Source organism: Limanda limanda, chromosome 1 (genome assembly GCF_963576545.1).
Source record: "Limanda limanda chromosome 1, fLimLim1.1, whole genome shotgun sequence".
Lineage (NCBI taxonomy): Eukaryota > Metazoa > Chordata > Actinopteri > Pleuronectiformes > Pleuronectidae > Limanda > Limanda limanda.
Window position 1 is genome coordinate 19,359,106 of NC_083636.1, and position 144,179 is coordinate 19,503,284.

The 144,179-nt window shown below is 44.1% G+C and overlaps 3 protein-coding genes across 11 annotated transcripts; all 3 read left to right on the forward strand.

Annotated features, from left to right (window-relative positions):
* The first annotated feature begins 347 nt into the window (after nt 1-347).
* Nucleotides 348-41,990, forward strand: ppp1r12a (protein phosphatase 1, regulatory subunit 12A). 4 transcript variants are annotated; one of them, XM_061068709.1, is made up of 26 exons: nt 348-647; nt 17,638-17,768; nt 20,017-20,135; nt 23,315-23,474; nt 24,424-24,568; nt 24,660-24,734; nt 24,906-24,997; nt 25,189-25,346; nt 25,542-25,663; nt 27,988-28,257; nt 28,546-28,637; nt 28,907-29,020; nt 29,861-30,013; nt 30,600-30,764; nt 30,891-31,043; nt 31,976-32,066; nt 32,429-32,608; nt 32,698-32,866; nt 34,179-34,300; nt 34,483-34,548; nt 35,806-35,822; nt 35,918-36,035; nt 36,132-36,236; nt 36,586-36,633; nt 37,691-37,741; nt 40,122-41,990. In XM_061068709.1, exons 1-26 carry the CDS (start codon nt 411-413, stop codon nt 40,206-40,208), a joined length of 3,240 nt encoding a protein of 1,079 aa, XP_060924692.1. In that variant the 5' UTR covers nt 348-410; the 3' UTR covers nt 40,209-41,990. The 4 variants fall into 4 exon arrangements, with proteins under 4 accessions (XP_060924692.1, XP_060924716.1, XP_060924700.1 ...); XM_061068733.1 differs by lacking the exon at nt 40,122-41,990 and adding an exon at nt 38,802-40,109; XM_061068725.1 differs by lacking the exon at nt 348-647 and adding an exon at nt 10,169-10,296.
* A 5,173-nt stretch (nt 41,991-47,163) lies between these two features.
* Nucleotides 47,164-89,607, forward strand: pawr (PRKC, apoptosis, WT1, regulator). 6 transcript variants are annotated; one of them, XM_061068118.1, is made up of 8 exons: nt 47,164-47,233; nt 47,464-48,140; nt 76,766-76,891; nt 81,130-81,164; nt 84,117-84,243; nt 85,622-85,726; nt 87,910-87,992; nt 88,099-89,607. In XM_061068118.1, exons 2-8 carry the CDS (start codon nt 47,568-47,570, stop codon nt 88,118-88,120), a joined length of 1,071 nt encoding a protein of 356 aa, XP_060924101.1. In that variant the 5' UTR covers nt 47,164-47,233; nt 47,464-47,567; the 3' UTR covers nt 88,121-89,607. The 6 variants fall into 6 exon arrangements, with proteins under 6 accessions (XP_060924101.1, XP_060924093.1, XP_060924086.1 ...); XM_061068110.1 differs by having other exon boundaries at nt 47,166-47,233; nt 47,461-48,140; XM_061068103.1 differs by lacking the exon at nt 47,164-47,233 and adding an exon at nt 47,240-47,356 and having other exon boundaries at nt 47,461-48,140.
* Nucleotides 89,608-126,024: 36,417 nt separating this feature from the next.
* LOC132997944 (tripartite motif-containing protein 16-like) lies at nt 126,025-134,090 on the forward strand. The gene is made up of 2 exons (XM_061067512.1): nt 126,025-126,124; nt 133,102-134,090. The coding sequence occupies exons 1-2, from the start codon at nt 126,025-126,027 to the stop codon at nt 134,088-134,090; spliced, it is 1,089 nt and encodes a 362-aa protein (XP_060923495.1).
* Nucleotides 134,091-144,179: the final 10,089 nt, after the last annotated feature.

The window sequence follows — 144,179 nt, forward strand, 5'->3', positions numbered from 1 at the left end:
AGAGGACACATATATAATCCCACTTTAATCGTCACAAGGAACAGAGTGAGGATGAGTGTTTACCACAGTGTACTCTTGCAGTACTGCGTGTACTCTTGTAGTATTGTGTGTACTCCGGGATTATTACCCTGCTCACTCTCATAATCTGATGATGATGATGATGACGTTATACTGCAGCTCCTGGGCTCCACTTCTCGCGAGACTACGGACAGGACCAGACGTCCTCTCTCTCTCTCTCTCTCCCTCCCTGTGTCTCTCTCCCTTCTCTCTCTCTCCCTCCCTGTGTCTCTCTCTCTCGCTCTCTCTCCCTCCAGCCCTCCCTTCCCACGCCCCAGTGCGCTGTGGGACAGTTGCTGCTATAAAGTATATCCTCTCCCGGAGACAGATAAGAAGCCCGAGACAGGAGGGGGATGAAGATGGCGGACGCCAAGCAGAAGAGGAACGAGCAGCTGAAGCGGTGGCTGGGCTCGGAAACGGACCTGGAGCCCCCGGAGCTGAAGAAGAAGAAGACGAAGGTGAAGTTCGACGATGGCGCCGTGTTCCTGGCCGCCTGCTCCAGCGGCGACACGGAGGAGGTTCTGCGAATGCTCGACCGGGGAGCCGACATCAACTACGCCAACGTAGACGGACTCACCGCCCTCCACCAGGTTCGTGTCCCCCGGCAGATCGTGAGGTGTTCACCGGGGCCGAGGTGCTAGCTCGCCCCGGGAACACCTGTCAAATGGAAGCCATTCTCATCCCCGTTGTTTACCTTCCCGAGCTCCGCCGTCCCCCCCAGGCTCGAGGAGCCGGGAGGAGGTCACCAGCTCCCGGGAAACTGGGTCTAAAGTGTGCATGGAGGTGTCAGGGTGATGTCCCAAAAGTTAAAGCTACTTTCCAAAACCCCCACCAGCAACTGTATGTCCCCGGGTGCAGTCTAATTGCTGCACTTTCCAGCTCGTAGCGTTGCCATCGTAAATAACAACCGGAGCTGAACGGTCCTGTGTGTTTATTATGGTTCCGAGGGGTTGTGGGTTCAAAGTCATTTAGCGTGCTGTGATCGAGTCCCTTCCTGGAGCTTGACGTGCATGTTGTCATTGGTTTGAAACACCTCCCTGTCCAGGCTACATGAGCCCCCCACAACAATGGCTAATACCTGGCCAGCAGTTTTGTTGATAAACCGATTCACCGCGACCGTGGCTACTCTCTGGGGAGGAAGCGGAGGCTAGCTAGCTTCAGCTCGGCTCCGGGCCTTAACCGTACACATAGCTGTTTACTTAGCCTTCCCCGGGTTGACACCGGTGTCTGGTGAAGTGGTTAAGGTGGAGTAAAGTGGCGATCGGGCATAAATCACACGGGTTTGATGCTACACGAGCAAAAAACCACTCAAACGCTACGTTAGCATGCTAAGCTAATGTGTGGCTAGCTGCCTTAGCTGGAGTTGATTCATTCGTTAGCTCGCAGGGAAAGGGACGACGTCACCTGACAACTTGTGGGACTCGTTGTTTTACGCGTTGTGTTGTTTTTTTGTTGGTGGTCGGACTGAACTTGAATTGTGTACGAGGGTTAAAAAGGCGTTGCTAGTTTTGAACCCCCGGTGTGTTAGCGACGCTGAGCTAGCTTGTTTGCCCGCTAACCACGGCTAGCTTACGTCTACTAGCCTGGGTGCTGCCAAAGCCAAATAGTGAAAATGGCAGCCAGTGTTGACTGTGGTTAGACAGCAAGTTCAGAAACTGGTGTAATGTGTGAGGCTGGTTTATTATATGGAGGAAAGATGGTGGAGCTACAGAGAGGAGAGAGAGAGAGATATGGATCCAGGGATGTTTACTGTACCTACTGTACTAACATACCTGTCATTGTAACCTGTGAAACGTGTCAACTGTAGTTTATTGATTCATGAATAACCTGACTCATCCAGTGGTGTGATCCAGACGTGACCTCACCTCTGTCGATCACTGTGAAAGATTAGATCATTGATCATCAGGATTCATTTTCACATTCAATTCCTTCACTGTATGGCATCTGGTGACATTTGTTATACACAGAACAACATCATATTGTGTGTATTACTTGTTGTGCATCAATGAGAGTGTTCTTCATTAATGCCGTTTTAGTGTTTGTATTTGTTCGGTATTGACACTAAACATTTAAAAGTGACCTCTTCATCTGGCTAGATTTGTACCCAGGACATTTTTTGGTTTTGTGTTTGAACTTTAGTCTCCTAGGATTTAATACTAACGAATAAGTTTGAGTTATTACTTGTTGTAATGCATATTTTCACAGTTTTATTTATCGTTCGTTTGTATAGTGTTTCAATGCTTTAAGGATGAACTGGTTTCTCAAATTAAATGTTTAGTGCTCCATAGATCTCCAGTGATGTCACCTCATTACTCATGCCCTCATGTCTAGTCCCAGTAAGCCCAGCAGTTTACACCACCTTGCTCCGAGGTATGTTTGTTGTCCAGGACCCAGCCGCGCTCCAGTAAAAGTTTTAAAAGCAAGTTTTCGAGGAGAGGTAATACCCCCTTAATCTTTAGGTGATGAATTCATTTGGATTTGTCCCTGGGTTTATTAGTTGTGTTGTTAAATCAACCGTTCTGTTTTCTCAGAGTTGCCTATCATTAAATCGGGAATTAGCATGCCCCCCCCTCCCTACCTCACCCCCACCACCGTGAAAGCTCATTGGGTGGAAACGTTGCCTTTTTTTGGGCTGATGTACAGGGACGAGCTAGAGTGAGGAAAGAATTTGCAGTGCTGCTCCCCAGACCTGACCATCTCTGGACGAGAGGCGGCTTCGAGTGTGTGTGTAGACGAGCAGGTGATCCCCTGGTTATGGGGTCTTTATAGAAAAAGTTGAGGGATGCCATCTAGATTTGTGTTTTAAAGTGCTAATCCAACATCAAGCTATTATTGTCATTTGTTTCTTTATAGCATGATCAATGAGTCTAACCACAGGTAAATTTGACTGTTGTATTTTGTGTGCACATAATACTGCGAGCGACTGACCTCTGGCTTTGTTGTGACTTGTGTTGTCACATGGGGGCTCACTGGTCACTGGGTGCAGCGAGATCACTCCCCATCGCTGGTGACCAGTGCAGGGTTATAAATATCTCCCGCACAAGTTCTCCTAACTGGGTTTCAGGAGATGATACTAAGTTTGGATGTGAGTCAGAGTCTGTGGCCCTGCTTTGTAGTGCTCTCCTGGCACTCGCACATTCAGGCAAGAGGTTGTGTGTCTCTACGTGAGTCACAGACCCTCTGTCACTTTAAAGAATGACATGTTACTGAAGGACTCGTAAACATGATCCCTGTTGTTGTCTCCGTCATGACAAAGACCACAGACTCCCTTGTGTATATGAGCGTTGTTAGGCCTGAGGTTTGGAGAATTAACCAGTCGTGCTATGTGACGTCTCTGGGTTTTTGTTACACGCGAGAAACAGTAAGACTTTGTGCATCTTTCGTAGTTTAAAAACCACATTTAAACTCTGTGCCGTAATGGACCAGGACAGACGGGTTCACCCAAACACAGTCTGCACAAGCTCAGTTGCATGGTAGCGAGGATGCACAAGTGCACAAAGGGTCCAGTCGAGTAGACAAGTGGAGATTCCAGATCCCGTCGGCTAAACTCGTCTCAGAGGGTAGCATTCCAAGTCCTGTCGTCCTAGCCCGCGCATTCTTCAGATGACAGTCGCTGGAAACCATGGCAAAGCGAGAGGAGAGCTGACATTCCTCAGCTGTCACCTAAACCCCTCCCCTCGAGTCGTTCTCCCTCTGGCTTGCCTCTCCCCGCACGGTGCCAAAGCAAGGCCCAGCTGACTGTTGCCCACTGAGCTCCATCAAGGCAATTAGTCTGGAGGTAACCCGGGCTTGTCGCTTCACACAAGAAAATCTCCACACTGACCCACACCTGAACTTTTTCCTTTTAGTGTTCGAGACCTTCGCTGATCCCGAGGACCAAGGTGACAGGGCTCAGCTTAGCATGTCAAGAGTTGGGTCTTACAATGCCTCTGCTCTGTTGACATTACACACCCTCATTATGGCCCTGAAGTCCATGAACATTATCTTGCACTGTCTCCATGACAACGACTCAGGGAAGGTTGCTAGTCTCTTGTGTTGGTGGATTTGCATGCACCGAGTGGGAGTTGCATAACACACTGAGCAGAGAGAGGGAGCGAGCGAGTGAGTCTTTGGCAGCACTTGGCAGTTTGAAACTAGAATCAACTTCATGAGCCTTGTAACGGAAAACAATTGCTGAGCATGTGGTGGAAGATGGTGAGGTGGCTGTGTTTCTCTTCATCCAGACCAGCATCAGTCATATTAACACATTACATAATTGCTGTGGATCTGGCTTCAGCCCGGACCATGAGATTCTCAGCTGTGCTCAGGGTAGGCCTGTGAAAGGTGGAAAAAAAGAAACATCCCCATCTTCCTGACAGAGGCATCCTCATACAGACCCTAAGCTCTCTCTCTCTCTCTGCCTGAGGGAGAAAGTCCCGACATCTCATGTGGAGACGCCCCTTGGCTGAGACAGGCGAAGCATGTGTGCATCACATTGCATTTCACAGCCTCACTGTATGTAACACTCACCTGTTCTGCTACACTTCACAATAGAGACATAGGCACAGACTGAGTAAGCTATGAATAAGAGTATTGTGACGATTCTTGGGATTTAGTTATAAAAACCCTTCACATAAACCAAACACTTTATTATAAATAACACAAACAAAACCCTATAGATAAAACTGGAATCAAACATGCATTCATACATAAACGCTGATAGCGATATATCTGTGAACAGCTCATAAGCAGCTGATTTCTGTCAGCAGAGAACATTTGCACCATTGTTGTATCCTTAACAATAGAATAAAAAAGTATTTGTGTACTCTGAATGGCCTGTTCTTTAGACGTGGCTATATTGGCTGCAGGAGCTGATATGTGTGACTGTTGTGGCACAGTTCACGGTGCAAGTGTAGTTTGGTGTACAGCCAGTATGTCCATTTGTTTTGTGGAATTGATGCTCTTAACTGCTGCTTCTATTATGTAACCAGCTGAAGAGTTGTAGGTGGGGATGTGGGTTGATAGGATTCAGAGTGGACATGGTGATAGCTACCTGCTTTTAAAAACAAACTAAAATATTTTAAACTCCAGTATTAAGTCTGTAGCAGGATCTTGGTGCCCATACTGTCTTTTAAGCGTTTCAATATCTGTGGGTTTCATAAGCAGTCGGCTTTCACATCACTTTTCCACATACCTTCCTGGTCCCTTTGTTATGGTTTAAGGTTGTCTTACTGTAGCTGCTAGTCATTCATGCATTTCTAACATGTTGCAGAATATATTAAGATGCAATTTAATAATTCATAGACTGGAATCTAGACTGTCTAGATTTTATTGTTCTTTGTCTGGCTTGACTAGAGCCAGGTCTCCTTGAATGTGATTAAGTTATTGTGTTTTTGTATTTTGTATTGTTGCCAGTGACACGTCTTTGTTAGATATTTAAAAACCAGACCTCACATTGAGATTAACCACAGCTTAATTTGCTTGTATTCCTATTTATCCTTTGTTGCCATGACTCGCCACCAATTTTTATTAATAATCAGCAGTCCTGATGGTGCAGTAGTGGAAATATTACTGCGTCATGATAGTATTAACCATATGACACAGAACAGGCCCTACTGAAGGAAACTGTAACCCATCATCACAAACAGTTTCATCTGTTTGAGTTCAAGCGGATGATCAGAGCAACATTATGGAGGCAGGAATATAAGCATGTCTGGATCAGCATGGATTAAAGTCAGCCTAACCTTCACACTACCGCAGAAATGAGTAACAGCTCTTTTCCATTTATAAAAATCAATCAGCTGATTTGTGTGGGGTGGCTCACCAGTACTGAAGCTGTTAATGTGTGTTAAACTTACACATACACACATACACCCTCAATTTAGTCTCATGTGCAGACGTATATATCATCACATGCATTGCTGAATTCTTGTCTGCAGTGAATCACCGTAACACCTTTGTAACCTTGGCTTGCCTAAGTGTTAATTTTAGAATCTGAGCCCTAGAACATGTGTATTTCACCTGCGTATAATTGGCATGTCTCTCCTCGTCAAGCGGGCCCCGCTCGCTGCTTCATTCAGCCTCCCTACCAACCCCATAATCAACAGCAGGAAGTCCTTGTGGTGTTTGCGCGCCAATGCTATGCAACATGCCAGGTCATCTGCTGATTGTGACACGTCGGTGTTGTTTCCCCAACGCTGTGTTTTAAAGAAACAACGAAAATAGAGAGAAGTGAGCTAAAGAAAGAGAGTATTTTTATTTTTATTTTTTTTAAATAAAAGTTGTTTCTTGTTGAAATCATATTCTCAGTGTAGGAACCATAACCTAAACAAAGAGTATGAAACATTCCCTGCAGCTGAATACATCATGTCAGGGCTCATACATACTTATAACTTAAATTTGTCCTCAGGGGAAGATGGTGTATGTTCTTATCTCGGCGTTCCTTGGGAATTCACACAGTAAATATTATCCTGTAAAGAAAATATTTCCGTACAGGTTCCCTCCGATTTCAGGCTGCATGGATTCTTTGAACCACACCTCTGTTCATGACATTGCTGTGATAACGCATAGATGAAATGCCACAGGCGTCCCCCACCGGAGGACCTGGAACAGCGAGGAGGGCTCACTGAAGTATTTCAGACGAGCGTCGCTGCAGGTTGGAACTGGTTCACGTGGGGTCGTAAGGAGAATTCCTCAGTAGAGTAAACCTGCTGCCACGTACATGAGTGAGCTGACTGAATGGCTGAGCTACAAACGTGGACTTGAACTTGCTCGAAAAGCCCATTTCACCTGACGAACAAACCCTTCATGACTTTTGAATATTTCCCTTTTTGAATTAGTAAAATGAGACGTTGGTTTTAAACCAGAGGCCTCCGTGTGTCATCACCGCCTTTCTTATGTGTGTTTTAATGATGTCATCGTGTGCTCCCTTGCATCAGGTTCTAGCTGTGTCACTGCTTCAGAAGCTGATTGAGAATATATAACTTTAGATCAATTGGTGAATCGTCCTTTCGTGTGTCGTAACAGAATAATGATAATCACTTGCTTTTTGTCCTCTGCCTTCACTCGTCCGTGCTGTGCATAGTGTTGAGCTGCTGTGAAATGTTTGTGGGATGACTTCAGCTTGTTTTGTTTTCTCTTCCTCTTCCACCCTGTATCACGTCGTGTCTGTCTCTTACTGGAACCAGGTCTTCTTGAAGCCGTCCCACTGCTGTTTGCTCGGCGGCAGTCACATGCTTCACCCTGGGTGTTTTTTATGAGCTGTTTTTGAACTGAAAACACCTGGACGCGCAGAGACTCTGGATTCCGCATTGTCTTACAGAGACAGCGAGGACAATTAGGGCTGAGGGCATTCCATTTCCATCTTTCCATTTACCCTCAGAATGGCTAAATCTTCAGCTGATCAAATCAAACTTTAGCCCATATTTACAAATTACAATTGGTCTCAAATGGATTAACAAGGTGCTAAACCCTAAACAATGAGGGATAGAGGTGAGGTGACTAACGATTGGCTCATTACACACAATCTGGACTTTGTGTTATTCTTATGTTAAGAGATGTAGAGTATGATATCCTTACATTTAAACCTGGGGAGTGTTGTTGCATCCACCTGTCTTTCTCAAGGAACAACTGGCCCACAACTAAAAGCTGTAAATCTGTTTTTACACCTTTTTTGTTTTTCAAATATAAGTATTGGTAATGTAGTGTGGTAAATATGAAATATTCTGTTATTCTGTTGCTAATTTTGCAATAAGCGACATACTTCTAGGAAAAAACTGTTCTAAAATATGTAAAATTCTGCAAATATCACAGGTAAAAACACGCACTGATACAATATTACCTATAAAAGCTAATAACAGCCGGTCTGATAATAAACTAATACATCTTAGCATCTCCAAATGTATTGTTCTTCCTTTACAATGGATTAGCATTGATTCTTCTTTGGCTCAGATCCATGAGACTAAATGAGCCTGTTTTGCTGTGGTGCTATCCCATTAGTGTTCTTGTGAGTAAGTGGCTGCAAATAATACTCCACCTGCAGATAAATAGCGGTGTCAGTACAAGGGCCTGGACTATGACAGTGAGAACATTTGCTCGCTGTTAAAATGGACCTGCACAAGAAAGTATGTTGTGTGTCTTAGCCAGGAGCTGTTTTTCCATGTTTTAAATAAACCAATTAAATATTGTCGCTCGCCTAATATCCCGCATCGGACTGTAAAAAGGATCCAGCTGATGATCCAGTGAAGCAGGATAATGAGGCCTGCAGTGACGTCAGTGTTTCCATATTCTCCTCAAATGGTTAATTTAAGCATCAACTAAGAGCCTTAACTAAGAGATGGTGCTACAAGAAAATACTGTTATTTATGATAAAGGGGTGAATGAGATCACACAATTATAGCAATAAGACTAATTACAAAATAGGACACAACGTCACTAAGTCATCCCAGTGTCACCAGAGACAATATTCCATGTTTTATAGAGCATAAAAGTCAGGTCACTGAGTCCAATCAAGCTGATATGTTGTGAGACTGTTGAATGAATAATTAATGAACCAAAACAACTGCTGCACAGACAAGATAATGTCCTCAAGATATACAGTAGGCACAGATTGTTTTGTTGTTATTTGACATGCATACATACATGCACATTTATGCTTTTATTTCTGTGTCACGTGAATACGTTGGCCCATATTTCCAGGGGTTTTAAGACACCTATAATCTACACGACACCATTGTTTTATTCAGGTTGTTTGACGGACAGTATAAAAAGGATACCCCCTGAACTTCAGGCCAAGTGTTGATATTGTTGCTCGTCTTTCCTTTACCGAGGTGGATCTGGTAGGAGGGATCAGGGTGTTGGAGATTTCAGGCCAAAGAGGAACAGGAAGTGGCTGTTTATTTTTCTCATTTCCTCTTTGAGGCTCCACTAGTGAGCCTGCTTCTTCCCCTCCCTCTGCTTTAATCACTAACGCAGGCCTGACATCGACACATGTACACACGTAAATATGCACAGTTATCTGCACTGGCTCATCAAGCAAAACGCATGCATTCTTGTTTTTTTTACACAAGGCCCGTTGAACTATAATCGTGTGTTATTCCATCACTATATCCCTGTTTATCTATTTCTGGATTAAACTTTACTCCTATTTGAAAGTCTTGATGTAGACTAAATATTTGAGTTTGAATATTTTGCAGAATAGAAGGAAACTACTTTTTTCCAAACCTAATGTTCACGTACAGGTTTATTTAGCCTTTTCTAATTGTATAATACTCTATACACATGTTATTTAGCTCCACTCAGAGCTGTGGAGTCGGTCTTGGTGTTTGCGTGACAGTGTGATGTTGTTTTACTCCGGTAACGATCCATATTTGTGCTTGTAATGGCTGTAAATTAGTGGAATGGCCGCAGGGGCAGAGCCTGGCATCCACACTATCCATTTAACCTCGTGGGTTCGGAGCCTGTTGCCATGAACGGTGACATAATGCCAGTTCACTGGAAAGAGGGGGGGGGGGGGGGGGGGGGGGGGCGTAGTGTGCACCGTGCTCAATGCCTCTGTAGTTGACTGTCAGTGACGGCTGCTGACTGAGCTATCTTCTGTCCTCTGTATAGTAGCCCTTCACATAAGGCTTCTATTATATGGAAATATCAACAGAGATTGTATTCTGCCATCTCTCCATGGCTATCTGACCTCTCTTGCCCCCACCCCCCCCACCCCCCAGTTGGTGCCTCCCTCTCGCCCTTGGACCCCTCGCATGGAAACAAACTTGGCTCTCAAGTGGGGCTATTGTTTTGCCTGCCCAGCGAAAAGCCCAAGTGAAACATACAGTTACAATCTCGCCGGCATTTTCCCCCCCTCTTCCTCAATCCTGGTCTTCTTTTTCCATGGGAATCCCAAGGCCTTATATGGTCGTCCTCGGTAGCAGCAGCTACAGTACTGAAGGCAAAGAGTGTGAGTGTGTGAGTGTGTGAGTGTGTGAGTGTGTGTGTGTGTGTGTGTGTGTGTGTGTGTGTGTGTGTGTGTGTGTGTGTGTGTGTGTGTGTGTGTGTGTGTGTGTGTGTGTGTGTGTGTGTGTGTGTGTGTGTGTGTGTGTGTGTGTGTGTGTGTGTGTGTGTGTGTGTGTGTGTGTGTGTGTGTGTGTTCTGGTTACAGCTCCCAACAGGGCTCATCTAGTGGAGGGACCCAGCTGGTCGCCCTGCAGCGTTCTAACCCTCCCCCTCGTACCCTCTGGCCTCCTGAACCCTGCCAATAGCACAGAAGCGGTGAGCTCTTTGTCTCAGGCGTAAACACACACACAAATGTACAACACCTTACAGAATGAACGCTCCCACACACAGTCCTCCTTTCAAATACAGTGTCACGAATACTTGTGTAATTCCTCCATTTTCTAGTTTATTGTGTTTCTGGTTTTATTTTCACTCTTTCACCTCATCTGTCTGGGCTAATCTGTCTAACAACCACCCCCCCCCCAAACACACATGCAAACACAGATACATAACGCACTCATACTTACATGCAGGCGGTAAGAAGGAATTCCTTTTGTGGAAGTTGCTGCGCGCCTCTGAGCCGGTGACGTAGCCCGGCGAGGAGTGGCCAGAGCGCTGATGCCTGAAGCCCCAAGGCTAGGAGTATTACTTATCTGGGAATTTCTCCACTGGTATGCTAGTCCAGGGCCTCGCTGCTCACTGGTTAGGTGGTTGCAGAGAGAAGTTGTACTACTGGAGGGGGGAGGGAGAGAAGTAAGGCGAAAGAGAGGGCCACTTCTGAGCTGCTGTGTCGTCCATACTGTTCCTTTTATATGGGAGAAAACTGGTCTTTCTGTGTGTGAGGCAAAATGAAAAGCCTGTGTTATGAAGCTTTATTGTGAAAGCTTGAAGTTGAGCACCAGGTAAATGAAAGCACCAGCGGATATACAGACAAGAAAACTCCTGAAGAGAGAAACCACATGCCCTTTTACACAGATAATGTTCTTGCTCTCCGTCATTCAGCCGCCTCACCACAGATATTAAAGCGGTTTCACTCCTCCTACATCACACCTCACTGCAGACGTCTCGCTGAAGGCAAGAGATGATCGTGAGGGATGGAAAGAATTATCAGTTTGTTTTCTTAATAGGTTTGTGTTTTAATGGAGGAACTCGGAGTGATATCACCGCTCTCCTCCGAACACCATGTTTTTCTAACGGGCACACAGTGTTGTGTTGGTGCTTTGATCGGAGGCAAAGTCCTGATCACAATCGAAGTGAGAGTGAGTCAAGCCTTGTGCACGTTGGGGGGGGGGGGGTTGAACAGCTGTTCCAAAGCAGTTCCACTCTACACTCTGATAATCTCCGGGTTTGTTGCTGTTGTGGTGACTGAAGCATAATCCCCCACACACCTCGGAGACGCTTTCTTCATTAGGGAAGATTGGTTGTCTTTATGGAACCTGTTGTCGTCGAGGTCCGTGGATTATCGAGCGGAATCTGGACTTTGTTTCTGAGAGGACGTGTCGCTGTTGAGTTGAGAATATTACTCAATACTTTGGGTCTCCTCAAAAGAAATTCCTTCTGCCGCAGTTAGCAAACAAAGACGAAGCCTAAACTATGTGCAGAAAGGGTTGATAACAATACAGATTGAGTCTAGATAAGAGAGAGTTTTAATCATAAAATCCTGATTTACAAAGGCAGGTGCAAACCAGGTAGATTTTTTATGTTTTTGCCTTAAAAAATGGTTTTTATTTAGTAAATCAGTGGCAAGAAGCGTCAAAGATAATTGGAGTAGATTGTGCTCTCTGGGTGACTCTTCTTAAAAAGATATGAAGCATCTGCAAGTAAATATATTAAAGATATATGTTAAAGAAAGGACATTGAAAAATGTGTGTATTTAAGTATATAATTCCAGGACCAATCAGCAAAGCTCTATTACTTCTCTCTCAGTTCCAAAGGAGCGAGCAGAGACTTGGATTAATTTGCAGTGATGGCGTGAGATCACTGTTGGCTTGTATTGTGCTAAATGTTTATGTCTGCTGTGGATCATGTAGAAAACTGTGTTTGAAGCGTTGGCACACATTAGACATGTCACACCTAACAGATACTGGGCTTCTAATACAAGAGTCTGAGCATTTGAAGACTGTTTTTAATTTCAAATGTGACTGTGTTTTGCCTGTATTTGTTCTGAGATCTGTTTTTTAGAATTGTCCCTTACCACACAACCTCAGTGTCATTCACTGTGAGCCTGCAGTACGACCGCCATTTGCATGTAGAATAGCTGTTGGCACAGTGCACCGAGCCATCCACCTGTGTCACTGAGTTCTTGGCAGTGAAAGGTTCCAGCAGCAGTGTTCTGCACAGTGCTTGAGTCGGCCATCTGAGGGTGATACTAAAGGAAGTCAAGGAGAGGAGGGGTCTTCAAGTGTCTCCTTGATGTGGAGTGCTTCTAAATTCAGCTTGACACTCCTCTGCATGATGGCCCACTAGATAATACACCTACCCATTGTATACACACAGTAGCTCTCCCTCAGTCAAGACGGCTTTGAAAGTGTTTCGTCTGGCTTTTCAGACTCGTTTCTGTAATTGTCATCGTTATTTATAGGTTGAGTTTAATGGAGGTTTGTGCAAATTCACAACACACACAAGTTTGTTAGTGTTTTAGCTGGGTATAAGCTAGTAGCTGTGGTTTTGTCCTCGCGTCTTCTCGCTTTTCCAGTGAGTTTTATTTCATTTTGATCAACTTCATTGGGAGATGTTTTATAACCAAGTCTTATCCTTACTGCAATGATTTAAAGTCTGTCCTGCAGCTCTAATGAAAACAAAGTGCTTTACAGTCTGAACATATCCCCCTAACTCTTGTACTTCTTTATGCTATCTTTGTCTTCTTGTGTTTTGAATGACAATATAAACTAATTAGGATGAAGTATTAGCGGTCACATTGTGTGTCTTTCAGCCATAAAAGGTCATGAGAACAGCGAGAAGTCCTTCATGCAAGATGATAAAAAAAATAAAGATGGCACCTTGAGACGCCCCTTTCAACATGACTTTTTTTGATGTCGTCTCCCAGTGGTTTACTTTTTAGCGCTGCCTTCGGGGGCTGTCCGCGAAACCCCTGTGTGCTTTAAAATTAAGTCTTTTCTCTATTTATTTATGTTTCTTTCAAAGGGCCGACGAGGCCTGAACCCATGTTCTCTTTTGGGCTTTGTTGTCATGGTGACGGACTGGCCTCTTTTCTTAGGTGCACGTCATGGGTGCATATTTGGGCCGCTCCGAGAATGGCTTAGCCCATCGTCTTCGCTGGGCTTGAGGTCCTCCTTATTATTTCAGGATTAGACTGGTGCATATGATGGACACTGTATTCTTTCTGTTTTAATCTGCCTCCATATTTATCGCAGCTGCAACCTCCTCTATTGTCCCATGTGGCTGCAATCCATTGATTAGTGTGTGAAGTGTGAACTTTACTAAGCTTTCCTTCTTAGGAGTTTGTTGACTTAGTGCAGCTGTACACTTTTAATGCAATATTTTGATATATGCAGCATTTATTATTAAGGTAAACCTAAGCAGTGAATTTTTCAATTTTATGACCATTTGCATCATGTTTCCTTCAGGCGCACCTCATTAACTTTGACTGATCAAGGTGTTGTCTTTCCTGCTTTTTCATAAAGTGCCACTTTGCGTATGTGGACAAGAACATGGTAGGTGCAGTGATGCAGAGTCCACCGTCACAGCCCACACGATGAATTAACTTCGGCCAAAGCACTATAGGAGATTAGATGGGAATCATCTAATGGAAAATTAATCTAATTCCCAGAGTTTTCTCCCTATTAATCTTGGTGGAATACTCACATATTTCACGTCCTACAGTGAAAATATTAAATGACGCCTTGATCTGACCTTTGACTCCCACTGACCCTAATTCCCAATCAAAGATGCATATTTTTCTTGCTAATCACATCACACAAAACCCTAATGGATAAATAGTTGTTTTCTCAAGCTAGGTGTACGATATACATCCAACTCTATTGACCAATCGAATAGAGCACCCTGTGTCCATTGATTACATTAGTACTTGATTTTATTTCTGTTACGTCAACTTCCCAGAAGCCCCAGCTTCCATTAGCGAGTACATTTTATCTGAATGGGCAGCTGGGCCTAGTTTCTGTGGGTCTGACTCTCCAGATCCTAGCATCGGTTACCTGTCAGTTACCGGTGCTGGGTCTGCCATGTTGGGCACGTTTGTGTTGCACTGATTTCCATCTCTTACCAAACGGAGCAGTGGCTAAATGATGGATAAGTTGCTGTCCAATCGATTGGTGCTGAAAAGCAAATAAACCTCATGAATCCTATTCGAGAACTAAACCAAATACTGTGTGTGCTGTTGTGAACCCTGATTATTTAATAACATGTTATCCCCTCTTGTTTGTTTCAATCGGAAGCTGCGAGCGGAGGCGTCCCTCCTCTGACGACATCGCACTCTTCTTCAGCTTTTGCTTATCAAGCCAATAAATCACCTATAAATATATAATCATGGGTTGTTTATGGCCGTTTGGAAAATTTTACTGCTTAGGCATGTCGCCCATCCCTATTGTGTAGTGCCATCCATATTTTTGCCTCGATGATTGACAAGGCCTCCTCTCCCGCCGTCTGTCAGATAAACTAGACAAACAGGTTTAAACGGCAACTTCTTGGCTTGAGAGTGAGTCACTGCATATCTGAGCGTTTCTCTGTGAGCACATCTCCGGTCCTATAAGTCATTTGGGGGCTGATTGTGATGTGTTAGACAGGATTAAGCCCACAATGTTTCCTTATATAACTTCCATTAATATCATCTTTGCCTTCCATGCACTGTCTGACTCACTTGCTCTGCCTGCTGCTGGCAGATATCAAATGTGTTGTTAGTTTTTGTATGAGCCGTGGCGGTGAATGTTCTCAGAAGAAAACATCGAGGTTGCTATGATACTTTCTACTGACTCTTCTTCTTCTTCCTCCCGACTCTCCGGCCACTCCGCTCTCCGTACTCTTGATGCAGCCTCTAACTCTTGCACCTGTCAGCCACAGACAATTACAGCCATTAAGAGATTACCTGTGTTGGGCTCCAGTAGCTGCTGGGAGGAGCCAGTGGAGGAAGGCTGGTGACGGATCTGAGGAGGGAGGTCACTGCCCAGCACTGCGTTCACCTTGAGGGGCTTTCGAGGAGATAATGAGTGTTTGGGGGGTGGGAGGATGTAGATGAGAGGTCAAACAGTCCAGCTTTGTTGCAAATAAGAAGAATATCAGGGCAGTGGATTATTTGTAAGAGGTCTTTGACACCAAGCAGATCCCAGAGCACAGCAGAAGCCAACTGATTTAGTTTCCTAACAACTACATCATCTGTTTAAGTTAATACTCTTAATACAAGACCTGGCATAAGAAGTCAATAAAGTGTATTTGTGATTTTAAAAACGTGATCATTATTCTACATATATTTCCAATTTGAATTCCCTAATCTATGAAATCAGCTGCAGTTTCTTTGCATGTTTTTAATCCACATCTGCAAGTATCTGCTTTGCCGTGGTGTTGTTAGCTTGTGGGCTTTCGCACGGCTTGCTTCCACCTGCCTTTGTTGTAGCGTAGACTGCATTATAATGAATCTCCGGAGGATTTGAACAGCAACATGGGAACTCATAAATGCGACCGGAGTGTGAAAAACAAGCATCTGTCCACGTCTGTTCTCAAAGGTGGTGTCTAGGGATTCCTGTTAACATATTGATGAGAAATGTGAGCTGCCTGGTTCACCTGAATAAATCTGGCTTCACCAATTCTGTCAATTATCTTGATTTTTAACAGCATTTCTTACAGGCCTACCTTTGTTGTTATTACCATATTCCAGATTGTGGGCTTGTAGGGGGATCACAAGCCGCCACACGCAAGGACATCGTAGCCACATTTTTTAACACAAAGATGGCGTCCAACTTACATTGAGGATGAGTTTTTAACGAGCAGCACTTTTTAGGTAACGTCTGCTTTTTAAAAATGTGAAAAGGTGAACCCTGTCTATTTAAAAAGCCCATGTGCACCTGAAGAACCCCTGTCAGACATAACCAGATCACATCACATCACACACACACACACACACACACACACACACACACACACACACACACACACACACACACACACACACACACACACACACACACACACACAGACCGTCAGATAAGCTCGGTGAGGTGCTCTTCATCTCTGACCATGTACGGCGTTGTAAACGGACCAAATTTGGACAAGGATTCCAGCCAGAAAGTCGTGTGCCCTAAACGTGAGCCCGCTGTGTAATCATGTGTATCTGTTTCCCTTGTCAACGCTTTTGTTGTCATAGCAACCCCAGAAGAGAGAGCGAGGCAGTCGAGGCACGGTGTGCAGGGATGTGGGCGACGGGTTGGAGTCAAGTTTGGTTTTATAATTGGTCAATGGAAATTGTAGTGGTGGTTATCTCTAATGCTCGGTCACGGCAATGACCGTCCTTCAGTGGATGTGTGATTCCACCGATTGTGTTTACGATGCTGAATGTGCAGTTTTCCACTGTTGAACTTTGCAGGTCACAGTGTTATTTAATGTGAAGTAAGTGTGTGTGGGGATCCTCACTTTATTGTGCTTAGCCAGAAGTTTTTGAAATTCCACAAATACACTAAATCGCTACTGGAGTAACATTTTACTGCTTTAATACATTTTATTGTGTGCAATAGATTCAGCAGGTCTAATACACATTCTGCAAGTAAAATCACAACCTCTACGACTTCATGAGTCAGAATATCCTAAATTAGATCTCTCGCACTTGAAGTTGCAGTTTATTTTTGTGGGTGTCACTTTTGTTGTCACTGCCTCTTCACTCACACAGGCTTTGGTTTAAGAATTGTAAGAAAGTGTAAAGAAAGAGTACAGTGCATTTTTTTTAACATGCAGGTATGAGCTCACCAGGAACCACAGCACTTGTCCAGTTCCTCCCACACTGAATATTATCCCCCATGTCCTTAACCAACACACTGACTTTACATCTGTAGCCTGACACCCGCACTAGCAAAGTTCCTCATCGGTAGCATTGACTCAATGTGACAAACTCCGGGTGCTAAGTGAACTGGCAGGGAAAACAGTTTCACTTTTTGACCGACCACAGATGTGAATTTAATTGAGTGACTCGTTGGCGTAATGGGTGAATGTACCGAGTGTGTAGTTGTGGTTTGATTCATCACACTTGAGAAAACATTTGGCTGATGTGCAGAGCCGACTTCTCAAGTAAAGAAGCCCTGTTTATAACTGGGAAAGCATTGTCTGGCTTTTTTCATAGAGGAACATATATGCCCTCGAAGCCTCCATCAGCAGTACTACACTATGTGGTATTTCAAGCACCCCTGCTATGTGCGGGCGTTTTGGGAGCACGCCGGCTGCCAAAATTCCCCAGTAATTCTGGACGCATGTGGCAATGTAGTATCAGGGGCAGTGCAATTCTCTTCCTGTGCTATTTGTAACTATGGCACAGCCCCTCCCACTCTCATATGTTCAAATGTGCATGTACACAAATCTGACCATAGGGTGGGTTATGCTTTTTATGCTTTTTTTACACTGGTCTTACTCCTCTCCTCTCCTCCCCTCTCTCTCTCTCAGGCATGCATAGATGACAACGTAGACATGGTGACATTCCTGGTGGAGCATGGAGCCAGCATCAACCAGCCCGACAACGAGGGCTGGATCCCCCTCCACGCTGCAGCGTCCTGCGGATACCTAGACATAGCAGAGTAAGTAGAGTAAGCAGTATCTGATTCGTCCGGTAAGATTTGTGCAACCTTACATCCTGTTTTTTTTTATCTGCTGTGGGTTTAACTGCAGTTCTCTTCATTAAACCTTTCAGTCTGAGTGTGTGTGGAGATATCTGAGCAGTAGCTTTGTTAAAAGTGACTGTATTAAGATCCAGATGTCAATTTACACACTATTTCGATTGTGAATGACTCGTAATCAGTTAGGCTCTGCCAGACACACCATGCTGTTCTTGGAGAGCTTGCCAGAATCAAGAGCAATCATTTTAATCATCGGTAGCACACAGTTCTCATCACATTTGCGCACGAACGGCCGCCGATCTGATAGCTCCGACACACATTGTTGGTGATGTAATCAAATATGGAGAGATCAGGGTCAGCCACCATATCTGAAATCAAGCTCTACAGTTGCACTCTAGTATTTTCTTGCCCTTAGTCCTTTTCAGGTAAGGAGGCTGTTCATAGGGCACAGAACACCACGCAGAGATGTTATCAGAGGATATATAAACAGGCCTGAAGGGGGTGAAGGAGTTCGGTTGTGCTCATTGTTCAGCATATTGGGAGTGTGCTGTGACCTGCTTTACTTCTGTGTTACGTTTCAGGAACCCGGCTGCAGATCTCTCTCCACACTGTTGGTGTTTGCCTAAAAGGCTACAAGTGTAACTGGCTGTAGAAAGATAAACATGCTCATTTTCAGAATCCTCTGCCAGATATAATTCTTCTGGTAGTTATGTTGTAATTTGATAGCTACTATTGAACTATAATATGAACTAGAATGGCACCAACTAGAGCTGTTCCCTCCACCAAGGCCAAACAGGCTCTTACATTCAATCAAGCTGAACCAAATTACACACACTCATAGATGTTGGTTCCTTAACTATGCCTGATTGTTTTCATGTGTGAATCTGTGAATTAGTACCTGGGAAATCCGTGATGCGAAACCGCACCAATAACTATCAGGTTTTTCCCTGACCCATACTTCATTCTACATTCTCATTCTACCAAGTTTAGTTGAAATCCATTTAGTTGTGATTACGTAATCCTGCTAACTATCAGCTACTTTCATTTAAAAGCAGATTCCATCCGTCTGCGTTCAGTTGGCCTCATGAACACAGCACCAGCACTGGGCTGGTATTACAGAAGACAAGAAGTTTTTTGTTGTCACACAGAGAATGAAAAGGTCAAGTGGCCGGCCTGGTATGAGTGACTAATGGAGTCACAGAGGAACCCAGCAACCTGACGTGGGTGGTGATGAGCCCTCGGCCATCCCATTTCAGTCCCAGCATCCTCGGTAACACATTAATGGGAACCGCAAGAGGGGACTGTATCTTTCAGCCAATGGTAGGGTTTGGTTAGAAAGCCCACAGTTGGGATCCCAAAACCACAAAGCTATCAAACCCAGTAAGGAAGACCTGTAATGGGCAAAATAGAAAGTCCAATCAAGAGTTTCCTACGTATCTGCAGCCCGTCACTTGCCATGTGGAGGGGAAGTCATAAGGACCGAGCACTTTTCAAGTGGTGTGTCGGCTTAATGAGAAGGATGTGAGTCTCGCCGCAGCTTTAATTAGAAGCATCTGGAGTAAAGATGGTGTACGGTTAAAAAAGGTCTTGAATGCTTTAAAGTGTTAAGTCACAGAGGAGCCGTGGAGACAGTGTGCAGCTCATTCTGGTTGTTTTCATGGTTAAGCTCATGATCTTTCATTCTTTCAGACGACACGCCTGTTAAGGGCCATGCCGACAGATTAGAACATGTAATCGACTATTAAATAATACATTTCTGCTGTGATAAATTCCAGGATATCTTACCCATTTTTATGAATCTTTATAAGCAGATTCTACGTGTGAATATGCAGAATCTGTCGACGAGGCATACAATTCATAGTAACTTTAAAAGCAACGTACAAGACGAAAGCAATTTTGAAAACGGAACTGATGATCATGCATTTTGTTTTCATTGTAATTATGTAATTGGCAAATAGTTACTGAGCCTGAAGACAGTTCAAAATGTGACTGGTGAAACAGGAGCTGACAGGCTGTTACATTGTGTGAATCAGAATTGGAAGAGGACCAAGAGCAACATTGTGAAGCTCCAGTTCTTCGAGTGTTTCCTCATCAGATTGAGGAAGTGACACATTGCATGTTTTCCTTTGAACCACGTCAAAAACAAGTCATGTTTACTCTGTGATTTCTGCATCTCTCTACTTTAAATGTTCATTTGTTGTTGTTGCAGGTATCTGATTAGCCAGGGTGCCAATGTAGGAGTTGTGAATAGTGAGGGCGAGACACCTATGGACATCGCTGAGGAGGAGGCGATGGAGCAGCTCCTGCAGAACGAGATCAACCGACAAGGTGCAGTATTCATTCAGACATGTTGACCTTTGCCCTCCATTCTACACCTTCCTTCTCACCCTGAAATGTTCTGCAGCTTCACAGCAGCCATTCTGACATGAAGATGTGGGTTAACTTATGGTTCTGATCTATTTACAGAGCTTTAATTCATGTGTTAACCTATTATTTCATGTCAAAAGGAGAGGCGCCTGCTGTGATAAAGGTCTATTGTGTCTCAAGTGATTTGATTAGACAGCAAATCTAGTCAGGGTGAGTTTTTAGTTGATACCAGTATTCGTAAGCTTCAGTTGAATAGGTGTACAAGTGTTTTTTTTTTTTATGTAATCCAAGTTAATCTCATCGTATCCAGAAACAATTCTGACATCATAAGCGCTTTACAGACAGCCAGGCTGTTCGGACCCCTCTGTGTGTGTCATGCATGTGTGAGTAGGTTGTCAAATAGGATCCGAACTCTCATCGAGTGTCATTCACCTGCTGTTTTCCACTTGCGCGCTTGAAGAACGCACGTTGCGTAACAAAGAGAAGGGATCCAGCTGTGTTGTGAGCACTCATGTGATGAGCCCTAAACTGAAAAGTCGGGCCTGTCTATTTTTGGCCAGGCCATTCTTTAGATGCTGAAGGGCCCTCCCCCTCCGGTGAGAGGCCACGCACAGACCTGTTTAATGGCCCCGGGCCAGAGGGATGCTCCTCAGCTTATATTCACTAATAAAGGGTTGGCCAGCCTGCGTGTCACCGTGGCACATATCGCCATTTCCTGAATGTAGAAATCGAACATAGATTCCCACATGCACCAGGAGTCCACAGGTTCAGAAAAGTCCTTAACTGCATTGTTTCCTGAGGAACCTTTTTGAAAATATCCTGTTTGTAAAACCTCCACGTCTCCTCGACAGTCCCAGTTAACTCCAGATCCTTGAAAGTAAGGACATCTAGTGATAATTACACCCAGTGTGCTGTTTACACGTTACGCTCCTTGGCTGTGTTATGTAACAGCAGAGAGACTCGTCTTGTGCACACACACCGAATGTCAAGAATCTCCTCCGGTGGCACCTGTCAGTTTGGATTTGCCGATGTGTGATGGATGGACGCGCTGCCTGGTGCAGAGCATCCAACCGCTGCCTCAACTTGGATCCATCAGTGCCAGATGCAAAAACTACACGTGTATCGTCATTTAACACGCTCAGATACTTCACAAAGCCTTAATGCTGGGTTTGTGGGTATTTAGTTTTCAAGTGTGCGACTCGCTGCTTTTGGAAAGTGAATTTGGCTCGAGGGACGGCTGCAGACAATCCCCAGCTCAGTTCTATATGCCTGGAGTTAGCAGGAGGCGGCATTATGCAACAGGTTGTTGTGTAACGCTCCTGTATGTAATGTGATTTTCTCCCCTCAAAGAGACACCAGTCATGGGGTTAAACTTGTTACCGAGTGGCCGTGGTTTGCCCTTGGCAGAAACAACAACCTCTAGATCTGCTCCTTGACCCTGATTGGGTCAAGTGACCGGTCGGCCCTGCCGCCCTCCTCTCCTTCTCCGTCAGCTGCTGCATGAATGCTCCGCTCTGTGCTTCTAATTGACTGAAGGTGGACAAATGTTTTAAACTCGCACATTGTCCCTGTTAGCCTGGGGTGGGGGGTTATCTGGATTGGATTTATTTTACTTATATTTTATTTATATACTTATGTATAGGCCCTTTTCTGCATTTGCTCTATTTTCTTCTGAGGAACCTGGTGCTTTGTTTAGGATACATGTCCATAGACATTTCATTCATCTTTTGCCAGACGTACTGTAGGTATGTTGTCCTTAAGGTGAAGCAGGAGGCAGGACCTTGTTTGCTCTATTGGATTTTCTCTTGATCTTAGTGCTCAGGCAGAAGATGTGCTGTTCTCCTGTAAAAAGTCAACTTTGACCCGCTGCCAACTCTTCCTCTCGGCTCTAGTTCTGTAGTCCTACTTAAAGGCCATTAGGCTCCCTGCTTTTTATAGACACACACTGTAGGCTACTTCCCAGGAGATCACGGGATGCTGCCCTATGTGGCCAGCTCCCATTCCCTATATTAACTGCACTGCTCTAATGACGTTTAGTCCGTTTTTTTTACCATAATGATATATTTATAATGCAGCTTTTCTAACTTGTGACATAGAAATATAACTGAAGCTTGATATTTTAGAGTTTAACCTAAAACTTTATTATAAATGAAACTATATATCTAGAAATTGAATTAATGAATTTAACAATAATCTATTTAGAGTCACTGAGTTTGAAATGAAACTTGAAATCCAGTGAAACATAAACTCAGACACAGAGTCATCTTATTCCCATTTGGTTTCACTTTCATAGACTCAAGCTCACAAATCCTCTTAATGAGCAACATGCCTGGTCTTAAACAAGCCAGAGTATTACGGCGTCCTCACTCAGTGGAAGCGTGTGTTGCACGTGTTAGAAAGTAGATGGATTTTTTGTTTTCTTTACTCTGACATTTAAGGCTCATGAGCTCAAGAGACAAAACCGAATGAGCAGGTGTCTCAGTAACACTCTTTACTCACAGATTTAATCCTGTCGCTCAACCGGTGGACTTGTGCTCCAGTGCGCCTAAGACCGTCTCCTGTACCGACCAGTTGGCAACGAGAAGGCGCAGGCGTGATTACAACGCTGCCATGCATGCGGCATATCTGACATATTGACCCACTAAACAGACTCAGGCTTGTACGTTTGCAGCCATTATTTCATCTGCAAATTCAGAGAATATTAGTCTAAGACCGTTTGCCAAAGAAGATCAAGAGCTTTACAACAGCCGCGAGTGTTTAGAGATGTCAGCAGAATAATGTCACATCTACTTCTCCTCTGTAGAACCAATATATAACATCGAGGCTTAATAAACCCACAGAGGTGAATGAGCTGCGTCGTATGTAGCAGATGCTCGTCATAGCTGTCATTACTGATGCATTATCGTAGCAGGATTTAAATGTGTGATGATTTATCTCGTGGCCATGTGTTAGAAGTATTTGCACCTCTCTCTACTCTGATCCATAGTCTCGGACTAATGCCACGTATTCCAAACATTCACATGCCTCAATGTGGACGTAAGACAAGAACTCATAATAAATATCTTGATGTTGTTGTTGGTCGACTCTCGGCTTGGATGCTTGGGTGTCACTTGTAACTCTCTCTCCTCTGCTCCCATTAGGGTTGGATATCGAGGCCGCCCGGAAGGAGGAGGAGCGGATCATGCTGAGGGACGCCCGGCAGTGGCTCAACAGTGGCCAGATTCAGGACATCCGGCACGCCAAGTCCGGAGGAACGGCGCTCCATGTAGCTGCTGCGAAGGGATACGTCGAGGTTTTAAAGTAAGCAGTGGTTCTGATTTCACAGGTAGCAGACCTGAGTGTTTTCTTACTCTTACCCCCCCTGTTGGAGGCAAAACTGCACAGATGACACATTTACAGCTTGTTGCATAAAGCCCGGCCTGTAAGTTACATTATATAAATACTGTTTATAGTCGGGACAGCTTGTGAGGCCTAGCATTAGGAATTTCTTAGCTCATGTCAAACACATCCTGGTCTCTGCATCTCCTCAGTCCGACATTGGCTCTGTGGGCTGTTCATAGAGCTTCACTGCTTGAGGGTGGAAGCTGCAGCCGCCCGCTCCATCTGGTCTGGGAAGGCAGCCAGCACTCTCTTCTACCATAGATAACTCACAGATATGGAGATGTTTAGTGGCTACCACACACAAGACGGGGATCTTAAGGTTTTCCCCATCAAAAGACATTAATTGGCTCTAATATTAAGGGTTTAATGATTGCCAACCTCGCTTTGCTAAGGGAAGCCTAAGATTAAATGTTCACAGGTAATCCAATATTCAGAATTTTAGGCTTTTATAAATCTAAAATATGTGAAAATATTATGTACTAGTAGGTGACACTATTTCTTTTGGCGTTTCGAGGTTTGTTCTCGGCTACTTAACATTATCTTCAATTATGTGGTATTATAAGTAATTATGGGAATCTAACATTCCCTTATATCTGTCGTACTTGACAAAGGTCTTAAATTTCGTTGATTATGTTCTTAAGAAGTCTTAAATTTAACTTGTTGAAACCTGCAGAGACCCTGGGTAGCCTGTATCTTATGATCTATAAATGTGACCCGAGGTAACGATACTGACACACGTCTGAAATCCTGCATCCTGGCAGCACCTTGAAAGATTAGCGAAGAGAATGAAATCCGAGAAAATTTGTGCTAAATCTAACAAAAACTATTTTTGTTTTGCCTTCCCTCTCCCTCCTCCTTCACTGTGGAGGCTTTTAATCCAAACAGGGTATGATGTAAATATTAAGGACTATGACGGCTGGACTCCTCTACATGCAGCTGCACACTGGGGCAAAGAGGAGGCTTGTCGGATACTGGTGGAGAATCTATGTGAAATGGACCTCATCAATAAAATGGTGAGAAACTTGAATCAAACTCTCATGAGTTATCACAGTAAAGGCTGAGCGACATATTTAAAAATACTTTTATTTAATTTCTTTCTCTCAGGGCCAGACACCTTTTGATGTAGCCGACGAAGATGTTCTGGGATATTTAGAGGAACTACAAAAGAAGCAAAATCTGGTGAGTCAGTGTGGTCGGTCATTCTGTACAGATTCTTATCTGCTCACGGATACTTGTCAGCAGTTTAATGAATGGACATGTTTGAATGACGTCTGTAAAATTATTGGGAAAGTCTGAGAAAACAGGTTCTGTCTGTTGCCTTCGCACTGATTTTTGTTTTCTTTGTTCCAGCTGATGAGTGAGAAGAAAGATGTTAAGAAATCTCCTTTGATTGAAACAACCACCCCGGGGGATAACAACCAATCACTGAAGCCACTCAAGAGGTAAAGAGCTTGATGGGGGGGGGGGAAATAATCAGTGGATTCATTAAAGGATTATTAACCTTCCTCAGAGTCCTGCACTGGGTCGCAGGGGCCTGAGGGGCAACCGGCAAACAAGTAAAAAGTACAGGCGTGGGTACGGCACCGATGCTGTGCTTCTTCTCTAATGTTGGTTTTACATCTTTGCGTTGCAGCAAAGAAACACTGCTTCTGGAGCCAGAGAAGAGCGCCCCACGCATCGAGACCTTAGAACCGGAGAAGGTGGATGAAGAGGAGGAGGGGAAGAAGGACGAATCAAGCTGCTCCAGCGAGGAAGAGGAGGAGGAAGATTCCGAGTCGGAAACAGAAGCAGGTATTGTGTGTGTCTTATTATAGAGCTGCTGCGTGGTCTCACCAAATCTCGTCCAAACAACAGAGAATTCGGTTCAATCAGCTCAGCTACATAAAATCTTAGCTTTCTAGAATTCAGCAAAATCACACATGTTCCATAATCATTTTTTCATTTGTTGCTTTTTATTGAGCCTTTCTGTCTCTCTGACTCCTGCAGACAAGAGCAAGCCTTCAGCATCGGTGAGCAACAGCACAACGCCCGTCCCCGCCAGCATCACCGCGTCGTCTCCCACGAGCCAGACCAACCAGGTGACACCCCCCACTTCGCCGGTGAAGAAGGTACGACCTGGTGGTGTTCATCATCCTTCCTGTCACAGACTCACAGCTGCCACAGTACTGGCACGACTAGAAAAACAACCCAAAACAGATTTAACTCAAATTAGTAAACACTTGGATGGTTTTAAAAGGACTTGGAGGTAAATACGTGTTGATGTAATCGTGTCACTGCTCTAAGTAGAGACTGCACCACCTCTGTTACACGAAGCCTCCGCTCCTGAGGAAAGTCGGTGCCTCATTACGAGTGTAAATCAACACAATTCACAGTCTATTTGGGTTTTCTCCCCCTTTGAACACAAACCTAATTTCACAGCCGGCTGAAGATCCTGGAGGGGTTTGCATAGAAAAGTTTGCAGCTCATCCTCCAGGCCGTCAAACAGTCATGTTTAGGTAGTAATTTGCTCTGCATGCTGCGGTACAGTGAGCACACTGGGATAATAAACACATGTCACGGAGAGAAGTTGACGCTGGCGTTTAACAAACATGGCAACAAATGGCACGGTTGGGATGGGGGACTGGTTTGGGACCCAGGAGGCTTCAGGGTTCTGTACAGAGTCGTATCTTGGGCTGGTTGATAGGAACAGAACGAAGGTAGGTTTTTTTCCTCTTTTGAGTTTGGTTCCCTCTGCTGGAAAAATCTGGCAAAGCATATAAACTGAGTGACCCAGGCAAATTTCAATGAGGCTACTTGTTACCTGTTAGAAATGGATTTGCTGGTGTTTTGTATGGCCGCAGAAAATATAAGATAATTTGAGAAACTCATGATATTAATTAATACCTAAGGTGCTGAATCAATACATATTTTAAACCTCCTTGTAAATGTATTTGCCTCCAAAGCAGTTAGGGACATGAAATAAAAACATTTTATAGTTCAAACATTTGGCTTTGATTTTACCTGACAAACTCAACAAAGCCCCTTTTAATAACTTTTTTAAACAGAGTGCAAACAAACTACATTTCCCATGCATTTCATCAATGACTATGACACAGAAGATAAGACGAACAGGTCTCATCCGGCTCTAAAGGGATAAGCATGAAAACAATGCACCCTCTCTGAAAGCAGTATATATGCACGTGCTGCATCAGGGTATATTTTCCAGTCTTCTATCTTTTTCTGAGCTCACACCCTGTGGTCGGTTTCCCGAGACATTATATACCTTTCTCTTTTCTGCTTCTTTTTCTTGCAACGACCTTTTAGTTTTCCAGTCCTTCTCTGAAAGCCTATTGCGCACACATCACAATGTCTTCTGTCTAACAAGAGAAACATTAACAACGTCCAGTTCTGACACTAGGAGATGTTTGTTCGATCTGACCCTGACTCAGATCAGTAATTGAAGTCCCCCCCCCCCCCCCCCCCCCGGTTTGGCAGTAAGCATTGTGCGGTGTGACTAGGCCTTTAAAAAAAATCCTTCCTTGCCATAAAGTGTGTTTTCTTTTGCTGCTGCTTCTGTCTTATTCTGGCTTTTTTCTTTGTGTCATCCTGTCATCCTCCCTGCCCTCCCTCCCTCTCTCTGCATCTCTTCTCATGCCGGGCTCTTGTCTTGGTTGGCTTTAGTCTGATTATATTACTCCCCTCATGCCTGTGGCGGAGCCAGGCTGTCCTGCATTGTGGCGTCAAGGCTTGCGCAAAACTGGCATTTCTCTAGTGCCCAAAAAACCTATGGTGAGGCATTGGTGTGCACTGGAGTTGTTCTCTCATCCTACACGCACCTGTGCACTGACAACGTATTTAACACCCCCCCTAACCGGCCTGTTCCAGTTTGCGAACGAGCGAACCTCCCTATCGCCGACTTCTCACTCATCATCCCTACATTGTGTTTGCACTCGTAACGCACCGTCCTAATCGTGCCTTCACATTGTGTCTGTGTGGCTTCTGTGTTTGGTTTGTCATCGTCTGATGCGTATTTAAAAGGAAATTTGTGGCCGGACCTCATGTGAAAACTATAAATTCGACCCTGAAACCTCGACAGGAACAACAAGCCCTTGCCATCCTTTGTTTAGGAATCGTTAGAGTTATCGTGTTTTGAGGGTAGCATGTATGCAGGAGTACTTTTATAGTACAGCTGTGGGTTCAGTCAGGTATATCTTCTAATCTGGATCTGATTGTTCTTAACTGGCATGTCCTTCCTTAAAATCACTTCCTGGTCTCCTCATTAAAACCTAAAAATCGCAGCCCTTGTAAAATCCAAACAGGTTTTTTTACTACTGTTTTGACCTAATCAGCTTTTGTGTTACTCATCAAGTTGACTAAAAATCCCATTTTAACACCCTCATACTGGTAAACGGATTTATCGTTGACTAAACCACTGCCCTGTTCTCCCTCTCAGGTCGCTCCGGTCGCTCAGATCCCTCAGGTCCCTCAGGTCGCTCAGGTCGCTCAGCCCGCTGGAAAGGTCTCCGCTAAAGTGGAAGATGACAGGAAGGACGAGTCTCCGTCGTCTTGGCGTCTGGGTTTGAGGAAGACGGGCAGTTACGGGGCACTAGCGGAGATCACGGCCACCAAGGAGGCTCAGAGGGAGAAGGACATGACCGGGGTGATGCGCTCAGCCTCAAGCCCTCGCCTCACCTCATCTCTGGACAACAAGGACAAAGAGAAGGTCAGCAGTCGCTCACAACCACAGATCATAGGGGTATCGAGGGCGAATTACACAAAGGCATCGTGGTCATTCCGGGTTTAAATTCAGGCACATTCATTTTGAGTACTTGGCCACAACATTCATGTTCGGGAAAAGAAAGAATGACCTGTTTCCATGAAATGTTGAGATTCTCTCAGAGTTCATATAAAACTGAAATGGCAGCTGAAATTGTTTTCAGTATTATAAGCAGTAAAGAAATTATCTGTAAACAGTCAAAAACACAGGTCCTGTTTGATCCTCTGCCCACAGGAGAAGGACAAGGTAACACGGCTTGCCTACGTGGCCCCGACCATCCCCAGGAGACTGGCCAGTACTTCAGACATCGACGAGAAGGAAAACAGGTGAGCCCCTGGAGCCAAGTGGCTCTGTGATGACATGCATTTAGCATGAGCGGCTCCTGCTGCCCACTGCTGTGTATTGCAGGGGAAAAGGCCAAATGCTCTGCATGGTGTGAGGCAACTGCTTTAAGATTTGTTGAAAAATTCCTTAGAAGAGATAGAGACATTATAAATGGGACTAAAGGGGAAAGAGAAGACTGGCACATATCCAGTATATTCATCAATATCTGTATCTGTGGAACCCTGGGGTACTATTGTAGCTTATTCCCCAGGGACTCGACTGCCCTGATTCGTAGCGGCTCCTACACCCGACGACGCTGGGACGACGACCTGAAGAACAGCGAAGGAAGCGCCTCCACCAACCGAACCCCCAGCTACCAGCGCAGGTTAGCCTCCGCTGCCAAACTTCCCTCCGTCATCTCGTCATCAGATCTCTGCCTCATCTGATCTGATGTGTCGATCCACTATGAGGTTGACTTATGCTCTCGAACTAAAACCCCAGTAGAAAAAACACTGATAGTCATGTATTAATCATGTACAGTACATATTTTTTCTTGCTTTGTGTCATTAGAGATGTGTTTGTACTTGCTACGTGCAGCAGCAACAGCAGCAGCAGCGGCAACAGCTACTGAGAAAGCCGTGCAAATCCGCCCAGCACCTTTTTTCTATCACTGCCACCAAGTGTGTTGCATGACTGTACCTGTCCTGTCAGGTTGCTGTGTCACAGAGTTTATATGCATTACTCAGGCGTTTTAACAAGCCTGCATACCAATCTGACTCACAGATACATCCAAATCCCCCAGTAGTGTTCACGGCACAACACCTAGACTTGGACTTGTGCTGCATTCATGTCATGTTGGAAAAATCATGGATATGTGTCACCTATTTAAATTAAGAGTTTCAAAGCAACTTGGGAATTCTTGCATTTCTCCAAGTTCCTGGACTCTGGTGTTATCCGTCAAGAGAACTTTGAATAAAGTAGAAAAACAATGACTACAAATAATCTACAATTTAAGGAATCTTTAAGGTTCTTCTAATTAATCTACACTTCCCTGTTGTCAAATCCTCAGCTAGTCCCACATGACATGAATGCACCAATCGTGCTTCAAAGCTGGTCTTAAATATGTTTGTTTCTTATTTTGTATATGTGTTTGTGTGTGTTTGTGTGTGCGCCTCCACCGCTAACATGCCTCTCTCACCCACCCACCCACCTGCCACTCCGCCAGCACTTCCCATACGCTAGCGCTAGGGCGGAGCGGCAGCACGCGGGACGTGCCAGCCAAGTCTTCGTCCACCTCCAGCTTGGACCCTAACACCTGTAATACTAAACCCTGGCAGCCACCCTCCTCCCACTACCAGTCTTACAGCATTTACCGCAGGTACACCAGCCGCACCGGGGACACCACCGTCTCTCCACACTCACCTGTCCTCTCTGTCTGTGTGTCTCTGCTCTGCTGCAGTGCGCTTCACTTTGTCTGGATTGATCAAATTAATCCTGTTGTGATGTATAAAAAGTAGCCTCTGGATGAAGGTGTGGTTCAATTTGTCCGAAATCTTTCTGTGAAGAATTTAAATACTTTTAAGATTTTAAATCTGCAAAACCTGATTACAGATAAGTACAGTTTAATCTTTACAGACTCGGCAAAGACATTCTTCCTTTAAATCAATTGACATTATTAGTATTTCCTTTAAAATAACACCTATTTCTCCTGGAATAACCTTAGACTTTGCCAGACAATTTAATCCTTAATTGTAGTGAATACTTCATTCTCCAATGTGAAGCATCTTGACTATGAAAGAAAGATATTCAATCTTTCTAGTTATAGAGAATACATATTATCTCTCACCATCAATGCTAGTTGTCTTGGTTTATAATCAAAGCAACTTAACGTTGGTGATCAGCGTTCACACACCACTACTTGTACCGAGCTTTGTCTCACTGCTAACTTTCTTTTAAACCTCCAGCGGCTCTTTTGGCAGAAGACACGAGGACCTGAGCTCCTCGACTACGTCCCCCTCCACGACCACCACCACCTCCTCATCTGTTACCTCGCCCACGGGCCAACGCGGCTTGCTCTCCAGCCTGGGCTCCTCCTCCACACGCACTGGCTCCACCAGTCTCACCAGCAGGTACACGGAACAATGACCAACAGACTTCTACTTGAAAACTCCAGAACCACAAATTTAAATTCATAACAGTAGTTGAAATCTGTCAGATTATGTAAGTTTCTATAAAAGATGCTGGTGTGTGAGCAGGTACTGGTCAGAGGAGAGTGCAGAGAGGGAGAAGGAGAAGGAGTCGGCTGCAGTCATCCCCACTATTAACACTGGCTCTACTACTACCACCACCACTACCGGCATATCTACCACTACCACCGCTGGCACTGGCACTGGCCCTGAAAGACGCAGGTAACACACATTTTTACTGGTATACTAATGTCCTTTTATATATGTTTATTGCTGATGCTAATTAAGGTTTTGTAGCCATTTTTAAGTTTATTTTAATTTTTTTTATGCTGACATATTATTACTTACTATAGTTATCATCTATTATTGACTCAAGCTCAGATAATAAATATGCATCAACCTTAAAAGTCACCATCACTCAAACAGTAACCCGGATGTGTTTCCTCCGTTTGTTCCCGCCACACACTGTGTGTACAAAGCTGGATATCACACACACACACACACACACACACACACACAGACACACACATGATATTGTGTCACAGAAAGCATGCATGTGTGTGTGTTGGAATGGGGTTAAGTTTGTGTCTCCCTGTTACACTGCTGAAAGAAGCCACCTGTCATGGTGGGAGTTTAGCTGTTTGACAGCCTGCTCTGCTCCAGCAACTTCTCCTTATAAGGAAGGTGGGCAGAAGCTGAGACCAAGGCGTCGCTGGTCACTGAATTACTAGTTAATAATTCAGTTAGGCCAACGCGATTCAGACTGATTCCACACACGCATAAGTAACCTGGGGCTGAACAGTGTCCGAAGATGCTGAGCACATCAGTCTAATATCCTCATTCTGCTTTTTTAATTGTGGGAGGAGATTGTGTTTTTCTAGAGAAGTCATCCCTCTCATCACAAGACACCTTAAGCTGCCACATGACCATTCAGGGATGATAATTACCAAACACATTTCAACCACAGGTACTTTCCCCCGGGCGTAGGAACCTTTACGGGAACTCCCTGCGTTTCCACTACAAGGACCAAGCTCTAAACCTGGCTACATTTATTAAAAAAGTTGCTTCCTGATCCCAAGGGTCATTGCTATTAATATTTCAAATAATTAACCCTGTGTGTGTTTTGTGTCTCTGTGTGTGTGTGTGTGTGTCAGGTCCTATCTGACGCCAGTGCGAGACGAGGAGTCAGAGTCCCAGAGGAAAGCTCGCTCCAGACAGGCTCGTCAGTCGAGAAGGTCCACTCAGGTGTGTTTCCCTTTGTCAACTTAAACGCGTAGACGCTTAATTTACCTCATGAAGGTGGCCCTGGCTTAAATCATGATTTTATAGACCTGGACTGTTTAAGTAAAAGTTGTTGAGCTGGTTGAGACTGTTCTCTCTATGTACTTTGGCACCACTTAACTTCTGTGCTCATAAAAGCAGCTGATCGTTTCACGAGCTGACAGGATTGCAGCTCAGCAAATACAAACTGAACTCTACAGTGTTTCAGGTTTTCTGGTGCCAAAACATGTAAACATCATAAAGACTTAATGTTGACTCTTAACTGTGGAAACTGTGAATATAACATTTAAAAAACCATCCAATTAATTTGTACTTTTTTCTTCCAGGGTGTGACTCTCACCGACCTGCAAGAGGCTGAGAAAACCATCGGCCGGAGTCGTCCCCCAAAGACCCGTGAGGAGGAGAGGGAGGAGCGAGAGAAGCAGGACAAGGAGAAGCAAGAGGAGAAGAAGGAGACTGAGACCAAGGAGGACGATTACCGATCAAAGTACCGCAGCTTTGAAGAGGTACGTTTCTCCTTTGGTCGTCACAGTAATTCACACCTTGAATGTTTGACTCTTACCTTCTTTCCCCCCCTGTTCTCTCTCCCTTCCAGCGTTATCGGCCTTCGTCCTCCTCCTCGGCCATATCCTCAGTCAGCACCGCCTCCACCCCATCCTACTCTAGTAACACATTGTCCTCCAGCTCCAGCGCCCTCAACAGGCCCAACAGTCTGTCGGGGATCACCTCCTCCTATAGCCGCTCCTCCAGGGACACAGAAAAAGGTCAGTAGAAGATGGTGTCGTGAGGAGTAATTCTCAGTTGGTCCTAAATAAGTAAATCTCAATGAAAACTTGAAGACCTCTTCAGGAGTTTGCCTTTTCACATATGGAGAGCGCAGCAGGAGATTGTCCAGGTTAGATATGTTCACAACATCAAAGAGAGAGGGGGGTGGTGTCTGGGTGGAGCCGCAGGAAAACAGGACATGATGTATAAATCACATATTTTTGTTTACAGCACATCAACACTGTCGTCAGCCCTTATTGCCAAAATCTCTTGTCTCACGTCTTCATCAGTGTCGTCTCTTTTTTCACCATCCTGACATATTTGTAACAGCCTTCTAGCCTTAGGTGCTTTTCTTTTAGTTTGAGCTGAAGTTAAATCTATTTTTTTTATCTCCCTTTACCATCACTACCCTGAAACCGATGTATCTAATATGCAGTTATACAGGATTAGCACGAGGCTGTGTAGCTGCTCCACCTGGTATCTTTCCGCCACAGGTCGACATTCGCTGGCAAAAGGCCACATGCTTATTATGAGCTCCGAGACAGAAAGGGGATTGTGTTGCCTTTTTAAATTAAGTAGCTCATCTCCTAATGAATAAATCCATGAAACATCCCTGGGAAAATAGACAGCGGCTTTAGTCTGTTGGACTGAAGGAAACACTGAGCGCTTTGTTCTCCCCGGACCAAAGCCTCTTTTTTCTCTTTTCTCTCTCTGAACTGCAGCCAAGTCCAGTTGTTGTCCTGACGGCGCTTTGTGCAGCCTCAGTTAACCTGGACCCTCCCGTCTTCCAGTTCAAATTTATTATTAGGATTAGTTCATGGACGTCTTCGCTGTTGATGTCAAAATAATAAGGGTCAAAGACGCTCATGGCGCAGATAATTTAGAGTTGTTCAAAAGGAACAGTTCCACTGAGCTCTTTACTTGGTCCTAGTGACGCTGGTTTGCAGCTTTCTTTCTGAAACTGTAAAAGTGACCTGCAGTAACTGAGCCAAGGGAAATAAAGACCTCCTGCTGGACCCAGCTGCTGCTCACACTGTTCATTTGTTTATACAAAGTCCTGTGAAGCTCAACTCAGTTTCAGAGCCCATTAAAACTCGTGGCTACTGTGGAATCATTTGACCTGGGAGTGAAGGCAGTTGACCCCTGGAAAGGCGGCTTTAAGTTGATGAGTCCCAGCCGCCACTGCTACAGAGAACTTGTTGCCTATTCATCCAAAGTTAAATAAAATCGACTGTGTCCGAGTGTGAAGCAGATAACACTGTTGGTTCTGAGTGTTGTAATTCACCGTCGGTCGTTCCTGTTGATGCACAGAAGCAGACAGAAAGGAGGAGGAGAAGGAGGGAGAGGACAAGTCTCAGCCCCGCTCCATACGGGATCGCAGGCGGCCCCGCGAGAAGAGACGCTCCACCGGGGTCTCCTTCTGGACCCAAGATGTAAGAGACTCACACACACACAAGATGATCGAAGTTGTGTTAAGTATTCATTGCGTCACTCGTCATGAGGCACAGCGGTTCATGACATTTGTATAACCCCCCGACTCTTCCTTTCTGATCATTTGGATTTGAAGAGTTGAAAACTGTCTGTAACCCTCGTGTCTGTGGTTTTTTAATTCCAGGGTGATGATAATGACCCTGACCAGCTGTCGGACTCGGAGGAGGGCAGCACCAAGGGAGAGCCACTGGTAACTCAACACACACTCACTCACGGGGCAGCAGGGACATGAATCGGAATAAAATAGGAGCTTGACCGGCAAATCAAACTTCTTCATGTCTTCTCTCATGTGGTCGAGGCCCAGCAGTTCCACTTTAATATCTACCTCTCTGTTCTGTGCAGCTACATATTTCTTCCCTCCCTCTCATATTTTCCCTCACACAGTGTACGACTTTGAATCTTTATAGTTTCCATCTTCCGGGTATTGTCTGGTTACCGGGGTGACCTCACAGACCAGGAGTCGTCTCTAGCCAAAGATCATTGGGTTTTCAAAACATACAGACACGCGAGGAGGAGGAAGTCTGGGAGTATTTCATTTGAAACGTGGAGATTAGATTTGTTTATTTGAAGTTATTAAACATGTTCATACTATATTGAAATAAAAACCAGTTACATGAAGTCTGCATGGGGCAGAATGTGCTGTGTTGTGAACACGTTGCTGTTGCAGACACTAGACCACCAGACGTCTCTTGCAGTAGAGCAGACTCAGGGTACTGAATAGGAAGCGAGCGATTACTGTATCTTGCTTGAAATGAGATGTGAAAGCTTTGAGGCTCTTCCTGTCTCGTCCAGCAAGACAAACAATATGCTTCTGAACCCGCTGACCAATCAGAGCAGACTGGGCTTTATCCGGAGCAGACAGACGCTGAAAAGAGAAGCTGCTGCTGCACAGAATGAGGAAAGTGGGTAAAGAGTGTGAACCTTTTCAAGTAAGAACCTGAATAGGAACTCCTCCTTTACATTCTTAACGTCGTATGAAATGTTGGATTGTGTCTCGTTTGACAGAAGAGAGATTACAGACATTGATTAAAACAGATTAGAAGTCGGTCCGTTTACATGACCAAGCTGGATGTTGATCTGATCAGGTGATCTTTGTCCTGCGAGGCTCGGTGCACTGCTCCACTCAGATTGTAGCGTCGTGTTTCCTCTGCCCGGGCGCAGCGTTCAACCCGGAGACACGGCAGCTGCTGGAGGATCGGTGTTTATGTGTCTGCATGTAGAGCAGCTTGTTGGAGGTGTGGGAGTGAAGGTCAGGTGCTGAGAGGCCTCAGTTTGAAGTGAAAACGTCTTTGTTTGTGGGAGCTCTACATTAGTGTGAGTCACAGTTTGACTTTGTCCTTCAGTCCTCACTCACTGAATAGATGCTTCTTAGACCAGATTAAGCAACTGTTTTTTAGTGCTTTTCCTTTTATACTAACTCTCACTTTGTTTTTTTGTTTCCCTGCAGAGTGACAGATTGTCCAGGTATGTTTCGCCCCCTTCATATCATGTTGCCTCTTATTAATCATCAGTTTTGTGTCTCTGTGTTGGTGATTAATAAGTGTTGTTACTTGTTTCAGGAATGAGAGCACTTTATCCTTAGATCGCAACGACACTCTGTTCAGCCGCAGCTACGGTGAGAGTCGAAGGCCGTACTCCAGCCGACTGGACAGAGACGACAACACCGACTATAAAAAGGTCTGAAACAGTTCCAATCCTCTTTTCCTGCCACTGCTCGTTGTTGTCCTCTGATTGTTTCGCTCGCTGACTGTTTGTTCGCGTCCCCGTCTTCAGCTCTACGAGCAGATCTTAGCCGAGAACGAGAAGTTGAAGGCCCAGTTACGTGACACGGACTCGGAGCTGGCAGACTTGAAGCTACAACTAGAGAAGGCCACACAGGTGAGATGAAGTCACACTTAACTGATCAGTCAAAATTAAACCTGAACCAATTTTGAGGGGTGTGTTCGGCATGACCCAGTTAAATTGAAGAACCCATTAAATTTTGCTATGGATATTTTTGACTGATATTTGTGATTGTGTGCAATTTGGTGCAGATCCAAATAAAAATCTGGATCTAGTGAATTTAAATGTGTTTATAAGAGGGGTGTTTGGCTTAGTTCTGTAAAATAAACGTTTTCGCTCCCATACATTTTTATAGACCACCCAATAGTAACAGTCTGACTTTAAAAATAATCTTTATATGATCATCCAGGTTTCTTATTTGTGTGTGTGTGTTTTCTCATTGCAGAGGCAGGAACGCTATGCTGACCGATCACAGTTGGAGATGGAGAAAAGGGTAATGACAGAACTACTTCAACAGCCTAATGTCCTCCTTTTGTTTATTAACACCAGTAAAATGTCATGTATATAACTTCTGTCTTTCTCAAGTTTGTCTCAGTCTTAACGTAGAAGTGAGGATTTGCTTTGATTGCAAAAAAGTAACACTGCCAATGGGTTTTATCTGAAGGTAACGAGCAGGCCCCAATATCATCTGGGCGGCGGTATGATCTAGTTTCTCTGTATGAGTCTTCTCTCTGCTGCTGGCTGTTGTCTCACACGTGCCCCGGTAGCCGGGGTCCCGGGGACCTCCCTCCGTCCTCGCCACCCGGGACACGCCACCTTCTCTCTCTCACATGTGTTTTTTTGAAACCTCAGAAGGCAGCGTGTGTGTCACCACTTCTCAAGACTCGCTTATGTTGTGTGTTTGTGTGGAATTTGTGCAGGAGGTAGAACATTTTCACCTTTGTACATTTGTATTGAACGAACCTGTGCATGTTGTTTCCATGATTTGTTGGTTTTTGTCACTCATAGCTCATCATGCCGGCGTCTTCAGCTGCAGTTTGTAACTTTTACACCATAACCCCCCCCGGTTTTAAGAACTTATATCCACTTATATCCAAAGCTCATGCTGCAAACAAGGCCACATTTGAAATCATCAATCATGTGTCATCTGCCTTTTGTAAAACAAGAATGTCCTTTTTGTCTTCAGATCCCCAAAAAAGACATTCTGATGAGTAATTTCATCAACACTTCATCAACACAACCTCTAAACATCCGACCCCATGTTTTCTTTATTTTTTTTGTTGACTCATTTACAAATCTTACATGTACATGATGTACACGTCACTGAATATGTAAGTCTTAACTGGCTGTTGCTCGCAGACGCCTCACGAGTGTGTGCTATCACTATCACCCCCCCCCCCCCCCCCACTCCCACCCACACAAACACACCTCTTTATTTAACGCGTGTGTAGAGCCTGCACTCCTGAGCGTGTGTGTGCTTGTGGTTTACTGTTGATTGTCTTTGTGATGCTGTGAGTTTGAGTGTTGAACTTCTGTTCTTCTCCTCACAGGAAAGAAGAGCTCTAGAAAGGAAGATTTCTGAGATGGAGGAGGAACTTAAGGTACCGCCACACACACACACACACACACACATATACACGGTGGATAATATGTTCTGTTCATGAGGTCAAGATTGCAGCTAGTGTGTGTGGTACTTTTTTTTGAGTTCCAACATAATTCTAGAAGTTTTATGATTTTAAATTTAAGTCTGAGTTAAATTTGAAATTTGAGTCACACATTTTTTCGGTTTTGAAAGGAGAGGTGTGTTTTCTCCAATGTCACCAACAAGCTCTAACAGGAAAAGAGCTTTATTTCGACTTGGGTCTTATTTATACGTAGTTTTGCTCTTTTTCTTCTTTTATTTACGATTTAAATTGTTTGGTTTCTGCAGCGAAGATGTCAGGAAACAGCTTTGACTCCTTTTCACAGACTAATTAATTTAGTTCATGGCAGCAAAACAAGTAACAATCAATTAAAAACTCCTAAGTGAACTCTCAAAGACGCAACATGACCACTACAACACAGAGAGCGTGTCTCGTCCTTGGATGAACTGTAACCTCCTCTGTCAAGTAGGATTTTCACAGAGAAAGAAAAAACACGCTCCTTGCTGCTAAATGTGCGTCTCTTAATCTGTCCAGGGCTGGTCTCAGGTCAGATGTTGTAATCTATGTTGACGTATAATTTAAGCTCTTCATGTGAGACGCCCAATTAAATGTTCCTTTTCTGGAAAACTGATTTTTAAGGAGTGTTCCTCCAGCGCTGTGATAACCGAGTGTGTTTATTTTTAGGTGGTAGGCAGCTGGCTGATCTTATCACTTGTCATTTTCTATCTGCAAACATGGTGCAGAGCCGAGAAGCTCTTAATCATTCCTTCGGTTTCCAAAAGCTGTCCCCATTTTCTAACAGACTTCCTCTTCTGTCCCCCCTTTCTCCTCTTCTCTATTAATTTACTTTGTCCCGTCTTTCGTTAATCCCTTGTCTTTACTCTGTCTCCCGTACACCACCTCTCCTCCCTGCCACTCTCACTCTCTCCCTCCATCCTTCTCTTGCTCCTCTCTTTGTTCTCCCGTGTTGTGGTCGTTACTCTCTCTCTCCCCCAACCCCCCTCCCTCCCTCCTGCAGAACCTCCCCCAGGTAAAGCAGGTTCAGGCCCTGCGGCAGATTAAGGAGCGGCTGCAGGCTGAGAACCGGGCCCTGGCCCGTGTGGTGGCAAAGCTCTCGCAGTCCGCCTGCAGCCAGCTGCCCAGCGTCGACCTCTGAGCCACGTCCGTCTGTCCACCACCTCCTCCTCCTCCTTCCTCCTCCTTCCTCCCTCTTTCTCCTCCTCACCTTTTCTCCTTCCCCAACCCCATTCTTCTCATGCTCCATTCGCGCTCTGCCCCGCACCCATAGACAGGCAGGTGCCCAGCCGTCCCAACCACCACTGGTTTCGTAAACTCCCCTTTTCACTCCCTCTGCCTCCCCAGAGCTTTTTGGTTTTCAGATTGGGGAGCGTGTCTTTTGTTTTGCGACCGGACACTTTCCTTTTACAGCACATGACCCTCAGGTGTTTTTAAAAAAACATCCAAATCGGATAAATCACGAGCGGAGAAGAAGCTCAGGTGAGTATCGTTTGGCCGACAAGCATCTAAATTGATTTAAGACAATCTAAGATAATTCCAACCCATCTTCATGTGCAGTAAAGGAACGTGTCCGTCTCTCTGTAGTTCTCTAGATGTGACGCTTCCTTCGGACGGAGCTCAGTCCTTCAGTTTGGCTTGTTCTGGCTTCTCTGCATGAAGTTGCATCGGTTTTTTTGGCCCAAATCTTCAGAGACTGAAGCTTTTTTTCTTTCCCGCATCTGTACTCTTTTTAAAATTTGAATTATTAATTATATTTAAGAGAGCTGCATGAAGAATAAAGTCTGGATACTTGAAGGAACACGATGGGATATTTAAGAAAAGCAGACTATCGATATTTATCTTGAGAAAATATAAGTTATTTTGCTGCTGCCAGTCTCAGTGGGAAACTTTAAAATAGTCAGCTTCTGTTTAGATAGGTTTTAAAGATCCTCTCTTATTTGTCTGTGCTGTGTATTTTTGCGGCCGCCCCGGAGCAGCCGCCGAGGTTCTGCATGGCTTTTCTCAGGAACTTTGGCCTGTGGTGTGACGCCCCTTTTACTTTTCTCTCTGGAACAATTGAGAAACAACATAAAGAACAAACAAAAAAATAAATAATAATTAGAACATGGGAGATGCTGTGTGACTCCAAACATTTGCTTTCTACACAAGCTGCAATTAACAGTTTGTCAAACCGGCTCGACTGGTTTAACGACACGTGTGTCTGTCGAGACCCGTCTAAGCCTCGTTCTCTCTCTCTCTCTCTCTCTCTCTCTGTCTGTCTGTCTGTCTGTCTCTCTCTCTCTGTGTCTTCCTCTCCCTGTTTCCTTTTCTTCCCTTTCAGATGCTCCCGGACTTGAAAGCAGACAACCAGAGACTAAAGGACGAGAACGGAGCACTCATTCGAGTCATTAGCAAGCTTTCAAAGTAGAAACACACCCTACACCACCCCGCCCTGTCTTCTGCACCCCCCCTATAGTCCCCCATGGCAGTGACAAATGGAATTGCACATTTAGATATTAATTGCAACAGACATCAGAGACGAGACTCCTATTTTTTGTTTGGTTCTTTTTCTCCTCCCAACTCTTTATCTCCCTTTTGCTCCTCCTCCTCCTCCACCTCCATCTCCACCACCGCAGCAGCATCCATCCATCCATCAATCTATCCATCCATCCACCTCCTCGGCTGGTCATCCACTCGAGCGTGCGGCTGCTGTCCTGATAAGAACCACAGAGTTTACAGAGCAAAGAGGAAGACGGTTGCGTGAGCAGCATGTAGACGCATCGTGTGGGCGGGGAAAGCCCGAAAACTATTTAACCAATAAAGCCTTAGATGTACATAAAGAGACGCAAGGAAACAAACACTCGATCTCTCCTCTCCTCTCTCGGCTATCACTGAAGAACAGATATTATCCAACACCTGATTTTATTTGTGCCACAATCTTTATTTCATGTATTGTTTTGTTTTTTGTTTCCTCTTCCTGTGTAATGTTGTGTGCTGTGCAGTTTCCTTCTTCCACCCCTCAAAGTGCCACTTTCTGCCCCTCATCATCCATGTGGCTCCTCCTCCTCTTCCTCCCTTCACACACAGATCACCGACACACACACACACACACACACACAAACACACACACACACCTTCCCCTGACTTTTTTTTTTTTTTTGTACCTCTGTGTGTCTTCCTCCAAGAGGGAAAAAAATTTGAATTCTCGCTTTAGCGGAAAAAACGAGGCGGACCTGGTGGAATTTAAGCTTTCACTGTATGTGCAATATGCATTTCTTCTTTTTATTTTTTATTTTTAATGCTTTAATGACGAGTCCATCACAAGTAGGACTTCTCACTCTTCCACCGCTTCCATCGCTCACCCTCCTCCCCCCTCTTTTTTTTTTTTTAAAGTTTGTAGTGTAGTCGGTTTATATTCTGTATTTCTCACTTTTTTGTTTTAGCAGGTACTGAGTGATGCTGTATATACCTGTATGTATTTGTTTGAGACCAGCACATGGCATGCGTTTATGGTTCCCGTCTGTTACTTATTAAAAAGTCTACAAATTCCAGAGGACAAACAAGTTGTGTTTTTAATTATTATTTTCCTGTTTTCATAGCCTGAAGTCATTGGATACAGTAGAGTGGCAGTTGTTCAAGTGCTTCTTCATTTTTTTTTCCAGTTTTTAAAAAATTAAAGTGTTCACGTAATTGTGAGATTAAAGAGAAAAATAATCGCTTTCACTACATTTCACTTTCATTGTCTTCTGTATCTTGGAAGACTGCTGTTCATTCATTTTTTGTTTTTTTTTAAAGCTGTAGTATTATAGCCAAGGTGTTGTCACTAAAAAAAAAGAAAAAGAGAATATCTTAGGTATCGCTAACCCAGTCCTTTTTACAATGTCTACATGCACTGTCAATGCCATGTGAGGGTTCTTGATGTCAGGTTCAAGCAAAAAATCGCCACCATCGAATATTCCATGCATCTGAAAACATTTTACGCATTTCAGTGGCCTTTTTAAGGATATTTTAGTCATATAAGTTGAAAAGGAGAAAGTCACTGCAGATGGACCGATGACCATCGACTCTGGTTAAGACTTTATTTTTTTTGTTTTTCTTTATTTTTCTCCCATCATCTTGTAAAATAGGTGTGTGGCTTAAATACATGCAAGCTGTGCTGTGACTACCAACCACTGAAGAGTTCATTAAAAATAAACTTGTACATTGTAAAGTGCCAGAGTCTCGTGATTTGTTTCCTTCTTCCTGGCGTTGTTTTGTTCTTATAATGGAAAATAACATAAATGATTTGTCATAAAACAGTTTAAAAACGGTGGAAATTAAAATAAATAATTATTTTATTTATAGAAATATTAATTATAACATGTTGCAAAATGCTTTCGTCTATAAAGAAAAGTTTAAATATTAGCTATTTGAAATGAGGTGATATTTGTTGTGATATTTATCAATATTGATGGATATGAACATTTCTATTTCCATTTTAGTCCATTTATTATAAATAAATTGTATTGTATAATCCTGGTTGTGGTTGACACTACGAACTCATATTTATATCTTTAGACACTTTTATAAAGTATAATAAAATGTGACCTGAATATGTGTTGCTACCCTCCAACCCACCAGTAGGTGGTGCTCATCTTTGCAGACTCCCAGCCAGGTGAACTTATCATTTTACTGTATTAAACACAAGTATTCATAATAAAATATAACACTAAAAGAAGTACACACGTAGAGATAATTTATTTATTCTGTTTATCAGCTGCAAACACTCAGTATCTTCCTCTTGACCCTGACGTGAAAATTGAAGTTGTGTGTCCTCCCCTCTCCTCTTCCTCCTCCTCACACTCCTGCCCCTCTTCTCTTTACTCTGCTCCCTGATGGATTCACAGCAGACAAACTGCAGCCAAGAGTTAGATAACACGTGCACACGATCACAAAGAGCCGGGGAAACGTTTTGCAGCAACTTCCCCTCGACTTGAGCAGATTCCTCTTAGTGTGATTTATATAGACAGTGACTGTCGAGCTAATTTCTCTGCTCACGCTTCTTTTGGCCTGAACTTCCCACCAGGTGAGACTTTCTCTCCTGGTCTAAGACGACGATCTCTGTTCATAGAGTTAAAGCTTCAGGGATAAACGCTGAAATCTGCTGTAATTGCCCCAAGTCATGCAAAAGTGTCTGGCTGCTGTGTTTTCCGTTGACTCAGCACTTGTGTGATGGGTCTGGTCTTCATCTTCCTCGAGCGTCTCCAGCTGAACGTCTTCATCAGGGGGAGAAGATACAGGAGACAGATTCCTGCATGACCCTTGTGTGCTTACAGCTTAAAGTGACAAATGGTTTAAAATCCTTTTCATTTCTCAGAGTTAGTTTCTGTCAGTGTTTCCATTCTGATATGTAACCTGACGTTTAGTTTCACATTTATAACCTGATAAATGTTCCTCTGAAGACTTTCAAGTCCAATCTCAGTGAATGAGGAGTTGATTTCAACTCTGGTGAACTTTGACTAACGACTTTTGACTGCACACTGTGTTTTCACTGTTCTCTCCTGGTTCGAGCCTGAAACCAGGAGAGTGGAGGCCCTGATGGCAGCAGATTAATGGAATGAGATGTACAACGATCCCATATAGCTGTAATAGTCCGGTGTTCACATAAAAACACAGATTTAGCTTCAAAGTCTGTTGATCAGTAATAATATCTCAGCAGGAGAGACCCTGGAATGCGACTGTCTCTCTGATTCCAGCAGCTCCACCACTGGATGACACGCTGTGCTTTTCTGGGTTGGAAATCATCCATAAAGAAGGAATTAGATCTCCTGTCACACGCGGTGACGCTCGCACTCTTCCTCTCGTTCCCACCAAGGCCCCAATCTCCATCTCCTCCGTGCCGTAAAGAGCAGCAACCCAAACAACCTCCCCGGGGCTTAGACACACTGGATGAGCTAAACCCCTCAGCTTCTCTCTCCGGTGACAAACGATGACAAATGGAGGCGTCCGCGATGAAGTGACGGCTCGGCTCTGTCGCTTAAACAAAGAGGGATTCAAAAGCAGAGCGTGGATTTGGGTTTGTTGTGGATGCATCAGTAGAAGAGGATTTAGAGACGTCTGTCGCGTCGACAGCTTCATTTCAGAGGAGACGGCCTTTGTGTACAACTGAGCTCCTGACACACAGTTTCCTGAGAGGGTCCGAGTCTGTTGCTCCACACATTGTCCAGAATCAAGAACAAGAACAGTTCCAATAGTTTAAATACTATAGAACCAGTTGTATCAACTCTAGAACCAGTTGAATCGACTCAGAGCTCAAAACTTCCCTGAGCCATAAGAAATCTTGACTCCACCGATTCATGAATATGTGTTGACATTTTTATTCTAAAGTATTTATTAGTATTTCTTGGTTTGTGTCTTTGGTTGAATTTGTTTTGTTTTTAAATAAATATCCACGGCCGTATTGCTGTTGTATTCTATTCTATTCAAACCTTTGACATCAGACTTCATTGGGGTGTGTTTCCCTGTGTCGACTTTGTGTTGACTCTGTGGTAAATATTCCCCCCCCCCCACGGCCCGCTCGGCTGCTTTGTGAAACAAGAATCTGTCTCGACAAGTCACACAGACTTGAATTAAGTCTCAGAGACACAACCACTGATCTGAATGTCAACAGCAGTGTCACCCCACCCTGAACATTCAGGTTCTGAAGCTGCCAGCGCTCGTCTCTTTAGAAACAGGGACTCACACACGACAACTAGTAAATCTACAACTCAAAATCTACTCATTTATTAAACTGTACCTGGCCTTTATTGTCTTTTATTTCTAAAAAAGTGAGAAAAAAAATCCTCCATTAAGTTGCTTTTATTGCAGTTTCATGAATTAAAACATGAGACTCAGGAGATCCTTTAACTGAAGCTGTTTCAGAACAAGTGACTCAAAAGGGAGAAGCAGCTTCGTCAAACCCTGATAACTTCCTGACGACCTCACAGGGAACTGACACTCGCTCTTTCTGTGTCTCACAGGAAATGTGTCCACTGAAATTATCTGTTGTCCCTCAGTTAAACTTCCCCCCCCCCCCTGATGACCACGCAGTTTGACACCCCAGCAGGCGAGTGACAGGAAGCTGGACGGGTCAAATCCAGGATCATCAGCGTGTTATCTCCATCCTTCATATCAGGCCTTTGAGCAAGGCACTTAGCCAGAGTTCACCTACTTATCCCCTCAAAGTCTGATTGACAGTTTTGCCTGTAGACTGCAGAACAAGAGGCCTCCACTTCCTCTCTTTGTACAGAAATGAAGCCAAAACATCCTGGATATGGCTGCCACCATCTTGGATGTAATTTGGAGCCAGAATCTGAACATATAACTAATGAAATACAAACTTTTTCAGTTTGGTTCGTGTCCCATCTGCTTACACAGAGGAGACAGGGTTCATGACCTGCACTGCTGCCAGCCACCAGGGGGCGATCGAGATGATTGGCTTCACATTTCTGGGAGTTGTCATGTTGTCCACCTTTTCTGTCTCTGACTTAACTTCCCCTCTGGACGTCTCACAGGAGAAACCTGAGTTGAATCCTGACTCTTGGATGAACGGCTTCACGGGGGAGTGAGTTCAAAACCACCTGAGCAGCGTCAGACTGAAACATTTCTGTCGAATGTGTTGAATATTAAACTCTGCTTTCTATGATGCTCCTTTCAGAGTCCAGACACTTGTCCTGGATTACAAATCTGCTGATATGTTCATTCATATCACCAATAAATATTTTCAGAGAGGCTGCATGAATCCAAGACCTGGAGTCTAGACACACTTGTTTACATCCCCCGGGTTGTTTAATGGGATTTATATCCACCAGCAGCTCGGTAGCGTTTGTGTTGGCAGGAAACGCTCAGCGACAACCCTCATGCCCCTTGATTCTTTCTTTCCTCTCTCTCTCTCCTCAAAGAGCAGACGGAAAAATGCTAAAAATGCAGCACTGTGACCTGAGCCCACAGATCTGGGTTTATTTTTAGGACGGGTGCCTCACTCCCTTTCTGCTCCACCCAAACTTTTCTCATTATCTGCAGCGGGACTGGCTCATGCAGAGATAATGAGTGAATGCCTGCTCGCCTCATCACTAATGGGACGTTGGAATTTCAGCTCAAAACATGGACACTAATATGTTCTTTTGAAATTAGTTTCCTGACAAATCCAACATGAGGTTACAGGGATTTATGTCCTGCATGAAATTAGGTTTCTGACCTGTAGCATGTTCTCATCACCACTTAATGGCAGAATGTACATGCACAGGTTGAATAGGACCGGAACACAATTCATATGTAACATAAAGAATACAACACTATGGTATTGTACAGCATCATGTGGCCTTTTTCCTGTTTTACTTATAAGAACATTTGCCAACAATACTAAGAAAGATCTGAAATAGATTTTGTATTACATTTCCAAATGGAAATCCCTTTGTCACTCAAATGAATATCTGTCCCACACGTGTTCTTCCAAAAGGCCTGAGGTGTAAATGTCTCGCACCTCTGGAAAATAAACAAAATAAACCTGTCAGTGCTCTTGTATTTCCCTCGACTGGAATCAAACGCTTCCACGAGGAGACGAGCGAGGAGCATCTCGTCTGGAGCAGGTCGGTGAGTCATGCAGGCGCCTGAGGGAGTCGCTCTGTGGGAACGTCTGCGTGGGAGAGTCGAACCGACAACCCAACGCTCTGCTGCTGAAAGGCTGCCCTGCCAGTGTGGGATTATCAGAGGCCTGTTCAGATAGAAACACACACACATAGACACACACAGACACAGACACACACTTCTCATGGCCGTGGTTATTAGAGATCTTACTGATTCTTGACAAAACAGAATACCTACAGTATATTGAAAAAATAAAACCCCTAAGCTCAGACACATGAAACTACATGTATGAACTGAGATAGTGAGATTAAACTACTACCCAACTTTTCTTTCACATTATACTGGACCTATACAAACTATAACAATAACACACTTGTAATAGGCTGACAGAGCCCAGAGGAAAATTACTTTAAAACTGTTTATATTTTGACATAATAAAGATGTTTGTATGTGTTTTTTATTTGATATACAACCTCATGTTAGGAGTCGGATTAGATTTGTGTACTTTGTGGTATTTAACTGTACAAATACAACAAAGTGTGAGGATATAAATGACAGAAAACTAGTAAATGATATTATAAAAACTACAGTATGATACCGTGTGAAGAAGTGGCTGATTATAGAACCAGGAAATGCTTTTTTTTAAAAACTCCCACAAGTGCCCTGAGAGCAGGAGGCTCGTTTGAAGGAGCATTCCACAGCCTGGGTGTTTGGGTGTTCGGCTCCACTCGGATCCGCTCGGCAGCGCTCGGCTGTGGGGCAGAGGGCACACACACACACACACACACACACACAGACACACACACACCCACACACACCTGGTCTGACCGAGGAGGAGAGTTCACACAGGTGAGTTCACGCGGACTCGAACTTGTGACACACTTCTCTGTCTGTTCGTTCGAGGAGGAGGAGGAGGAGCGGAGCTGCGGAGCTTTTACGCACGAAGAGAAAGTGCTCGTTCTTTTTTAATTGGTGCGTAAAAGTTGAGAGGAAAGTGCGAGGAGGGTTTTTTTTACTGTGGGGAAAGTTTTGAAAGTTGTGTTTTTGTGCTGACTGTGTTTCCGTGGACCTGTCAGCAGCTCCCGGGTGAACCACTGGAGGAATGCGGAGCCGCTAGAACCGGGGAGCGGAGCTGGAAAGTTCACATCGACTCGATCCAACTTTTCATTCGGAACCAAGGATCATGGCCACGGGAGGGTTCAAGCCCAACGCCACCGACTTCCTGGAGGAGTGGAAAGCGAAGAGGGAGAAGATGAGAGCCAAGATGCTGGGGGACATCGCGGCAGCCACCGGGGCTCCTCTGGGCTCCGGCCCCGGGGCTCCACTGGGCTCCAGCCCGGGGAACACCGGCCGCCTCGCCGCGGGAGCCGGGCCGGGCACCGAGCTCCTCAACCACGGCAACCCGGAGCGAAGCGCCTCCTCCGGGAACTGCCTCCCCTCCTCCTACTCGGTGGCTCGGTCCTCCTCCGGCTCGGCGCTGAGGAGACCCGAGGAGGACGAGGTGCACCTCCCCGCTCCCCCTGCAGCCTCCCCGGACTCCAGCCACCTGAAGAAGGCCGAAGCTCCGTGCGCATCCCCGGACTCCAGCCCCGCGATGGCGTGCAACGACAGCGACAAGGAGAGCCCCTCACCCGGGAAGGGAAAGGAGAAGAAGAGCAGCGGCCCCAGCGCCAGGAAGGGCAAGGGGCAGATCGAGAAGAGGAAGCTGAGGGAGAAGAGGAGATCCACAGGTGTCGTCAGCATGCCGTCCACCGAGGTGAGTCCATGTGCACAGGTGAGACACATGTCCTCAGGTCCTGGGGGTCTGTCACAGATCCAGAGTCAGAGTCTGGAGGTCTGAGCCCAACACTGATACTGATTTATGAGCATAAACATCTTTAAAACCCTTAAATGTCACTAATAAACCGAGTCAGGACCCTGCTGGGGTCTGGGTGAAGCGTTTCTATCCTCACGTTTAAGAAGCTGAAAGTTGAGAGCTTTGAACTAACATGACTCCTCTCACTCAGTCAAATAATATAAAATTAGGTCACAGCCCAAAACATGAGTGGAAATCCTCTGGTTTCTAACTCAGATCAATATCCAGCCTGGATACACACACCCCATCAGTGATTGTTCTTCCATCCTGTTTTCCTCAGTTTACTGTTAAACACCTAAACTGTGTGAATCCAGAGTGTCGGTCGGTGGCTGTTGTGTAAAGTGAAGCGTTCCCTGGGTGTGTTATCGTTGTGTTTGTGTGTTTGCTGCTGTAATTTGGCTGTTGTTGCTCCTTTTTGTAACTTTATATCCAAGTTATTCTTTGGCTGTCTTTGGCTGTCGAGCTTGTTTAGCATCTTGGGAAAAATGTTGGGAAAGTCTTCTCACTTTAACACATTAACTGTGTGTGTCTGTGTCTGTGTGGGTCCATAAATAATTCAAACAAAATAGAAAAATAGCACTTGTTTTGTCAAAGTCTCAGAATTCCTCTCATACATGTGTCTCCGCTCTAATCGAGCGTCGGCAGCGACAGAAATGAAAGCAGCTCTCAGATGTTGGGGAGAGAAGCTAAAGACTGAGGGGGGTAAAGTGTGTGTGTGTGTGTGTGTGTGTGTGTGTGTGTGTGTGTGTGTGTGTGTGTGTGTGTGTGTGTGTGTGTGTGTGTGTGTGTGTGTGTGTGTGTGTGTGTGTGTGTGTGTGTGTGTGTGTGTGTGTGTGTGTGTGTGTGTGTGTGTGTGTGTGTGTGTGTTGGAAGGCGTTCATTGTTATTGAATTTAAATCATGTCAGACTCTTGCCTAATTCCTGTGGTTCACACACATTCAGGATCTCCGATACGCAGCTGTGCCAGCCAAGAGCCAGCAGACAGACACACACACACACACACACACACATACATAGTAGAGTCTCCACGACTTCAGAGAACATTACAATAACTCACATTGATTTCCTGAGTTACTTTAACCGATAAACAGATGGATGTCGCCACAATATGTGTTTATAATACTTTTCATTGACCTCCCCCCATTGTGGACGGCCTATAACTTGAACCGAACCACCACTCCCATCTCACCACTGACCCCAGCAGCAGCAGCACCTCCTCTGAGATTTTGACCAGTTTGTTGGTTGGTGCCTCACATCCTGTCATTAGGTGCTGAGCCGTTTGAGAGCTGGTCACGAGCCAGGCGGTGATGACCGGGGGTCCGAGGAGGGGGGGGCTGTGCCAGACAGACGGGCCCATAGGCAGCTGATCATTATGTAGTAACGTTGTGTGGGTGAACACGGAGGAAGAGCGGTCTGATGAAGGGGATTTGTGTGAGTGAAGCATCTTTTATTGTGATATTTTCACAATAAAAGGTGTTTTTCCAAAGGACTTTGACCTTTGCCCTTTAACAACAATAACTGTAAATCATTGTCTCACACTGAGGCTCTGGACGAGGGGCCACATGACCTGGTTGACCCCTGGGCCCCGTCACGTCCTGATGACAGAATAGACCTGATCTACAACGATGTGAAGTGGAAAAACAATTGAAAGCAGGAAATGTTTAGGATTTTTCCCTTTTTTAATTATGTTTTGAGATATTTATGTGTCTTCTGGAGGATTTAGAGGCTTCAACCCTTTTCCTCACAGATATAATTTACAAGGAAAACAGTTTCATTCCTTTATTGGATTATGATTTTTGCTCCAAATCCACATTTCTTCTTCCCCCCTACTCTGACACATGTGACCTGTTCCTGATGATCTTTTATTCTTTTGACACTTAAACATTTAAATCAGGCCGACGAATAACAGCTCAGATGATCTTATGTAACTTAAACACCAGAAGCTTCCTCTCTCATGTCTCACAGCCTGAGATCTTTAAGAAACATAAGAATGTCAGAAAACTACAGATCAACATTCCCCCTTTTTCTGTCTCTCGGCCTGTTGCACGTATATAAAAGAGCGGAGGATGCAAATGAAGCCTCCCTCTCACAGCCTCTCTTTGTGACCGGTGGTCAGGTGTGAATGGAGATGCCTGGGATTATCTCCCCCGCTCGCTCTCTGCAGAATAATGGCTGCTGATCTGGATTTCCGAGCATCTGGGGAACCCAATCTTCAGCCCGTCGGAGGCCATAATGGCCCGATAACAGCTCCGTGCTTTCCTGGGAGAAAAGGCACTTTTTGCACGGCATCGATCAATACAAAGCTGCCGCTCCGCAGAAAGGTGTCTCCTTTCTCTGCCCCCCCCCGCCCGCCGCCTCCGACTGGAAGCCATTGTTGTGGACGCCGACCTCTGACCTGCTCCCGCCGTGCTTATGCAACGCAGGAATGTGGAAACGGGGAGAGAGCGTGTGGGTTGGAGCATCTCTGTGAAGCTTCGATCGCCCCCTCGCTGAACATGTATCGGGTTGTGATGTGAGATTGTTTTCCGTTAGTCACGCCGTGCGATTGTGATTCATGCCGCTCATTGTGCAGGCTTCTTTTTTGTTTGTTTTTAACGACCTCGGTGAGTGATGAGGCCGCGGTCGGACGCCCCTGCCAGGGGAGTGTGAACCTTTGTTTTCATGTGGATGACTGGACCTGCCCCACAGAGGCTGGCTCTGCTGCTGCCGGGGCAGGGTGGAGCTCACCGGCCCGGCAGCAGCAATCTGTCTGCAGCGTCACCGCGGAGGTCAACGGGTCCATCATGCGATACTGTGCCGGGCGCTCGGGCAGTTAACACTCTGATGACAGGAGGACATGGCAGACAACAGGGGCCTTGTTCCGACCTGAGCCTGTGACTCAAGGTGCTTTTGAATATGTTTAATACAGATGCACTTTATTGTTTTTAATGTCTAGACCATCCTTGCCCAAACTCAAAATCCTAGAGTTTCTAAATGATACATAATACGTCGGCAGAAGAAATATGTACACAATTAGACATTGGAAGAATTGTTTATTGTTTTTCCTCAACCATGAAGGAAACGAGCCGGGTACCTTCTGTTTTATATCAAACCACGAATTTCTATAAACCTCTACGATCCAAAGATCCTGCAGCGCTCTGTTTATTGCACGCTCTCAATTTACAGCTGCGCTAAAGAATGTTAATTTGCATTGGGTGGAGCGTGTTTCACTTGCTTCTCCAAACAAGGCCACATCATCACAGTAAATACCACAGGGGTTTTATCACGGACTGAGGTGAGCGAGGAGCTTTTTAGGCAGAGTACTGTGTTCCCCTCGTTTCTCTTGTTGTTTGGACAACAGGGAAACTAAACTCTTTTCAATTAATACATGTGTTTCTCCACGTGAAGCTTCCCCAAAGCCAGAAGCAGCGTTCCCGAGAACCTTTTAGTCTGGTTGACGTATTGGAACGAGCCCTGGATTGTTTACGAGGGTCTCCGTCCCTGGAAAAGTTTCAAAGGGATGAAAAAATCGTCTCAGAATAAGCTGTTCTGTGAAATTCCAGAGAAGGAGGAGGAGGAAAGAAAGAGGAGGTGTTGCTCGCCTGCCTCTGCGATGAAGTGGTTACCAGGCCGGCTCGTTTCCACCCTCGGCACCTCGTAAAATACACCGCACCTCCGTAATGGGCCGTGACTCGTGGTTTTGTGCAGTTTGCAGGATTGTTACGTAAACTTCAGTTCCTATTAAAGTGACCCCTGGCTAGTCGAGCGTCGGTTATGTTGATAGATGGCGTCAGATCATGTGATGAGAAGGAAAGAGGCTGTGAGGAGGTCAAATCAGCGTCTGGATGCTGTTTAGAGCCAAACATCACAGACGTCACTACCTTTGTGCGGTGGATTAATGTGTCAATGGTCAGATTCATAGTCTGTGGGTAATATCTGGTATTTTCAATTTTTACCTTTGAACAGTTTTGGTTTCTTTGATTATTCATGTTTGTTTCACAATTCTTTTTTACTTTCCAGTTACTGACAACATTATTAAACCAGCAAAACCTCCAGATTGTGTCCAAGTGGGTAAAAAGATTTTCCCTGAGCTAAATTTAGACTTTGGTGGAAATGCTCTGAATTCCCGCAAAGATTCATTGTTCTTTTGGAAAGTTCCTGCAGTGGGAACGCAGCTTTTGGTTTATTTCTCTACCTTCACCAGAGGAAGAGTTTAGAAGATTTTATCTGTCACAGACACATTTGTGGAAAAGTTCCCCCTGACGTTTATCTGGGTGTGATGGTGGTGTTTAAAGAAGAGTTTCTGTTCTGTGGCATCGCCTGCTTGATATTTACTGTCGGACGCTGTTATTTGCACACGAGGCTCAAAGTCTGTTCCGGATCTGGGTCACTGCTCTTTAGTTATGTCTCCCTGGGAGCAGACGGTAGATTATTACTGAGGAACAACCTCCTGCACTCCACCCACAGGAATGCACAGTCATGCAAAACCTGCAGTGTCTCCGAGCACCGACACCGGACGAGCACAAGTCGAGAATAAGACGTTTCCCTGCAGGTTCGTCCCAAAACTCTGGTCCAGTCTTTGTCCCCTTGAGGACACACGACCAGTAGAATCTACTGTTTGCAAAGGGAGAAGCTTCTGAACCTTCCCTGCTACTTGAACAGCTTCAGTGGCCCGGTCGCTTTCCATCTGGCTAATCTTTAACTCCTGAGTGTTTGCACATCCAGCATCAGTCGCCTGTTATTGTGTTGGTTTTGGCTAGAAACTCCGAAATAAGGTCACACGCCTGTGGAGCAGAAACCATCGATCCCGAGGAATTGTCAGCAGTCGAGAAGCCACGCCGATTAAACCGGTTCAACTCGGCGCGCAACATTACCTGTGTAAATATTTAACCGAATCCACGTGGACTGTTTCCTCCTCAGGTGCCAAACGACTCGTCTGACATTTTCTCAGTCATGATTCCCCTTTCACATTAATTCCCTCCTCATTACCAGCGTTCACACTGGGATCATTAACACGATCCAGGAGTGCTGACATGCAGTTTGTACAAATATGAGTTTGGGATTTGAATCCTGATTAACGGAGGTGGAGGGAGATCGGTTTCACGCTCTGCTGTTATGTGAACTTTGTCCACGCGGCGGCCGGGCGTCTCGCTCGTTCGACAACTCGCAGACGCACACAAACCCACTCAGCAGGGGGGGTGGGGTTAGGTAAGAGAGTCACTGATTAGAAGAGCAGGTCGAGTGTGTGCAGGGATTTTGTGCGACTGTAGCATGTAACCTATTTGCCGGACATTCCTGTGTGTTTGCTGACGACTGCGCGGAATTTGTGAGTCAGCCCTAATCAGGCCACTCTGCATGATTAGGCACATTTGGGAGCCCGACTATTTGTGTTCATTAAAGTAGAATTACTTGGAGACCCCACTCTCCCTTGTTCCCACTCCCCTCGACTATTCTCGATTCTGTTCGCATTCCACATGTGTGTGTCTGTGGTCGGCTTTGTTTGGAGAATTCAGGCAAATAAGTAAAGCTGCTTTCAGACCCTGAACAGATCTTCTTTTCAGAATCTTCCCCTCATACTATATGAGAAGTTGAGTTTATCTACAACAAAACAAGGTTCTGCTTCGGTTCTGTTTGCTGACCCGGGCAGTTCCCACATAAACAAGAAGAGCAGCTGACTCAAGAGACTCAAAGCCAGATTGAGATCCTAGCTAGCAACAAAAATCTCTTTCCAATCTGACGTCTCCGTCGGCGTCTCGTTCGTGTACGACTCCTCTTTCTTCATCCTGAGATATCTGTGTTATTCCAGTTTTCAAGTCTTGTCAACTGTTACATCATCAACACGCCCACTCGCTCGCTCTCATTCCCACATCAGGGCCTGTCTGAAAAGCAGCGAAAGTGAAAAAGTATCATTTAAAAACATGGTGAGGAATGAAGTTGGTTTGATAGAAACCTGAGCCGCGGCCCCGAGGTTCCCGTTTGATGCCGATTCAGTCACAGCTCTGCTCACTGGGCCGGTTTGTTGCATGAGGGACAATAAGCCTCAGTGAAGTTTGTCTGAGTGAATGCACATCGACAGACGGATTCTGTCCCGCAGGTTTCCACGGCACTGCTTCTGTGTGTTATGTCACCACGGATACGCGGCGGCTCCTGATAAGCAGGGGGGGGGGTTACACGATGTGACCCGAGCTGGACGTGACGAGCGACGCACAAACGTAATTTCCTCCCGGTTCAGTTCAGAGGGAACGAAGCCGAGGACTCAGACGGAGGAATGTGGGCTTCACAGGGATGATGAATCCGAGTCCCGGCCGATGTTTGGTTTGGCCGTTTCACTTCTCCTTTCTGAACCGCAGAGAGGACAAACTTCATTTAAAGAATAAACGCTGCTCTTGAATCAAAACAAGCAGGATTTATTAGAACAAGATATTTGAGGTTTTATGAGGTAATTTAGGCCGAGATGAAAATATGGTTTGATTTCCAGCTCGCCCCGAAGGTTTGATGGACTGCGGAGGATTTAGTTTGAAAGACGGCGCACGGGCCACATGAAGTCGGACATCAAAAGGACGCAGGAATGCACTTGATCCCTTGAAATCGAATAAATATGTGGCTCTAAACACGCCGAGCCTTGATCTTTAAGCTTTTTCTTTCCAACAAAGGAACCAAAGGAGGTTCTACCTGTTCCCCAGCTCTCCCCAGAGTCTTTCTGTTTGTTCATGCACCACCTCACGTGTGTGTGTGTGTGTGTGTGTGTGTGTGTGTGCGTTGTGTTGTGTTAACCGATTCGACACGCAACGCTGCAGGCGACTGATCTGACTCTGCACCACCCACCGAGTCCGGCTTCTCTCATCCCAGCTCTCGTCCTGCTGGACTTGGAAGAAATTACTTTTGAGATTTGTGTTCATTTCCTTTCTGTGGTTACATCACAGCAGTTTGCATCTTTGTTTATCTCTAGACAAGGCTTTTAAAATGGCCTTCAGTGACACCTGCAAGTTCAGAAGCAAAATGCTGATTCACACGTTGTCTGAACTGTTTCCTAGAGGACGACGCTGCAAGGTCATGACGTCGGAACCCGAGTGTGTGTACGTGAATGAGAGTGTGACCCAGCTGCTGATTTCACTCACTCTGAGATACAAGCACGTAGATCAATACTGTTTCTTTAGCAACGTGTAAACAAACAAGAAGCAGGGCCAGGGTTCAGTGGTGACAGAGTGTCGGTCACGCCCTGTTGGTGGAGACTCGTCCAGCCCAGTGCACACAGCGTCAGGACAATGGTGTTTTCATTGCTACGGCTCTGCACGTCAGCTCAGTAATTCACGGTAGTCGACAGATAATTGAGGCAATCCAGGAGGTTCACGTCCATGTTAGGTCAACCTTTTTACACCTCACAGTGAACAGCATGTCGTGTTTTTTATTTCAAAACGTCTCATTATATAATTGATGCCGTAGTTGACGTTTCCCCCTTTTTATTTTTTCAATCTGCTGCTGTTTGGGCACAAATCTGTGTCCGATTGAAAGTGCAGCGGCGTTTCATGTTCAAAGAAAGAGAAGCCGAGCGGTAATCGTCCTGCAGCGCGGCGTCTCGGAGCCGTCTCTCCTCGGCGGTGTTAACCTTTTGCCTGTGGCGCTGACGGCCTCTTAAAAGATTCATAGCCAGTGAAACTTCTGGGCTCAGCGTGACGGATTGGATTTCCGTTGATCGTACGCTTTCCCTTCCTTCATATGTGCTGAATCCCTCACTTGCTGTTTGTATTTTTCCTCCTGCTTCACGGTATTTGGCCTTTTGACGCATCTAGTTTATATTTGTTTTCTCCTCCTCCTCCAGTTTTAATGAAAACCCGGTCGTCCTCAAACGGCTGAATCAGTCCTCCAGCCTACACACAAATGCATCACAGTGGTTTGTTTGCGTCCACAGATTTTCAGTGTGCGACCTCATAAGTAAACATGAGGAGAACCTGTGTGTGTGTGTGTGTGTCCTCTGTGCCCTCTCCCATCCTTCTCTGTTTCCTTTTCCCTCCTTCCACCTCTTTCCTCCGTCGGTCCAGTAGCCAGACGTTGGAGCTGTCCTGGTCCACGATGGATGGGCTGGTGTCACCGGCTCCGTCTGTCCAAGGGGCCGGATTTATCTTCCTGGTGTCAACCTGAAAGGTCACGCCATCGAGTGCAAACAGTCGTCAGGCCGCCATTACCTGGAGGACAGAGCGCGAGGGCTGCATGGCCTCCTGGGAATTCTGCTGAGGCGCTACCGAATGCCAAATTAACTCTTTACCATACAACTGGTGGAAAAAGGAATTGCCTCCATTTAAATAACAGTGAAGAAATACTTTATTTATTGGGTTAAAGCATCAATCACGTTTTCATTTGCGTTTGGAAATTCTTCCAGCTGCTTGTTTCTTCCATGTGAAGTCTCTTTTGTGTGAATTTGTCCGGTGCAGCATTAGAAGATGTCAAGTTGTAGATAAATATGAAATGACAAACACACCAGATCGTTATTCTCGGCTCCACAATGACAGAAAGCGGTTGCACTCCAAAGTGAATCTGCACCGACAGGAAGCGAGCACCCATCCGATGAAGCCGGCGCCACATGTGAAATTTGAATGTTCTTACTCGCGGAGCAGGAGCAATATTTACATACTGTCAACCCGGTTTTCATTTCCGAGCTCATGTACCCGCGTCACAGTTCGTCTTCAGTCGAGTGTAGAGAAGTGGCACCAGCCTGGAATCTGTTCCCAGTCTGAGCTGTTGGCAGTTGGGGTTTAGCCTGGAACCACGGTTTGGTTTGCCCAACACAAAGGCCTCTGCACACAATGGTCCTGCCTCTCTCCGCTGCCGCTGGAATGCAAAACACGCTTTAACAGTTTCCGATACTGTACGTGTGAGTGTTGTGTTGCAGGGTAAATTGTACTCGGCAACACAACGCTGACGCACCAACAAACACTGAACTACACGACGGAATATTACAGAGACTTTATCTGTCAGCTGATGTTGTTATTTAGTCGTTCCTTTTTCACTTTAGTTAAATTGGTGTCACTAACCAACCGAGACAGTTTTTAAGTTCTTACTCATGTGGTTTAAAAGCAGGGGGGTTGAAATGATTGTTCATTAATCCCGATCGAGATAAAAAAAAGAATCGCATCAGCATTCACGACTTAAAAGGAAACTTTATTCAAACAGGAAGTGTTGACATGAGTGCGTCTGGAAGTCGAGCTCCTCTGGGACATTCACCAACATGATTGTGTTGCTGTGGTCTTGAGAAGCGGCGGCTCGCCTGCTGACTCACAGGCCGAGCCTCCTGTGGCCCAGACGTCCTGTTCTCTTCCCTCTCTCCCTCAGAGGAGAAGCAAGGCTGCAGAGTAATGCTGCATCTTCATCACTCGCCCACGCTCCTCCTCTTCACTCGGGGCCAGTAAGAGGCCTGTTGTTGTTGAGTTTGAAGGAGTTAACGCTGCAGCGGCGTGTCGTATCTGCTGCCACGAGCATCTGAGTAAATCCCCCCCCCCGTCTCAGAGGATCGATTTGCCCGGTTACATAACGTTACAGAGCAGGAGGCATGTTGACACTCGTCCGTCAGACGAGTGATTTTTTTTGGATTTCACGCAGGAGTGTGAGTCGGCAGCTGTGTTTACTTAACGTCTGGGTTATTATTTCCAGCAGGAACGTTGATGGACGTGTCTCAGTGTCTCCGAGCTCGTCCAGGAGCGGCTCTGTGCTTTCCATTAATCTGCTCCTGTTCTCCAGCCGGATTCCTCATTTGCATGAAAAGCCCTGGCTCTCTCTCTCTCTCTCTCTGTCTTTCTTTCGCTCTCTTTCTCTCTCTTTCTTTCTCTCATCCACCTCTCTTCTCCTCAGGCGACGCCTCAGCGAACAGATAAGAGCTTTAGTCTTTAAAAATTAAGGGGCTACAATCAGCTGTCTGGTTAGTTCTTAAGTTTCAGGCGCTGTAACCCGACGCCTCTGTGTTGCTACGGAGACGTCACCTTTTCACTTTTCAAACTGAAACTTCTGTGTGTCACGTCACCCACTGGTTGAGCTGCCGTTTGGAAGCCTTGGAAGTTTGGCACCATAATAACCATTATTTGAGGAGTAGGGGGTGAGAAGGAGATTTCAGGTCATACGTCTCCTATTTGATGCTATGATGACAGGGTGAAACATCATGATTGACAGCTGAGACTAACTCGGACAAAGTCTTTTGGCCTCAAGCATATATACAGTTTATCGACTGAATACTTAAGTCAATTTCATATTCTGGCAAATGTTCATATTTCATTAAACATTTGTTCCACCTCTTCATGTGGTGTTGACTTTAGACTCAGTTTGGAAACGTAACACGATGTGAACTGAGCCGGACCTGAAGGCGTCTGAATCCTCACGGCTGCACCAACTGTAGATTAAAGGAAAACGTTCTTTCAGAATCTGTTTTTGTAATTAAGTTCAGGCTCGAACAGTTTGGGCCTCGGGAGACGCCGGAGTCCACATTCTTCTGCTGTGCACTCTTTGTCTTCATCCCTCTCTTTCCCCCCCACACCCCCCCCCAGGCCTGATGAGCAGTTGGTCTTCTTCCAAGGATATCCATTATCGAAATACTGAACTAATTCCCCCACTCGGCCTCTCGCTCTCCCTCCTCTCATTCCAATCCAGCCCCTGTTCTGTTTTACTCTGCTGAGCGAGATAAGCCTCGGCAGGGCACCGGGTCGTGGAACACTGCGTATTGACGGCGGCCATTTCTGTCCGGCGCCCCCGAGAATACAGTTCATTTGTTTTCCGACCCGCGGTATAATTTACCCCCCCCGAGTCTCACGAGGAGCCGGCGTTCTCATGAATAACAAACAGAGCTTTGCTCCGGGGGAAGAGAGTTCACGCCGACTCCCTCGCTCTCTGCTTTCTCACCTCAGACATCCAGCCTGCTGCTGAAAGACCCACAGAGTTTATTCCCAATTGCCTGGGGGGGGGGGGGGGGGGGCGAGCTTGTCGTGAATCCACCTGCTGCAGCGAACAACGACAGATGAGGGGTTTTCGTCGGTTCTTTTCGCCGAAAACCTCTCAGATCTCCTCGTCTTCCCAGGTTGACGTCTTCACTTCTGCATCTTCTCCGTGTCTGGGGGTCAGGGTCGTGGTGAATTCTCCGGACAATGTCCTGAGCTGCTGTCATCACACACCTGTCGGGGACGTCCTGGGTCTCATTTGTCTTTGTGGTCAATTATCCAGGTTAAAGGAGCCTCGGGGCCTGAAAAGCCTCGGGCCTTTTCTAATCCGACATTCCCTGCAGCTTTTTTTTTTTAACCGAGATTGGCAAATAACCAAGCAGACAAGGGGTGGGGGGGGGCAGTGATAAGCATCCACATCCTCTCTTATTTGTATGTAAATACGAGGATGCAGCGATGCGTTGAATCAGGTATAGAGAGCTGGAAGGAAATGGAAGAGGGGACAGTTTTTTATTTTATCCCTGCAGGTCGGTGCAGTGACTCTGTTCCGTTGCACCGGCCCCGGGTCTACACCGCGGCGAGGAATGCACTAATCATGCGACGCCCTTGCCAGCTGCCTTTTGTCTGCTTTTGGAAACCGCAACAACCAAAATCCACCCCCGGGTTTCAACCGATCCCCTCTGCCTGTGTAACTCACAGTGACGTCGAGGGAGAGAGAAAGAGGACGGAGCGGGAAGTGGTCATTGTCCTGCTCTTCCAGGAAGAGGCTGGACTCCCCCCCCCTCACCCCCACCCACCCTGCCTCTCCACCCCTTAACTTCTCACTCCTGTCTTCTTCTCTTGTTGTGACAGGAAGGGTTGTGTTCACCCTCCACTCTCTCAGCCTCATCACCTGTCCTCCCTCGAAGCTTTTGTATTTCTTCTTTATTTGAAAAGGAACAGTGTAGAATGAACATTCATTCAAATGTGAAGAGGTATTTACAGGTCTCTGGTTCAGTTTGTTACCGTAGAGCTGAAGAAAGGCTTTAATCCCCCAAAGACACAAGATTCTTATTCTATCCTTTCCCTGCATATGATTTCATCAAAGTCCATGAATTGTTTCCTGGGAAATTGGTGAAAATGTCCAACACGTCCAATCTTGCAATGTTAAAGGAAGTGGTTGGAATTAAATCCATTCCTAACTTTTTATCAAGTGCCATGAATTATTATTCCACTTCAAAAACTTTCCATCTTGCAACGTTGGAGAAAGTGAAAAACAAAATCCTGGATCCGCACCAAAACCGAAGAGGCTCTTTTTTTATCCTCGTCCCATTTGTCCTTGTGATGTAAGCGTCATTACCCACCCATTTCTACAGGGGGCGCACTGACCCCTATGTGGATGCACGAACCCCGAAGTTTGTGACTGTACCGACCTGTGTGCGTCGACTATCTGCGACTAGGCACAACAGCGCCACCTGCTGGCAGGGAATGTGGGATCAGGTTCGATTTACTTTCTTCTGCTGAAGTGTTAAAACTTCCCTGAGCGTCTGCCTCCCTGCGTCTGATGCAACTCTGGCACCAGACGCAGTTTTACAAAAATAAATCTTGTGCTTGACGGTTTCAGGCCTGAAGCTCAGTTCGTTTTCCATCAGTCTCAAGTTTTTCCAGTTTTTCTGGTGTGTCCCACTGATTATTTTCCGTTTGGATCGACAGTGAAACAAGTTTTGAGGCAGTTTGTGAATTTCTCCCTCGAGGCGCCGTCGTCTAATTGAATTATTGCTTTTTGTGCAGCAAGTTAATTATATTTGCTTTGTTTAGTGTATTTTTTTGGAAAGGAGTGAGTCACTGAAGCGCTGATTATTTTTACATATTCAGTCTCATCAGTACGTCTGGCTGCACTTAATTTCCAACATGTTGAAGTGTTTTTCTAATTTTACATCAGAATTCTGATTGAATATTGTTTCCAACATGGAAACAAAAGAATAGAAAATGATTTTCTTCTTCATCAGCGCCAGATTTTTGTCTGATTGGGTCGTTTGTCTCTTCTTCTCTCAACTTATTAAAGCTCAGAAGTTTTTCTTCTCTGTTGAAAAAGTCCACATATTATTCAAAGTGACGTGAGCTGCACTGGTTCCAGTTTCCTGTTCTCCTTTCACCAGTCTGATGCCACGTTGTGTCATATTACAGCTCGGTCAGTGTCAGGTGACTCACTACCTGCTCACTTTCACCTCGGCCGTCATAAATAACTTGACCAATGCAGCCAGATCTTCTTTTGATGCTTTGGTCAAAATCCAGGTTAAAGTCATTTTTAAGGGTTTCGAAAATTCTGTGTATTTTTCCTGGAAAAGTCTGAAGAATCAAAGCTTCACAAACGTCTGAGACCAAAGCTGCAGCTGTTAATCATAACGTTACTGTTGATTTGACTTAACTACAAGAGCCAGTATTACTGTGATACAGCTGCAAGTCATAAACAACATCCTCATGTGGAAGTTGACCTGTGAAGGTTCAGGACAAAGTCGATAAACTTTATACAACAATATGATTACAGTCTAATGTGGTTTAAAAAGGGTAGAACAGCGTGTTCTGACAGGATATGTGTGTGTCTGTGTGTGTCTGTGTGTGTGTGTGCTTAGTAGGGAAATAAAACGCATCTAAACCAACATAAGGCGTCTTCTGTGTTCAGAACAAACAATGCTCAGTGACTCAAACACCACAGACGTATCAAATGACTTCTGATGACACAGAGAAGAATTTAATTACTGAGCCGCCTGCGTCTTATTAAAGTACCGACTTTAATTTCAGGTTAATGTGAGTTAAGTGGTTTTTGGTGCTTTATCGCAACCAACAAAACACACGATAAGCTCGGTATCAAATGAAGAGGAATCACTGGATGTAGTGGGAGCTTTAATTTGAATTCTGTTCATTTTCAGTGCTTCAACGTGAGCCTCTCTGAACGTGAGAGCGTTTAAACCTTTTCACGTAATAACACACATTTATTGATGTTTTTATTTGGTATTTTCCAAAACAAAACATTTCACGATCAAACCAAAAGCAAACTAAACTCATAGAAAGAACATTTGAGATTATTAAAAATAACATATGTCAGGGTTTACTATGCACAAGTGGGCAAATAGTTTCCATGTAGAAAGTCCAAGGTCCAAACTATCTTTATTATCCCAGAGGGGCAATTAACTGTGCCGCCAGAATTAAACAGATAATAACAATAAATACATCAACAATAAAGAAGTCTGATGGCAGCAGATCTGTTCGCTCTGCATCTTCTCAGATTGAATCTATGGAAGCAGCAAAAACTCACTAAACAGCGTGTGGCTAAAATCGTCTTGTTCAGCCCTTCTTTAAAAAGTTAAAGACTCATAATGTGTCTTTATTTTATACGACAATACTCCTGTTAGTCATTGTTAACATTTAAAACCTCACAAACACACTTTCTTCCTTCAGAAGAAACCGTTCAGAGGCAAACAATGTTGGATATAGTTACAAACTTTCATTACAAGAGTTGAATTATCAGAAATAATCAGTTTTATTATCATTCTTTTCTTCGTTAATTTGAAACCAACGTTTCCGGGAGAATCAGCCGCCTCAGGTCGACTGTTATTAGTGGACAAAGGAGGATTAACAGGTATTTAAGAGGATTTCTATAAAGCTCAATTGTCAAATATTTGTCTTTCCTCCTGCAGAGCTCACACCTTTAGCTAATTATTTTTTTTACGGCCTCTGTAAATACGCAGAGCCAATATCTGACGAGCGGTTATGTAACACGGAATATAACCATATCAAACACAAGGAAGTACAAGTCAAAGAAAAACAAACCCCAAGTGTTAACTATTGAACTTTCATCCAGCTTCGTGAACGTCACCGAACAAACTGCAAACAAACTGCGAACATGGCATCATTTCAGACAACGTGGTGAACGCTCTCTTCCTGTCGGGTTTGGCTGACGTGCAGAACGTCCTAGAGTAAAAAGGAAATATGTAAAACAACAGGAACACATGCAGCGGGTTTATGTAACAGTCCTAACCGACTCTACGTGGCTTTTCTAATTATAGTTTTTCACTTTTAAACTATAATCTTCTCCGAGGACGTTGTGGTGCATTAGTCGTCAATAGAAAACCGACCTGCTGATCCTGTCACGGATGAATCGGGATCGGCTGCAGATAACATGTGAAGTTATGTTTTATGTTAACAAAGAAAATATGTCGGGGGCGCAGGCTAGTGAAAGATCAGCCGGGGCGTCTTCGTTAGAAAATCATTCATTTGGAATTCCTGCGGCACATTAATATTATTATTATTCCCACATTCACTGATTCATTTGCTTGTTTTGGTGCCGGTCCCGCTGAGATATGTGGTCGGCTTGAACCGACGCTCGAGGCCCGTTTCAGCTCCTTCGGTCCAAATTCCACTTTGTCCGCAGGGAAATCCGTTTAACGGCTGTTTTATGGTCGAAATTGCAGCAATGATTGCTCCGGAGAGTTTGCCCCGGAGGAGAGCAGATGGGCGCTCGCAAGTTTTCTTCTCCGGCGTCGCCCCTGCGCTTGAGGGATGTGGAGAGAGCGGGCGAGTGCAAATTCACCCCAGTGTGGAAAAACCAGGCCCCTGCCCCAAAAAGATAAGGACCCGTTTTGACCCCATTAACGCCGGGAAGGATGTAATCGGCATGGAGGGAGAGAGAGGTAGGGAATAGAGGGGGGGGATGCTGGCATGCAACAGCAGTAAGAGGCAAAGCTTTGTTACCTCCAGTGGACATTACATAACATAATCACAGGCTACACACAGACACACACACACAGGCTTCCCCATCCAGCTTCTCCTGCTGTTATCAAACCTCCCCCCCACTCGGTGCTGAGGAGCCTCCAGTGATGCTGGGCCTCATGTTTATTTTAGGCAGGAGGTCTTCGCTGCGTTGTCCCACTTCCAGACTTCACTCACACATTCCTGTCAAACGTGCTCAAAAAAAGATCCGTCTTCGTACTCAACTTTTTACGCAAAAGGACGAGCGACTGTTGGACAAACTTGAGTCCAATGAAGACGTTACTTCAGGTGAGAAAAGAGAAGCGTCCATTTCCTAGTTCCTGTGACCGGGCGCATGACAGCTCTTTATACATGTTAATTTTCGTGTCCTCTATATATTTCATTCTTTAACTATGAGACGATCATGTGAGGGGTTATTCGGCCCTGGCGGAGGGATACGCTCTCTTGAGTGACATCGTTTTTCCCCTGAATTCCTTCATGTGGAGGAATTATCCTCGCGGCCCCCAAAACTACAAACCACAAACTAGTTGAGAAGGACTTTATAATCTGCACCACACACAAGAGCCTCGTTCCTTAAAGCCGCCAGACCTCAGAAATGGAGTCGTCCCTCCTCGAGGACACACAGACATATAGCAGATGTTCTATGAATGGAGTAGAAAGAGATGACTTGACAAACGGGAAGACAACATACATAAAGATAAAGAAAGTGCAAAGCTACAAGTAAAAATTTGGATCTGAAAAGACAAAGAGCATCGTCCAGGTTCTGCCGAATTGGACGAGATGGTACGACCGGATTTAAATAGAAAATAGAAGACAAAGCTTGATATAACAACAATTCCTTTTATAAACCACAATGACTAATACACCACGACATACTTTATTCATGTGTGGTTTTCTTGTTTAGACAGATTTCCATGGACCTCCTGTGCTCGGCCTCGGGGCTGTTTTCATCACCCCTGCCTCACATCAAAACACAGGCACCGGGAGGAGAGGAGCGGAGGACATGTTTGTTTTTCTGCTTGTACGTGGAGTTGGTTAAATGCCAGTGTTGGCAAAGCCTGGTCTGTCTGTCCCCGGCCTGAGGGTCCGGCACGCTGAGCAGGACAGTGCACGAGCAGCGTGGAGCTCACCTCCTGGGCTGCGTCTCTGTTGTCCTGGGTTTTCATACGTGTGTGTGTTGAAGTGAGATAAGACTGTACCTGCTGCTGAAGAGAGGCTGGGGTCCAAGTCTGTTATATTGTGAAGTCGCAGATAAAATGTCTTCTAGAGCTCGAACCTTGTGGGTCTTTGTGTGAAGCTGATCCAGATCCAGATGGTAGGGAGTGAAAAATGTGCGGCACTGATTTCCTGAGAATTTTACAGTTCAACCATAGACTCTATTATAAATAACTACAAATAAATAGAAAACAGAAATACAACCGAATGAATAGAACTTGAATTGAGAGAATAATATAGATTAACTGAATAGAATAGGAAGGTCAAAGGTCAAGGTCACGCCTCTTGAACACGATATCTCAAATCTGCTTTGAGGAAATTTCTTCAGATTTGGATCAGTTGCCACTCGGACTCAAAGATAATCTGATTTCGATTTTAGGGGTCAAAGGTCACGGTGACCTCGTAAGAGAAAGGGTCGTTTTTATCTTTCGGGCTCTAACCTCGTCACGTCTTGGACACTGGTTCCGCTCGGGGACCCGCAGCTTGTCTCGTCTTATTATCGTCTCTGTTTGTGTCTCTTGTCCTTTTTTTCATTTCCAACTACACACACTGTCTTCGATGGGAAATCCAGTCTGTGTTGCCCGGAGCGGTCAGTGGCCACACAGGTTCGATGCTTCCAGCAGACGTGGTTTCCGTGTTCACCCGCTGCACAGGAGTGAAGGGAGCTTATTTTCCTAAGTGTCTGCTGCTCGTCTCTGCCGAGCGAGAGGACTCAGGAGAGAATGCGCTGGAACCTGCCAAAGTAAACCCACAGGAAGCTGATGAGTGTACCGCCGCCGTGGCTCAAGGGATCAACTCGCACTTGATTGAAATTCCTCTGATATTGGAACCGAGCTCGCCGCTAACTGCTCCACCTTCTTGCAGAACCATTACTCTCTGCTTGGCCAGTGAGGACGCCGCTACCGTGGCTTCATCTTGGCCAAAATTTCTGCATGTTTCTCATTTGTGCGTTTTCTCCTGGTGATGATTACTCTTCACTCAGACGTGCAGTCGCAGCCTCCGCGGCTCCGAGCGCCGGTTACAGAGCTGTCACAGCTGATTCTGCTGCTTCACTGTAAGACATGAACTCGTGGAACTCTGCGTTACTCAGCGTTCTGATGGGAAGAAGCTTTTCCTTTATCGGGGTAAGGGAAGAAGAAAAACAAAACGCCACCAGGTCTGAACGGGGGCCTGAATGTCTCGGTTTGAAAAGCGAAGACACAACAGAGCAAACTTCACATTCTAACTGGAGCCATGTGGCTGTGTAGTGTTTTGTCAGAGTGTAGTTACAGACCCACAACATGTGTGTAGCTCACAAACACGCACTCTGACAGAGGCTTCCCCCGGCTCTGACGTCTCACTTCACCACTCGGGCCTCTCGCCCTCTCGGGGTCGCCGCTGTTTATTTAGATCATAAATCCTTTTTTCGGTGGATCCCTCTCTTTCATCTCCCTCGGCAGGCGTCAGGAACAGAGATGAAAGCGGTTGGGGGGGGGGACAGTGTGGCAGACGAAGGCTTTAAATAGAAGTGTTTTTCGCTCATTGTTTTTGTTTCTGTGTCAATCAGAAGTACGGTGGTCCCGGAGGCCCCCCGCTGCAGCTGTGCGGCGCGGTGGCGTGCGGTGGGTCGACCGGGACTCGGCCGGCTGTTTGTTTAGACGAGCTGCTCCTACGGGCTCAGCTGTGAATTCCACATATGGTTCCGTGCACGCAGGTAGTCATGCAACGTGAGGCACGGGGGGGGGGGACTGAAGACCTGGTGTTTAGAACCACTTTATTCTTTACTTCACTTTTCATTCCAGATTTTTCACAGCATTTTATAGCGAGCTGATTCAGGCCTTGGCCCCTTTTGGATTTAATATCAACATGTGTGAGAGAAGAAGAGTGGAGGAGGCGACTGTTTCCAAACACTCACCACATTAGTGAATAAAGATGGACGATACTTCAAAAATGAAGCTAAAACCAGCAAGAAACACATTGTGTACTGGTCAGTGATGAAGTACTCAGACATTTTACTGAAGTAAAAATACCACATTAACTTTTCTATTTGAGTAAAAGTAAGTACTTGCTTTTAATTGTATCCTACTACCTAATACTAAGTCATGTTAATTGAAGTACTGTTGTGTGTGTGCAGAGACTCGTGCAGTTGTGTGTTGTGTGAGCAGAGACTCGTGCAGTTGTGTGTTGTGTGTGCAGAGACTCGTGCAGTTGTGTGTTGTGTGTGCAGAGACTCGTGCAGTTGTGTGTTGTGTGAGTAGAGACTCGTGCAGTTGTGTGTTGTGTGTGCAGAGACTCGTGCTGTTGTGTGTGCAGAGACTTGTGCAGTTGTGTGTTGTGTGAGTAGAGACTCATGCAGTTGTGTGTTGTGTGAGCAGAGACTCGTGCAGTTGTGTGTGCAGAGACTCATGCAGTTGTGTGTGCAGAGACTCATGCAGTTGTGTGTTGTGTGTGCAGAGACTCAAATTTTGTATTCTTCCATTACCACGACTCAGGAATTTGTAGGCTTTTCATTTTTCCATTTAAAAAAAACTGAAATCCATCTGAAGTGAGTCCAACCTAACGAGGACAAACACAGCAGCAGCAGTTTTATTCTTCATAAAGCTCCTAATCCTGTTGATAAATTAGATTTTGAAGAGACAGCTGTTGCTCAGCCAGACGCTTTGTATACGATAATTGAATTGTGACCCGCTCTGAACCCGGGGCTGCGATTCTCACCAGACGCATTTTGTTTTGTTTCTACGAGACATTATCTCCTTGATTAGGCTCAGAAATTCCCGTCCAGCAGACCGGAGCCTGAAAAATGACAAATCTCAGGAGGAAATCTGTGCTTTCGGAGTCGTTCCTCACTAATGACTGGGTCAGGGCTCTGAGCAGCTTCTCAAACCCAAATACAGTGTTTTTATTTGGTTTATGATTAAACAGGGAATTTGTCCAGAGCCTCTGTTTGAACTGAGACAACATTCAGACGTGAGAAATATGATATAAACAACACAAGTTAAGTTTGATAAGTTTAATGCTCATGAGAATAAAAGCATGAACTTAGAGACTGAATCCTTCATTATTCATTGAACTGAAAATATCTTAGAAACAACCCGACCTATGTTCTAAATGTTGTCGACTTAGGTCTTATTATTGTAAGTACTAAACTTAAAGAGCATGAAATCAAATCTTAACTCTCATTGTGATATTAGGTTGTTTGATTTTCCTCTGTGACGGCAGCAGGTTTGTTTGTTTGTCCCGTGACACAAACACACAACCTCTCAGTGCCAGGTGTGTTGTTCAGGTGCAGGTCGGGGGGGGACAAGCTCGATAAAGCACTGCCCTCAGGTGCCCTCAGGCTGCTACTGCTCTCCAGCTGCACAGCACACACACACACACACACACACATGCATGATTAGATAAACAAATAGCGTCACTTAAACACTAAATTTGCTCAAACTTTACAGAACCAACTGACACATTGAGCCGTTTACAAAGACTTTGCTTAGATACATGCTGATAAACTAGAAAGAGCTTTTATAAAAATCTGCAGCAGGGCTCAACATCCATGTTTGGAAAACAAATACAGAAAATCAGGAAGTGATTATTCTGCTAGTTTGAAATCAGCACGAGAGCAACATGAAGTCAAGTGGCTGGAATTTATCTGAAAAGGTTCATTTGGTTTTGATTTGTTTGTTCGTTGTGAGCGTGACTTACTTATTTCCTCTGTTTCCTATGAAGCTGGAACCGGGAGAGAGAGAAACATTGGACACTGGAAGAGGTGGTGTTATTACTCAGGAGCTTTGTGGCGTGTTGTGTGTGTTGTTTAGTATTTCGTCCTCTTTGCTCAGCAGTGGCGTCACGGAGCAACCTGACAATGTGTGAAAGCCGTTTGCACTGAAGTCGCTGCTCCCGGTTCTGCAGCCTCCTGGACGCTCCGGTCCCGGCTCTGCGCCTTCTCAACGTGTCTGTGGTTCTTTTGATAGGTCTGTGAAACCTGAATAGTCCCAGAGTTGTCGGGGCGCTGAATGAGCGTGAGTCGCCGGCCAACAAAACCCAGCTACGGCCAAAAAACACGACGGCCGCTGCAGAAAGGCAGCGAGGACTGAAAGCGGCACTTGGCGCTGTGACCGCCTCGTTCGGGTTAGATAAACAGAGTCAGCAGAGAAGGGTTTCTGCTCCTCAAGTATCTGAGCCTCGAATATCTGCTCTCTTATGAAGTGTCCATTGTGAGGAGGGTCGGCTGACACAGGACTCGGCTCGTTGCCCCTCCGCCGAGTCCAGGCCGCGCCAGGTTGAAAGGTAGACGAGCTCGTTCAGGAGGCTTTGTGAGGCTGGAATGGAAAAGAGCACGGGCCTGGGATGCCAGATGTTAAACAGCCCGTTTGGCATCCCATCACGCTGTGGGCTCGGGCGGCGACCGGCCAAACACGTGAGGAGATACCAGACATTCCGAGGAGGATGTACACACAGAAGTGGCCACAGCTCGGGGTCAGAGGTCACATTGTAGAGATAAGCTGTTATTAACTCTGTTTGGCTCAAGATGTTGCTGCTATCTGTCCGTGACCCAGCGTCAGGGTTCCCTGCACAAACAGTCAGATACGTCCTGAAAGGCTGAATTTGAAACGATGACTGAGGCTCAGTTATCAGTTTTTCTCACAGATGGATCAGTTTAATCCATTTTCATATAAACTTGTGGTATCATCTGCGGCTGCACAAAGATGCTGAACGGTTCTGTTTACAGAACACAATGTCCTCTAGTGATGAGCAGTCAATGTGGTCAATTTAAAATAGTTTTTCTCGTATATTGAATTTTAAAAAGCAAGTTTTCAGTTGGTGGATTTGCAGCAGTTGGTGTGTTTCAAGGAGGTTATGTTTTCACCTCAGTCCGTTTGTTTGTGAACGAGATGACTCAAAAACAACTGGACAGATTTGCAGCAAACTCAGTGGAAGGATGAGATTTGCGTGAAGGAAGAACCAATGAAATATTGGTGCAGATCCAAGAAGTATTTTTATTACTTTCTTCAACTTAATTATCAATTTTTTCCATTCACCAGTCATTTTATAAAGAAGTCGAAATCTTGCGAGTGGTGGGGAGCTTGTGACCTTTCTAATATTAATACATGACATCAATATTAATGTCATATTTCCATTCTACAGTGTTTTGGTTCATATGAGAGGTTTTTTGGGGCCAATTTTCATTATAATTTGCGCAAGACGTGTCAAGCCGACCTTTTCTGGAGCGTTTACCTAAATCTGTCAGAGAGCATCTTGACCTTGTAGTTTTACTGTCTGCTTCTTAAGATATTAATAATCTGGACAGCTTGTGGAAGCTGGGACGAGAAGCAGCAGGATGTTGGATGCTCCCTCTTTGCCCTTTTGTCTTTTCCTTCCTCTCTGTGGATTTTTTAGCTGCTTGTGTGGTTTTTCCAAATATCCCAGTTTTCAGGCGACGGGGGAACAGGGTAGAAAAACAACAGGGTGACTCCACTCAGCGGCTTTCCTTCTGCCACGAGAAACATGTGGACGGTAAAAGTGTTGGAACGCCACCGTCGGGGGGGTTTGTGCTTTCTGCCGTGCGGTGCAGAAACCCCCATCAGGACAGGAAGGAACCAGAAGTGCACATGGCAGCACTGGGGCGAAAACAAGATTAGGAGGTTAGACAAAACACAGGATAAACGCTCCGGCAGCCACCACCACCACCACCGGCCCACCGTCTCTCCCGGGCCTGAGTTACAGCCGTGCTGGTCTGTGGTCGGGACGCACAGATGTTACAACCATCGAACGTCTCGCAAGAAAAAGCCCAAAGCGGCTGTTCTACCGGAGGGTGAAAGCGGTTATTACTCAATGAGGATTAGCATCCGTAAGGAAAACGTCAGAATAAGAACCGAATTCATCAAACGTCACTTATAATACCTGCTGATTTAACTTTAGTAAACATTTGACAGGATTTTAAACATTTGAAATGATTAGTTTTACTCATTAAAACCCTGTAAACGATGAATATTTATTTTATTCCAAGTAGCCATTGATTGATTCTCATTTAGATCTGTGTAATGATCCATCACAGTGAACCTCTGGTGTTGGTTTAAAACTGGAACACGACATCAACACAGCGAAAACAAAAGTTTGTTTTAAGAGGTCGATAGAGCAGCTCCTCACAGATCATTGTCGGTTTGTACCATCTCCTGTTCGTCTCCAGAGAAAACAAACATCTGACTTTCCCTAATGGGGCTGTAACCACAACCTGGATCCTCCCACATCCAGACGCAGGTCGGCCGTGTTTACGAGGACGAGACTTGAGCAAATACACAAAGATAAAGAGCTCCTGGTGCAGAGAGATACAGGAGGGATCTGTCTATTTCCTGCAAGGACCCTGTTTTACACCTGGAGGAAACTGAATGGAAAACACAAAACAGACACTGGTCCGATTTCACGATACCAAAAAGGAAATGTTTTAAGTTTAACTGAGATTCAGGAGCAGGAAGATTTTTGATAACAAGATTTAAAATGTCCCAAAAGGCAGAAAGACATCTCCCACAACAACATTAACGGAAAAACACATGGATGTAAAAGCCAAAACACAAACGTCACAACACAGATTTGTAGCGGTGACTGGCTCGACTCTGGTTTTTCCACAAACAACCTCACTAACGACGCAGGAAAGAACCGAGCATTTCGATTGTCGCTCACATTCTGCTGTGGTTGTGTTTTTGCCTTGTTTGTTTTTTGGTATTTTATCTCCTTTACATAAATACGACAAATTATTTATCGGAGATTTGAGGCGAAACCGTGTAATGACGCAAATTTTCCACGAATCTGCATAATTTCACGGCATCGAGCATCATCAGCTCATATCATCCATTAGTGATGTTTTCACAGTTGTTCACTCTTCATTTCCTCGGCTCTGCGTAGAAATCCTCCAGCGCAGGATCCTGCCTGAACCTGATAATGATTGTTTTACTCTGGAGGTTGTCAGATAGAATGCTGCTGTGTTTCAGATGCAGCGTTTAGTGGATTATCGTTCAGCTGAGCACACACAGCGGCGGTGGTGTTGTTAGAAACTCCGTATGAATGTTCTGGTGTAATACTGAGGGTCAGAGGCACAGCAGGGGGGGGCATGTTTAAAGCTGGAGTCAGTTGCTCTGGAACTTCTCCTGCCAGAAACCGAGAGTTTCTAACATATGATGCAAACACACAACCAGACACAGACTCTCTTTACACAACCGCTGCTCCTCCCCGACTCCCAGAGTGCAGGTTAGAGACCAGAGAACACGTTTGGCAAACTCCAGAATCCGCAGAGAGCTGTTTCCCAGACGCAGGCTCAGGCAGACAGATGGAGAATCTGTGCCGGGCCCCGCTGAGCCCGTCTGCTCCGTCCGAGACGTCCGGAGGAATGTTGCTGATGCTGCACGTCTCTGGGTCAACAATCACAGCCGGACGCCTGCTGTTTGTTTGCTGAATGACTGGTCCCCCCCCCCCCTCCTCATCCTGTGGTCTGGCTGGGTGAAAATGAGAGTTTAACAGACTGTAAGTTCAAGACTTTCACTTGATAAACAGTGAATTTTAAAGGAACTCTGAGCTTTGCGGCCAATATAAGCTTTGATTCTTGAGAATGTTTCGACTCGGTCCCCAAACAACAGTGAACCAACCACATCAGGCCTTTAAATCCTGAGGAATCTGAACTGTGAAGGTGTTAAATCTTAAAAGTCAACAGCTTGAGTGTTTGTTGATATATTTGAATGACTTTTCTGTTTTCCTTAACCCTCTGAAAACAGATTTGGACTCAGGAGATTGTTGTTTTCATGATCCCGTTTTAAACCCCGAAAATAAAAACCAACATACATTCGTCCTTTTATCAGCAAAAAGTCAAGACCTCGATTTACTACTTTGTCAAGAGAGTAGCAGAGAAAAATGTTCTTTTCTCAAACTATTTACACTCAATAGTTCAAATAAGTCTTGAGATATATTTTGTTAGAAATCTGTTGGCTCAGTATTTATATGTTTATTTAGGAAAAGTGACAGAAAACAAGCCAAAAAACGTTTTTGCATCCAGGATTAAATGTAATATTCTTGCCACAGATCAGTGAAAAGTCCTCTCACACTTTTTGAACTGTGAAATGACGTCTCACTCCTGCTCAGAGTCGCTGCACCTCCGCTGACCGTGACTCTGACCCTTGACCTTAGTGTCGTGTCACACCTGAGCTGTGTCTGTCTGTAATGAGCTCTTCTCTCATGGATCATCTTTAATGAAGTCACTGAGCTGCAGCGAGTGGCAGGTGATTATCAAACGTGAGTCATTAAGCTGCTGAATGGGACTGGCCCTCAGGCCGAGCTGCCCTCTGCTTGTTTAGGAATGAATCAGCCCGCTAAGTGGACAGGGCCCTGGCACCATGACCAGGCAGCTTCTACAGTATGTTCATGTTGGGTGATGAAGAGGAGGCTGAGGTTATTAGCGGTTAGAATTGAATATATAGTCTGCTGCCATTTTCATAGACTTTCATTGGAATTGAGATTTTCCCTTGGATATTAATTTCACCCTGGTCCCTGCGGTGGAAACTCTCTGAGCTCCTGGGGAACGTTCCTTCAACTGAAACTCATCTTATTCTTTAAGGAATTAGTGAAACTGTCACAGATAATAATCCTTTTGATTAATGGCTGGATGCTGAGCGTTAATCTAAGCTTCGATGCTGCTCAACCAAATTATTCCTTTACATTAAAAAGATCTACGAGGTTCTTCGGAGCGCTTTCTGCTGAACGCTGGGACGACATCAAGGTTTTGGCAAATCGCTCACGTCTTAACCTCGGGGTCGTTATTATATTTACGTGCCGCAGGTTTACTGCCACCACAGAATCACTTAGCCTCGCTCTGACAGGAACTTTAAAGATGTAGACGAGAGCAGGGAGAGGAAGTTTCAAGCTCAAGAATCAGAAGCTTCTCACAGAGTTTCCAGAGATTACAGACGGACAGGGGTTCTGACACTGGAGCAGAGGAGGATTCGTGTTTTACATGTTTCACATTGAGTAAACACTCTCACGAGGCCCTGACACTCTGTGGCTGTAAACAGGAAGCAGAGAGCATTCTGGGGAAAAACTGGCTGCTTGTTTTCAGCTTTTTGAAATCTCTTGAATCAACAAGATGCTGTTTATAGTGGAGAATGAGTTTACAGGACTATTGACTGTTTCATCTTAAACTCCACTAAATATCGTATATTTCAATCGTATTAATGATAATATCTATATTTATATCATACTTCTCAGGACACAGTTAGAAAATGCTTCACAAATAAAAAACCCTCAGAACAAAACACCAATAAAAAGATTAAAGACACTAAATACTTGACAGGAATCCAAGCGAACCACCCATAAAAATAATAAAAATCATGGAATGCGGAACAATAAAGTAACCAGCTCTGTTTTTCCACCCGTTCTTTGGTTGAGTTTCGGTTTTGTGACCTGAAAATCTATAAAGTATTGAGACTTTTGAATGAGCACTTTTAGTGTTGTGTCGGCACTCGGCTAAAAACACGAGCTAAGTTTATCTCACTCAAACTCAACCTGTAATTTACACACAATAAAACCATGTGAAGTCAGAATATGGAAATGATTCATTATCCAGCAGTTCAGCCACGAAGAGCTCGACTCTCATCGAACAACTTCAGGAGAATGATATTGAAAAACACGTGAACCACACGGCTCATAACAAAACTAATTCAAACCATCAGTCCGGCTGTTTCTCGTTCATCCGTCTTATTATCTGTTTGATTTCGAGGTACAAAAGTGGCCAAAGAACATAGAGTTTGATGATGTCGGGAGCAGAAACGACCCTTATATGGCTGCACATGCATCGTCCTTTCCCTTCAATTTGGAACAAAAGAAAACACGCAGTAGTTTCAGAATATTACTAAAGTGAAATGTGCTGCGTCTCAATCCAAAATAAACCTTCAGATTCCCAATTCCACATTCCAGGCGAGTGGCTGCATAGCAGGGAGGTTAGTCACTGCACATCCACTGACTTCTGCTTCATGTCGTTTTTAACTCGGGGAAACGTTCTCTTTTTATTTCCAACTTATTGTTTCGTCCAAATCCTGAGACGGTGCCATGTGAAGCCGGCCACTCGCACACTGCTGCAGGGGAAAGTAGAGCAGAATGCAATTCAGTGCAAAACCACAAACCGCTCTGACATAAGCAGACGTGTTCAGCCTTTTATTCAATTATTTAACCATTTCTTTGGGCCGACTCATTTCTTTTTGTAATTTTACTGTTGCTTTCTGCAGGGGAAGATGATATTTATGTCTTAAGCATCACACAGTATGATTTCAGCTCTACCTTCTATTCTATTCTCTAAATTCTTTTATAATAGTTTTTGCACAATCCTGATAAAGTACAGACAAACCTCCTTGGTGGAAATGATAGAGGGGACTTTTTTCTGCACATGCATGTCCAAGAAGAAGGCTGTGAGGAAGAGGAGAGAAGTAAACACCAGCTCTGTGAGAGCTGGTGTTTTCCCTCAGGACCACTGATAAAGCGTTTGGCAGGAAAGGCTTTAGAAACGACTGCATTCCTCCTTAAGCTATTTTTACCAATAAAGGGCTGTTGAGTGGGTAGCGTTTGTTTCGCCTTGTCGCGTGGAACAGGAAGCACTGGTTTGCGCTGTGCCCCTCTGGGAGTTCGGCCCCGGTCTCTGTCTCTCGTCACGATCCAACCATCCATCCTAATGTCCAGCTGTGTATAGGCCATGCATCTTCATCTAACTCTGCAGCTCTGTTTGCTCTAAACTAATGCAAATAGGAAGCCGGGCTGGAGCACATATTTCATAATAAAGCTAAGAAACCAGAAGTTGGAGGATTTCCCAGACCAAGTCAAAGATCTATCCAGAAATAATGAAAGAAATGCTCCTCGTCCGTCGAAGGGATGTTTGCACTCCGTATGTTTGTCTTTTATTGTGTTTTCAAAGGGACATTCCTCTCCTCTGGTCAGTAAAATCCCCTCTGACTGTCCTCAGGGGGTGAAAGGCCTCGGAGCAGGCGTCACCCTGTGTCCTGAGCCGACTCTGGCTAGTGTTTGAGCTGCGGCTCCCCTGGGATTCCTGGAAGTGAACGTGATCACGTCTTAAGAGGATTAAGAGCAGACGAGGCAGAGGTCACCGTCGCTGTGATGGTGGGAATGACCTCGCTTGTCACCATGCGTCTGTCAACCGTGGAAGGGACCGAGTCATCTGGGGTTCTCTTCAGGGATTCTGCTAGAATATTAGGGATATGATTCCTGATACGATAAATTGAAAAGATTTAGTTTTCAAACCCATATTATTAAGAAACGAGGCTTGATATTTATAAATAATGATGCAGATATGAAGCTGTCATTCTACACAGACCAAAGCAATCATTAAAAGAAAGTGAAGATAATAAATATCGGATTAAAATGACAAATCAAGACAATATGACAAAATAGATCTAAATGTAATGATACAATATAAACATAAAATTATAAAACACTTTATAAAAGCCAGACTAAATACTTGGATGTTTAATTTTTGTGCAAACCCATAAATCAGTACGGCTCGAGCACAAGAAAGCAGATGTCTTGGTTTATAAAGATGATTAAATGTTAAAGTCTAGTGGTCTGAAATGTACCAAATACGAAAACTAAACTGGAAGCTTTACAAGGCAGGAAGTCTCATGTTTCTTCTTCCAACTCTTCTTCTCTCAGAGTCTGGATGAGCTGGACGACGACGAACCCCCAGGGGAGAAGGACAAGAGGGAGGAGGAGCTGGTCCAGGCCAACACGTTCCAGAACGAGGCCATGGCTGCTGATCCCGCCACCGGCCACTTACTGGTGAGACGTGACATGAGATACACACACACACTGAAGTATTCACTCAGGCTGAAGTGTCTGTCGTCCCACTGATGCGTCCATGCTGCCAAACGGAGGCAGTGTTGCTCAGGGAGACACCAGGAGCTGAGCTTGTGTGAGAGAAGCTGCACAGATGCAGATGTGTCTTCACATTTCATCATCGCTGTGAAATCCAGTAAAAGCAAAAAGGAAAAGTCCCAAAAACTTAAACCCAGAGATAAAAGATTAACCTCTCAACTTCATCAGATTCAGATTGGGTTTTTTCTGATTATTGCTTGATTAAGGACCTTTCATTATTAGTTGCAGCCCTTTTTAAAACATGACAAAACAAAGTGAAGAGGTTCATTCCTCAGGGTCCGGATCTGTTCTTGCTTCTCAACAACGTGAACCAGACACCGGTGATTACTGCAAAGTGACTCTTTCAGATTCTTGGCAAGTCGCTCAGTGTTTACTTAATGAAAAGTGAAGCCGTGCACAGTTGGGCTTCTCCCCCCCGACGTGTCCAGGAGGGTTTCTGAAGAACGGAGGCGATAAATTAATTAGTGCGAATGAAACCAAACCAGGAATCAACACACTCAGAACTTCAGTCCTCATTATTTTGGAAGAGGAGTTCACATTCAGTCGCGTCTCTAATTTCAAAACCCACTTTCGAGTCGCACACAGTGATTTTCAATAAGACTCCGAGAACAGGGAGGAAATGAAAAGCATCCAACTGTGTAACAACGACTGAAACCTCCACCCAGTGTGTGGGTTTCTGTAAGGAAATAATCCGGCTGGTATGAAAATTGAGCAAAACAGAATAAATATGAATCAAATCGACGTTCCAGACGGATCGGCTGCTCTGCATCAGGGGGCTTATTCTGTTCGGGGGGGGGGGGGCGCGGCTGCTTACACAGAACGAAGGCTTGTGTACGAAGCATGTACACAAACGCCGCACTAACAGGAAGACTGCAGACAGCACCTGCTGAGATGTGCCCGGCAGAAATAAAACGCTGAGAAGCAAAGGATTTGATTGTTTACACGAAGACGTCTGTGCGTAAACAAACAAACAAACGAACGAGGCCCCTCGGTGGAGTCGTCTCTCTGCAGCTTGGCCTCAGATCTGAGAACACGTCCACTCGTGTCTGTGGATTCTATAGTCACAACACGAGGGCTAAACGTGGACCAGATGCAGGAGAAACAATTAGACAGCTCCGTGGCGTTCATGTGGCTGCTGTGGGGGGGTGGGGGGTGGGGGGTCCAGTGCCAGCTCTGCTCATGAGGAGGCAGACGAGAGCGTCACGGCTACAGTGTGGTCGGAGGATTTACTACATCCCAAAAGTGTGCTCGTCGTCTCAGGCCCCATTTATCACCGGGGGGGGGAGACGAGTAATTGCCGTGTCAGGGACGATGTGATGGAGAACGTCCTGTCCGGCCTCTCAGCCGTTATCAAGATACAGTGTGCGGGTGAACAAGTTTTAAATCTGAAGCTTGGTTCTGCTTGTTTTCAGCTTTGAGACGAGCTGTAACTCTTGTGTGATGGAAACTCCAGAAAGGATCCCGGCTACCGATTCGTGTATTTAAATTCTGCCCGCGACTTCTTTCCTGGGACACATGTAAACACTTTGATATATGCACATATTTGTGCATGTGGCAGGACACGCATCTCTGACATGTGTGGCCCGGTCAGAGCCCATGTGGTCCTGGTTTATCGAGCCTCGCCCCCCCTCGTGTGTTCGAGTCCGACATGGAAAACCTGCTGCAGCGATCCAGCAGCCGGCAGCGGACGGAACATTCCTCGCCATCATCTGCTTCTAATGTGGCGCCGTGTCCAGAGCAGAGAGCTGCACCCTCTCTCTCTTAATGTTCCTCTTCTCATTCACCTGCAAAACTCGCCTGAAACAATGTTTGATCACGTTCACACATCCACAAGAATTAATATTAATCAAACCACCAAAAAAAGATATAATTCTTTCACAGGAAACCAGCAAAAACACTTTAGGAAATCTGCAGCGTAGAGAAGAAGGTAAACTAGAACGACTGATAACGGATATTTTCACACACTGCTCATATCTCATCCTTCCCCACAAATCTCATGGAATTCAAATCAGCAATTTCAGTTTTTAATCCTGCTGACAAACAACCCAACTGCTGTGTGAAGGTAAATGCACCTGCGATGACCTCACATGCAGACGGTGCATCAGTCACACACAGAGCACTTTAATTCCCCTGCAGCTGGTTTTTCACATGCCATTCTTCGTGCGTGTTTCAGTTTGTCGTCCGTCTCCTCGGCCTGGGAGTGAAAGCTCAACCCGCTCGGTGAGGTGAGCATCTTAATTAGAAAAGACGTGTGAGAGAACTGCAGAGCGTCTCCTCTCTGACAACAGAGCAGGTAAAACGTGACGCCTGTAACACATCACTTCCTGTGCTCGCAGCAAACAGCAGGTTTTAGTTTGTCTTTACTGATTCATTGGATGAAGCTCCTGGGCTCCGTCTGTTCTCTTCTGTTTCTACTCTTCATATCATAACGTCTGAATGATGACTGGCACAGACTCACACATCTGCTCACCACTCTGACCTTCTCCTTTATTGTTGTTTTGACCCTTTTCACCTCAGAAAACTCATCAACCCACTTTACTGACCCTCGACTTCCTGCCAAAAGCCGCAGAATATAAAACTATGATGACTATAGATAATTGTTCTCCCCCCACGTGTTCGGGGGCATATTGGAAACCAGCAGCAGACTGGTTTTCTGGGTCTCAATTTATACTGGACTGTGAAAGCAATACACACATTTACATTTAGACAGCATTTTGTATTCCTACACTCTGATCTGTTTTGACTCGTATCTGTTTTAGGAGGAACCCGGTTCTGAAAGCTATATGAACCATACCTCAACTAGAAATAGTTTTTCTTTCTTCTTATTTTGCTCTTTTCTCTTTACATCACTGGTCTGGTTCTCTCTTATCTAACGTTTTACTGTGGGACTGAGCTGAGCCTATTTGTTTGTCTTTGTGATAACAGCTTCTTAAATCAGACATAAACAAGCAATTACGAAAAAACTGTGATGGATGATTTTTTTTAATATTACCCTACAATGAAAGTTAATCTAATCTTCAGACTGAAAAGAGAGACACTGACCTTATGGACTTGTCTGTGTCCTTAAAGGAGATGTATTCTGTCCTTAGACTGTCCATCGCTGCAGCTCCTCTTCTCAGACTCTGTCTGAAACACTTGGTCTTAGCTCCTGTCTCTTTAAGCCAGTGTTTACATTGAATTTGTAAGATATAGCGCCACCTATCGGCTGTAGACTAGATTGCTTGTGAGACAGCTTGTGGAGGAAGATTGAACTTCTCCGACCGGTGCAGGGTTGACGTCTGCTCCATGAAACTTATCTTGTAAAATGCCAGTTTCTAAACCCGAGCGCTGCCGCAGACTGATCTCTTACTGCGCTCCGTCTTAGTAAATCTGTCGGGAGGGGGGGCCCGAGCCGGGGACAGATGAGAGTCAGGATTTCATCCACAGGTAATGAATGACGTGTCACTGAGACAGAGACGCTGGTGCATGCCAAGTGTCGGCCACCGGTTGTTTCCCTTGCGTCTGCTTTAAGCCGAGCTCTGACTGATGGATGGCGGCCGAGCCGAAGCTCCTCAATCAAACCCGGGACCCTTCGCTGCACAAGACCCGAGGAAAGAGCGACTTCGTATTCATCTCACAGCGTCTCCGACACACACCTCATTGTTTTCTAGAGGGAAGCGCTATTTTACCGAAGGTTGTATACGTCTAAACAACCTTTTAGATCACAGAAATAATGGGAAGAGAAGATAAACATGCACCTCGGTGTCGCAAAACAAGATTTCTCATCTGGGGGCGATAGGGCTCCAGCAGAACTATTAAATGCAGCAAAGCATCTCGTCGATATATCAGCTGAGCGGCTGCGATTCACAGGAGTTCAGACGTGACCCAGAGGCTTTCTATAAATGCTGCTCCTGATAAATGTCTCTTATCCTGTAGATGGAATTTTGTGTTATTCCTCATTTGGGCAAACCAACACAACCCGAGGCACAAGAGCACAACAGACGACACCTCAAAGCGCTCTGCCGTGTGTCCGAGAGATGGATTTGAAGACTTGGCAGCTTCACTCGGCACATTTCTAAATCTCACTCTAAAGTTATTGTTTTCTGTCTGAAGGCTTTCCTGCTCATTCCTCTTTCCTCTCTCTCTTCTGTTTGTTTTTCCAGGACAGCCCGAGATGCGGGAGCAGCCGGCACAAGAGGTGAGACTCACTGTATTATCCTGCCGCCGAGAGTGGAGTTTATCCGCCGCGGCATCGCCGAGTAATATGTCAAGAGGAGGAACAGAGGCGGGGATGAGAAACAGCGGTTTGAGTCATTAACTACAAGAGGAGATTTCTCCTCAAACGGTCCGAGGGCCCAATGCGTCGCTGTTGATTATTTCCCCCTCGGCTCCGCTCCTTTCATGCCGCCGTGGCTGAAGACGGACGACGGTTGATGACTGTTTTTGAACAGTGGTTTGACAGGACGCCATCTGCACCCTGAACACGTCGTGGAGACTATCGCCTCACTGCAGAGAGCGGTGAAAGCAAATCGTTTGCTTTGAGAGGTTTAAAGTCTAAGACGTGAGTGTGTGTTCAGTTGGGTCAAGATTGGTTTGGTGTGAAGGTTGAATCGACCAAACAAATTTGACACTTTGACACCAAAGTTTGGCTGGATTAAGCTGGTTTTTGAAGCGAGCCAGGTATTTGCGTTCTAGTTTTTTCCCAAGTTAGTCGTGTACATTGTCACATTCGCTCCGGAAACCAACACGACCAGTGACAATGTTGCGGTGGGAAGAGAAACATGATTATAAAGTAAATTGTATTACCTCTGGATCAACGCATCTTGCATCACCACAGTTCCCTCTGAGCTCCTCTTTGTTTGTCCTGTGTTTTTTTGTTTTGCTTTATTTGCAAATCAAATGGAGAAGTTGGTGCCGACGCCAGCAGCCGAGTTCACCAGCTGACATTCAATCTGGACACGTAATTACGGTGGCGGCTCATCAGCTGGCCCGGCTGCACTTGGACGCTCCGCTGCTCTCCAGCGGATTAGAACTCGCCAGGTGGGCCGGGCCGCACAAGATGGCTGAAGGAGCAACTTTACACTTTAAGTGTCCCACTGATTTTCTCTTCTTCTGTTCTGTCAACTCTCGTCTTTTCAAACCACAAAACCAGGATTTGATTCATGATGTTCAGCCGGATATGCGAAAAAAACAAAGTCCAATTAAATATCAGGATTTTTAAATCCCCTCCTCCTATTGATCAGGCCCCGTTTCAACTAAACTCAAAATATTACACATTATTAAGCAGTTTTCAGCTTTTGGTCTTAAAGCATAGAGCATGTATTTTCTCTATATATTTGGTTGTATTTTGGTTTTGGTAAGAAATTGTTTTACGCCTAAATATCAGCACCAGCCCCCAAAAATTCAATTCAAAACCAAAGCACAGCCGCGGCAGCTCTACCTGTTCAGAAAGATTGAACTCAGCAGCCGGGGAGATTAAAAAAGAAGTGACTGGAATTAATCAGCTGCACCAGAAAGACCCCCGCCAATAAATTATGCAAACTCTGGACTGTTTTCCTTCCACGTGTTGGAGCCAGGCGGGGGGGCTGCTCGACTTGCGTGTGTGTTTGGACTTATTCCACATTCACACTTGAGTCCGTGCGAGACGTTGTTATACCTGTGGCTGCTGCTGTTATTGGCTCTTCTTCTGGGCCTTTTCCCTCCCCCCGCTGAGGCTCCTAAGAGAGCGTGTGATTGGCTCAGACTCTCTCTCTCTCCCCCAGACCTCTTCCTGCGGGGCGCTAATGGGCCACGGTGTGAAATTTGGTGCTGCAGGCCACCGATGTTTGGGCTCGACTCCCATCACCTGCTGGGCTCCTGCGAGAGCGGGTTCAACAATGGAGATATCTCTCAAAGCAAGAAGCGTGGATGTTGTTTTGGTTTTTGCATGTTTTGATGGCAACATAGATGAAGGGATGTATTCAGCCTCACGTTCTTCTAAAGTGTGTGCTCATGCCGATAGAGGGGGAGTAGCCTGGAGGAACCACGCTGAGAGACACAAATGAAACGCACTCTATCTCGATGTAGGCGAGCGCAGGGGAGAGCGTTTCCGAGGATGACTTCTTGATCAGGAGCGATGTCGGCTGCTGCGTTTTTCTCTCGATGGAAAATAAGATGCTGGTTCTGTAAAATGTCAAGGAACAGAAAAAAATACTGCTTTTCCACACGTGTGTGTGTGTATGAGAAACGTCACCGAGACCCTTGACCCATCGATGGAGAACAGAAGAATTTAGTTAAATAGATTGAAATCCGAGAGAAGAGTCATGATTTACATCCTGTGATAACGTCATTGTCTGTAGTTTGTCTTGTAGTATTTGTACTGTTTGAAATCATATACATCATATTTGGCAGGTTCCTGAAAGGAGTGCAGATGGTACAAAGGAGGTTTATCCGTCCTTTGTGTTGCCAGCAGATTTCCTCTCGTCTGTTTTCAGCTGCAGAGAAACGCTGACAGCTTCCTTCAGACTCCTCGGCCTCCTCAACACTTTGATTCCTGTGGGAGTACAGTGGGGGGGGGCAGCCACTCATTCCAAGCTTCTACGTCAATAATTATTGAAATAGGATCAGTAAGAAAATAAATTGCACATGCATATTCCCTTCCCAGCAGCCTGAGAACGTGAACCGGAGATAAAGTAAATGTTCCGCTCGCGCCGCAGACAAATAACCTTTGAAACCTTTTCTTCGTCACATGTCACCGCCGCCATTCCGGAGCCCGTTAGAAGTAAAGCGCTGAGTAAATAGTTTTTTCTTTATCAGGCTTTTTTGCAGCAAAGTTGCAAACCACTCCTGGCCCTTTTCTCCATTAGTGGAATAAAAGGACAGGTGTGGGGGGGGGTTGCAATAATGCATGGCTAATTGAATTGAAAGGGCAAGCACACAGAAGATATTCCCACCTGTTCTTTTGATGATGGATGTGTCATCCCATTGAGGTTTAATAACGTGGCTATGATTCATAACTTCAAATGGAGCCAACGCTGCGCCCGAGCACTTTAGTGGAAATTGGACATAATTGTCACTGCAAACTTTTTTCCTTTCTTTGCCATGAATATGAAATGTAAAAGCAAGTTTTGTCGTACTTGCACGAGTTTTCATTTGTGTTTGTGTGTCACAGCTCTGCAGGACCAGGGTCTGAGGAGGAGGTGGGGGGGAACAGCCGGCAGCGACACAACCGCCAGGGCCGAGACGGAGGAGCCGCGGCGCAGGGAGGTCTGGAGAAAAGGATGGAGGAGCTGGAGAGGGTGCGTTCACTGACGCTCATATCACCACTGTCTTCTCTGGAGTGTGAAAAGATCGAAGCATTTAACTGACGCACTTCCTCTTAAAATGTCAAACTAGTCCTTTAATGGCACAACTATCATCACGCTAGTTACTCAGAGTGAATTTTGGCCTTTAAACGTGAACACATGTTCATTTCTGCCGCTTTAAAGCTGAGTAAATGAAACATCTGCTTCAGGACGCGGGGATACAAACGCGTCGGCAGCTTTTTATCGCCTCCTGCTGTGAAAAGGTCACAGAGGCTGTTGTTCGTGAAGCTGCAACAATATTTGGAACAAGACTCGAAAACATTTTGCAGACGATGTCTCACTCCGACTTATTCACTGTGGTTTCACCAGTAATTCCTGCCACTTCCTTGAATTAGGTTCATACCCACTGTGACATGAGAAGCTAATTGCAGAGTGAATTGAAGAGTCAATTAAATTTCGGTTTCTCACTCATCTGATCTTTTACTACCTCTTTCTGTTTATCTTGTTTTTAGGATTAATTCCTCTCCCTAGTTTCAGTAAACAGGTTTATTCGTTGCTCAAGTAGAGGAAGACAAATTGATTGTGACGTTACCTCATCTCCGACCTACAACCTGGAAAGAGGACGTGAATTCAGAAGGAGTTTATATTATAATCTCTGCTTCCTTCAACATATCTAAAGCTAACTTGACCTGAGCAGTAGAAATGTAGAATCACTGCTGTCACTGCCAAAAATCAATCACTTCTCCATTCGAGGTTTAACGAGCTTCCATTTAAAAAGTTTTTTGGCCTCTAGTCTGCAGCTTTTTGTTCAGATGAGTTCTCCACTCTCCTTCCTCTGAGTGGCAGCTCGGGGTCTGATCTCCCGACGTGGAAGTGCGGCTCGGCGCAGACTCAAATTCGATGACCTTTCACAGCGCAGATATGTCTTTTCCTCCGCTCAGCGCTCCGATCGCACTCTCAAACCGCTGACTGCTGCCACTGCAGAAACGCTGCTCAGCATCAAATGTCACTCAGGGTGGATTTTCCCAAAAAAGCTTTTTAAAGTCAGTGAGTACTGCTGTGACCACGGAGACTTCAGAGAGAGGTGCTGCTCTGGGTCAAATCACCAGGAGCACATTTCAAATGGTATTTCTGCTCATTGTTTATTTCACTTTCACACAGGGAGAGGTGTGTGAGTGACACAGGTCAGGTTTGTCTCTGATAATCCAGTCCATCAGTCTAGATCCTTACAAAAGAAACAAGCTGGTGGGATCATTGGATTGAGGGCGAGGGGAAGAAATATGAAAAGCACTGAAAATCTGAGGCGACCCAAACCGGGCTTTCATTTAACCCCTTAATGTTTGTGTGTGTGTGTGTGTGTGTGTGGTTGCAGGAGCTGGCCAGAGAGCGCCAGGAGAGCGCCCGGCTGCTGAAGGCCCACGAGGACAAAGACGACCTCATCGAGAAGCTGAGGGAGGAAATCGACCTGCTGAACAGAGTGAGTCCCGCCCACGTTCCGCTCTCACGTCTGAGATCCTGAGCGACGCCATGTGTTTCCACGCGTGGGCCTAGGGGGGGCTGCACATCATCAGCTGGCATTTTAGCGGAGTCGTGTATGATAGCTGTGTGTTTCACTACAATGATTTTCTCCTGCAGTCCATTAGGATTTGGACGTCAACAAACCTATTTTGGGGGTTTACACACAAGTTAATGATATATATTTTGCTCAGAGGCACAGTCGGAGCAATTTTTCATTTTAAACACCGTTCAAAAAACTCACCAGTGGTTCGGTGACATTTGAGCTTGAAAAGTTGCTGATCAGTGCAAATGGTGGCGTTTATGTTTTATTGATTTACCCACTGAGCACAAGTTGGCTGCCTGCTGGATAAGAACATGATTGTGTGTCTGAGGAAAATTGAGAGATTATTTTTGAGTTTTTGTCAGCGTAAATTAAAGGGTATTTTCAGTCACATTGGGAAAACACTTAAAAAACAAAGTGCAGCGCTGTAATGATCCTCGTCTCAGAGGGTTTGCAAGAACAGTTCTTTTTTATAGAATAAAAACAAAACAAATCAATAAGAAATTAATTGTGCAGTAGCAGCTGAAAGAAACCAAAAAATCCTCTTCGGCTCTTCTCAGTCGGGTTGAATCTCCTGTCTTTATCTTTCACATTTCAAAAAAGCCTCCAATTAAAACTCTCAAAGTGAATGTCAACATCATACTCACCGTGTCTTTTAACATTCAGTCAGAGTCGAGCCACGGGCCAAAATGAAATGATCACCGACTTACAGCCGAGCCGTCTCCAGCCGGTCGGTCCACCTCTGCTGCAAGAGAAAGATTTTCTGTCAGCTTCCTTCAGAGGAGCGGCTTCATTTCACAGTCGGGATTCTTTCTTTCGTGGTTCACTGCACATGAGCAGATTCAGTCTGTTGATTATCAATTAATCTTTATTATGAATTGATCCACGTTCGGGCTAAATTCTGCAGGTTCTGGGTTTAAACCTCACGTCCCTTTGCCCGTCTCTGGTTTTCTCCAGGTTCTCCGGCTGGTTAGGTTGAGCAGAAATTGCCCGTAGGTGAAAGGTTCATGTGTGAAAATACTCAAAACTCTATATGAATCTCTATAGAATCACTATGTGGTTTGGAACGGGGACGTATTTGGTGATGCTGTAAATTCTGCTTCCTGTCAAATTTGACATGAGGTCAGCTTTTGCAGGGTCAAAGTTTATTTCTGTCAAACTCTGTAAACTCAGTGAACTTTTTGAACCCCCTTCATGAGGGAAGAAGAACAACTGCCACACTGTCATCAGAAAGTCTGACGTGAAATCCTGTAGCCAGTGTTTTATTCTGACCTGAACCCACAAGCATGTTTCTTTTGTTTGGTTCGGCCTCACTGGTGCAGATCCTGTTTCCTCCTCCCACTGCAGTCAGGGTTGAGAGGTCAGGGGACGCTCGGGTTAGCCGAGTGAAACCTCCCCGAACTCTCTGAACCCGTCGCTCCTTCTAAACCGCAGACTGTCACCTATGCTTTCCCGACTTGCGTCCGTCACCTGCGTTTTCTGGGTCACAGGTAGAATATATCTGTGAAGGGAAACACGGCGGGTGGAGACAGATCTGAAAGACTCTGTTAAATATTCAGAGAAAATAGATCCCAACTCTCCTCTTCAGAGCCAGTCGGATCTAAACAAGAGACCACACGTGTTCATTTTCAGCAATAAGTGGAATTATGTTGTTATTATCTGGACACTTGTGTCGTTAGGACGCACACTCAGAAAACCATCAGCAAACACAAAGAGTCCAATATTGCAGGAGGCGACTTGCTGATAACATCTGATGGAAGCTGGTCATGAGAAAACTGCTTCATGTTAGGACGGCGGTCGTGACGATAGCCATCAGAAATGTCCCCGAGAGGCTCCTGCAAGGGCTGATGGGAAGGCAGGAGATAACGGCTGATCCAGTGCGGCGTCTCGGTGGAGGAGGATTGAAGCTCGGTCACTGCAGAAGTTAGTTTGTGAGAGGAAGAGGAGATAAAGCATCAGCCCCCTTGATATTTGAAGCCAAGAGATCTGATCCCTGGAAACAGAAGCTGAGCCAAACAAACTTTAGAGATCGTGAATCTGAAATCACAGAAAGTTGTAGATTTACCATTTTCAAATGTTAATGTGCTTCTCCTCCCCTGCAGGACCTGGACGACATTGAAGATGAGAACGAGCAGCTCAAACAGGAGAACAAGACTCTGCTGAAGGTGGTGGGTCAGCTGACCAGGTAGAAGCCCCCCCCCCCTCTCTCTCCCCCTGACCTCCTGCCCCAGGGTCAAGTCCTTCACCGTGGCCTTTTTAACTGTTTGATTCTGTCTCTATTTGTTTGTTAGAGGTGAAACTGCAAAGTCCTGAGAGCCTCTCAGCCTTGAATGCATCGTGGTGAAAGCTGAGTGAAGCGCGGGGGGGCGGTGCTGACGCGCTCCTGACAGGATATACACATATTTAATGTAAATGTATTGTATATAGGCCATTTAGATCTGTTCATTATTTTAGATTTTTGATAAGGTCTTAAAAAGCAAAAGTGAATGAATGTATTTGCTGCGAGAACAAGCGACACAGAGTCTCTAAGAACTCGTTGACAGGCTAAAAAGAAAAGTCTTTTAAAAAGTATTTTAGACATTTCCACGTCTTTGCAAACAGCAGATCTCCAGTGTTGTACTGCCTCTAGGACCATGGAGGATTCTTAAGGGCAGGCAGGAGAAAAAATGAGGAGAAGACAATTCTATTTCAATTATTTTCAAGTTTTTTAAGACTATAAAATCACTTATGTTAAAGAAAACACCTTGTGTATATGAATTGGTGAAATTTGTTCCGTTTAGGAGAAACAAGGAACAAATGGTTGAGGGTAAAAACAAGGGTGAATATTTTTCCTCAGATTTAATTCCACTTAGTTTTTAAGATTCTTTCTTTATTCACTCGGTAAAAAGCTCTTCCTCTGATTTAGTTTGACTTTATTGTCAAAATGCAAAAGAGAAAACATTCTTCCTCCTCATTTTTTCTAAGCCAGTCCCTGATCCTCTTCCCTAGTTGGAAATTTGGACCAAATTCAACATAATTACTGCTTCAGTACCATCAGCCAAAGTGGGCTTAGCGCCTTGCAATGCATGTGAGATTTTTATTTTTATCAAATCTTTAAAAAATACAATAAAAATCTGGTTCTCCGGTGCCAGATTTACCTTTTTTTTTCACCGATTATTTCTTGGTACATTTGAATCCCACTAGAACATCTTAAAACCCGAATGAAGAAAACTTAAATTTGACGGCACAAGCAAGAATTTCTACAAATTGAAACGCTTTATGCTTTTTTTAATGTTAGCATCTGAGTATTATGTCTGTGATGAGATGTTTTAGGATGAAACCCTCGTCTAGTATAAACTGTATATGGATTCTCTTTCTTTCTTTTTTTTAATTTGATTTGCTCTTGTTTACAAGTTAAGGTCTTTTGCAATATGTGATAGTGAGATAGCTGCTCTGATTTACGGCATCTGCGATGTGTGGAGTGAGCTACAGTGCATCTTCGTATGATAACCAAATGAACTGAAGGATATTTGAAATGCATCTCTTTCGTTTACTCAAGGGAACTAGTTCGGCTGGTTGCGGCATTTTACTTTCTGTACTTAGATCATGTTAAATCCAGCGAGGAGCCGCTCGCTGTGGCAAATCATCGATAGACGATCAATAGACGACTCTGCTTCCACGTATGCTCTCACTTGTTTTTTGTGTCTGCCTCCAAACCCGTCGCAGACAGAACATCACAGACCCGTCTCTCCTTCCCATTACATTATGCATGTACAGAAGATTAAGTCATTTAATAAAAGTTTGATTATCTCTCTCCTCAATCGACTCGCTTGTGTTCATTAAGACTAATTTGATGTGATGATACCGTGCCACTGAGTCGGTAATGCAATGTGACGGTGGCGGGGGGCTCACTTCCTCCACACACACACACACAGACACACACAGGCACACACTCCTGATGATTCAACATGCCAATCAGCAGCCTGACTGCCACTGGGGCATGAATCCTCCGTTCACCCTGCAGAACCTCTAGTACATGACTGAAACGCATTAATTCCCTCCACCTCGTAAGGCGAGAAGCTTCAGTGTAGGAACCACATCGGGACTAATGTTGAGTAAATTTCCAGATAATGGCCTCGCTCAGTTGATCGAAAGTGCTGCCGGCATCCTGCATAATCCCCATTAGCATTTTTATGGGAGGTTGTAGGGTTTGTCATTTGAAATGTAGACATGGAGGGCGACGGCAATTTAGAGCTGCCTCCGCTCGAGTTTAGGAAATATCATAATCCTTCGTCTCGTCCTCATCACTCAGTGAAATACAGATTTCAATGCATGTGAAAATGGTTTGACTGCAACAAATCAGTGTCTCAGTTAATGCAGTGAAGATGCCCTTAGTTTAATGCACCTATATTCACCTCTATGGTATTTACTTATGTATAGTTTTATAAATGAAACTTATGCATAGAACTCTTGTTTAATGTATATACTTATACTACTTATGTATAAGTTTGATTAAATAAAGCAAACATCAAATTAAATGTGATAAGATACATGGACTTTAAATGTGTAAATGAAAAACATAAAGGCATAGTTTTGAATAGAATATATCTAAATTATATTTGTATCTGTAATTGGTATTTTATTTACACTTACATTTTCTTTCAAGTAAAATCTATTACTGCTATTCCACCAAACGTTGATCTGGTTTGTTTCTATGTCCTCCTGGGATTTCATATAACCTCTAGATCCTGATCGTCCGGACAGAGATGAGAAGCAGGTCTTATCTTGTTCTTGAAGAAAACCGCCCATATTTCATTATCGGTTGGTTTCATGCTCCTGCTTCTCTGGACAATCTCCTCCATCTCCAGGGTCCCTGGTGCGAGGAGGTGCTGATCCGCACCGGGGGGCGTCGGGGTCAGGGTGGCAGACAGAGCGAGAACGGACGGATAGAATGATCCTGGACATGTTTGTGCAATTTCCTCTGCCTCCTCGTCTCTGCCTCATTTTATCAACCACCGGTGTGAAAATGACCTGTGAACCTTTTAAACCCGACCATCTCAAAACGGAGCAATATCTGAAGGTGACTCCTGAAAATCAGTATTCAAATCGAGTCGCGCTTTACTTCCTGCACAATCTGTCGAGTTGGTCAGATTCTCCATCGCTGTCTTTTCGAAAGTCACTCCGCAAAAAATCCAGCTTCACCGTGTGGGAAAATCCGAATAACAGGACTTCAGAAGCCTTGCGTGCACTTCCTTCAACACCTGCACCACATGTGAAGCTGCCCTTTGTTGAAATGTCCTGTAAAAGTCAATGGGATACCAACAGCTCCCAAACAGAGAGGGATCAACTAATGACAGTCCAGAGGCATGACATTTACAAAATGGCATGATTACACTCGTTTGGCACTGAGTGCTTAGAGAAGAGCAAACCTTTTTTATTCTTTTCTTTTTCCGTCACCACAACAGATTCAGAAAGTTTCTGCACCAAGAAGCAAGATGATGTGACAGCATGATCAAAATATTGTTTTAAAGTGACCAAAATTTCAAATAAAATATAATTATAACATCAGAACACGTGAAATTACAATGCAATGCTGATAATGCTGTATTAAGGGCCAGGAATAAATAGATTAAAAGGATATTTTCCAGTTCCAAACCACTTCAAAAAGCTTTTATACACTTTTTGACAAACGATGACAGCTTTGACCAGCAGCTCTTACATTTATGAAGTAATTCGGAGCATTTTCGACCCATTTTTATCACAGTAACTGTCACCGCCCAAAATGACTCCTGTCTACCCTCCACCCCTCGTAGCCCATTATCCTAAATAAAGAGATCTATTTGAGGCGGCACTACAAACCCATATTCTGCTCTGCCCTTTGGACGGCTGCTGTGTGTTTGACGTCTACGACTTTGTTTCGTCTTCTGTCGATTTCGTTGAGCGGATTTCTGTCCACTTGGATTAAATTATGTTGTCTGGTAATTTCAGGGTGGAATTAATAAGACCTCTCGGAGTGATCACGGGCAAAAATATTTTGAATGCAATTATCCTGAAAGTCGTGATTGGACGTCAATATTCATGAGGAAGCTCCGCAGGCTGGAGAGTAAACACAGTAGTTACAGCAGACAGGAGGAGCGGGGGGGCCTTGACTTTCCCCTGTATTTAGAAATTAACTAATTAAAAATGTTTTCTCCCTGAATGTCACCTGATGCCAAACATGAACAAGGCTGTATCTGCTTGTCGTGGGAAATAAGGGAACCAGATGAAAGAAGAAACCAAATGCTACAGTAACCTTAACCTTAACCTTAGCCTAACCTTAACCCTAACTCCTTAACCCAAACCCAAACCCAACCTTAACCTAACCTCAACCTAACCTCAATCTTTACGTTGCTCTACATCATGAGGACTAGCTTGTTGTCCCAATCTGTAGGACATGTCCTCATAAGACGTGTAAACAGCTTTGAGTCCCCAAAACATGAGTAATACCCGGAGCACACACACAGAATGCATATGAAACCATTCCATTGTGCATAAAATGTCGGTGTATCGACTGCCAGAGAGATGATTGAGACTTACTATGAATGTGATGACAGAGTACAGCTCTACATTTACCACCCACAGGCTCTTAATGGCTGCTGGAAACACTATCGACGCCTGATCCTGAATGCACTGGTGTCATTTATTTGAACCGCACGACGAAAATAACAAGCTCCAGAGACACCTCCACCGTGCCCCACTTCCCGTTCTCGTCCAGTTGGTGGCAGTGTTCCCAGCCTGGAAGCCATCAGTGTGGCACCAGCAGGCAGCTCAGCCCATCATGGCTCTGATGTGTTTTATACAGGCTTATGTGTTCGGTGATCCTCGGTGACTTGCTCTCCTGGTGGAACACCCGTGTAATATATGAGATAAGCAGAGGTTAGTGGGAATCCTGAAATCCAGGAGGATGGAAGATGTGGTTTCATATTCCACCTGTGGTTTGTTGACACTTCTCTCAGTGGAGCTTCTCCTTTCTCACTGTTGATGCTCTGCCTTTAAAAATGAGAACTCAATTACTGTTACATAACATCCTCATATATTTAAATACTGATGGATTAAAGGGAGAACATGAAAACCTGTGATCCTGGACGCGCGACCATCATAATCTCATATACATCAGGTCTTGTTTATGATAGATTTGTTAATATTCAGGCTGCAGATGCCAACAATGCAGTTAATTCATTTCATTTCGCACTGTTTCTGTCGTTTCTCCCCCCATTTGCTCATCCATGTTAATCAGCCCAAACCTCCAGAGAGGGAGCATGTGAATTTGAATGTTGTGTTGATGACTCACAAAGTCCATGCCAAGCAGAATAGGAGGCAGCTCTGGGGAGCATCAGCAACCTCTGAAGGTCACTCCACGCTGTTACCATGACAGCGCCGGCCTCGCTCGCAGAAGTTGTTGCCCGTTGTGTTGCCGCCGTTGCGTATTATGATTTAAGAGGGGACCTGCCTTGGGATGTGTGCGAGCACAACAAGTCCTGCTTGTCATGCATGCACACACACAAACACACACACACACACACACACACACACACACACACACACACACACACACACACACACACACACACACACACACACACACACACACACACACACACACACACACACACACACAAACATGTGAACCTCCCCCCTCCCTCCTTCTCCTCCCTCCTCCTCCTCATCAGCACTACCAAGTCAGCAGGGGAGAGGCAGAGGTGCGTGTTCAGCCCTGAGCTGAGTCTCATTCCGAGCCGTCCCCTGGGAGAGACTCACAAACACACACAGGCGTCGTCAAGCAGGTTTTCAGCGAGTTGAAGAGTCTTGCTAGTGAATCCAGGGTGTGTGGAAGAGGCCGGAGCTTCACCTCTCCGTGTGCCACACTGCAGGATGTAAACACAGTGTGAACACTCTGTGCAGATGGTTCAGACAGACACATACGTACGAATCATCCATCTGTCATCTACGCTTACTCTGAAACATGGCCGCCAACCGGTGAAGGAGGTCGTCTCCCTCCTCGTTGTCGTCCCATTCATCCGTCGGCCATCACCACCCACGGCTACCTGCCCTATCTACGGACTGGGTGCAGCACACAGGTGGCTGCCAGCTAAGTGGGAGGAGTGCGGAGTTCATCCATATATGCATGACCATTCCCATGGCAGCTCACCGGGAGCTGACTTCATAGGAGGCACTAACAAGGCAATTATCCCTGATAGGTTTCACCCGGCTCCGGCACAAGGTGCACCGTCCTGGAGGGTTTGGACCTGGGATTCCCAGGAAGCTTCCCCTCAAGACTAAGGTGCCCATAGGCTGAACAAGATTAATGTTCATGTGTAAAAGGCCATGCTTGGCATTTTCCAGAGTTTTTATAGTAGTTCTGAATCCAGCAGCGTAAAGATTTTGCCCAATTTGAATTTGCATTTGGATCACGTCACTGCGGAGACCAGTTGTGAGAAGGCCTGTGGACAAATGGGACAGTTGTATGTGCTTCAGAGCAAGAAATCTGACACACATTCTATCTTTATTCATGACATTGTGCCCAAGCCCGGAATTATGATTTCCTCTGGCGATTTTCAAAATCAAGACCCATGAATAATTCTTCGCCCCCTGATTTAGATCTAGGTTCTTTCTTTACCAATACCACATCCTTCCACCGAGACAAACCCAGATGAAAACACAACTAAGAGCACAAGATTGTTCAAGAGTCTCTGTGTGATATTTTGATAAAGACAGGAAACGCACTTCATCATATTGTAAGGCAGAGACCTCACGTGTCATCCTCTCTCTCTCTCTCTCTCTCTCTCTCTCTCTCTCTCTCTCTCTCTCTCTCTCTCTCTCCCTCTCCTCCCTCCTCCCTCCTCTCTCTTTCCCTTGTCTTTCAACTGTCACTGTCAAAAAAATAAAATAATAATAAAGATTTGACGAAAACAATCCGACCAGAAAATCCATTTAGTAGCTTTCAGTTCCATTACATCATGAGACGCCGGCCTTTTGAGGTCCTCATTTTACCCCATTAACCGTCTGTGCTGTTTTTTTAAAACCTAAAAAATCTCTGCGAATGAGGGTTCTGGTTATCACCTGCAGGAAACGTCTCAGGTTACATAAACTAAACACATCCACACTAAACTCAAAATAAGCAGCAACGTGTGTCCAGGTCCTGTTTCCTATTTTTTTCCTCCTGTATTCTGAGTTCCAGTGGCTCAATTGGAGCGTTACGACACTGACATTCAGACACGCTATGCTGAGAGGGCCACCCAGAGCATCGTGGGCAGGTGACACATGGCTGAAAAGGTCGTTCTCCACGTGGTGCTACCCATGATGCCACGCTAGCAGGAACCATCCACCGGGTGCATGAAGGTATAGATCCATAAAGGAACAAACGCTGTACGGTACCTGCCTGGTATGGCGTGGCCTTGGAGGAAGCCATGTGAACATCGACCTTTAACACAGAGAAAAGCTCAGTGCGTCCACCACATGTCATTATCCTTCCATTATCTGTCTTATTGTGTGACGGCCTGCACATTAAGATGGTTCTTCTCAGATATGGAAGTCACCCTGACAGGCCTTTAATGTGTTCTGAATAACCTGGAAATCTGTCTGTCACATCGGATGTTAAAGTCACTGCCAGTCCACAAGAGATCTCTGTGACTCTGGCATCCATCACCATGAAAAAGGTCATCTTGACTGTGGCATATGGAGCGAGAGAGGCAGAGAGCGGGAGCAGGAAGAGACCGGAGCAGCATACTTTGTGGTCTAGTTTGCATAATGGCCGCCTGTGAGGAGAGTATTGCGGGAAAAACATTGTGAAACAGCCGTGTTGATGGTCTTGAAACTCCTCTCCAAAGCCATTAGCCATTAGATAAAGAGTGTAGATCGCCTTGTAATGATGCTCTCTCGCATGTTCTCTCGCTTTATCTCCGGCTTCAGCCAGATGAAAGACAGCCAGAGAGCATCACGAGGCCTTTGTTGTGGACATTATTTCACCCTCGCAGGCAGCGAACAGCTTCTCCACCACCTGCAATGGCACCTGCTCGCTTTGATCACTGGTTATTGGAAAGAAATATGAACTTGAATAATACTGGTGATGAAACAGAGTGAAGCTGGTTCAGGCACTTGCGAGGTTTAACTGAGTCTCAGATTCACCAAATCGTCATAGACATGGCACTGATGTTTTATTTTGTTAGACGGGTGGGTTTTTTTTTGTCGCTTATCACACATATGAGCACAACCTGTTGTTAAATCTATGATTTTAGGTGTAGTTTATTGTCAAACATTCGCCGATAGTTTCTACCCATGGTGGAGGGAACTGCCCATATAATAATTATACTTATATTACTTATATTACTACCACTACTATTTATAATAATAAAAACAAATACTACAACTACTACTCCTACACTGTTACTACTACTACTTATATAATAATAAATATTAATAATGATAACATAAGAAATTAGAACAAACGCACCCCTCTAATGGCAGTTGACTTGTAAAAAATTTTAACTATATTTTCTTCAATAACTTTTATTTATTTGAGTGGGGAACGAGTGATGCTGAGCTCTGTGCATTGAGTTTACAGAGTTCTTGCTTTTAATTAATTTTATCCATAGTTCTTTACTTCTCTTTATATCTTTTGCTAGTTTTTATGCATTTAGCCTAAGTCATTCTTGAAGCACTTTGAAATGTAATGCATTATTAATAGTAGTAGTAACAGTAATGAAGTTACTTGAAAACTAACTTCACCATTCTTACCATAGTTGCATCTAAACCTCCTGTTTGAAAATCCAAGCTCTGAACCATAACATTCTAACACTTTAATATGCTAATTTTGATATGTTTGCAGTTTGTTACACTCTCTCTTCTCTCTGCTTTTTGCTCTGCTTTTTTTACAAATGTTTTTACCAGCACTGCTGCCGTCTCTCACCGCAACACCTGCTTTTATTTGTCAGACAACGGGCTCACACAACGATGACCTTGCCTCGTCCGTGTGCTTTCACTTCACTTTCTCTTAAATTTTCTCCCTCGGCCCTGATGCGAGTATCATTCTCTCCAGCACAGATCTCACTGACCACTTCTCACCCGCTAACTGACTTTGTGTGCAGGCAGTTCAGGCCCCGGTAAGAAAAGCAGCTGAATAAGAAAGTAAACAATTGGGATCGATGTGGATCCGTGTGTGCTCAAAGCTAATTAAATTGCCTTTTATTGAGTGCCTCAATGTGATATTTAATGTTAATAAGGTGCGTGAGAACAAGTGATGTGTGAAAATGATATTCTAGCTCTAAGTGACTTGCCCTGGGAGCCCTGAAAAATAATTTGAATTGTATTTGGCAGTTGTTAGAAATGTAGAACAGCTTATATTAAAAGGCTTTGGAAAACCAACATTTGCCTATGAGGACCTATGTGTGTGTATTGTACACCTAGCATTTTATTTCAGAGCTATTCTATATTGCTGATATTGTTGAACTTTATCCCAAGTAGAGAGGTTGTAGCTGGATTTTCATTTCGCAAACACGGCTAAAGTGCTGCAGTGGACAAAGAGTGAGAGTGCTCCACTTTCAAACGCTTAAGAGGTTGCTGAAGACTCATGCGAGGAACTTCCATTACTTTTAATCATATTAAGCAGCCAGAGGATTGCAGTGCATGCTGGGAGACGGGTCTGTAAGATCCGAGGACTGAAGTGGAATCTGTAGGATAAGCTCGGCTTGGAGTGTATGGGGAAGAGGACGCGGCTGTTATGGCATTGTGTGACGGCGCCCAGCTGCAGGTGCAGGATAGCTGGGGATGTTTGTCACATGATGTGTCGTAGTGGGTTCACACACACACACACACACACACACACACACACACACACACACACACACACACACACACACACACATCCACATCCCATTCGCCTGAGTGGCTCTTTGAAATGATAAGCCATTCCCAGCCTCTCTTCCTGTGTGTGAAACGGAGGCTACAAACAGACGGATAAATCCACCTTCTCTCATCCTTTCCACAACCAAACTGATCTTAGGACTAAAACAACAGCTGTTTGATTTAACAGTCAAGTGAGTGAAATGTGGCAGCGAAGGACATGAGTCTACAATGGGCTCTGTTCAGTTCTGACAGACTCATGAGCTGCAAGCCGGGCCGTCTGCTCTGAACAGTCCATACAGTTAGAGATGGTCAAAGAACAGTTCAAGGGTCATCTGGCTCAGGAGGTGATATTACATGACACCATGTTGTTTAAATAGCATAACATAGTTTTCATGGCCCACCTCACTGAACTGTTGATGATGTTTCATAAACTGAGAGGTCCAGGGTTTTTCTCTAAAGCTCACTGCTGATTCTGTGGCTTCATAAATTCAGATTTTCTCTTTTTGTGACACTGTCATTTTTTTAAATAAGGGTCAAGGGCCGGCCTTTTGAAAAATGGGCTGAAATGAGACTGTTATTTCAGTAGTAAATGACTTCCAGAGCTGAGCCATCATTCTTCTATTAGGCTAACACACATACATACACCTAAAATACAAACACTGTTAATGTCCTTTCTACTCTGAAGGAGGAGGCTTCGGCCACACTAATATGTTTTTATTATAAAACAGTGTTTTCAAACTACCTCCATCCAGGCGAGTGTTTACAATGCAAAACTTGTAGCATCAATTTACGGAAGTTTGCCTCTGTCTCAACCCACAACCTCCGATTTTGTTATACTCCGTCTGTTGTCAGAATCTGCCATAAACTTTGAGAAAGGAAAGTTTAAAATTACAGCCTTTCTCTTCATCGAACTGTTGTTTTATCGTCTCCTCGTCTCTGAACCCATCGAACCAGACTATTTTCTCCTGCAGCTGGAGGAGCTAGGCAGAGTTACTCCTTTGACCGTGACTGATAACCATGGATGATCTGAGATGAAAATTACTGTTTGCAACCACCTACCATATCGAATATAATGGCACGACAAAACCTTTCCCATCTTCGGAAAAAACGCTGAAAAAATACCTAAATAGGCACATTTCAGTAATGATAGAAGGCTTGTTTGGTTATGTAATAAGCTAAATTATAGATAATACTGCCCGGGAAAATTACAGGGTGTCCGTCGCTCTCGTCGTCTCATCTTAACCATCCTGAGATAAATTGTTCTGGCCTTTCGTTTGGCTCTGATCATTACAGGTGTGGATGGATTTACTTCACAAAAAATTTTTTTTTCCTTTGCGATAACCTCATAATTTTAACTCCGGTTTGAATAGAAGACATGTGGCAATCAAAACATTAATTGCAGAGTGAAACTTCCTAATTACAGCACCTTACATGTTCTTCTTTGTTATGTTAATAGTTGTTTAACTTTCTGAATGAATTTAAAGTTAAAAATAAAAGCGATTTCAGGGATACTAGCAGAAAGAAACCAATTAAATAAGAAGTAATCGGTTTTCAGTGTGCCCTTCAACTCCTTCTTTTGTATACATTTGAAATGGCACAATGTGAAAACGATTTATTCACACATCTTTAAGTGTTCCACGTTAACGCAACAAAGTGCTCGACTTCATAATTCATAGGTCTAATGGTTCTGAACCAGAAAATGTCCTCCGCTGTCGGTGAATCAGTAATAACATTAACCTTTTTTCTTTGTCATTATTTCTGAATGACTCTCAATCAAGCGTGTAGCATGCTCCATTATTGTAAATTACAGAGCAGGACAGAATCAGTGAACAGAGCTGATTCATATATACATGAATTCTTTTTTTCAAACAATTGAATAGTTTCTTTCTCTTTTTAAGATGTATTTGACCTTAATTAGCAGTGTAAGGTAATATATGATCAATGTGCTTGAAATAGGTGAACAGCCATTACGGCCCCTGGTTAAACACTTTTAAGGCAAATAATCCTACTGTAATGCAAGGACTCTGTCTGTAGGTGTTCATTTGTAATTCACATATCTAAAAAGTCATTCATGCCATCTACTTCGAACTTGGCAGGAGATTTTCTCGGGGCCTACAGAAGTGCAGAGTTGAATTTGGTGCAGTTTGCACACACGACATGTTCAATATTCAACGACACGTATCAAAACATTTCAAACAAAGATATTCAGAACAGGCACTGCAGTAGTTAATCAAGTCTTATCTTTACCCGTCTGAAACGCTACTTTTTTGGTATTTGATGTGGTGCAATTACCCTCATGAAAAGACTGCTGTGATAACAATGTGACTGAATGAGCGATTGTGTGAGTGCATCTGTAAAACGTGGTTATTTTCCCCACTGAAAGCTGTCAGTGGGAGTGAAGTAGGCATCTGCTGTAAAAATCTAAGTGGATTTTTGATTTAATGCGCTAGTAAACCTTGGCTACTACATCACAGTGAGCGTGCACAGAGATAATCTGTCTGCATTTTTAATGTGATGTTAATAAATACATCTTAAGATCCACAGGTTGATAATTTTTATTTGGTTCCAGGCCTGAAGCTGTGGATCTGTAACATGTTGTACCAATAGCAAACAGCTGTGAGACTCTCCACTTGCACTGACATCACGTGACGGCCTGACTAAAAATAACCCTCTCTTTCCCAACACATGATGAAGATGATACCCGCACTAAGAATAGGTCCACTGGAGGGAAAACAACATGATAGTAAATCAGCAGCGGAGCAATGGCTGCACTGCAACAGAGAGAGGATTTAATCATCCGGTCTTGAAACAATACGATATCGGAGAATCTTCTGACAGAATAATTTGCTGGGTTCAGCCTTCGCCTGGTATCTGTGAGACACTGTATCCGCTCCTACCTGCACACATCTCTGCTAATTGACTTGTGGAGAGATGTGTGGAAAATGAATCTTGCTGAACCCTTGGAGGGCTTAGAAAACAAAGGTGGATGGAACAGGGTTTTTTCAGCTTGTTGTTCCCACTGCTGCCTTTATCTGCTTTTGTGTGTGGACTTACAATAAGTGTAGAATGTCGCTGCTGTCCCTGTTATTGTAGAGATCAATAGGTCTGGAAGACTAAATGCAAGATTATGTGGACCATCTGCAGTCGGTATGAGAAACAAAATGACCTAAAAGATGGCAGATGACAGATGCGTAGGGCAAGACCTTGACGTGGAGGTAGAGAGCTAGAGAGGCCTCTTTGCTGCCTTGGTTGTAACCAGCGATGCTGCAAATTAATTTCCAAGTTCCTGTAGAGGGAGTGTGTGGGAGGTCAGCGACTTGGAAGAGTGAGGGGAGATTTCAGAATTGGTCATCTTGATGCTGCAGTTGAAGGAGAAATGGGAGGTTTGACTTTTTAAGGTCAAGCTGATGAACATGTGGCGATAATGAGAAATCCAATCTTTGCACGTTCAGTGACATCAACAAAGCTTTGTTGTAGTGCTTTCCTTTTAGCACCACAAGAAGTCCACATGGTCGGCTTTACTAAGATGACAGATGACAAAGCTTCATGTTCCATTTTCTCTAAGACTCTTTCTGTGTAAGATTTAAGGGACCAACCCGTTTTCCTCTTTAACATGTTGTTTTTATTATCTACACCAAGGCCATTGATTTATGTCTTGTGTGGCCAAGGTTTGTTGCCCTCAGGTTTAGATTATTGAACAGTGCAGTCTACCCAATAGCCAGATTATATATTAACTTAAAGGAGCTGTACTGTATGTGGAGTTGTTCAGACTATAACTGGGAGGCACACATGTGTCCATCTTGGCCCCTGTAAGAAGATGATGTGCTCTCGGGGAAACATGCCAACCCTCATTTATCAAACACCCAAAAATGACTTTGCTGACAGTCCGGTCGATGTATGATCATACAATCATAGGTGTTATCGTCTGTCGGTGTGGGGGTGTCTGGCCCAAACATCTCCAGGGCAGGTGGGGCGATAAGGCTGGTTGGAGGTCTGGATGTACTGATAAGAGGAAGTGGTTCACCTTCTACTTGGACGACCTCTGAGAGGATCAGGGTTGCCGCGAAGTGTTTTCCAAAAGATTCATATATTACGCCTGATCACATCTCAACGTGTTTACCTTTAGAAATAAGCATTTCATTAAATATAACCTCCTCTGAGGACACCTGCTTTCGTGACTATTACTTTATTATCACAGCTTTTCATTTAGACAGTGCGCTCAGTGTATTTATAGAATTACCTTTTTTCATCTCTGAGCTTTAAGTTAATCTTTTAAACTCAATTTCACTTTAACAATAGACACCCTTAGCCTGCTCAGTGGTGGCAAAACATTAGAGGATCCCATCTCAGGTTTCATAGATTACTCAAGTGAATGTTGTCATCTGATCTCTTAACACTCACTGCCAATAAAGGCAAAATGGCCACAAATATATCTGAATGGATAAAACCGTTCAGACGTTCATCCTGTACCATGTATGTAATCTTTGAGAAAAAAATAGAGTGACAATCTTGGATTATCTTCCAAGGGATTTCCACCATAAGAAATCCCCAGAGTGGATAGAAACAGCAAGAAAACGACCTCATATACCTTTTGTGTTGCAGGACCACTTTGACCGTGAAAGGAAAGAAACAAGGAAGAATTCTTCTGGGGCTACAGCCAAGCCACATCTGGTTGCTTTCAAAAGCCAGAGCCTAATTTACCGGGAAACAAGTAATTGATAACCTCTGACAGTAATCACTCACAAGAGAGGAAGTGAAGGAGCACCGCTGTCGATTTCCCATTCCCCTCAAAATAATTATCCCTCAAAACTGCTTTTTAAAATAAAAGGCCTGACTAAATCCTCAGCTTCCAGCATTCTAACAAACAAACAGGTTTATTTCTGCGCTTCAGTTTTAATGTAAGTAGCTGATTCCACTTTACAGAGCGTTACTGATCTCCCTCTTCTGCTGGATTGACAGTCACTAAAGGTGCGATTTAAAAACATAGAAATTCTTACAGTTCAATGTTGAATCCGAGCCCGGTGCTTCCCTAATTGCCGTCTTCCCAGTGAATGTCTGGTTGGAGTCGGAGGGTTTAAGAGATGACAATCTTAGAAGATTAGCCCGTCCAATGGCGCACAAAACATTACTTAGAGCTGTTTCCTCGCTTTACAGATCTGGGAAATTGGTGGACGTGTCTGAGAGTTTAAGCTCTTAATTTGAATTTCAACAGCCCTATTACCCAGGCTACCTTATCAACACGTCCATTGATTATGTCCATTTTTTTGTCATGTCACTCAATCTCAAAGGCCCAATTCTAATTCAATATTGCCTGTCACTTTTATTAGGCTCTGTTTTCACCCTCATTTTGAAAGTGAGCATATTCTCTGCGAGTCTTCTTGCTCCTGAATGAGGATGTGACTTATTTCACAGCAGCGACTGATGAGTCGATGACTGTTTGTTATGCATGACTATAGTCCGTCTTCCCTCACACCATCCATTTTCTGAACGCTGGTATTCTCCAGCCCTGATCGGCACTTCCCTCTTTGCTATGCAACGACATCCAGAGATGTGTAATTTCTTGTGGAGTTTGTTCATTTCTATGCAGATTCATTTGGGCACTGTTGTGTCCTTTCACCTCCACTTGTCACGCGTCTCATCTGCACTTCCTCCCTGAGCATAATCATCTGCAGCGGTTGTCAGCTGGCCGTTAACCATCAGACGGGCTGACAGCCGCCCACTCTTTAGCCATCGGGCTTTTCTCTTTGTACAGATAAATGATATGGAAGAAAGGTGCAACTCTGAGCCTGATCTACATGCATAACCATATGTACTCCTGCATCCTCCCCTGAGGTGGCGAGTGTGAGTGGTTGAAGGGAGGAGCGGGGGGACGCTGATGCAGAGATGACACAGTGGTGCATGAGTGTCACGTCATCCATCAGCTTGTCACAGGCTGTCGCCCGTCCTCTCCCAGAGTTGCTGTCGATCTGTAAACAAGGGAGAGAAGCACCAGGCTTCCTGGGGCGCCGTGTGTGCAGCAGAGAGTCAGAGCCGGGCGAGCTCTTTGAATCACACCAACACAGAGCCGGGGTTAATCCATGCAGCCAGGTGTGGGTCACTAATGCATCTGAAGAATCGTGCTCATAAGCAACTGGCCGAATGAAAACAATCAATGACCTTGTGACATTGTCTGATGGTGGCGCATCGTCAATTGGGAAAAACTGTAACAGACGTTTTTCTGCTTCAACACCTTGAAAAGAGCATTGATCTGTTTGACTGAATAATCAGGAGGGGTTTCCCTAGGTGTTTTTAAGGACTCGGCTTGTTAACATAAAGAAACTCATTACCGCGACTTTAATGTAATGGTTCGTGCCATTAGCTCAACTACTGTACTATTAATGTTGAAGTGACACATTAAGAGAGATGGATATTATCGATTGACACTTGCTGTATCTGATTAAGTGTTTGGCTGCTGATGTTTTTATTCAAAACCAGTCCGACCTGCTTTCATCACTTGTTTAGCCAAGCAGTAATGTGCTATGTGATGTGTGTAGAGTGGGGAAGGAACTCACTTTGTCCTTTTATTGCCTCTCTAATTATTTCCCCATCTCATGATTAATACTGTCACTTTGATTTTGTTCTGTGCTCACGAGATGCGAGACTCTGTGACAGAGGACACCGCTCGTTCAGCGAGGGGTCGGCGATGCTTGCTGCTCCGTTGTTTCTGGGCCTCAGAGACACCTCTGTCCTCCAGGACACGAGGACTCTGAGCCAGGTTAGCGGAGTGAGGCCCGCTGTCTGCCTGGTGGGGGCTGCCGGCTGGGACAGGGCCAGGGACACGACTGGGGCCAGGCTATTTCTGAATAGGACCAGGGAGGATGCAGCTGGTGCTCCTGCTGTTGACGGTGTCGGCGTGCCAGTGGAGCCCCTCCAGAACCAATGAGCTCTTTTATATGAAGACAAACAACCATTAAGGTCAGTAATCACTGTCCAACACAGGGACAGAGCCTTGGCTGTGGACAATGTTGCACTCTAACAGAATTTAAACGGATAAACTGATCCAATGTCTGACTTTAGATCAAAGTAAACATTGCTCCCACCAGTGAAAGTTGAGCAAAGGACTTTCCTAAATAGCTCAGTCAATCTCACTTTGCCTGAAGCCTCAGCACAGTTACCTGATAATTACATTAACACGGGTATTAATATAAAGTTTTGATTTCCCACAATACCTGTGACCCTTAAAAGAATAACTGGTATAGATGATGGACGGATGGATGATTAGTCTTGAAGAAGCACCTGAGAAAAGTCCCACCAGGTCCAATGAGTCGCTGCTGTGAAGCTTTCAATCACATCACATGTAAATGAAATGTGCGTAGTTGAGATGGCTCTGTCATTGTTCAGAGATTCATTTTTCTCTTTTCACTTTAAAGAAATCTCATCAGTATTGACTCACTCCCACTCCTCATTATGAAACGCTGCAGAATAGCGGCTAAATGGCCCCTGTGGCTATCAGATGTCTTCACACACATTTGATCTAATCATAGTACCAGGATGTCACAGATTTTTGTCTTTATTTATTATTATTATCTTGCAATCATCATATTCTTACAGTAAAAAGCACAGCTACGCTGGAGAGACGGATGACCTTTTCAAGTGTGAGATAAAGAGGGATCACCACAGGGTGCTTCAGTTTGTGACTCACCAGTGGAAACAGACTCTTCTCCATTTACGAGGAGGTTTGACTGGTTGGGTAAAAACGACATGACAATAAAGCAATAGATTGATTTTTGTATATTAACTTGATTCAATTACTGTATAATATGTTATCTAAGTGCTTCTTATATTTGAAGAGGTAATCTGACCAGGACTTTTGATTTATTATTGTCTGCAGGAGCTTAAATTCTAAAATCCCTCCTTTGCTTTGTACTGATTATTTATGTTGACACTCCTGATGAAACGATATTTAGTCCTTGTCAGATAAATGTTTAAATCAGAGTTTTTATTGCTTCATTTGGACGTCAACAGTGTGTTGTTTACGCTGCAGAAAATATTTTCTTCCAAGTACATGCTTTCATGCTAATGTGTCCATATTCATATGTGAATATATTACCATCTATTTAGCTGTTGAAAATACCATTAGACAACATAATTGAATCAAATAAACCAAAGCATTTCTTGACATCTGGGTCACTTTGAATTTTAAATTCAGAAAAATAATTAGCACTTCCATCCATCTTTCCATTCATCTGCTGGAGCCTGTCACAGCTGGCAGCGGAGGAGAGGCACGCTAACCACGGTCAACTACATCTCCGCCTCAAGCTCAGTAACGTTTGTGTGTTGTGTTTGTGTTTGTTTGCATTAAAACACCTTGACACCTCTTTCCATTATTAAGTAGTAGCACAATAACAGCTACTATATCCCTTTGATACACAACATGGGTCAAAAGTGACCCGATGGAGTTTTAATTTTAAATATCTTTGCAATTAATTTATTTCATCATTCAGAATTCCAGGAATTCCTCAATTAACTTGTTTTTGATCATTACAAATTCTTATTTTTATTTGTCCTTATTTACTTTTTTAATAAAAATCATTTTTGTATCACTACCCCTCTAAGGCACAACATGGGTCAAAAATGACCCGTATTCATTTCACATGTTATTTCATGCACGGCTGTGCCTTTTTGCTATATCTTTTAAAATCTATTTATTTAATCATTTAATATTACAAAGTATTAATTAAAATATCTTGTTTTTGATTACTACAAATAATAATTTTCACTTTCTCTTTCTTAATTTTTTAACTAAAATAGTTTTTGTATTACTACATCAAGTTTACACACATGGGTCAAAAATGACCCATGTATGCAAGTGTGAATTTGATAGGAACCTTTGATTTGTAAATGTTTGTAGTTAGGAACATGTTTACTGTGGACAACTTTTCACATGCCACACTTGTCAGAACTACTTGTCAGAACTAAACGGGCTGCGTTTGCACATCTGATTCATGTAAGTCTTATTTTACAATTGTTTTACCTAAGAAAATATTTGATATCTTGTGAAAAGATAACTGCACATAACATTTGAACATTACTTCCCTCTACTGGTGGGAAAGATAAATATGTCCAATATTATTAGCTAGCTGTTAACATCTCTTTTAGCTAGCTAATGTTAGCTTATGTAAGCAAGGTCAATTCTAGCTAACGATGGCTAGGTCAACATGATTTAGTTCTGACAAGTAGTTCTGACAAGTGTGGCATGTGAAAAGTTGTCCACAGTAAACATGTTCCTAACTACAAACATTTACAAATCAAAGGTTCCTATCAAATTCACACTTGCATACATGGGTCATTTTTGACCCATGTGTGTAAACTTGATGAAGTAATACAAAAACTATTTTAGTTAAAAAATTAAGACAGAGAAAATGAAAATAATGATTTGTGGTAATCAAAAACAAGATATTTTAATGAATACTTTGAAATATTAAATGATTAAATGAACATATTTTAAAAGATATGGCACAGCCATGCATGAAATATCATGTGAAATTAATACGGGTAATTTTTGACCCATGGAAGAATAGTGATAAAAAAATGTTTTTTATTAAAAAAGTAAATTAGGACAAATGAAAATAAGAATTTGTGATGATCAAAAACAAGTTAATTGAGGAATTCCTGAAATTCTGAATGATGAAATACATTTATTGCAAACATATTTACAATTTAAACTCGATCGGGTCATTTTTGACCCATGTGTGTAAACTTGATTTAAAAATACAAAAACTATTTTAGTTAACAAATTATGAAAGATAAAATGAAAATAATGATTTGTGGTAATCAAAAACAAGATATTTAATGAATACTTTGAATATTAAATGATGAAATAATTAGATTTTAAAAAATATAGCAAAGAAACACTCAGCCGTGCATGAAATAACATTGAAAGTCAATACGGGTCATTTTTGACCCATGTTGTGCCTTAGAGGGGGTTTGCATAGCTTGTGTATCAAAGGGTTAAGCTGCACCGATTCTTAATTATGTTAATAGGTGTCTAAGAGATGATGTCTCCAGTACGTGGACTCAAATCTTTGCTGACTTTCCGATCTATTGTTCTGACTTGGTTTAATTTTCCTGATGATTCTGACACCACATGAATACATTTATCAGTCTCAGAAGCAAACATTCACTTTAAATGAGGTGATGTCATCCCCTGCCCATCTGCATTGTGGGTACTCTGGGTCACAAACACAGATCCCTCTTCGTGCTTCTGCCTGGGTTTCTACCAGTTGCTTTTCATGCTAAGCAGCCAATAGAAAAAATCTCATCAGCTACCTGAGGCAGCTAAAGATGGCATTATCAGCCACTTTGCATATTCATGAAGCCCGCGTCACATGATCACTTTAATGCCACGACTCAGCTGCTTCATTTCCTCCTCTTTGACGCCTTTTAGTAAGCTTGAGGATTTAATCAGAATTTTATTTAAATGTGAATAATAATTAGTAAATTGATTGCGAGATTTGAGGTTATAATTTTCGTAATGATTACATGACAAAACCCAGACGTGGCACAACATTGGAAGTGTTACATTTCAAAATAAGAGCGGAGACCGTAGAAGTCATTATTTCTCTGCTTTTTAAAAGTTGTCTATACTCAATATGACCTCATCATTGGTTCTCGGTGGGCATGACAACTTATTGAATCACTCCAGTGAAAGATCGTCCTTGCAGATGTTTGTGTGACTTTTCTATTGACATGCTCAAACCTTCCTTTGGGGAAATCATCTCTCCCTCATGGGAAAGTTCTCTCTGGATGTTGTGTGTGTGCAGGCTTGTGTGTACTTGTGTGAGCCATGTGCAAGGGCAGGCCATGGCTTACTACGAACTGACAAACACATGTTTACACACACACACTCTCACATCTCCTTGGGGAGGGGGATTTGTTTTTGTAGTGTCCTTGAAGGTGACTGGTGCCCGGAGGGTCCCAGCAGCGCAGACGGGGCATACTAATATGTGTTGAAAGGGTCATGTTGGGTTACACAGCGTTGTCCACCATCATTGGCATCTCCCCACAACCCAGCCAATCACAGCCAAGGACTCCGTGATGCAGAGCCCCTCTTACTGGAGGGATTCCTTGGAACTGCCGTGTGACGATGCTGGCTTTGGGTGTCTCTCGCACCTCCTCCTCCTCCTCCTCCCCCCCCCCCCCCCCCCCATTCTCTGCCCCCGGGTTTCTTTCTCCCATCCTTGCACGAGGTGTGTCCGCTGCTTGTGTTTGAATAGGAGTTGATCTAGCGCCATATACACTGCTCCCATAAGACTGGCTGTGCAGACAGCAGGCAGAGTCATCATCCAGCCCTCTTTGTCTCCTCCACCCTCTCTCCTCCGAAACCAGGCTCCACCTCTCACTTTCTCTCTCTCTCTCTCTCTCCCTCTCTCTCTCTGCCAGCCTCACACTCACACACACACACACACACACACTTACACTCTCTGTTCCCACGACTCCCTTCTCCTACTCCTGACGTGCGTGCCTCCTCGTCCAGGCGAGCAGATTTGACGCTGAAGGTGTGCTGCTGTTGCCAGGTAAGAGCGTGTATTTCCTCCTCGGGTCACCCAGAAGTTAGAGAGGAATGGGGAGTCTCCTGTTGGTTTGTGGGTGTTTGTGATCTGTGTTGATGTGCCGGTGTCTAGGTGACACAATCAGGAAGGGTGGGTGCTTCGAGGGTGCCACAGGGGAACTACACTTTGCCACAACTCCCAGCCCCTCTCTGTGACACCAATTTTGGCGCCCATTTTTACCGCGCTTTTCATTGCCATGTGCAGCAGACAGTTTTTTTGTGCTTTATTCATTGCTGAGAGGGTGGAGCGCAGCTGGCAGCTGGACAGATAAATAGATCGGCTGCAACGTATAGAGGAAGCCTCTCCTGGTTGCGAGGAGAGACCATGCTGTGGATGTGTGGGCGGAGAGGGAAACGAAGGGAGGGGAATGTAGATGGAAGACGAGGAGCCGCTTTCATCCCGTGGAAGCTAATCCCTCTGTTCACCTCTCTCCATCAGATAAAATGGGCCGGCTGTGGTGCCCTGTTTTTTTGTTGTATTCCTCCACTCCTCCATCCTTCAGTTGTGATGGGTTTATCTCGGGCAGGGAGAGAAGAGGAAAGCTATTGATCTGGAAATGAGCTGTAATGCCATTTGAAAAGGGAACAAGACATCTCTCTTTTTCTCCCTCTGACTTTTCTCTTTCATGCTTTTGTTCCTGACTGCTCCTTTTGCTCATAATCTATTATTTAAACTCACCATTGATAATCAATTCATGCTCATAGTCGTGGTTTTAGGCTTATGGGAGTGAGCTGATATGATTGAAAAGCAACTTGACTTCCATATGTTCCTCAGTATCTCTGCTGTTGTGGTGGTGGGAAACCCCCCCTTGCTGTAAAGGTGGCTTATCACCTTCCACAGGTTCATTGATAGAACGATTGGCTGCTGCACAGTTCACACGGAACAAATGTCTCCTGGCTCTCGGCAAACATGTCAAGCATATCCGTGGTGATTGTAGCGCCGCTTCTCTGACAAATATGGCGTCATTACAAGACGGGTGGCCTATCACCTCTCGCCTGCTCCAGGATTACCTAATATCTCGGGAGGCAGCAGGAGCCAATGCAGCGGGAGAGAAAGCAATGAGAGAGGAGGGGAGGGGAGGTCGGGGTTGCTCAGGTGTTTCTGTTTAGCCTCGTGCTTTAGAATACATTAGCCAGGAAGCTCCCGTGTGTCAACCTGTTACCAGGTGACAGAGACTGTGAGGCAGCACTTCTCCCCCCCCCCCACCCCCCCACCCAACCAAATCTAAATGACCCCTCAGCTCTTTTCCCAAGGCAGAGCTTATGTTTACATTCTCTCTGGGAGCTTCTGCAGATGCTCCATTTCATAAGCACTAACTGAATCAGACAGGATGAGGCTGATGGATCCAGCGCAGACTGTTGGCTGACAATCGCTTTTTGAAACACCTATAGGGTATTTCTCATGTTCTTGTGCTTTAAGAGATCCACCACCAAAGCTCTTCTTTGTTCCTTTTTGAACCATGATGATAAAAATCCAGTTACATTATGAATAAAACTTTTAAACCAATTTGACGTTTAGATGAATTTCTACACCAAATTGTATTTCTAGGTGTTGCACTTGCCTTAGCAGACTCAGTTAGAATGTGAAAGTCTATGAATCTTAGACTGGAGCTGACTGGCAAGACCGACTATGAATTTTCCTTTTTGACTAAAAGCTTCACATTTTATCTTCTACTGATACAAGAACAGGAAATAAACCAGAGCACATTTGCTGTAGATGAATTAAACAGCCCCTTTATTAGTGCGGCTAATGCATGGTTAAGATAAAATATGCATCTAGGCGTTGCAGCACACTGGGCTTCATCCGCGTGACTAACCAGAAAATTAACAAGTAATATGTTGGCCTGGGAGATATCAGGAGATGACATTCTGGCTTATTATCATAATAAACAGAGCAGTTGAATAAAATTAGAGGAAAAATAACAACAATTAAACTGGAGAAAAAACACAATGAACGATCTCGCAAAAAATATACAGATATGTTCAGCACGTTGGTTTCAGAGAAAGGAAAACAATCACATCCTCACAAGTTATAGATCCAAAATCCAAAAGGGTGTTTCATTTCACGAGGTGTTTGAATCGATTTCTTTGCTTTTCTTCAACATCTTCAGTGGTTTTTTCACCGAGCACCGAGGAAACACTCATCTGTCTTCATGTTTTTTATGACCTGCTAATGGGTTATTAATAATAAGTACAGGCCCGAAGTCATGATCTTGATGTCCAGTGCTAACCTTCTGTCTGGGCTGAGTTATCTCAAGTGAACTTTCCAAAAAGCTAAAGGCCTTCAGAATATTTAAGGGCATCAGCCAGGTTTACTATGCTTTTGTCTGAAGCGTCTCACTTCTGATCAGTTTATTAGAAGACAGAGGGCGATGGGCGGATGGGAGGTGGAGACAGGACAGTAAAGATAATGAGGCCGTTGTTTATTCCTCGTACAAAACGCACGGTATAAATAGACTCGCTCATGATTTGACCTTGTGTGGCCATGTGTTGGTCGTGGGCGCCTGTGAGGAGGGATGTGCACAGATCAGTGACACCACAGAAACCAGCTCATACTGGTGGAGATGCTTCAGCACCAGTTGGCCTGCTTGTACCATCACAATCATTGCTTAAACAGATAAACACAATACATTACAGTTTGCTCATGATTTACAGGAGTATCATTGTTTTAATTTGCTTAATGAAATAACGAGGCCCTTTGCTGTTGAATATTAATTGATATTGATTGAATATTAATTACAGTTCACCATCACCAGTTCACTCACTTTGCTGCATCCACAGTAGGTCAAGTACAGTTAATTGAACATTGTAAAAAATTATAGTAATGACTCTGATTTACAGTGTCAAGCTAATGCAGTGTGGAGTACAACTGACCTTGATAAGAGAAGGAGCAGAAAATGAGTCAGTCCTTGATCAATTTGTCATTAAATTTGTTTCCAAATCATGAAATGATAATGACGTAAAAAGTTAATATGCTTTCTTCCCCACAATGTATTTCATTAGAAGCAAATTCAACTAAATTAAATGAAGGTGGATGTAATCAGTTTTCTATTAACTGTTTATTTTCTTCTTGGAAAATGAGATACTCAATACCGCCCATTATGGAGCCGGCAGAGATCGTTTCCTACAATATTGTTTTGCAAATGAGCCTTGCCTCCGTTGAGTTTACATTGGACATCAACGTTTTTGTTATATGCCGTCAAAATGTCTCCTCGACATGGTTTAAAACTTCAACACTGAGCCAAGTTCATGAATTTGTCATTTAAAAGGACGATATTATTTTGGCTTCTTGATAAAGGGATTCGCTCTTAAGCTCTTCAAGGGCAAAGACCCCACATAAGTCGAATGTTTGTAAAAGTAAAAATCATTTACCCTGGAGGTCGTCCTCATAGTTTTTCATTGCCCAGCTAACTGGTATCGGTGTTTTCTTAAAGGCCTAACGCTGATAGGCTAATAGGCTAATTCCTGATTTTAATCTCTGTGTTTGACAGAGTGTATAGAACTCAGGACTGCCTGATCTCTGCCGACCCACCGAGATAAGGCTCAGATTACATGATCAATCCACACGCACACAAACTCACACAATCTATTGACAGAGCTAAACAAAAACACATTCATATTATTTTCAAATACCATTTAATGCAGGTAGTCAGATTTATGATATTATGCTCTTGAGGGCGGGCAGTCAAAGCTTTTATACCACTCGACAAGCTGTGCAATCATAATTTGAATAATTTTCATATAAATAAGCACTTGTTTGCCATAGAAAGGTCATTAGCATCAGCAGTGACAGCAACTTCAGCTTAACAGGCAAACAAAATGAAGCCATGTGCAGAACCGCCAAACTATATTCAAGTAAAGCAGGAGAAAATACCCACATTGTGTGATAAACAAGGCGTTCAGTGCACAAACATAACAATAATCCTTTGGCAACAAAGATGCAAGAAGGAGCATCTCTGAGATGATGTTTTCTGACTCCATTAACATCACATGGCGTAAAAGCCGCTGAATTTAACAGAGTATTAGCAGGACCTTTCCTCACAATAGAGCAGAACTAAAAGGGTGTTTTGGTTTGCGCAGAACAACCAGAGCATTGTGGGGTTTGCAACAAAAGCCCATTCTTCCAGCTGTACATGGCTGCATTTAAATTCATATTTATCACCTGCACCACAGTCAAAACAATTGGCGTCACATCGCAGCGAGTCAAGAAGGATCACTGCCACAGCCTGAACAATGTGTAATGAAGCCAGTAAAAAATACTGTGTCTGTGTTGGATACATCTGCTGTGGTTTTCTGATTCAGCCATGGTACATCTAATAAAACACACACCTACCGAAAGTAAATGGTTTCAGAGCGAAATAAATTACTCTCACAATGACTTCATTAAGGTTTGTCTTGGAGAAATCGCAGGATGTCATTTAATTTTTGAGAATCCATTTCTTCATGTGAATCCACCACAGCCATAAATATTATGTATTTAAGGAGATTTTATTCCATGCCTTTGTCATGACAGTCTGTCAAAGGGATTTTCATTAAAGAAGTTATCTTAGGTGTTCACGTACAAAACGGCGGCGGCGGCAGAGGGGAGGTGTTTCATTGTGATCGGGAAGAACGAGAGAATTATTTCATGGCAAAACTTACTTCCAGTCTGAGAGCTGTAATTTTAAAATCCCCTTTTGGAGGAAATTGCTTTTGGCCTTCTACAATTTTTTAATATCCTGCATCATTCTTCGAGCTGGTAAAACGCACCACCTACCCCTAGTGTTTCTCCTGCTGGTGCCTGAAGGTGCTTTGTGGGGAAGTTATTAGAGATTAATACCATCTGGCTGTGTGGTACCACTGAGGGACGTCAGCCTGGCCCCTGTGCTCCATGTCTGTCCTCCTGAGCCCCCAGCCTTGCCTGTACATAGTGGGTGAAACACCCCCTTTGCCCAATGAAAGAGTGGATTAATTATTACTGAAGGGCACGCAACAGAAAAGAAGAGGCCCTGGAGGACATTGTCAATGTTTCATGAATGTAATAATACGTTAAAAAAAAGCAATCCTTCTTCTTCTGCGCTTACCTGAACCAGTCTGGCACATCCACCCGGGCCCGAGGGCAAACGGGGGCATCCCACCCCTCCAGGGTAATGTCAGGAGTAACGAAACAAGGCACTGCTCCTTTTGTTACTGTCTTGTTGGCTAACATTGTTCCATTCTTATTTAGTCTGCAATGATTAGATTAGAAGTGCTCCGCTATGGGTCCCCTGTTGATTTAGCCACTCTGCACTGACAGTGTAAGTGCCAGCATGGAGATGAGCCTAGAATCAAAATTACCAGCGTCCATTATTCGGTCGATCTCCTATTCATTAGTTCATAAAAGAAAAACACCTGGTATTTTCAGTGGGGGGGGGGGGGGGGGGGGGTTATGATGCATACACAGGAAATGTGGACTCGCACAAAGGCGAAATCCATCAATTTGAACAACGTGACACACAGATGCAACTCAAGCATCCCGCTGAGTCTCATCTATGGCAGAAGAGGCTGATTGTGTTTCTACACATTCTTCAAGCTCACGATTCTCCAGAGCCTCTGTCAGCACGCCGAGCTCCAGCAGAACAAACCACGTCCCAGTAAGTTGCCCACTGGCTCAGGCACAGTTCCCTCGCCGCTTCCGGGCGCCCTCGGAGGATGAATGACTCATAAAGCAACATGACACCCAGCAGTGTGTGCGAGATACAGTAGCACGATGGGATACAGAAAGCAATTAAAATCAGTGTCGCCCTGCACCGCCCTGTCCGCCACACAAATGACCTTGGCGGATTTGCAATGTGTCACAGACATTTCAACATGTGCTGGGAACCGTGAACTCCCAAACAACTTGGGACCTCTTCCCTTTTCCAGTCCACTGTCAATAGAGAGAGAGCCACTTGCTCAACTCCCTCCCAGTGCCGTATTGTTTTGCTCCCAGTCAGGGTCACTGCTGGCTCATTACACTCACAGTGGATGGATTAAACTGAATAAATGCAGGGGCACATAATCAGCATTACAGCCTTAATAATTTCAAGTGACCCCACTGTGAAGATGATTTCACTCGTCTCTCTAATACAGCGACGCAAGAAGGTTCATTAGCTGTGGAACCAGTGAGTCCCTGATTACCAGTTACAAAGGAACCCCCCCCCCTTTCCCCCCCCCTACAGTGTGGCTGAGCCCCGCTGTGGAGGAGAGAGATTGCGAGGGAGCGCCAGGTGACGAGGGGAAGGAGGCATTCCTCCCGTTCAATCCCCACCTTTCATCTCGTCTATGGCGGCGCCGCCGATTCTACAACACCGCCGGTCGAGCAGCATGTGTGCCCTCCGCCGCCGACAGCTGAGATTTGCCTGTAATACAAACATCCTTGTTTGTCGCCATGGCAACCAAGTCTCCTGCCTGCTGTAGGTTGTCATGCCAGCCGCCTCCCCCATGCTCTTCCTCACCCATTAGCACCGTACTGTAGCTGACACGTGTGAGCGCGGCACATCGGTCTATTTGATCCGTCTGGTTTCTTCTGAATAAGCTGCTCTCATTACGTCACATGGCCCCCGTCCATGTGCCTTCTTTTTAACCGCTCCTCACAAACCTGCATACTATAACACCCTCAGATACATGAATGCTTTCACTTGGGGGAAAGTGCCAGCCAGTGCAGCCGTGGTCAATTACAAGAATATAACCAACAAAAGCCAACTACTCCAAAAACAAGATCTAAAACAAAGTGTCCTCAAAATTCATCTGCTGTTGTTTACCGTCAACTGTCCACCAGCCCCCTCATCCCTGACAAATGGAGCCCGCTGACGTGTTTGGACTCCCATGAAGCGTGATGCAAATGTGGAGGCACAGAGGTCCATGCTGTGCAGAGTTCATTCTCCGAGCCAAGCTTCTTTGGGGGGCAGACCGAGGCCTTTCTTCCAAAACATGTCCACCCAGTCGGATGAAAAAACACTCATTACCCCAGCGTCAAGGGGCCAGCCCAGCCCACTAGGGGATAATAACTAGGCATCTGCTTAAATTTGATATAATGCTGGCCTACTGGGTAGTCTGGGGTTTGGGAAAGTGGCAGGAATTATTGTGCTCTCTTTCAGCTGTTTGACTGCTTCTCTCTCTGGGGCCTAAACTCAAGTGTTTGAAGCAGTGATAGTATTTACACAAGAGGGTTTACGATGAAACCTCAGGGTAAACTTTACCATATTTTAGAGGATAATTGCCCTTATTCACAGTTCTAAAGAGAACGCAGAGCTGAGACCATCATGATAATGAGTGTCGCCCCCCCCCCCTCTGCTCGATGGGGTGGGCTTTAGGCTTGAGGAGCCATTTTGCTGCTGGTTCAATTTTCCGAGATTACATTTGCTGTTTCCTTATCTCCCAAATTAACTCATTACCTTGACATTCTGCGTTCCCTCCCTGGAAACAGATTGGCCATGAATTTCTAATGAAACATGGCTGTCCCCTTCGTGTCCCATTTGTACGCCACAGGACTCGGTGGAAGGCCCCGGTTCTTGCCATCGATTTTGACTCCACAGCCAGATGAGTAACCTTGAAGAGGAAGTGGGGAAAAAATGAGAGCGAAAGGAAGACGAGAGCTGGGGACTGTCGCTTCATGCTTTTTTTGTATATTGGCAAATTGTTCAAAGCAATCCTGTGGACGTACTTGCTGCTGTAGGGGCCTCGAGGTCAAGTTGTCAAACAGTATCTTACCTCCTGTAGTATCTAAATACATCCCTGGTGATTTAACGTACAAGCTCTTCCCTCAAAGTCGGCCCTGCTTCTCCTTTGAATCGGGTTCATCCGACCAACGAGGCAAAACCTCTCAGTTCTGTCAATCACATCCTTTCCTTGAAGCTTACACTAATTGCATATGCAAATTGCCTGAGATTACGAGTTTGCACCCGCCGTAGGGTTTGGTGATTGCGATAATGATGGATTTCCTCACGTTCATTTCTTAAATGTTGTTAATGAAGAGGCAGCCACTTACAAACGTGGATTATGCGTGAATTGTTCATCGCAAAACACACTTGGGGAGGCTGTTCCAATTAAAAGTCTGTGTTTTTCTCAGGCCAGATTTGGGGAAGATGATCCACAAGAACCCCCCACGGAATGTTGTTCAACCTGAATGGAACCAAGACTGTTTGTGTTAAGATCTCAAGTAAATGGGACAGTGTGGAAAAACGTTTTTGATTCAGTTTTTTGTTACAACAAATCAAACTTCATTCACCTGAGTTGTATAATGTTAATCAAAGACCTAGCAATCACAAGAAGTAAGCAACGTGAACCAAAAGGTTGTCGGTTCGATCCCTGTCCTACCTCAACAAAGAGCCAGCAGCAGAAATAGAGAGAAGTAGGGACAACAATTAAAAAAGGAACTAGCTATAAAATCTCCATGCGGCCCATCTGTTTCATGCTGTGTTTTGGAACCATGTTGAATTGCATTGTCCCAATTAATTAAACAATCAATTAAATTCAATTAAATTGGAGTCATTAAGCCAGCAAGACTTTTTCCTTCTGCAGTACAAAATCAATGAGGCATTGTGTTTTCTGCCAGTTGTACAAACAAGTGTGTCTCTGCATGTACACCGGCCTTTACTCTGTCTGCTCTGTAATGATGTTGCCAGCAATTTTAGTCAAATCCATGATTTGAGAGAAAATTGCTCCAATCCTTATCAGGTAGAGAATCCGTTTTCTGGTAGCAGCACAAACTCACGTCGACTCGTCAGGCTGCTGAACCTGTTCAGTGGCAGCAGGAAGGGCAACTTCAATGTCACAGCATCACACTGTTTACTACCGTGCTCGCTGCGATCAGCCCTGCAGCACCGATAGGAACTGCTCACAAATTATAAGAGGCTTCAATCAATAACCACGGAGGCCATCCTTCCACTCTGAGTGAACAACCCTGTAAAGAGTCCCTGTGGGGCCGGAGCACCAGACAAGACCAGCTGAATATCTTCGCACTGGCAGCGGACATCTTACTTCCATGTGTCCTTGTTTTTAAATCGATTCAAAAAACAAACATAAACATATACAGGGTGACAGTTTGTAATGTAGACTTGAGGGGCAGTTACAATGAGGCCTCACTGCCACTAGATGTTGCTGCAGCCTGGTATCTCTGGAGAATCACACATGACGTTTTTTATCATTTTGGTTATCAAAAAAAGAAGGCGACGTGTTAGATTATCATCACTAATTAAACATCTCAGAATTTTGTTTTTGAAGAACTTGTCGAGAAGCGGCTGAGCGTCAAAAATCCGGCATCACTCCTGACATGGTAATTCCTGCAGACCTGTTAAAAACACTTTAATTGGCCTCAGTTCCACGTTGGTGCACATGGGTTCCGGATTTCCTGAACACAATTTGCCCTATGAAAATTCGAAAAAAAATAAGCCAAAATCAAGATACTGTACCTTTTTATCAGCAGTTCAGCCCGGAGCAGTCGAGCGGTGAAAAATTAATTAGAAAGACTCTTATTTGGGGAAGCTTAAAAATCCCTGAAACGTGTTCTGTCAGGCTTCATTGTCTCCGCCCCTCTCCATCCTCTCAACAGCTCTGTGTTGATATTTGCAGTTTGCATGATTGTGAAGTGCTTCCAGGAAAAATACACCTTCTCCGGATGAAACACCCTCTTCCTCCGGCCTCTTTACTGCAAATCACCAGTTTCTGATTGACCCTGTGTCTCAGAGGTGGGCCACTGAATGATATTGTCCCTCTGTGTTGTCTCGCTGTCTGTTGCTGTGTACAGTAAACACAGTCGGTGACTCATGACTCCATCTCAAGCTTTGGGGTCACCACATACTAACTGGCTCTGTGTTTACCCTCTGACGCTTTCTCCCCTGCTTGCTCTGTCCATCAGTCTCCCTCTCCGGGTGTAAACCATGCATACACAGAGATTTGGAGGAAAACTCACAGCCACAGGGCATTGTCTGGTTCGTTGGATTCTGCAGGATGTGCTCCAAATGAATGATTTAACAGTAGGGAAAGAAGGCAGAGCACCATCCATTTCCCTGGAGTCCAATTTCAATCATTTAATGTCTCTTAAGATGTCTTACGAGCGCTCAATTGTATTCTGTGTTGACTGTTGTGGTGATTTTCTCTGACATGTGTGTGAGCTTGATGGAGTGTCTCAGAGGAACTGCTGCAGATCCATTTGAATGAATTCCTATCCTGCAGCAGACACAATATTTATTGAATGTGTGACGCAGATTCTCTGGGAGAAATCGGATCATCTGCTGGTCGGGCTGCACAAACTCTTAAAGGGTCAGATCGTGTGTGTTTTAAATCCTCGACCTTCACCACACGCTTAAACCCAGTTCCTGTTGCATTGTTGTTTAAAACAGGATTTGTTTCTGTTGCTCAGAGGATCTAAGGGGCAGTGGCTCCTGTAATCTGACACAGCCAGCGAACTAGTCTTTTAAATGCTGAATCGATGCGTGGCTAAATACGCTGGGTCCCGGGGTCTTGGTGCTGTGCCAGCCTGCGGATCAGAATCACGGCTTGTCTGAGGATAAAAATAACTTGATGCTCAGTTGGTGTAGGAGCTGTGTTTTGTTTTATTCCAGCCTTGTAGGAAGTAAACCGATTTCTCACTCGCTTTGAAGCTGACCTCCGCTGACTTGAAGATGCCGTCTGTCACTGAGAGGAGGTGTGTTTGTGTAGCGAGTATGTGTTTTGTTGTCTGTTAATGACAAAGTGAGATGATATTAATGGGGCTTTACTATGATAACGAGGCAGGATCGTGCAGTAATTCATGTAGAAATGATTATGTTTTGGCTCCTGTTCATTGGCTTGTTGTCGAGCAAAAACTACTGAACTGATCTTTATGAAACTTGGTGGAAGAAATCCCGCAGAACTGGGAAGTGTTGTCTTTTTATTTAATGTTTCGGTTATTTGGCATTTGATGGAGCTATGTGCTGTATCCAGGTTTGAATTGGAGTAGTTCATCAAATTATTATTCAATACCCAGTGGATTGATCAATACAGCTATGTTGGTTTCTCAAGATAAATTGAGTATCTCCAGGAACCATCGAGATACGGAACATTGGTTTAATTCCTGTTGCTCCTGTAGGAATATTTTACTGTATCTTAGATGTTTATGCTCTTAAACAAACCATGTTGACAGCAGCAGCCGACTTCACAGAAACTTTCTCATTAACTTGTGTGATGAGTTGAGTGTATAGATGTCCCAGACCCCTCCATCTCCTTCTGTCCTAGCATCAGTCAGGGAGTCAGTGTGTCAGATGTTTTATTCAACACAGCTGTGTGTGTTTCTGGCACCTGGCTGCTCCATCAGAAAGGAAGGAGGACGGGCGTGAGTGCGTCGCCGATCGGCAGAACGGGGTCTCGGTTGCTTCATGTCTCCAAACCGGTCGGACCACCGCGGGCTAACATCAAACAGCCAGAACACCTGTTTCCAGACAGCGTTCCTCGTTTCGCCTGCGCTCAGATGAAAGCAGCAGAAAGTTTGAGACCAGAGGGAAATTGCACCGAGATCAAAGCGGCGGTTGTTTAAATGGCTGAACAGAACGGCTTTCAATTGATGAATGTCTTTGAAATAAACTTCGGTTTCACAGAGGGATTCATTTCACTTGATGACAGGATATTATAATGACGGACTGAAAGCAAACAGTGGATTGGCCCACGCAGTCGGAGTAAAGGTTCAGCTGCTGACAGGTGCCAGTCAAAGATAGAAGGTGAGAGATGAGGATCCAGCTCAGGCTTCATTTCTAAAGGCTTCTGTTTCTGGGATTTATCTGGACAGAAACACAAACAATCCTCGGGCCACAGAAGCCTCCACAGTGTAAATCTCAATTAATATAGTCATAATATAATTGATAGTCTTTTTTACAATGGTTATTGGATTATGTGAAGTATTTTCAAAAGAAAGACAGATCCAGCCTCCGTCATGTGGGACCGGTCTCAAAGCGCCAGATCCCAATGCTGAATACTCAAGCCCGAGAAATGTCAAAATTTCCATGTTGTCACACAGAGAGAGAGAGAGAGAGAGAGAGAGAGAGAGAGAGAGAGAGAGAGAGAGAGAGAGAGAGAGAGAGAGAGAGAGAGAGAGAGAGAGAGAGAGAGAGAGAGAGAGAGATGAATTTCAGGGGCATGAGTTTGAAGTGTGCCGCCCCCCCCCAGGGAGAGAAAGATGGCCCTCACACGTCTTTCATTTCCTTTTTGTCCACTTTTTGAAGATATCAGCAGAGTGGAGAAGACCCAGTGAATCAGAGACGATACACTGAGTGCACATATTTGATTGCCGCACCACGAATGGACATCTCCCGCCTGCACTCATGACAATAACAAAAAAAAGGAGTGCCTAATTCTCCATTGCATCGTCCCAAATGCAAATCAAATGAAAAAAACAGAATTTTGTGTATTTGCGTTTTCACATCATCAGTATTCATGTGCGTCCCCACGCTCTCGGAGGGTATTTAGAAAACCAGTTCTAGTAGATTAATGTCTCTTGCTCTCACCACAAAGGAATGAATGAATTACATGTTTCAATAAAATGTCCCCCTGCTGCTTGAAAATTAATTCAATTTCCAGAACAAATGCAGTGAAGACACCAAAGCCAGAGCTCGTCAGCTAACATGGACTTTGCTTCTCAAGATGAATTGTGGTGCCATTAAAAGTCCTAAAATCCAGGAGAAGGTCTCGAGAAACAAAGGAGCAGGAGCTCTGTCTGAACTGATTTGGAGAACATCAGAGGATTCGAAAATTGAAGACAACACGCCATGAAAAAGCCATCGCATAAGGCAAACGCTCCGCCTTCCTCTAATTCACCATAAAATGATTTTCCTCCCTCCCTTTAAAGAGTCTCCACTGAGGTTGGCAGCCAAGGTTCCGCAAATATTCATTAGGCATAAAAACAAAATCACAGCGATTCCCTGGCATCAGCCACCTATTGGCCTTTCAATTTGAATGCATGGCATATCCGTAATTCATTCACTTACAATAATGGGATTGCACCGATGCTGTAGTGGCAACCTTCAATAACTGCAACCGAAATAATGGACTGGTTCCCTTTCATCCTCGGCATGCCCTGCACATGCATTAGTGGTAATGATTTCTACTTCATCAAAGTGTGAGGATACTGTATGCAGGCCGTGTAGTTTCCACTTCACCTTCATTAAGTCCGTCTTTAACCAACCGGAGACCTTCTTTGTGTTGTTGCCTTGGGTTTTTCTGGCCATTAGAATGGATGTGTTGTGTGAGATGCATCCGAATGGAGCTGAGGCTGCGTGTTTGTGTATTCGAGTTTGGGCTTCGGAAATAGATTGTCTTATTTTACACAGGGTTTCGTTTAGGATTACATTCTAGGTTAATGAGTCTCATATAACATAACAAACATTTTTCTAGAATATTGGTTATTAAAACTAAATTAAATATTGGATTTGTCCCGATGATTATTTGTGACTCCCCAAAATCTTCATGCATTATCATGGTGTCGTATGTCAATGGTCTGTATTCATATGGAGCTTTAGGCTCTTCCTGACCACTGAAAGTAGTTGTACAGATTATCAGTGCATAAACCGATTCATTAAACTTCACTTAACCTCTCTAATGGGATTCTCTGCAAAATGTGGAGAAAATATATAGTAGGTATCAGACAAAAACACAGAAATTTGGCAGGTTTGTTGACAAACTCAATGAAGTGCGACAGCAGCTCAGGAGGGAGCGACTAGTTTTGTCTCTCTGCACTTCCTCCCGACTAGAGGAGGAAATGTGGCACTGGTATCTGAGCACAAAGGTGCCGCTCACAACAAAGTGTAGTGACACAAAAAACCCACACAATGCCCCGTTAAAAATGGATCCATGACTTAAAAATCATAAACATAAAAATCAATCATGCATATGATCATCAATAAATGTCTAATAATATAATTAAATATCAGCATTTTAATGGGGCCGATAACGACTGTATAGACTGGGGATACGTTTGATTTGTTGGCTTGTCAGCACCAGTACGCCTCACTCGTCAGAGAAATGGAGGTGCTGCCAAAAAGGGGCGAAGGAAAGGAATGGAAGATAAGAGTGTTCATGAGCAGCCAATGATGAATTACATGGCCCAGGGTTTGATTAGCTTTTTATCTGCTCACGGGACTCTCGGGGATGAGCAGAGATTGATGGGCCGTGGAGAGTTGACACGGTGATGTTTATTTGGCCGGTACTGGCTGGAGTGCCGGTGTGCCACAAAATAGATGAGCAGCAAAGGCCTTTCAACACGCGTCTACAACACTCTTTCTCATTTGTCCTGTGGATTAGGATTTATTTGAAGGACTGCACCACAAAAAGCCCAAATCTCTCTCCATACCTCTTTTTCTCTGCGAGTGACACGTTTTACTCCATAACTGTGACCTGCAGGGGGCACGGGAGTGTCTTTGTGATGTACACCGGTGATGTAATAATCCCCAAATCGATACCTGGGAGCAATATCGACCGTCTGCGTTTAGCCGCGCCATGTTCAAGTATTATCTTTACTGCCATGGAGGGAAGCACTCAAACTACACCATAGATTTCCTTTAAGGTTCAAGGTCACCTTGAGGAATACTGTCTTGGTAAGAAAAGAAAAAAAAAAATCCTGCAAATGTGTAATGAGATGTCGACTAAAAAACAGGTTAGAGTCACACACAGTTTATTCTGTAGGGAACATACATCCTGCAACACCTTGAGGTTTTTTACAGAGTGCCATAAATACCTCAAAGATAATCACACATGAATAACAAGCTATGGAGGAGATCTTTGGCTAAGACGTCCCTTTGGAATTTTAAAACTCAATGTTGATTAATAATGAATAAACCTTATATTATGCTGATAGAACGTCTGAGCTCTCTGGAATCTCAATCCTTGGCACTACAAGAAAGAATGCAAATTATTTCACCAAAAAAACGTTAATGACATCTAATCAGTATATTAAAACATATTCAAACATGTCATCAACGTATAAGTAGAGTTTCCCTGATCAAATGAAGAGTGGTTTTAAAAATGTATTAAACATGGGAAGATTTACACACATTTGCATTTTTAAGAATGGATAATGAATAAGTATTTCATTCTGAAGCATTTTTCTGAACCCAACTGGAAAGCCCTTTATGTGAGAGTTCAACTCCCTCTGATCACTTAAAAATAAGCTATTTTACAAATTTGAGGACTAATTTTCAAAAGAGAGAGAAATTATTCTATAGAATATGTTTTTTTCATTTGTATGTTTGTCAGCAGGGAGGAGGTGAGATGTTTGCTTGTACTACTGCTGTTGGTCATCCCCAAATATTTCTACATTTGTCAGCCTCAGACTCTAAAGAGCTAAATTCACAAAGAAGAGCGGTACGAGGCTCCAGGGTTTTCTAATTTACCAATATGGCAGCGGCACAATGCACTCTGTGTGCATGTGTAGTCTGTCAACATCCATTTCCTTCACTTAAAGCTAATACCCTGTATTGAGCAACAAGCAGGCATCTTCCAAACAGAAGCCAGAGCCAAATAACCACGCCTAATACAGCCCAGTATTTCCAAAATGGGAAACGGTGCATCCAGAGTGTCGGGCTAATCGGCTTTGATGGAAGTCAGTGTGCAGACCTCATCTCTCCTCATAGATTCATGGGACATGAAACCAAAGGGCTCATATGCTGCTAAAGTGGATATGGATTGTTACTATTTATGAAGCTTAAAGCCCCAGACACACATCACGCTACCGTTATAAAGACGTTTTAAATCCAGTTTGCAGGAGGTTTGTATTGATCTGAATACATCTTGCAAGACCTGAATCTGTATTTGTATTTGTGACTAACAGGCCGTCTGACACCTGATGAGGAGAACATCATTATCATTTCCATGACATCCTCATCTTGAGAGGCAGGTGTTTACTCCAGTTGCGTTGGTAGAAACAGCAGTGTCATCCCCCGGGTACGGCCTGTGGGTGTAGTCAAACTTTCCTGCGTGTTTCCTTAGCAGTTCTTAAACAAGGGTGGGTGAAGATGAATCATTTTTGTATTAAAATGTCTTCTTTTTATCAGGTTGAAAGCTCCCCAAAGAAAGATAGTTATGCTTTGACATTCGTCTCAAATTGCATTGAAATGCTGCCGCTCAATTTTTCCGTACCAAGCTAATTTGTCTAAATGTGCCAAAATCTCCTGAGAAAATCATCGGCGGAGGAGAAGCTGTGCAGTCTCTTAACTCGTCTCAACATTTTAGCAGGAGAGATGAAAACAAGATTCTTCTGCTTTCCAAGTCTGTTTGATGAGCGTTCCAATGTTCTTAATGAGCACCAGAGAAAGTCGTGTTCTCCTTCAAGAGGCCCACTTTCAATTTCCTCAGGTACCTTCCAAGACGGGATACCAGGAAAAATGTAAAGCTGTAACTCGAAAAAGAGGGTTAGTGTGGAGAAATTAGCCCACCCTCAAGTTGTCGGAGTTTCATATTGAAAAATCTGCCTTTATAGTTTGTTTATTGTGATATATCTGAACCCGTTGACACGTAATATAATAACACAATCTAATATTCATCAGGTAGCATGCTGTTGACAAACTCTTGCTATTAATAATTGAAAAGGCCAGAGCATTCAATACAAACTCATCTGGATTATGGTGTTGTCACCGTAAAGTCGTGTTTTTCTTGGTTATATGAAAACACCAGAGAGCAAAAAACGTGCTTATCATGGTAAATGTCATCTTCGTGCCCTTGAACAGATTTCTGAGGGTGAAGGAATATTTTCTGAGGAATATAAATTCATCTCTCCAAGGCGGCTGTCCGATACTCTCCCCATACGATGAGTGGTAAAGTTCCTGGTAATCCTCCTGATGGCCGCCCAGACCTGTCAGCGGCTCGAACCCTGACAGTCTTACCTGACGCCCAGCCGCCTCCTGGGGGTTGGTGGAGGTCTGGCAAAAGATGGGGCAGAGATGCCATAGATCTGAGGCGCTTCTATGTCACCACAGGCAGGAGCTCCCCCCCCCCACCTGCCCCTCCTCTGGCTCCAGTACGACCAGTAAAAGGTCAAAGCATCTTCTGCCACTTCCCGAGTTATCTGCCCTTTCTCTTCATCAAGATCCCCCGTTGACCTCCATTCAGATTCCCTCCCTCGCCGTTGAACCCGGTGGCGCTCCTGAAAAACGTGATTCAAACTACAAATATGTACCTATTAAACAACTATGGAAAAACTGGGAAATAGACGAATTACCTCTGATGCAGTGGGGGCGGTGTGGCCTAGGGGGTAGAGTGGGCGTTCTCATACAAGAAAGTTGCTGGTTCAATCCCCACTCTTCCCCATCTGCATGCCGAAGTGTCCTTGGCAAGATACTGAACCCCTAAATGGCCCCTCATAAATGTTGAGTGTACTAAAAATATAAGTCGCTTTGGACAAAAGCGTCAGCTAAATGACATGTAATGAAATGCAGTGCTCTACTATTATACTATTGTCTCCCCTTTTTATTTTTTCAATTAGCCCTCCCTTTTCCACTTGTATTTTCCAGGAATACCATTCTGTAGCTTTACAGGAACCTCAACAATGAATGCCCATTATGATTTTTATCCAAAGCCCTGCAAGGCTGTGACATTGATGTTATTAGAAACCTGTGGGCTTTTAGAATAGTTTATATAGTTTTTAGTTACTACAGAAATGGGAACACTTGTTCAGTTCAGTTTCCATAGTGATTTTTCCATTTCAAAATCATCAGATTTAGAGAAAGCATGGCTTTCGCTGCACAAGCATGAAGCGTTAGACGCAACCAGCCTTTCACAGCAATGAGATGAATCCTGTTCTTTCCTTTCCTTTACTGAATCTACATAGGAGGAGTTGGAGAAAGATCCTGAAGCTTTGAAAAACAGACATTGTGCTATAGACATATTGAAAATGGCATATTTTGGTACATTCTGTAACTACTGTTATAAGGTTCCATCCTCCTGATAAGAAAACACTATGAGATGGCTGTGATAGATGATGTAAACTGTACATATCATCCAATTAGTCAGATGTTTCCCTGTGTTCACGTTAATAATGAAATTATTCAATGTTGAAGACTGGACTTTGTGTATCAATTCATTTGTAAATAATTATCCTTTTTGGCCCCGGTCAATCCAAATACTATCTAGGAGGATATTATCTTGAGCCCCTCCAGGTACCAGCATGTGTTGAATGTTGACCAAGAGACTGTAGCCCCACCTGCTGTACAGGAGCATATAGTGGCCTATTGTTTTTAAAGTGCATTGATTCTGCTTCTGTTGCTCTGTAATCACGGATGCAACTGGCACACAGCAAGTTATTTATACTATGGAGTGTGTTGCCCAACTGCCACGGATCTTCTGATTGGTGCAACTGCCTTTTTCTAGGTCAGACAGTGGATCACATGCATCCACACACGCAGTCAAATATTCCCTTTCTCCCTCACACACGCAGCCAAACGCTTCCACCGGGGAAGGTGATGTGCATTAGTCGCCTGGTTGCTCCTCTTCCTCCCCATTCTAAATATAAACATGACTCACAGTGATGGCACTTGCACTGACTCAAGATGGCGGCATACCTTTAGTGGGTCTTCATCAATTGTGACAGGTCCTCTTGCTCCCGTCATGGGAACAGCTTTCTTTCCGTCACTTTCCGATTTGACTGCAGCCAAGCTGTACAGTATTTTTGAGCTTGTCAATTAAGGACTGATAGTTTTCTATTTCCCTGGGAATAATCTATAGGTAATAAACGTGGCAGTGGCAGCTGTCGGTGGTGCTCAGCGGCTCCCCGGGGGGAGGGGGGGGGGGGGGGCTATCGGGTGGGTGCTCATCTGGCGGCTGCAGAGGAAGGATCAGACTTTGCTTTGCCCCATTGCCTCTCTCACACTCCTTCTCTTGCTCTTTCCCGTTGTGTGTCCTGAACTCACCTCAGACAGGAGTTGGTGTCGAGGTGGCTATTAAAAATCTATTGTTAAATCCTAGAAGCCGGTATTTTATTTTACATGAGTATTATACAAGTTTTATGTGTTCACAAAGTACATTGCATCCTTTTTTTCTTACCCTGTGAAAATGTATTATTTTAGCATAATTTCTCTGATGGAAATGATTGGAATTGATGCAGTGTTTTTCTGGTGTGACTGGAGTGTGCACTGCCAGTGTTGTCACTGCATCAATCTCATTAACTCCACCTACTCATTAGTCATTGTTTCAAACTTGGATGGATTTTATATTTTCAGTCGTCTCATCCATCCTCCAACAAAACAAAATACAAAAAAGATTGGATTAGATAAGTTGTATTTTCATTTGTCAGGTCACATGATGCAAATGAAATGCTTTTGGCTGCATCGTACTTGCCCCATGACCTCATCGATGAAGTCTGGTTGTTTCCTGACACTGAAATCCAGCTGCCTGAAGGAACAAAACCTTTTAAGTGCCGTCTGTCACTTTACATTTCCAGACTAATACTAACATTGCAGGTTGCAGAGCAGAAAAGAGACACAAGGGAACATTGGTTGCTATAAAGCAGACAAACCCTCAGGCTACAATTTGCTTCACATCTTGACAATCCTGGAAGAGTTTTGTTCAATAAAGTCTTTTGCTTCATGTTTTAGTCGAATCTGATCACCACGTTCAATCGTTCTGAATTTTAGGACCATATAATCATTTTCAGGTCTGTTGACTCAGCCCTGTCTTGCCTAGTTGAACAAAAAGAATATAAAAAAAGATGACTTAAAGCCATCAGTATGTTTTTGGACCAGGTTTTCTCTGGTCTTGTTTGTTAGGTGCTCTGTCATGAAGGAGCTTTTCAAGGCTCATTTGGTGCTTTGTGAGACTTGCTCTTATTTCTTTACATCCAATCAATGGCTTGGGTCAACCTGTTGAAATGGTCCGTGTCTCGATCCATTCAATGAGCAGGGACTGTACAGCAGAATGTGGGAAAACAGATAGTGAAGTATATGGTGTTTTCAAGAACCAGTGTGAGCTCATCTACCAGAGCGACCGGCAGAGGGGATTGTAAAATACAATACAGCAAAAGCACTTTCTGCCTTTTGTTATTGAGCAGCACATGGAACACTAGAGCAAATATAGCAAATGTACAATCCTCCAATTCTATGACTATAATTATTGGAGACTTAAACATGTAGAGGAGCAGTGGGTATTGCTTTTTCTGTTTTATTTCACTAATTATTGTGTATATACATACGTTTTGTAAAAACTTGTGGAGGCTCTGTCAGCAGTATCTTGGCTCAAAAGGGGCACAAGACCACAGTATTCCATTGCATATCCATCAATCTGACAGTCATGGGCTGGTGGACTGTTCAGCTGCTTGTGCTCTGAGATCTGTGCTGTCCCACAAGCTTCCCAGGACAAACTGATGAATATGAATTTCCTTTCGGGTACATACCGCTCCATCACAGCTTCAGCCCCCCTCCTCACATCTCCTCCCTCCACCTTCTCACTGGTGTAGCGGTGCAATCTTCACATGCAAATATCCTGGGAGGTGGGTGGGCAGCTGATGCAACCAACTTGGTAACATAAAATTACATTTGCATGTGATTTGAGGTATGGAACAGGGGCTCGGCTGGAGTCGCTTTGCAGGAATAACGAGTCAGAAATGGGGCTTTGATTCCACTCTGCTCCCGAGTCTTTAAAATACTAAATGTTTGTCCTCAGGAGGATTTGACTTTTAAACTTGGTCATTTTGGAGGCTGTAGTTTGTGGAGCTTCTGAACTGTACTGCTTTCAGAGGTGTTTTTCTAATATTTAGTGCACCCTCTAAGTTATTTGGAATACAACGTGATGAAGATGTATTATTTCAGGGCGGATAATAGTTAACTTTGCAAAACCGATGAATATTGGCCACTACATATAAATGCACGTCTTTTCTGCATTGTCTATTCTATAAAAGAAAAGCCCTCATATCTCCAAGCAAACTCTGAATCTCATTCCAAAAGGCTCATAAATATTCACTTGCTGATGTTACCTATAGATTTATTTTTATTAAATATATGTCAATCACAAATTAAAAGTCAAAAACTATTACTGAACAAAAGATAATTTATTTGAAGGTACTCTGGTTTGTCTGCGCCGACATCAGGAAACTCCCTGTGCACATTTTGTACAGTCGGTGTAATTGCTACCTAATTTATTAATATTTTCTTAATTGTGAATACATGCACTTCTCGTCACACACATGTACACACATGCCACAGCGAGGAGGAGCAATCGTGTCCTGCACTGTTGGGCTCCAATGACGCCTCCTTATGTAACGCACATCTACGCCGGAACTGGAGCAGAAAAACCACACGAGCCAATCACAGCGCCCACTCCGCCCACTCCCGGCAGAGCTCATCACCTTTTCGAAATGAGATTGTCCATAAACATATGCAGAAAGCATAATCAGATAAGTCCACTTCCAAAACACCGGCTTGTTTTTGCATCTTCATTAGGCACTAATTTGTAATCTATATATGAATCTCCTGGAGAGGGGTCTGTTGTAGAAGTGTTAATTGCTTTTCTATAAAATGTTGAAATGCAAATGGCCTAAGATGAGTTCTGAAGTTGAGGGCTGACACTGCGGTGACAGTGAAAGCCTTTTGTTTACCACACGTTGATAATGAATGGAGAATGGAGCTGGGAAATTACACTTCTCGTTCTGGCTTTTTTCCTATGGACATTAAGTTCCAATTAAATAGGGAAATTGAGCATCCTGAAATTAAAGGGTTGACTGACATTGATTATATGCATGATATAATACCAAAGCTGAACCAATGCAATATCCAAATTAGCCTCCGAATATACAAGACGTGATAATGAAAATTAAACAGTTTTGCATACTAATCCTCTGTCAATAACTTCTGCGTGTATATCTGTTCTCAGGGAGTTTATCTCGGCTAAATCAACTGCAAGCGGTGGATTCATTTCTATCACATGTTTAAACACAACATTATAATGTTATCTGATGCAGAGTGGACCGCGTTGCATTTCCTTAAGAGGGCCAGAGCTCAGCGGTGACTGTGCTCATTATCAAGGTCAAGGTTACCTTTCTAATGGATTTATTATATAAAAGGCCAAATTCAAAAGTCTAGAATTATGAAGCAGCTGCTGTTTTAAACAACTCCAGCCGGGAACAGCAGCTCTAAGTGCATCATGGCCAAACAAGAAAAAACAACCAGAATAGAGTGGTTTAGTGCAAGTTCCTGCTCAGAACATCATATTTTACATATTGAAGAAATACGTTGTGGATCTACTGACACGTGAAGGTCAAATTCTTATTGACTGCTGAAACCTTTTTGTGGGTTTCATGATGAAAAAACAATTTCTTCTCCGAGTCCAACACTCTTAAGTGTAATGTGTTTGAGCGATTCGGGTTTAAAGAGAAAATGAGAGCGCTGATTTAACTTTGTCCTCAGGCTAAAGCGTCCGGGCCTCCGGTGAGTCTGGATAATAAGTGCCGCCTAACGATTCTGTTCCCCGTTGAAAAGGAAGCTGATTAGAATGTCGACAGAGCCTGCACTTAACCACGCTGAATACTCATTTCCTCATTCCACCTGGTGTGACTAACTGTAAGTCATCACTTTATGATGAAGTTATGGGAAACACTTGTGTTATAGGAGGTGCTGTGGTCAAATGAACATGTAATTAGGGCCCGAACACTGACAGGCACTGACAGACGAGAGGCCCTATTGAAATTGTATGGATTATTATAATTTATTATTATTATTAATCAGGCAAATGAATTGGCTTTAACATGCTCAAATTCTTACCAACATTTGCAAAAAGTTAGAAAGTGGTGAAAATTTACGTATTATGGAGGGATTCTCAATGGGCGTCGCAAAATGGCTCAATGGTGCCCCCCGAGACTCCCAGAACGTGTTTACATTGACCGATCTTCACAAAAATCGATACATAGGTGTATCATGACCGGACAACAAAAAAGTATTAGGTGCAATTGGAAAAACGCAACAGGAAGCCTGCTATTTTGCATTTAGTGGCCATTTTGGCCATGTTCCAGATTTCTACTTTGAGGTACTCAACTTTTTTTTGTTGCTTTCAAGGCGTCCTTCAACTTTAAAAGCACCGTATCAAAGGGGCTTCAAAGTTAAAACCTCTCTCTGAATTTTGACGTGAGAGTACAGCTAAACGACAAGTGACTTGCTGTATGGCTACTATCTTCGGCCTTTTTCATACCCGGCACAAATATGAATCTTGGGTGATCTGATAAGAACTGGACAGTTGGAGGTACACCAGCTAATACGTGGCATTATAACGGCCCTGCACACAAGAGTATGGAGGGCCACTTCTTGTTTTCTTGCAGTGCATGCCTGTAATCTGGAAAAACATGGGGATCGGGTTGGGCCTTGCTAATTTTCTCTCTGCCTCGATTGGGTTTGTACAGAGAATTGCAGCCCGAGCTGCTCTCGACCCCACATGCGTTCTGAAGGGCCAAAGAGATTGGATCTCACTTCCTTGTTATTTTCTTGTATCTAATTTTGATTCTGGTGTTTTTTCTTGTTTTGTCATTTCTATGTTTTAATAAAACTTATTACGGCCTGAGTACCTGCGGTTAGATGCCCTATTGAAATTGTAAGGATTTTTCCGTTTATTGTTATTATTTTTCATTTTGGGCTTTTTCAGGGCCTAGACCAGGGGTGTCCAAACTACGCCCTGCGGGGCCAACTGCGGCCCGCCATGCACTTTAAATTGGCCCGCATCAAAGTCTAAAAATATAACAGTATGTCACACTGTTTAAAGGCAGCTACACTAAAGGCAGCTACCTTTGAACAGTGTGACATAAAAGGCAGCAGCTGCAGGAGCAGGATCTGTTTCTGTTCAGAGGAAGTGAAACTATTCTACGGTCTCTGGCACCAGCTGAAATGGAGCAGCAAGAAAATCAACTGGACAGAGAAAGATTCTGCTGTGGTGGTTCTACTGGAGGATCCGGTGACTACTGTCTGTGGACACAGCTACTGTAAGAGTTGTATTAACAACCACTGGGACAAAGGGGAGGAGAGAGGAAGCTACAGCTGTCCTCAGTGTAGACAGACCTTCACCCCAAGGCCTGTCCTGGAGAAAAACACCATGTTAGCTGATTCAAAAGAGGAGCTGAAGAAGACTGGACTCCAAGCTGCTCCTGCTGATCACTGCTATGCTGGACCTGAAGATGTGGCCTGTGATGTCTGCACTGGGAAAAAACGGAAAGCTCTCAAGTCCTGTTTGAATTGTTTGGCCTCTTATTGTGAGAAACACCTCCAGCGTCATCTCCAGTCTGCTCCATCGAAGAAGCACAAGCTGGTGGAGCCTTCGGCTCAAGTGGATGTTTTACTGCCACAACCAGAGCAAGAGCCCAGAGCTGACTTCTTAAAATATTCACAGGAAATCACACTGGATCCAAACACAGCAAACAATGAGCTGTTATTATCTGACGGAAACAGAAAAGTAACATGGATGAAAGAAGGACAGTCTCATTCTAATCACCCAGACAGATTCACTGGTTGGCCTCAGGTCCTGAGTAGAGAGAGTCTGACTGGACGTTGTTACTGGGAGGTGGAGGTGGAAGGAGCAGTTTATGTATCAGTCACATACAAGAATATCAGCAGAGCAGGAGGCTCACATAGATGTTTATTTGGAAACAATGATAAATCTTGGTCATTACATTGTTATGGAACCAGTTATAGCTTTTATTACAACACCATCCACACTCAAGTGTCAGGTCCTTGGTCCTCCAGAGTAGGAGTGTACCTGGATCACAAGGCAGGTGTTCTGTCCTTCTACAGCGTCTCTCACACCATGACTCTCCTCCACCGAGTCCAGACCACATTCACTTACCCTCTCTATGCTGGAGTTAATGTTTATTATCATGGATCCAGAGCTCAGTTCTGTAAACTCAAATAGACTTGAGTCATTAAAAGCAGTGATTTAGATTCTGTGTGTAAATCTTTAACTTATTTTGTCTCCATGTTTGTTGATCAAAGTTCGTCGTGGTGAATAACTGACTAGCGCCCCCTAGAGGGCAGCACCGGAACTATGATTTGCCGACATGTACAAACATTGATAGGGACGTGTGTCTTTTCATAACAAACAAATAAGTCTCTTGGATAGATATGCTAGACCAAACAGGAAGCCCGCCATTTTGACTTAAATGGCTATTTTTACTTTGAAGTACTTGTACCAGGGCTTTCATCAGATCAACCTCATATGAGGTGAGTGTCATCACAACAAGACGGAGATATAAACTAACCCAAAGATTGATTTTTCGTCACACGTTGTGACCGTGGCGTGACATAGCATTTTGATGACATGCCATCAGAACAAGAGGATTTGTTTCTCGTTATTATTATTATTATTCAGGCAAATTAATTGGCTTTTTGAGCGATTTAACATGCTCAAATTCTTACCAAAATTTGCAGAAAGTTAGAAAGTGGTGAAAATTTACGTATTCTGGAGGAATTTTCATTTGCTTTGAAATATAAAAGATTATTCACAAAGTGCCTCGTCAAGGTTGCAGGTTAAAGATGTTTTTTAATGTTGCATACTTCTTTGGTTTACATCTCCATCCATCTTTGAAATTCCTGTGAAAGTTAGTTCTCAAACCTGCACTTGGACTAAAGATGAACTCATTTGAATTTGGTGCTCAAGAGTCAAAGCTCAACGTCATTGTATCTGACAAAACATCTGTCTTCGTCATAACAGGATTAATAATGACAACATTTCACAATTGTCCAATAAGATAAAGGATAATTCATATTCCAAAGGTCAAAGGTCAACTTAATGGATGTCACTCGCATATTCTGCTAACCCACTTTCCTGGCCCTTATTCAACACAATGAGTTCTAAGAAAATCACTCATATTATATGATTGCAGTGGAATTATTGACTGCAATCATATCATCATATACCATCAAACCTGAAAGCCACTACAGCCAAAAAGGCCTCTTATTACTACATACAGTATATTATACACATGAGTACGGAAAAGTATGGATTCAAAGTGAAACCTGAATTGTCGGAGGCGTACCACCGCTGCAAAGGCGTAATTCTAGTCCTTTGCTTATTTGAATCTGCTCAAATGATGATGGAGGAGCTCGGCTAATGCAACCCACACTTCTCTTTCCACAGAGCCTCTCTGCCTCATCTGCAGCCCTCTGCTCTGTTAATTATGGATAATGGACCTGAGCTGGGGAGCTCGAGTCCATCTCTGCCTGAGCAACAACAACTGATTAGGCAGAGCGAGCCGTGTCACAAAGAGACAATGACGCTTTGGTCGCCTTGGTTCTTGCGTCATTACTCTGGTGGATCAGATAGCACCTCTGAACTTACGTCAGAGTCTTCCCAGTCAGGCTGAGCCCCAATCCGGCCGTGGCTCGCAACTTCACACAATTGGCCCTTTTATCCATCAAAACGTATTCATAGAGACTACGCCAACTTTGATTGCAGGCCATTAACCTATAACTGCTGCTGCTGCCCACTGCCTCATTATTTCAATTCTCTGTTCATTTCAAAGAAAAGTTTCAAAAAGAGGAAGATGTTTGACAAATAATGGTCGGACCTGTCAGGAACCTTGGTCTTTTCTCTTTCAGCGTGATGTGCTGGACACTTTGCTCTGACTTCTTAATGAAACGCAAAAAGGTCATTAGAGGTTCACATACTGAATATGCCATGTGACAAGCCAGCCAGATCTTTCCTTCACCCTGCTGCCTTAATGCTATTCTAAAAACGTGGGTGTGAATAGGCCTGTCACTTGAACTCACTGACAAGTGTCGAGATTAGATTAGATCAGATCCTGGTGAAAACTGGATGAATTAAATGCTATGTAGCCACTTGGTAGTTTCTAAGTTATTTAAAATTTACTTTTCAAGACAGGTGCTGGTGCATAATCCAAAAGGCAGTTATCTTTTGAACTGAACCCAACTATCTCATAACTTTCTTAGATGGCTTTATGAAATCTGTATTTTTGGGTGAATATCGGGAAATACAAAACACGACAAGCTTTTCCAACATGCTGCCCGTCACAGTCCATCTAATACTTATCGGCAATGCTGAGGATTTTCTTAACATTATGGTAAATAGCCTGTGCTCGGGAACAAACCTCCACTGAGCTTTACTGTATTGTCTACAGCGGGACTAATTCAATTCTAACGTCCTCTGCTGCCAGATGCATGCCCCAGTCAAACCAGGCTCTCATCAAACAAACCTGATTAGAACAGTCTAATCTGTGCGGCTGCAAGATGATGCCGTTTGTGTGTGTACTTGTGTGTTTGTGTCCTGATATCCTGTTGTAAGAGAGGACCTTTATTTAACCGTTTAGATGCTGGACAGTGGGACAAAAATAGGCCGTCGGGAATAATAATAGAAGAGGAATAATAATATCGACCAATAACTGTGTATTGAAGTCCCTCCTGTACAACTGACCATCACAGTGACTGGTTCTCATGTTTCCAGTAAATGGCTTCTGAATAATACTCAAATCAACTGGCTTTAAGGTAATGATTGAAAACGTCCACTTGGCAGCTTCTTCAAAATTCAAATTGCCTCATTGTGTCCGTGTGTTCAAGGACATGCATGTACTTAACACGGGGGAGAGAGGAGGAAAGATAAACGTTGGGTCCGGACACAATGAGGCTCATCATGTGCTGTGGAAACCCAATTTCACGGGAGCTCATTAGACGAGAACATCTTAAAGATCCCCAAAGAAAGAAATGGCCGGCAGGATGAGCGGAAAATCGTATTTTCTCTTAACTAGAGAAAAATACAGAGCGGGAACAGGGTGTGTTATCTACGTGTGTGTGATCAGATGTAATGTATGCACAGGGACAAGGGCAAAAACATAACTTATCAAGATGAAAAGCATCAATGTGAGGGAGTAGTGTATTTGAACAAGGTCCTGTTTGTGTGTGTGTTCGATTTAATTCGAGTGCTGGTTGGGGATTTGTATTTATAGGGTCCAATTTTCCCATTTTAAACACAAAAATATGTGGATTTTCTCCAATAACCCTCCCTCATTTTGATCCATTTCTGCCTTTCCATCATTCACATTTATTTTGGGGAGTAGTTTCACATCTAAAGCCAATAAAACAGCAATTCATAATTTCCTTCTCTAATGAAAAGGCTGTGATACAGTAAAACACCAGCAGTTGATTGCAGAATAAATCAAAACGAAAGGTGTGAAGGTTGAGGTCCCGCCAATACACATGCTCCACCAATCACTAGTCGGTCTCAACTGTCAATCATGACGTTTCATGCAAGGCTGAAAAATAACTTAAACATATATTTCCTCTTCGTAGTCGATAAAACACACAAATCAAAACAAACACAAAAGACATACTGTACATACTGACTGTGCCTAATCACTGAGGGACTGTAATTTCAGGAATGTGCTGAACATTGTGATGCAAACGGTTATTCGTCCTCACTGAACGTCTCCAGGTTCACCAGAGTAGTGTGTCAGATGCTGGCGTCCAATCCCAAACTGTCCCAAAAGAGATTTAATTGCCTCGGAGCAGACGTCAAACTTTAAGTTCGTACATCCCGTCTCTCCCCGACTCTATCGGTGGAGCGCACTAATGAGTGTTGCCTAGCAACCCTTAAAACAGGGCTGGTAAAGTCAGCGTTGGCAAAAAGACTCTTGCTCAGCGAGATCTTTTTCATTTCTTGTCAGCTCGCTATTCATGTGCCATCTGCACGCAGTAACAATGCCCGTTTTCACATTAACATCAGAAAGGTTGTCCTGTTCTGCCAACACATAATTACATTGCATTCTTAATTAGCCACCATCTTGAAGCCCTAACGCTTTGATGCAATAATGGGGATAATGGGGAGAAGTCACACTAGCTGGTAATTTATATATATCTACTTCACATTTCGCCCTCCCTGCCAAAATAATAATCTGACGATGTATTAAAGTCCTGCATGATTAAAAGTTAGTATTTGTTTGAACTGACTGGACATCAGGAATCTCACCTGGAGATAGATAAGATAGTTGTGTAAGTTTGTAAATGAATAGTTTAACCCGGACCTAGTCTTAGAGCTGCTATCACTCAAATGACAGTGTGTAAAACCCAATCCCATCACCAAACATTCAAATATGAAGAAAACCCTCCTATCACGGCCTGATGATTTCCGCAGAGATCTGTCGAAGCAAATGAGCCAAATGAGACTCAAATTAGCATCAATGGCAACGGCTCCGTGTTCGCTTTGCACCTGCGGAAGCGAAATAATGCAATTTGATTGCATGATTATCCCGAGTGCCGACTCTTGAGTGCTGTCATTCAGTTTGATTATGTTACACGAGAGGATTGAGCCCCGATCAGCCCTCGGCAGAGACAAGGGACAGTTCAGAGAGAGCGTCTCATCCACTCTCCACGTTGGCTCATATTCTGTAACCCTGCAGCATAAAATAGCTCAGCAGCAGCCGCGTTTATCTCAGGAGATCCAGGAGTGTGTCACCTGAGCAAAGACAGATCGTCCCTCATGCGTTATAGATCTAAGTTTAATCTTCAGAGCGGTTTACCTTAAAGAGCTCAGCTCGTGCGGCGGAGACTTGGGATGCTCCATTTCAAATTAAAGAGTGTTTGATCTATGTTTGGCTCAAAGTGGGTCATCCTGACCAGGGAGGGGACCACTGAGCCTGGCAGTATGCCGCACACGGTCATGGTTGTCTCCTCCAATAAACAATGTGAGGCTTCAAGTTATGCAAAGTCTGCTTACCTTTCAACCCCCACATTAGGAGGGAGTTGTGTGTCTCAGGTGCTTAGACACACAATAACAGGGGCACGGATAATGCTTGTGACGTTGTCTTTTCTTTTGTCTTCTTCACTGAGCAGAAAACCCTGTGACGGAAGTTTCAGGAACTGTGGAAATACGAATACGGGCAAAGGCTGTATCATTCAAGGGAGAGAGAGAGAGAGAGAGAGAGAGAGAGAGAGAGAGAGACAGGGCTTGCCAATGCCGTGTCATCATCATGCAGGGAGACCATCTGAATGTAATTATGCCTTCTGATTTGAGTGCCAGCTTCAAGGACGTTCTACCCTCCCCAGACGGTTGTTGAGGTTCTTTGTAGCTCTAAACCAGACCCAAAGCAGCATTTCATAAAACATTTCACTTTATTAGTTCAATCCTTAATACATGTTCTTCATTGAGTTAATGCTGAGTGCTCACATTTGCTCCATTCAGCTGAGTTGTAGTAATGTTAATGATGCGGCTGTCTGCAGTTCCAAGGTAATCGCGATTGGCTGGCTCCATCGGAGGAAAACATCTGTGTCTATCTTCATGCTTTCTGCACAAGTCTGGCTCCTTGTGACTAGTTAAAAAGCCTCTGAAAGAAGACGACACCATTCGAATTAGGGTGCAGACGATTAACTGGTTGGCCAGTATGAGCCTTTCACAAATATGATAACTTTTTAAAAACTTTTTTTGCCAAAAGGGCTTAACAATGTAGGAATCATTTCCAATTACTTTCCCATTCACATACATCTGCCGATACATTGTGAGAATAACAAGACTGGAACTTTGGAAATGGCTGGAATCTGCTAAATTGGGCATGTTGCTGAAAATTGTTGAAGGAACACAATTTGCCAATCAACACAACTATTATGGAATTGTATCGTATTTGCATTCAGTTTCAGGCATTTATCTGTTTGCACATTTGGCATTTTACTCAGGAGTTTGTAGGGGCAGCTCCTTGTAAAGTCTGGTTCAACTGATTTGGGTGTTTTTGTTCAAACTAGATCATTTTGGTAATGTTAACCAGTTAAGGTTTAGTCATTATATACAGTGTTTTTATCTTCTTAAATCTTGCTTAAGATGTCGGATATTGAATACTTTTAAAACTCGGCCGACCAACCCCTGGTGTAACTTGAGTGAGTGAGATATTGATGTATAATCACTGTAGCTGCCGTGGTTAGTGGAGTAAACACATGTTAATCTCAGTTTGCTATGGAAACCTGTCTTCATACTCACGGTGACGAGTCCGTTTCATCAGCCTCTGCTGTCTCTTTTTTTTCTATTTTCTATTCAGTCAAACCAAAGCCGCACTGGAGACGCCTGTTTCGTATAATCCTGTCATTTTTTCATTTGTGTTCAATTCAATTTTTGATTGTTGCTTTTGCCCATTCAGTTAAGTAAATAGGCAAAAATGCAATTTATTGTTAAATGTCATGCAATTTAGTCCGATGACAGAGACATCTCAGGCAGCACAATTAGCAGTCGCGGCGCACTGGGCTGTTCCCCTCGTCGGCATCTGTAGCAGTGTGATTATCAAATGTTTTGATGTCAAGAGAGAGAAACGTTGAGTGACAGGCCGGAGCCAGGCTGGAGTACCAGATCATACAGTAACTTACAGCAGAGACCCATCTTTTCTCCTTCGCACGGGAACAAAAAAACAAAGCAGACAAAAACATTTAATTATTCCTCCGGCTCCAACAGACAGAGGCAGAGCAGAATTGATGTAGGGAAATTAGGTTGGCTGGGCCATTCTCATACGGTTTCACTGGTAATACTCCAAGGAGATAGAGCTTGAACACATATCATAGTGACAGAGAGTTGTTTATGATGGAGATCCAAAGAAAGTGCAAAGTTTATTCAGGAAATCAGCATCAGAAGCACAAATGTAATGACCTTCCTGCAGAAGGGGAACCACTCAGAGTTTCTAAGATTCTGTTGTTTCTTTTTTGTGTTTGCAGTAGAAAATAAAATACCAGTTTTCGCTCGTTGGGCGCTTGTCTCATTAGTCATTTCCCCTTGTGTTTCTATTCATAAGCACCAGGAGACTTTCTGGGTCTGCTGATTTGATATAATAACTCTCATGTTGCTGCTGATTGGTTCTCTATCAGCGGAAGCTGATTTAAAATACCTGTTATTGTTTGATGCCAGTTCTGAGGTTCTGGCCTGGACATGAGCGAACGGGCATCAAACCCAACCTGCCTGCTTTTGGCAGATTGTGGCTTGGAGAATAAAAAATTAAAAAACACATGCCTGACCTTGATTGGTGCCTTGCTTATTTATAATTGTGAAGTTTTCTGCTGCCCATCTGTTTTTGTTCGAGGAAAGAGCAACACTTTGGATCTGAATTTTAACACATGATGCCTTCATTAAGTTGTCCAGTCCAAGGATGAGCTTTTTAGAAACATGACTCAGCTCGGCTCTATGAAAAAAACAAGAAGTTAAGAGTCTCACTCCTAAAAATTATGGCTCCTCTTTTATTTGATGAACTGCACTTTGTGTCATTTGCAAAGAGGTTTGCCCTAATACACTTCTTGACTTCCAGCTCACATTCTAGGATGCGGAATGAAATATGCAAGACTGACTCATTATATGCATCTCAAGAGAAGTGGTACTTTGAATTTCTCTTTTTAAAGAAAAGGGGGAACACGCTTCAAAGCCTTTAACTGTATAGACCTCTCAACTGACCTGGCTCGATTACATTCATAAAGGCAAAGGCTAGTTCCTGTAATCTCTTGCTTTTTACTATTTCTATCCCACGACAACCACAACACCAGGAACGACAACAAAAGCTTGTCTGTGTATTTACTTCTTCAGTAGCAGCGAGAAGAGGTGCACGCTCCAGATGTCCCTCTCAACCCAAAACACGCTGGCAGTACCGTGTGTAAACAGTTCTAAAACAGGGGGGGCCTGCCAGACAGTGTCGTATGGCAGCCTCATTACGTCCCACTAAAATACAAGTGCCCTTGTGCAAAAGGTTTAGCAGAATTGGAGGTGTAGTCATCGTTTGGCTGTTTGTTGACAGCCTGGCTGGAATCCTCGTGCCAAACTCTGCCAGGCGATTTCAAGTAGGCCTTTGGATTTGGCTGTTGTCAAGGCTGGCTGTCTGGAGGGAAGGAAATGACCGGCTTCGAGAAAACAATGGAATCAACTCCAATCCAGCCTTCAAACTCCGAGGGGAGAGTGGCGTGAGATTCAGAGAGTGATGGAGGCCGAGCTTCTCGAGGGTGATATCTCCACACCGGATATTGTCTGTGTGTCCCTGCTGCTAAACCATGGGAGGCCCTATTGTTACTTAAACATCGGTCCCCTCTGCTTCTTATTAAATAGATTGAGATCGAAAAACAGCAATATGAGCCTCACATTAATATCGTGTGTGATTTGCAGCATTTGTTTACAAGGCTTGTCTGTGGACAGTGGGAGGGTCTCCTGTTTATCTCACTGGCAGATATTTGAATCTGAGCAGCACTAGATATTGTTGAGTCCTGTTGCGTGTGCTATTATGTTGACGACATTCATGTATTTATGTGAAAGTGACATCTACTCTTAGCTCATATTCACTGGGTAACATTCAGTGAGCTTTTCCCTGTTTAAGATGCCATTTGAACAATATCCGGAACTGAAGGCCTCAAAAAGCTGCTTGTTTAGAGATTTAAGATTTGTCTCTTGTTTTGCTTCTGCCAATTATTCCTTCAGCTGCAGCAGGTTCCCAGGATGCTTGTTAGGGATATATTTGTGTGAATGCAGCCTGGTGTAAGATGGCTCTTTTGAATATGAAAAGAAAATGAAAGAAGTTATGATGGCGCAATAGCTATGAAAGCAGTGAAACAGGCAGAAAAGACAGAGCTGAGGATATTTGGACACTTTCCTCCTCAGGATTAGGATAATGGAAGATGAACGAGCCCATCGTGCCAATTTATGTCCGCTTCAACTGTTCGAGTGCGATTTAAAGCGGCTGACGGGCTTTTTCAAATCCTTTCCTCTTGACATTTAGACCAAAAGACATATTATCTACATTATTTCATTCTCTGCTTTACAATTCATTGCATTGTCCCCCGTCTTCATGCTGATCATAACTACGACATACAAAAACTAAATAGATTACCAAGGTGATGAACACTGTTTTAGATGTCAGGACATATTCCCACATGTGATTTGAGTGCAGTGACCCTTTTATGTTCAGGCCTCCTACAGCAAAGTCTAGCCCTGGAGCTCTTAAACCCCGTCGCTCTGGGTAAAGAGTCTGTTCTTGACCTCTCTGCTTCTGAAATAGACGCATCTCTCGGCCCTCTTCACCCGGCTTACTGGGAGTCAATGACTGCCAGCGTGGCAGACTGGTATCCCCGGGAATCTATTTTGGGACAGCTTATCCCAATGGGAAGGCGGCAAGGAGTTTGTTGTTTCAAACCCACATGACTGTTACACATTCATGAAACACCTTTTCAGTAAAAGCACAGCGTTGGCTCTCAAAGCCCTCCTGCTGTCCGCTGGTAAATATCAGCCTCTAATTAGCGGCTGTTTGTATCTTGCGCAGCATCATGTTTTGGAAGACAGCCGGACTGATCTGGTCCTGGTTTCCTGCTTTTTCACAGATCAATGGAGCAAACGTTCTCGACCGATTTCTTTCCATCTGTGTGTTTCTCTGTTGAGACGAAGTGATAAATATCGATAAATTCTGCTCTCATCCACGTTATTGGAGGATAATGGTGTGTTATTTTGGAAAATGTCACGAAAAGGAACTTAAAAAAGGAGTTAGAGTTGATAGAGTTTCATTGATTGGCAAATGTTGCACCCCCCTGACCTGGTGTGATATTGGCCGCTCTGTCAGGAGGATGGCTCCTCACCTCTCTGAAGGACCTCGACATTTCACAGATTCCTTTCAACAGCAGTATCTCTGCAAGGGCCAATTAAGAATCAACATGGAGCCAGTATGCACTTCGACTCTGGTCCTGTCAGAGTTGGACTTGACCTTGATGTTTCCCTCCCTAAAACCCAGCTTGATTCCTGCAGCATATTTGTCCTTTCAACCTATTAAAGTGGCCCAGCATATGTTGTTAATGCATCACTGCTTTATGGAGTGCCATCTGCTTCCTGCAAATGAGATCCACTCTTTTGCTGTCACCAATTATTGTCGAACTCATTAACATTTTTAAATTGGGGATTGAGGTTTGGGTGAAACCAATTTTTTCATCAGAACAACCCAACTGGAGGAAACTCACACTGACTGAATTCACGCCCAGTGATTTCTGCCCAATTTCCCACCAG

Bases quoted from the DNA above. Each gene is read 5' to 3' on its own strand.
- ppp1r12a (XM_061068733.1), top strand. From the start codon at position 411: ATGAAGATGGCGGACGCCAAGCAGAAGAGGAACGAGCAGCTGAAGCGG. The intron at 20,136-23,314 runs GTGCAGTATTCA...TGCTCCCATTAG, and splicing joins GAACGAGATCAACCGACAAG to GGTTGGATATCGAGGCCGCC. The intron at 25,347-25,541 runs GTATTGTGTGTG...TGACTCCTGCAG, and splicing joins CGAGTCGGAAACAGAAGCAG to ACAAGAGCAAGCCTTCAGCA.
- LOC132997944 (XM_061067512.1), top strand. From the start codon at position 126,025: ATGAGTGGTAAAGTTCCTGGTAATCCTCCTGATGGCCGCCCAGACCTG. The intron at 126,125-133,101 runs GTTGGTGGAGGT...TCAACTGGACAG, and splicing joins CGCCCAGCCGCCTCCTGGGG to AGAAAGATTCTGCTGTGGTG.
- pawr (XM_061068118.1), top strand. From the start codon at position 47,568: ATGGCCACGGGAGGGTTCAAGCCCAACGCCACCGACTTCCTGGAGGAG. The intron at 85,727-87,909 runs GTGAGTCCCGCC...CCTCCCCTGCAG, and splicing joins AAATCGACCTGCTGAACAGA to GACCTGGACGACATTGAAGA. The intron at 87,993-88,098 runs GTAGAAGCCCCC...TTTGTTTGTTAG, and splicing joins GTGGTGGGTCAGCTGACCAG to AGGTGAAACTGCAAAGTCCT.